At 38.0% G+C, this 144,179-nt stretch overlaps 5 protein-coding genes across 9 annotated transcripts; 3 read left to right on the top strand and 2 right to left on the bottom strand.

The window, feature by feature from the left end:
• Positions 1–36,895: 36,895 nt before the first annotated feature.
• LOC306885230 (fibronectin type III domain-containing protein 5b) lies at positions 36,896–58,358 on the top strand (the record flags this gene model as incomplete). The annotated part of the gene is made up of 6 exons (XM_079441630.1): positions 36,896–36,974; positions 47,268–47,383; positions 48,868–49,066; positions 53,370–53,459; positions 55,218–55,403; positions 56,387–58,358. The coding sequence occupies 5 exons, from the start codon at positions 36,896–36,898 to the stop codon at positions 55,355–55,357; spliced, it is 624 nt and encodes a 207-aa protein (XP_079297756.1). The 3' UTR covers positions 55,358–55,403; positions 56,387–58,358.
• Positions 58,359–66,721: 8,363 nt separating this feature from the next.
• ldlrap1a (low density lipoprotein receptor adaptor protein 1a) lies at positions 66,722–79,881 on the bottom strand. Of its 4 annotated transcripts, none has more exons than XM_079442415.1 (10): positions 79,465–79,872; positions 74,039–74,181; positions 72,584–72,696; positions 71,990–72,104; positions 70,674–70,746; positions 69,951–70,046; positions 69,745–69,845; positions 69,577–69,611; positions 68,627–68,658; positions 66,722–67,415 (listed from the first exon to the last, which is right to left on the bottom strand). In XM_079442415.1, the coding sequence occupies exons 1-10, from the start codon at positions 79,547–79,549 to the stop codon at positions 67,369–67,371; spliced, it is 840 nt and encodes a 279-aa protein (XP_079298541.1). In that variant the 5' UTR covers positions 79,550–79,872; the 3' UTR covers positions 66,722–67,368. The 4 variants fall into 4 exon arrangements, with proteins under 4 accessions (XP_079298541.1, XP_079298542.1, XP_079298539.1 ...); XM_079442416.1 differs by having other exon boundaries at positions 69,745–69,842; XM_079442413.1 differs by lacking the exon at positions 68,627–68,658 and having other exon boundaries at positions 79,465–79,881.
• An 885-nt stretch (positions 79,882–80,766) lies between these two features.
• On the bottom strand, positions 80,767–96,325 carry LOC306885288 (macoilin-1). 2 transcript variants are annotated; one of them, XM_079441714.1, is made up of 11 exons: positions 96,075–96,325; positions 94,757–94,898; positions 94,488–94,614; positions 92,922–93,045; positions 90,150–90,328; positions 88,231–88,738; positions 87,994–88,152; positions 84,575–84,757; positions 84,319–84,439; positions 82,532–82,706; positions 80,767–82,447 (listed from the first exon to the last, which is right to left on the bottom strand). In XM_079441714.1, the coding sequence occupies exons 1-11, from the start codon at positions 96,152–96,154 to the stop codon at positions 82,245–82,247; spliced, it is 2,001 nt and encodes a 666-aa protein (XP_079297840.1). In that variant the 5' UTR covers positions 96,155–96,325; the 3' UTR covers positions 80,767–82,244. The 2 variants fall into 2 exon arrangements, with proteins under 2 accessions (XP_079297840.1, XP_079297841.1); XM_079441715.1 differs by lacking the exons at positions 90,150–90,328; positions 92,922–93,045 and having other exon boundaries at positions 96,075–96,324.
• Positions 96,326–96,348: 23 nt separating this feature from the next.
• On the top strand, positions 96,349–104,023 carry LOC306885287 (uncharacterized protein). Its single transcript, XM_079441713.1, has 3 exons — positions 96,349–96,437; positions 100,166–100,836; positions 102,297–104,023. Exons 2-3 carry the CDS (start codon positions 100,186–100,188, stop codon positions 103,830–103,832), a joined length of 2,187 nt encoding a protein of 728 aa, XP_079297839.1. The 5' UTR covers positions 96,349–96,437; positions 100,166–100,185; the 3' UTR covers positions 103,833–104,023.
• Positions 104,024–105,003: 980 nt separating this feature from the next.
• Positions 105,004–114,246, top strand: LOC306885286 (transcription factor E2F3-like; the record flags this gene model as incomplete). Its single annotated transcript, XM_079441712.1, has 7 exons — positions 105,004–105,261; positions 107,266–107,368; positions 107,524–107,743; positions 107,866–108,026; positions 108,132–108,268; positions 110,979–111,117; positions 111,205–114,246. 7 exons carry the CDS (start codon positions 105,004–105,006, stop codon positions 111,489–111,491), a joined length of 1,305 nt encoding a protein of 434 aa, XP_079297838.1. The 3' UTR covers positions 111,492–114,246.
• Between the last annotated feature and the right edge of the window lie 29,933 nt (positions 114,247–144,179).

The following is a 144,179-nucleotide window of genomic DNA, read 5'->3' as shown; positions in this document are numbered from 1 at the left end:
AACCAAATCTACCAAATCTTTTTTTTTTTTTTTTACAGTAAATTTAATAATGTTTTTACAGGGACACATAGGAAAACAAGTTATTGAAGTCGCTTTGGATAAAACTACTGATGATCAAACAACGGTATAAGCTGACAAGATCTTTCTGACAACCAAATATCCACAATTCACATGAGAATGATCATATACGAGCTGAATGACACCAGAAACTAAGAGGGAAAATAAATAGTTTGCTCAATTTGTTGAGCCCTGCATTTATTAAAGGTTCATGGTGAAAGCAAATTTGTATTGGTTATAAATTACGAATGCTGAATGTACAATTTAGTTTGAACTGTTGATGAAAAATAGCCTGTCAAAAAAATTATTACGAAGCGACAAAACTACATGTTCCATCATTTTTTTCAGTGGCAGCACAAAAATGATAAAATTACATAAAACATCAATTACACACCTAATCGCTCTTCCTTTTGTTATACTAGCTGTCAAAATGCATGCTGCCTTTGTCAGGAACTTAAAGAGAGGAAAGAATATGAAATTGCCCAAGACATTCATTTTGTACAATTCCCTAAAAAAAAAAAAAAAACTCACAAATCTAGAATCCAAATTAAGACACCAGTAATTAATCACAAATTTAATTAAGACAAATTACACTGTCTATATTAACTTCAATTTATTTCAATGTAAACCACTGTTAAAAAAATTGGGATTTGTAAAAAAATTTATGTTTTTTAAATGAAGCCTTATGCTCACCAAGGCTGTGTTTATTTGATAAAAAATATAATTAAACGGTAAAAACGGTAATTATAAAAATTATAAAAAATATAAAAAACTGTTTTCTTGGTGAATATATTTTAAATTGTAATTTATTTTGGTGATGCAAAGCTGAATTTTCAGCATCATTACTCTAGTCCTCGGTGTCACAAGGTCCTTGAGAAATCAAAATAAACAAATAAACACATTTTGTCAAGTTAAGTGAACTTGTACAGGTATCTTTCCCCTGAATGTGTTGGGTCACTGTATATGGACCAAATATGTGAATGAGAAAATAGCTATAGTAATGGCTAAACTCGAGCAGGAGTATTTATGCAGTGCTCACATCAGTGTGTTGTGGTGCTGCAATCCTTCCCTTGCTAGCTTTTACTTATTTGAACAATGACTGAGACTTGGTGTTACGAGCACTTCCTCTGTCTGATTGCCTCTTCAAGATGAATCGCTTCTTGTATTCCCCAATTGTAAGTCGCTTTGGATAAAAGCGTCTGCCAAATGACTAAATGTAAATGCAAGGTCACTGACAAACAATGTCATCAGTCTCTCACTGCAGAGGAGTTTATAACTTACTGCCCTGAATAAGCGTGACGAGTTGGCTGAGCTTTAGGAAGCAAGCGTACACTCCTGTAAGAGGTTTCTGTGCCCCTGGGAGAATGTGTGGAAAATGTGGAAAAGAATAGGTGCACAAATGAGCATTTGTAGATGTGACACCCTAAAGTATGTGCACATTTTGGGTATCGTGATTTTGGAAGAAAAGGTTTATTTTCCATATACTGTGTTCTATCTTGCATATATTTTATGTTAAATGTATTGAGAAGCTGAAAAATGTCAAGTGAAAATCATTATCTATTGTTGATTGAGATCGGGACTCTTATTTTGAAAATTAGTTGAGTACTCGTACAGGGCAGTAGTGTTGTGCTTGCGCCGGCGCTCTCTCAATTGCTGGAGATGATGTGCAAAACGGACGCTTGCTTCTGTCTCCTCAATTTTTCCTGTTTCTACAGGTATGACTTTCCCAGAAACTAAACAATATGCACGAGTCATATCATTCTTATGTGTATGTTCACATTGTAGACACGTAGTGTATAAATGTTTCGGTTTGTACAGATATTGAAAATGCGTGGATCGTCCGCCATTTTGTGAACGCTGTGAAATGGACGAATATGTTCGTGAAATGCATTTAGTTTGATTCAAACAGGCTCCAGTTACCAAGTTATGATGTTCATATTTTTGATTATGCATATTATATTTGTGTTTGTTTAATTCTAGTTCCTATGTGAAAAAATTGAATGCACTTCTCCACATAAATGTTTCAAACAGACATTCCAGTACAAACGAATGTAAAAACAATTCTATTTTCTGCAAATGCAGGAGGAAAAATTAAGTTAAGGTAACAATGTCAGTCCTGATTAGAAAATCAGTAACTAGAATGTTAAGTGTATGGTTTACATATATTTCTCTGGTTCTATGCCTTAAATGTTCAGTCAGGTGTGATATATGCATAAAATATATTTTGGGCTTGTCTGAGTAGATTCAAAGAGTTATGGGAAGAGTACAAATGTATAAGTCTCTGTGGGATAAAAAAAATGTAAAAGAGAAATGTACATTATTTTGACAATAGAGAGAAAAGAATGACATTTGTGCAGTACTAAGGAAAAAAAGAAATACTTGATTGATAAAGCTTTATTTGATTACAATGTGAAAAATAAGACATTGAATAAACAATTGCTGGAGATGATGTGCAAAACGGACGCTTGCTTCTGTCTCCTCAATTTTTCCTGTTTCTACAGGACTTTCTGATCTGTCAACACGGCCTTCTGTGTGGGGTGTGTAACAGATTTGTGGGGGCTCGTCCGGGATTGACTCCAGATGTCCATGGAAGTCGATCCATAAAACCTGATCCTGAGGACCAACAGAGTGTGGACGCTGATGCAGTGATCCAGTAGACGAGGACGTCAGTGTGAAGAGGGGTTCAGAGAGCTGGTGACTGTGCGAGTGGCTCGAGGGGCAGTGGGAAAGAGGCTATCATGGCTGATCGAGTACGCAAGGGCCTGGTGTGGGACATTAGGAAGAGGCTACTCAACTTGTCCGCTGTTGAACTGTTCCAAGTCGCCAAAAGCATCGGTCCAATACCAGAAAGGGACTTCTCCGAACTTGACGCTGAAGATCAAGAGGGCTGTCTTGAATACATCAATGCCTTTATGTACAGCACTCACCTGTTAGAATCAGAGGACAGAGGTATGACTGAACTTTTGGTTTTACAAGGGACTGTGGAGGCTGTTGTACAAGAGCTTGGTGCTGAAGCACCGTGTCATCACCATGGTGAGATTGAGAGTAATGTTGATGCTGATGTACACCCTGCACCTACTTCATATACACACACCTCTACAGGTCACATCATCACTACAGACACTGTGCAGGTAGAATCGCCAAAAACTGCATCGTACCTAGGGGAAGTTAGAGGGTTAGATACAAATCCCAGCACCAATCCTACTGTCAGACATTCAGATTTCGAAGAGCTGAGCAGGAAACTCCTACAGTATCTTACACCACATACACAACACCACACTCCTACCCCACCTGTGATGCACAGCAGTGACACACCTGTGAATAGTACTAATGTTGAACGTACTTCACAGGGAATCACTGAAAAATTAGTCTCGTTGCGAGACATCTCCTGCCTTCAACGTCGTGAGTTTAAGATACAAGGGGGGCAAATTGGTGACTATGCATCTGACATCACATACGCCAGTGTGTGTAGACAGATTGATGATGGAGCCAAAGAGAATTTCAGTGAAGCCGAACTAGTCAGAGGAATATTACGCGCAATCAAACCAGGTAACTTCAAAGAAATGATTATGAATAAGGAAGATATGACAGTGGAAGAGCTTAAGAGATTCCTTCAGTCACACCTAGGGGACAAAAGTAGCACAGAGTTATTTCAAGAACTAATGTGTGCAAAACAGACGGAGACCGAAACCCCCCAACAGTTCCTGTATAGAGTGATAGGCCTTAAGCAGAAAATACTCTTTGCGATCAAACAGTCTAACACAGATGTGAGGTACAGCCCAGCCACGATCCAAGATGTGTTCCTTCATACTGTATATCAGGGCCTGGGGCACCGGTACAAAGATGTCCGGAGTGAGCTCAAACCTCTGCTGGCTGACCACAGTATCACAGATGAGGCAATAGTGAGAAATGTGATGAAGATCACTAATGATGAAAACGAGCGAGCACGAAGGTTGGGTCCGATGAATCGTCCCAAGCAAAACTCCGCAAGTTGTGCCCAACTCGAAAGTGAACCTAACAGAGGGGTAAAAGAGGTATCTGTTCAGAAAAGTAAAAATGATCCAATAATGCAACTTACTGCTCGCATTGACGCACTTACCAGTCTTGTAGACTCCATGCGACAGTCCACACTGAAGCCACCACCTGAGCACCCCTGTCAATGTTTTGGAAGAGGTCACCCCCCACAGCAAGGAGCAAAACTCCGGGGTTGCCCCAGGTGTGTCGAAGCCGGACAACAGAGCTGCACTCATTGTTTCCTCTGTGGCGAAGAGGGGCACCGGGCTCGAGGATGTCTCCGGAGGCAAAGACTGCAGGGAAACGAGAGACGGCCACTGCCAAGGGACGACCAGTGACCGAGTCTTCTATGTCCCAAAGTCCTGAGGACCGAATTTCAGGGATCAAACCTGACTCTGAAAAATGTAAACTCACAAGAGCATCTCTCTGCTGTAAAAACCAGACCCTCCATAACAAAGGAATTTATCAGGGTGTTGGCAGTCCACCGCCGGCAGGAACTAAGAAAGAAACTATTGTTAAACTGATAGGGAAGAAAGCGCTGGCTCAGTGCAATCTCAATGGCCTTGCTGTGACCGCTCTGCTTGATACTGGAGCTCAAGTAAGCATGATTGACCGAACCTGGAAAGACAAATACTTGCCCGCTGTAGAAGTAAGGCCTCTTACGGAGCTCATGGGAATGTCAGAGAAGTTGGAAGTGTATGCAGTCAATGGAGATCTAATACCTTTTGATGGGTGGTCTGTCATTACTGTCAACTTACAAGGAAATGACAACCCTGATCTCTCAATTAATGTTCCTTTCCTGGTTAGCCACATCCCGATTGAGAGGCCATTGCTCGGCTTTAACGTTGTGGAAGAGCTAATTCAGGGCCAACCAGAGCGTTTAGTTCCTACTTTGGTTTCATTGCTCTCCAGTGCAATAGCAGTATCAAGTGAGCAAGCCCAGACCCTGGTTAGTTTTGTACAGACTACCGAGCACAGTGAACAGTGGGGGCGGTTGAGAATAAGCCGAGACAGTGTTTTGATACCAGCAGGCCAGGTAGCATGGGTAAAGTGCAAAGTACCATCCAAGATGGACCAGTCTGGCACAGTAGCCCTGTTTGAGCCAGATGAGAACAATGTGCAGCTGGAGCAGCTGGATATGGGCGAAGGACTGTTGGAAGTCCAGAGCTCAGGAAACCCATACGTTGCAGTCCCGATCGGCAACCACTCGACATGCGACATTACCCTGTCTCGCAACACGATATTAGGGTATGTCCATCCCGTTGAAACTGTTTTGGAAGCGGATAGGCACAGGGAAACAAAGAACATTGGGAAGGTTCACGGTGCATCTGTGGTTGTGGGGGATGAAAACTCAACATTGTGGCACCCACCTGTTGATCTCAGCCATCTAAGTGAGGATCAACAAGTAGTGGTTAAGCAAATGCTGCATGAGGAGTCTGCCTCTTTTGCCTGGGATGGGAATGATGTTGGCTGCATCCCGAGTCTTCAAATGTCCATCAACCTCAAAGATGACATACCAGTACAATGTTCCTATTCCTCAATACCCAAGCCGTTGTTCAAAGAAGTCAAGGACTATATCCAAGACCTTCTAGCTAAAGGGTGGATTGTAAAATCTAAGTCTCCTTACTCTGCCCCAGTAGTCTGTGTTCGAAAAAAGGATGGCTCACTGCGCTTATGTGTTGATTATCGCCTCCTCAATAGGAAGACCGTACCAGACAGGCACCCGTTGCCTAGGATTCAGGACCTGATTGATACCCTGGGAGGGTATGCTTGGTTTAGCATCCTTGACCAGGGAAAAGCTTACCACCAGGGCTTCATAGCAGAGGGCTCGAGACACATGACGGCCTTCATCACTCCGTGGGGGCTCTATGAGTGGGTAAGGATCCCATTTGGCCTGTCTAACGCACCGGCGGCATTCCAGCGCAGCATGGAGGAGATGCTGAATGATCTCAGGGATGAGTGCTGTGCCCCATACCTTGATGATGTGCTGTGTTATGCCCGGTCGTTTGAGGAACATGTAGGAGTAATCCGAAAAGTTCTTCAGACCCTTAGAAACTATGGGGTAAAACTTAGGCCTGAGAAGTGCGAGCTCTTCCGTCAGGAAGTCCGGTACGTGGGTCGCCTGGTGTCAGCCAATGGAGTGAGAATAGACCCTCGTGATCTTGAAGCAGTGATAGCACTCAAGATTAACAGACCCCAGACAGTGGGAGAGGTGCGGAGACTCCTTGGGTTCCTCGGATATTATCGCCCATTTATACAAGATTTTTCACGTGTGGCCAAACCAATCTACGAACTACTCCAAACTCAGCCAGGGGCAACAATGCATCAGTACGGTCAAAGGAAGAGAAAGGGTCCCCAGATGCCTTCTCGAACACCTGTGGAATGGACCAGTGAACACCAGGAAACACTCGACCGGCTAATTGACCTGCTGGTAAGTCCCCCGGTCTTGGCCTACCCAGACTTCGATCTCCCATTCGTGCTACACACTGATGCATCAGAAAGGGGTCTTGGGGCTATCCTTTATCAGCACCAGGACGGAGGATTGCGGGTCATCGCATATGGATCCAGGACCCTTTCTCCAGCTGAAAAAAACTACAGACTGCATAGTGGGAAGTTGGAGTTTCTCGCATTAAAATGGGCGGTATGCGAGAAGTTCAGGGACTATTTGTTTTACGCCCCTCAATTTACCATTTACACTGACAACAATCCTTTAACCTACGTTATGAGCACGGCAAAGCTGAATGCAGTAGGCCATCGTTGGGTAGGAGAACTGTCAGATTTTCGCTTTGACATTAAACATCGACCGGGCAAAGCGAATATTGATGCTGACACGTTATCTCGGCTTCCTCTTGATATGGAGAAATATACCACCGAATGTACCGAAGACCTGTCGCAAGAGGTGGTACGAGCGGTCTGGGAGGGGACTCATGCCTCCAGGAAGAAGGATGTGGCTTGGATTGCGGCACTCAATATAGCTCACGGAGATATGGACCTATCATCCCCTGCCCCCTTGTTGCCACTTATAAGCAAGGTCGAACTCGCCAAAGCTCAAAGAGATGATCCAGTTATCTCTAGCATTATGGAGATAAAAGAAACAGGTGAGGTACCGGATGAAAGCAGGAGGAGGAAGATGATCGGGCCAGCCAGGAAACTCTTACGGGAGTGGAGCAAGCTGTATTTGGAAGAGGGATGTCTGTATAGGCAAGTGGCTGGACGGAAGCAGCTTGTCCTGCCAACCAAGTATAGAAAACTGGCCTTGGAACACCTGCATGATAGGATGGGACATGTAGGCCAAGAAAGAGTAATCCACTTAATGCGGGAGAGGTTCTACTGGCCCCATATGAAGAGAGAAGTAGAGGAGTACGTTACCAAAAGGTGTCCATGCATCAAAGCAAAAAAACCAGTCACTCATGTCCGAGCACCCATGGGAAGTATAACTTCCAGCTCACCAATGGAACTTGTCTGCATTGACTATCTTCACCTGGAGCAAAGTCAGGGAGGATATGAGTATATACTAGTGGTCATAGATCACTTCACACGATTCGCTCAAGCTTTCCCTACAAGAAACAAGTCCGGACGGACAGCGGCTGAGCGGTTGTTTAATGACTACATTCCTCGCTTTGGCTACCCAGGGAAGCTACATCACGATCAGGGCAGAGAGTTCGAAAATGAGCTCTTTCAGAATCTTCGACAGTTGGCCGGGATGCGTCATTCAAGAACATCCCCATATCACCCTCAGGGGAATCCAGCTGAGAGATTTAACCGAACTCTCCTGCAAATGCTCCGAACAATGGCAGAGAAGGAGAAAGCAAGGTGGAAAGATCATCTGCCTCAGATTATACATGCCTACAATTGCACTCGCCATGAGTCAACTGGGTATTCCCCATTCTACCTGTTGTATGGACGGCATCCCCGCCTTCCTATTGACTTGATATTTGGGCTGGTTGAAGAAGAAGAGGGGCAAACACCCAGAGGATTTGCCGAACAGTGGGCTAGAAGAATGGCTGAGGCATACCAAGTAGCAAGTGAAAACAGCAAGCAGGCGAGTGCACGAGGGAAAGCCCAGTACGACCTTAAAGTTAAAGGTGTAGTGCTGAGACCTGGAGACAGAGTATTAGTCAGAAATCTCAATGAGCGTGGAGGTCCAGGAAAACTCAGACCATACTGGGAGAGAACCATTTATGTGGTCCAAGAACAAGTGGCTGACAACCCGGTGTATAAGGTGTGCCCTGAAAATGGAGGTAAGAAGGGAACACGCACTTTACACCGAAACCTGCTCTTGCTAGTAAATGACTTACCTGTTGAAACGCCGTCAGATCCTGGGAAATCTGCAAAACAGAAGCAAAACAGACAAAAGAACACAGAAACACAGAGCAAGGAGCCTGTATACCATGGAGAAAGAGAGACAGATTCGGATTCAGATGACTCTGCAGAATATTGGCTGATGATGCCTTCAAATTGGGCAGAATCTGAAAGAAGGAATACTTACCTGCCAAGGCCAGAACCAAGTCAGGAGAGTCCTCTGATGGGAGTGGTGCCACCAGCTTCTGCAAGAGGAGAGCAAGAGCAAATACAAGTATCACAGGAGAGAGATACCCAAAGTGGTAGTCAGCCAATGGATGAACCTGTTCACTGCGCTATATCCTCATCAAGGAGTGACGAAGACGGTGAAATCGAGAGTCTTTGGATGAATGATGCAAGGGACTATCTAGAGGAAGAAGATCCGGTTACAACAAGACGATCCGCACGAGAGCGTAAACCAAAGCGCATGTTCACATATGAGACACTGGGTCAACCTTCAATACAACCCCAGACTACACTCAACAGTGTAGTAGCTTATACACTGCCATACTTACCAGTGTGGGCGACACCTTATCCTGTGCCACATTCCTTTCAGATTACACCTTACACTGACATAAACACATTTATACCTTTCACATCTACGGTGCCAGTATATTGAGCAAAAGACATGATGTTTTGAAAAAAAGAAGGGAGTATTGACTTGTGTGAGTTTTTGTAACTGGAGCCTATTTCATTTTGTCGGGGAGGATGTGACACCCTAAAGTATGTGCACATTTTGGGTATCGTGATTTTGGAAGAAAAGGTTTATTTTCCATATACTGTGTTCTATCTTGCATATATTTTATGTTAAATGTATTGAGAAGCTGAAAAATGTCAAGTGAAAATCATTATCTATTGTTGATTGAGATCGGGACTCTTATTTTGAAAATTAGTTGAGTACTCGTACAGGGCAGTAGTGTTGTGCTTGCGCCGGCGCTCTCTCAATTGCTGGAGATGATGTGCAAAACGGACGCTTGCTTCTGTCTCCTCAATTTTTCCTGTTTCTACAGGTATGACTTTCCCAGAAACTAAACAATATGCACGAGTCATATCATTCTTATGTGTATGTTCACATTGTAGACACGTAGTGTATAAATGTTTCGGTTTGTACAGATATTGAAAATGCGTGGATCGTCCGCCATTTTGTGAACGCTGTGAAATGGACGAATATGTTCGTGAAATGCATTTAGTTTGATTCAAACAGGCTCCAGTTACCAAGTTATGATGTTCATATTTTTGATTATGCATATTATATTTGTGTTTGTTTAATTCTAGTTCCTATGTGAAAAAATTGAATGCACTTCTCCACATAAATGTTTCAAACAGACATTCCAGTACAAACGAATGTAAAAACAATTCTATTTTCTGCAAATGCAGGAGGAAAAATTAAGTTAAGGTAACAATGTCAGTCCTGATTAGAAAATCAGTAACTAGAATGTTAAGTGTATGGTTTACATATATTTCTCTGGTTCTATGCCTTAAATGTTCAGTCAGGTGTGATATATGCATAAAATATATTTTGGGCTTGTCTGAGTAGATTCAAAGAGTTATGGGAAGAGTACAAATGTATAAGTCTCTGTGGGATAAAAAAAATGTAAAAGAGAAATGTACATTATTTTGACAATAGAGAGAAAAGAATGACATTTGTGCAGTACTAAGGAAAAAAAGAAATACTTGATTGATAAAGCTTTATTTGATTACAATGTGAAAAATAAGACATTGAATAAACAATTGCTGGAGATGATGTGCAAAACGGACGCTTGCTTCTGTCTCCTCAATTTTTCCTGTTTCTACAGGACTTTCTGATCTGTCAACACGGCCTTCTGTGTGGGGTGTGTAACATAGACATGTTCAAAAGGCCATAAGGTGAACTCTCCCCTGAGTTTTACAAGAAACTGGAAAGAACATCTAACAAATATAACGAATAATTCTCCTTACTACATAAGTAATAGTTCAAATTAAATGCTGCGTATGAAGCCACTGCAAAATGCAAAGAAACTCATGCATTTTGTCAGTAAAACCTAGTCACACAAATAACGATAGCTATAAAAATAAGTATAATAATAACTATATTAGCATCCACACCAATTCACAATAACATTCTGTTTATTATAAGTGCACACTGCAGATTTGTCGTCTGTTCATGTGCTTTAATGTGGATTCTCTTTTTTATTTATCAGCTGGAAAATAAAAAACATTCTGAAAGTGATCCCAATGATATCAAATGCAGGTGGAGCTGGGGAAGGTAGAGGGTTTCAGAGGAACTCTGCGAACTGCTCTAGTAAATGCTAAACAGGCATTTAAATGTAACATAGCAAGCTCTTTGGCTGCGTATGCAACATAAACCAATCAGCTTGTGCCAAGTAGTTTAACACTGTGAATATCATCAATTTGAGTTAAGGATCAGCCTGTGCTATCTAGATTTTCGTGACAGAACTTGGCATTTATTGGGAGCAAAAAGATATATATGATTTTAGTTTCTGTTTTCAGTTGTTTTGTTTTTTTTAGCATTTTAATTTAGATTCAAGATCAATTTTAATACATTTCTAATAATTTAGGTATGTTTAAGTCATCTTTTGGCTTAAAGGGGTGGTTGACTTTTTTTCTAGGCTTGAATGGGTTTATGGGGTGCAGTCTAACATGTGTTGATGCTTCATTAAAAAAAAAAAAAACATTATTTACCTTTATTCTACACCGCTCTATCCCTTCTTCTATAAACGAGCTGATGATTTCCTGCTTTTATGAAGCCCCTCCCTCAGAAATACGCAATGGGCTCAGATGGGTTAGCCGGCCCAGTGTGTTGTTATTGGCTAAACCGCCAGTGCGCATCCAAACGTGCTTCAGTTGTATTGTAAACAATGGCACCATCAATATTGCTTATCAATTTGAGCCGATTGAGACCCAGAGAATATTAGTGAAGAGGATCGCCCAGAACCTGTGCAAACACGGCTCTTACAGGACATTTCAGAATGGTATGTTTCTTTGTTTGTTGTTGTCTCAGACTTTTAGATACACTGTTATTTGTAAATGCTACTGCTTATGTTAACTTTTAATATATGGTTTTATCCTGATGAAAGCTTTACAACACGGCAACTGTATGCACATCCATGTTTAACTCTTCTCATAGCTATGTGAAATATATTGTCTGTCTATACACATAAAGTGTATAATTGGAACAGTTCATTGTTGGAGCTGAGCTGATGATCTGAATGAGAGAGAGAGAGAGAGAGAGAGAGAGAGAGAGATGCAGAGCAGAGTGTGTGCAGAGCAGGGAGAAACAGGATTAAGAACAATAGAACATTGATTTTGAAACTTATGAATCCATTAGAATCGTTAGAAGACAGAATCGCGATTCATATATGAATAGATATTTTCATGCACCCCTAGTTTTGACGGCATGGCAGCAACTCTTCCTCTTCTTTAAAGCAGTGCAACTTGGCCTCACCCTCTTTGTTGCATGTTCCTGGGGCGGGATTTATCAGGGTTTGTGACGTCACAAGCCCGGGAAGTAACTCATTGTAGATCCTACGAGCTGTTTTTGTAGGCATTAAGCTGCCATAATTGCATTGAACTTTCAGCGTCGCAACTTAGCAGATATTGTTTATGCTCAAACAGCAACATTACATACTAACGTTACAAAAAGTGGAAGTGAAAACCTGTGTGTTTGTAATAAGCAAATCTATCATTAGGACATTTTTAACTTCAAAACACTGCTTCTATCTTTGAACCTTTTCAATTCACTAGATGTTAATTGATGAAGTGGTGTCATGTGAATTACTTGTGGTTCCCCTTCAGGAAAATGCTAGGGGAACGCCTCCAGCGTGACCGCTCTCTGAATCACATGTGTAATCTGTCCAATGGAAGGGCGAGATGTCACGGGCGGGTGACGTAACCGACAAGGAAGCACAAAAGCATGTGTGGCGGAGCCGGAATCAGCTTTTTGTCATTCAGCAACCGGTACTCTGTGTGTGTGTCTGTTGATCTGTGTTGTGAGTCTTATTTAGTGTTGTTTGTCCCTAAGCACAATCACTTGAAATAAGCTCACAATGTGTGCAAGCACTTGGGCGAGAGCAGATCGCATTACAGGCTGTATGTTCCTCCCTGCAAACGTTATATCACTGCTGGGGATACACACAGTCCGTGTGTGGTCTGCTTGAGAGCAGAGCATGCATAGTCAGCTCTCGAGGGAGCTGCCCGCTTTGTGAACGTTTGTCACTGCATCTGCTTGCTCTCGGAAGGCTCTCTTTGAGGAGTGAGCCATCACTAATGTTCCTCGTGGTGCCGGTCCCACTTTTGCTGAAGAACAAGAAAAAAAGGCAGAGCGGCGGCTGCGCTCATGGGAATCGCACATGGATCAGGTGGAGGGAATGAAGACGGGCGAGCCCCTATCTTCTTCCTTTCCCATCAGATCCAGCGCCTACTCTCTGTGTTCGGAAGCCCGCCCCGTGGTTTCTTCCCCCTAGAGTTTCCTTCCTCCGAGGAGGTGGACATGAAGGATGTCGATGAGCTTTGTAAAGCTGCAGTGTTTGCACAAGCATATTATGAATGACGACATCATTATATTCACGCTGTCAGCTCTAAAGATAAAGGGCTGATTGTGCTTCTCCCCGTCGTAAGATCTCACGGTTCCAGTCTGCCACTGCTGAGGCATGGCGGCGAGTGAGATCGCGGGGAACGCAACATGGATCTGGCGGACGGGTTGGAGACGGGTTCGCCCTATTTCCACCTGCATTCTCCAGATCTAGCACTCTAGCAGCTCTAAGCACACCAGGGGCCAGTCTCGAGAGACTGGTTCCCTTAGTAGGCACCTGGCGGTGAGGGAGCCCCTGCTAAGCGTGTCTCATTGGGTCCTGCCTGAGCAAGCTCTGGTTCTATCAGTCTAGTCTTCCTATAAATGATGCGGGTCTGAGGACCGTCGTCTCAATAGGAGACTTCAGCTGAGGCAGTCCTGATGCTATGGTCCAGGACTCATGAGGGCAGGCCCCTCTGGGGAAGATCGGCTTTCACCACGGTACACGGTGCCCGTCTCTCCTCAGTGCCCTCAGGAGATCGGTCTGCCAACCCTGCCACGTACGGTGTTCCAGGGCACATCGATCTCCAGCGAGCACACATCTCAGTTTCTTCCGACCAGAAACGTAGCGGAGCTGAGATGCTCGCCACCCCTTCGGGGGTCTCTAGAGCAGCTAGTTCGGCCGTCTCCTGCCGGGGTGCTGTTCCAAGACACTGAGCTAGCCACTCTGGGTACACCAGAGGCCAGTCTCGAGAGACTGGTTCCCTTAGTAGACTATTTGGCTGCGTGGAAACTACTGCCAAATGTGTCTCCATGGGTCCTGCATACTGTAGAGAGAGGCTACAGAATCCAGTTTGGTTCTCCTCCGCCTCAATTCAACGGGGTGAATCCCACTCTGGTGGGCCCTGAGCAGGCTCTGGTAATGGAACGAGAAGTAGAGTACTGTCTTGAGGAAGGAGGCCATCGAGGTGGTCCCTCCTCACGAAAGAGGGTCTGGGTTCTACAGCCGGTGCCTCATAGTTCCCAAGAAGGATGGAGGATTGCGTCCCATTTTAGATCTGCGTCAGTTGAACCGCTCAGTCAGCAGACTGAAGTTCAAGATGCTCAAAATTCAAACAGGTAAGTATCTCAGATCAAGTCCGGGGACTGGTTTGTCACGTTAGATCTAAAAGACCCATACTTCCACGTCTCCATCATTCCCACTCACAGGAAGTCCCTGAGGTTTGCTTTTGGGGGCAAAGCTTACCAATATCGGGTTCTTCCCGTTGACCTTGCACTCTCACCCCGCACTTTTACATCAACGATTGGTTGATTCTAGCTCAATCGGAGCAGCTGGCGATTCGACATCGAGGTGTCGTTCTCGCGCACTTGAAGAGCGGGGGTTGAGACTGAACGCCAAGAAAAGTGTGCTTTCTCCAGTACAGACAACCATGCCTTATCTATGCGTGGTGTGGGATCCGACCACGATGCAGGCATGCATGTCCCCTGCTCGGATCGAGTCAATCCTCACGTCAGTCAAGGGATTGAAAGAAGGCCAGTCACTCACTGTCAAGCAGTTTCAGAGGCTGCTGGGTCTGAGGGCAGCTGCGTCCAATGGTGATACCTTTTGGCCTGCTGTACATGAGACCCCTACAGTGGTGGCTCAAGACCAAGGGGTTCCCCCCGAGGGGAAAACCACTCCGCACTTTCAAGGTCACAAGACGATGCATACGTGCCTTAGGCATGTGGAGGAAACCTTGGTTCTTGTCCCAGGGCCCGGTGTTGGGAGCTCCTTGTAGTAACATTAGCGACGGACGCTTCCTCACCGATTGTAGAGCGGTCATGAGTGGCCACCCTGCCTGCGGTCTGTGGAGTGGCCGCCATCTGACATGACATATCAATTGGCTGGAGATGCTGGCCGTGTACTCAAGCACTCAAACACTTCCTCCCAGACCTAAGAGACCACCACGTGTTGGTGCGCACCAACAGCCCGTCGGTGGTCTCATACATAAACCACCACGGAGGTCCGCGGTCACGGCCCTTGTACAAGCTGGCGCACCAGATCCTTGTGTGGTCCCAGGGCAAACTCCTCTCATTAAGAGCAGTGCACATTCCTGGGCATCTCAATGTAGGAGCAGACGTTCTGTCGAGACAGGGGCCGAGGCCCGGGGAATGGATGCTTCACCCCGAGGTGGTGAAGCAGATATGGAGAGTGCTTGGCCAGGCACAGGTGGACCTGTTTGCGACTATATAGTCAGCTCAATGTCCCCTCTGATTCTCTCTGATTCAAGACTCACTTCTTAGAAGTTGGCCTTTGGGACGCAGGCCCCGCCGACTTTAGCCATTCGTGGCCCTTTTTCTCCCGCCCTCGTTATTCTCCCGAGGGATATACACAGGGCAGGGACTTAGAAGTCTGGCGGCATGGGCATCTCGTTCCCCTAGCGTTTTCGATGCAGCTCGAGTTCCTGAAGGGGAACGTTTCAGGTTACGTATGTAACCATGGTTCCCCGAAAGGAACGAGATGCTGTGTCTCGAAGTTCACACTTCCGACATCCCTTCCAGTGCTTGCTTCATTCCTAGAAGCTGATGCCGGCTCCGCCGCATGTGCTTTTATGCTTCCTGGTTGATTACGTCACCCGCCCGTGACGTCTCGCCCTTCCATTGGACAGATTACACATGTGATTCAGAGCGCGGTCACGCTAGAGGAATTCCCCTAGCGTTTTCGACGCAGCGTCTCGTTCCCTTCGGTGAACCATGGTTACATACGTAACCTGAGACGATTATTATTATTATTATTCTGATGATTCACTGCAGAGTATCCACTGGTGAGCAAGTGATGTACTGCTAAATTTCTCCAAATCTGTTCTGATGAAGAAACAAACTCATCTACATCTTGGATGGCCTGAAGGTGAGTACATTTTCAGCAAATTTTCATTATTAGGTCAACTATTCCTTGAATTATTTGAATATACATTGATTAATGTTCCCACTAATGAACTAAGAATAGCTAGTCATACATTACATAAAGTAATGGCTATTATAAAGCATTACCATACATGTTATGTAATGCTAGTCTTTCCATTTACTGGATAAATTTCATTTTTAAATGCAAGAATCTCCTTCACCTTATACAGTACGTCACATCTATATGCATCATCATGCGAATTCATCGCTTTGTGTGTGGGATGAAGGAGGAAAGAGATTCTTGGTGATGGAAATTAGAAAATTAAGAGAGAAAGAGCATGGTGCAAGGGAAAATGAAACCATTTGCTGATAATAGCGAATGAAAAACCGCAGGAGAAGAGGTCTGCTCCTTCATCGAGCCGAGATAGCAAACGTGCCCCCATTTCCTTTTAATGAGGACAGGGTGGCTGCAGAGCACTCAGCGAGGAGACAAAGAGAAAGAGGATTTCTCTGATCCGCCTTCCCCTGAGTCCACGCAGGGCCAGAATGATTCAGTGAACATGAAGGAGAAATGGGGATGTGCGGGCCTGCGGTGACTGTTAAACGATTGGAGCTTGTGAATCTGCTGCTGGTAAACTGTTGTGGAGGACAGGAAGACTTGAGCCCTGTGGACCACAAAAAACACAACTTTCATTCTTCTATATCTACATCTTCCTCAACCTTGCTTTCGTTCTTTCTATCTGCCTTTCTGTAACCTGTATGTACAGTGAGATCCAAATAGTGTGTGGATTGATCAGATGCAGGTGGCTGTTGATCTGAGCAGTGAAATGAACTCTGGAAACTGAGAGGAAAATGTCAATAAATAATCACACCATTGTTCATTTGCAAGCTAAACACTCCATGCATTTCTGGCTGACTGACAGATGCAAAGCAGAACAAAAGAGTGTGTTTGTCTAGATTACAGTAGAATGTCCACTCAGTTGCTGCCTTACAAATAACAAGGTATTGAAGACAACACACAAAATCAAGGTATTTTCCTGCCATCGAAGCAATTCAAGCTAGCAAATCAATATGATTACACTTACATCCTCTATTAATTAACATCAAATTATTCCTGACAAGTCAGTCTGGTCTTATTGTTTATAAGCAGCAATTAGTATGTAACATTGAAAACAGACCAAAATTTTGACTTCCGAACATTGGCATAATGTGGCATAATGAAACATATTGAAAGCATTTAAAATGTAAACATTATTATGCATTTACAGCTAATATGTAAATGGGTAATATATAAAATATATAAAATATATTTGTATAGTTACATTTTTATAGTTTTATAGACCGTATAAAAATACATAAAACACAATTTATTTACAATATGTAAATAAATACATATTTTTTTGAGCTACTAATTCCACTACCACATCTAACCATTTCTTAAAAATATCACTGACATAACTCTTTTGTCATAACGCTGCTTGGGTCATGTATTAATTACATTTAGGATAATTTTATGTTGTGTTTTTGAATATTTTATGGTAATTTTTTTTAGTCACAGCATGAGAAAGCTCTTTTTTCGTCCCATGGCAAACAAAATAAATATTAATACTTAACAGATTACAGAAACGCTATTCATTTTAAGATTTTAAACTGTAGTCTTCTTAACATTATGCAATCCTTTGAAATAAAATGGCTCCAGAAGTCACAAAAAATTTCATTAAATGTAATACATTCATGTAAATTAATGAATTGCGTTAACAATTGGGATTGAACACTCTCATTAGCCATAAATACAACAGAATCAACCAATTAATTCCATGAATATTTATAAATAAGGATTTATAAACATTTGTATATAAAGTTGACCATAGTTAAATTATTTACATTTCAGATGATGTCAATACATCTATACATTTACATCTATACATTTATACATATACACTTTTCCTATGAGTTGTTGAATGAGTAGTTAGTCTTTTTCCATGCATACAGTATATAAAGAACATGTCATAGATAGACCTCTCAAGTCTATGTCAGACTTCATTTACTATGTCAATGATATTAAAAAAAAAAAAAAAAGTTTTCCATATCCATATCCTTTTTTCCATTTCCATTTCCATATCTACTTTTTTGTAAATCGATTTAGCCGTCACAGTAATGTAATGTCTATATTTTTTTGTTGGCTTTCTCTCAATTACAACTATGTGATTCATTTGATTAATTAATGGCCATTTCATGTCATTAATTCAATTAAAATTGGATTGACTTTGTAATTGATTGGCAGCCCTAATAAACACACTCCAGTGCAGGCCTTTGAATGATAACAGCGACTACAGCTATTCGTCTCAGCATTAGAAGCAGCAAGCGTGACGCGCGCACACACACACACACACACACACGCATCAATAGGAGTGCAAACAAAGCTCTGATATCTGCTGTCTGTAGCAGTACCGCAGTTATTCATCAAGCCCCTTCGTTGCCTCCATTTCTCTCTCCTTTAGTTGCAACTTGCTGAATCTATAATAAACCAACAGTACAAAAGCTCTCAAATAATCTGAACCTACAGGAGTGTAATCCCCAGAGATTACACAGGTGTTAGGAGAGTTCAAAATACACTGCACAAAGATTAAATACTGTAGATGTAATGCAGTAAAGCAAGCAGAAATCATCCAGGGAAGCTTTACAGGTCAGATGTGTTAAAATACTCCTAGAAGGAAATAAAAGGTTCTCAGCCATGAAAGGTTGAGAATAATAGTAGCAATTTCAAAACTGACCTAGTCAAATTTACAATGAAAAAAATTAAAATAAATAAAAATAGGTGCAAAGACAATTTTCACTTGCTGGAATTGCTACTACACATTTCAAATTGCTAGTAAATTTCACAAACAATTATAGTAGAAAAACAAAGTATTTTTCTTGTAAAACATACTCAACTTTGGAAAAAAATTAACAGTGTAGTAAGAAGATATTATTGAATATTAAACTGTCTGTTGTATCCTGAAATAAGCACACAATTTTCAAATGTAACTTATAATCATGTGGTTTATCAACATACAAAAAACAAACACACACACAGTCACACACACACAACTGAACAAAACCTGTTATGCACAATCAAATAAATAAATAAATAAAAATAGCATATGAAAATCCATTGCATTTACTCAAGTTTTATGTTCATATAATTTTTTAGAGAAGGAGTTTGATGCATATTTTCCAGCTAGAATTTTGTTTAGTTCTAAGCAAACATCATGATATATAATGTTAATTGAGCAGAATAAGCAGTAAAAGAATATTAAACTACTAAAAAATGTCAAGTTTACATAAAATGATTGGAACAATTTGGTGGGGAAAAAAATAAAGAAATAAATAAACAAAATTAAATAAAGGAATGTTCCAGGAGGAACAACAATAGGCTGTTTTCTAATGTGCATTAGAATGAGAAAGAATTGTGGGTAAAAGGCCAGTGTCTACGGAGATCTCATTCACACATCCACACAGACCGGCTCATGGGCCACATAAAAATATGCATCAAGAGTCCACACATCAGCGCTCCTGTTCTCAACAAGGTCCTGCACTGACAAGCATTCACCCTGACTCTCTCCTCCGCTCGCTATCTCCCTCACTCCAGCTCGCTCTTCCCACCCAAACAAGTGCAAACGCTCTCATTCCCCTCAGGAAGCAAATTTAAATGTTTGTGTAGTGTGTGTAATAGAGAATGAGTGATGCTGTGTGTGTGGTACAGGTTATTAAACCGTGGCTAGTGTGGACTGGTGTGGGCAGGAGTACAGAGCGGGACTTAATGTGGTGTGAGAGTGTCATTACCTTCATAGTAATGAGTCTGATGAAGCTGAAGCCAAACTGCACACATGCAAACTAAAAACAGCAACAATTCGATGTACCATTTTCAGAACAATTCTGGTTAGGCCCTCAAATTTATGCAAAAAACACTCACTATTTATGTCAGAGGGCTTCAAATGTTTAATGTACTCACATTTTTTATGTTATTTCTTCAGGAACGAGTGTGTCTTATTTTATCTCTTCAGTCTTTAGTAAAATTTACCAGATTTACTGGGTTTATCTTGCCCCATTAAAGTTTTTCAGTTAGTTTGTCCAGTTACTCCTGTAGATTACATCATTATGCTAGATGTCAACAAGTGAGTGAATTATTCAGTGACTCAATTGTAAATACACAGGTTCAGCCAAAGACTCTGATTCATTCAAGCACCAAACAAGTGACTGTCTTTAAGAGTGAGTCATGAATCATTTACACAATGATTCATTCAAAGACTCTGCCTGCGCCCAATGTGCATGCTATCCAACCTATCTGCCCTAAATAGCATTGAAAATTACTACTATCACATAAAATTTAGGATGGATAGTATGCACATTGGGACACAGGCTCTGATTCATTCAAGCACAAAGCGAATGACTGCCCTTATGAGTGAGTCATGAATCATTTACTCAAACATTCATTCAAAGATTCATTAAAAAAGGGGCTATAACTGCATCCAAAATAACGCACTATACACTATACATGTACTTATGCACTATGTTCTCAACCATGTAGCGTATGAATTATATATAAGGTTATTCTGTAATAATCTGAGTCTGATAGCCCCTCCCCCTTCGCAACATAATTAAAGCTGTGACAGTTGAGTGCATGAAGTGTTCAACATTCCACACTTTGTTTTTTCGGTTATTTAAGTGCATCATCCGGGTATTTAAAGTGCACTTTTTCTTTTTGGCATTTTCAGTGTGGACACACTACTCACATTTTTTATACTACAAAACGTCATAGAATAGTGCATAAGTACGTGATTTGGTACGCACCTTATGTTCATGAATGATTCATAAATCATCTGTTTAACCAATTGCCTCCAACACACTGACTCATTCAGAGACAAGTGACTGTCTTTATGAGTGAGTCAAGAATCATTCATTCAACTGATTAACTGATTTAAACAAAGATTCTTTTGACTGTCTTTATGAGTGAGCAATGAATCATTCATTCAACCAAATCATTCAAGGACACTGATTCATTCAGGAACAAAACAAGTGGCTGCATACTTCTCTGCTATATAGTTGGTGGAACAGTATCTCCAAATCCGTAGGCAAAAAGTACCCGGATGACCTACTACTTCCACTGAGATTCTGAAGTATGCCTCCAATGGACACTTTACTATCCCATAAGGGCACAGGAGAAATTGTAATTCACAATGCAGGTAGGTCACATGACAATGACAACACAACGAATGCCCTACATCCGGCTTACATTAAAAGGTTACAGGACTCCCCATCTGAGGGCTGTTCCCCCTAAAAATATCATTACAAACCACTTTGTGTATTGTAAATAATATAATTGACATATACTTAAAATAATTGTTTAAGTAGTAAAACAATATAAATGCAAAAAAGCATTTTAAGTTTAGAAATGTTTTGAGTCCCCCTCCTTTGCCTCACAGTGGTTTGGTCCACTGCCTGCTTTCCCCCTTTACTTCTCCGATACACACACAAGTCCGGTGGGAAAGAGCAAAATTCTTCAGTAGTTATGTGTAACTAGGCTGTCAATGCTATTTTATTCACTTTAAACATCGGCTGAAGTTATTCTTTCTCTTTAATACTGGATCGTTGATAATATGATACTGGATCATTCATAAATTAGTCATGACAAAAAAATGATGATATTCAATGTATTTTTCTATGAGCGATTATAAGGTTGCCTAGCTTAGCGTGTTTAATACCATAGTTGGTTGGATAGTAAGTAACCCCTTAACGTTACAACTACCATGGCGATAAGCCTGTGTGTGAGCTGGTATTAGGCTAATATTGTTGGCCTACCCATTGTGTTGGGTTTTGCTTGATATGATGTTAAGTGGTAGATCAGTGGGCTTGCTGCAGTTTAATATCTAAATAGGAGACGCAGTCCCAGTCAAAACCTAAAATACTATGTGGAGGACGCAGAATAATTTAATAATTATAATATGAACAGCTGGTGAACCTATGAACCAAACTCATATTTAAATACGGTCTCCGTGCTATGTATGTACACATGCTGTGTATACACATATCTATCCTTACAAGTACAATTTTGGCTGTATTATTTGTGTCCCCTTCAAAAATTGCTCTTGAGAAATTATGTTTACTGACCTACTGTTAGAAGAAATGTATGCCCTTGGCTATGAGAATGCTTTTTATGACTTTATTCAACTATATCTTCTCTTCTGGGTCATTCACTGCATACATATAGGGTTAGGCTATTGCTTAAATGAAAAAACTAAACAAAAAATATAGCTGCAAGCAGCAATTACGTGGTCAAGCACTACAAAAGCAAGCATGAGACCAACTTCAGCAATGAGTAATTGAAGGCATTTTAAGATGATTGTAGTCCAAATGGCTGAAAAGTCATTTAAAACTACTAGTAATATGATTGAATGACTTTTCACTTTTGACCAACAGGTGGCACCGTTATCAAATCGATGTGGTGTGTCCTGTGTGAAGTGACAATGGTACACACAAAGTTTGATGTCAATATGCTAAAGCATTGCAGAGATACAGCCTTAAGTGTAATTTTGACATCATGCCTCAAATTCATCATTGTGGTATGTGAAAACTGTTTTGTCTATCAACACAAAAAGCAACTTTTTGTCAGCATGGTCTGAAGATGATATGATTCGATTTTGGTGAAAATCGGACCAACAGTCTAGGAGGAGTTCGAAAAAGTAGTTAAAAAAAAAAAAAAAAAGAATTGGCGGACAGGATGTTTGGCTGATTATGGCAACATTGGTATCACTGTTACCCAAGGAATCTATTAATACCAGTCTCATTACAATAGGCAGTTTTCACAGAAAGCTATTAGCATTTATTTAAAATTTCATTATAACTTTTGCCCACAAGGGGCAACTGTCTTAAATTTTTGGAGTACATGGTCTCGATGGTACATACAAAGTTCCGTAGTGGTACACCAATGCATTCGTAAAATATAGCATTTTATATCATAATACTCTATTGTAGTCAATGGCAATTTCATGTTTAGTTCAATTATAGAGCCAACAAGAGGCACAATCCCACCAAATGTTTTATGTGTCCTTAGAGTATGCCCATACATATGTGTGTCAAATTTGGTGAAAATATCTCATTTTGTTTTGGAGTTATAGACATATTTGTATGTGAGTAGATGAAAAATGACTGACTGCTGACTTTGTTTGCATTTTTGTGCCACTTACTATCAAAAGTTTGGCAATTGGGCATTAGTGTTTTGCTGGGACGCTATGTTTTCGAATTTCCTATGGTGGTTTCTTGTCGATCGGAGTAACGCTTTCTAAGATATTGGCATATGTTTTTTAAGCGCTAAAATGCAACGGGGGACAAACCATAAGGCAAAATCTGGCAAGTTTGGAATCACTGGACTCAGCAAGGATTCAGGAGTCCCGTGAAAATAAGTCAATCCCACCCAAGTTATAAGCATGTGAATATTTGATTTTACCGCTAGGTGGCGCTGCCTCGAAACTTCTCAGGCTCCTTCAAGGCATCGTGCTGGTGACCCATACTGAGTTTCGTAACGATACATCAATGCGTTTGTAAAATATTGCATTTTACTACAAAATTCAACATGGTCGATGCCCAAAATGGCTAACATAGGGAAATTGGATATGGTTCGACTCGGCATGATGCACCAAATCCAAAGAGACCAAAGAATTTTGTGATTTTTGGCCAAACCATTGAGAAGTTATAAGCAAAAATATGCATTTTTCATATCTCCTGACCACTAGGTAGCACAGCGCCGAAACACTGCAGGTAGCCTCAGGTCATGCTTGTTATAATACACACCAAGTTTGGTCTCAATATACCAAACCCTTGCGGAGATATAGCCTCAGATCCATTTTTGTGTCCTTTTCGGCAAATTCGTTAGTGTGGTATTCGAGAAAGCTTGGACGAATCAACTTGAATTCCATAACTTTTTGTCAGCATGGTCTGTAAATGATCTGAGCCAATTTTGGTGAGAATCGGACGAACCGTCTAGGATGAGTTAGAAAAAGTAGGTTTTACGAACAATTAAAAATAGCAAAAAAAACTAAACCTTACAATTTCTGACTTCATTCAACTCGGCTTGAGCCAAGGATTCAGAAGAATTTTCATTTTGTGGCTTACGGTTCACCAAAAGTTATTAAGATAAACATGAGTGAAACTTTGGACAAGTGGTGGCGCTAGAGAGTTTGAGTTAGAGACTCCAAATTTGCTGTGGTTACTATTGACACTATCCTCTATCAGTGTGCCAAATTTCACAACTTTCCCGCAAGCGGTTTTATGGGCTGCCATAGACTCAAGAGCGGAAGAAGAAAAAGAACGCCAACGGATACAATAGGTGCCTACGCACCTTTGGTGCTTGGCCCCTAATTACTATGTTTATTAAAACATTTTCTAATCATAATTTCATCTGTATTTGTACTCTTTTTACGTGTCATCCAGCGTCGCTACAGAAGTCACCATATTTTGTTACTTTGGACACGAAAGCAAACCTACATTGACTTTTCAATAAACAGTAGCATATGAATCACTCCAAGTGTGTTCACACAATATAAGACTTAAGAAAAAAGTTCTTAACAGACTCAGCAGAAGAAAACACTAAGGGAATAATTTAGCCAATCCAACCACTATCATAACAGTCTGGCACCTTAAAAAATAAGTTTAATTTCCCTCACAACACACAAAGACAAAAAGCATGCTGGGGAGTATGACTTTTTTCCCCTCCCAAATACCCATGAATACAAATGAGACCCGACATGGGAAAATGCTGGCAGCGTAAGAATGTAATTTACTAATCCCAGGAAGTCTTCACTGCATCCTCAGGGCCTACAAGCTAATTAAACCCCATCCACATCCAGCGAAGCAACCAGCGCAACTTCATGCTGCTGGAGTGGGACTTTCATATATCTTCTTTAATACCAACACAGCCAGACATGCAATACAGTGGACCAAAATGAGGTTCAGAGTTGAGGCTGTGTACTGTGAAAAAGCCTCTTAGAGTCTGAGCGCAGACATTCTCCTATAGCAAATTAAAGGCTGCAACAGTATAAGGGATAAATTCTCATTTCTATTTATATTCTGAGCCGTAAAAGCCATGTGAATAATTCCTCTGGAGCTGCAAGAAAATGACACCAACTGATGGCAACACAAAAACACACACAAAGTGCACAATCCCAAACGTCTGTGATGCCAAAGGCAACAGAAAAATATGCCTCTTTATGCTTTTCAAGAGAGCCTCCAAAATAAAAATGTGCACTGCTAGTATCTGTCTTTACAGTACTGCAAAAAATAATGGGCTCATACCAACCTGCCACCCCTTGACCATTTGACTGAACCACAATGAACTTACATTTATTTATTTGTTTTGTTTGTTTGTTTTTTGAAAATGAGAAAATCCCAGATGCCAACTGTTCCTAAGACTGGTCAGCGACGTCTTTGAGGCTGAGATTAGGATCTATTCATATTGCCAAGAAAACATTGTGGCTGTCCAAATACCCACCATTGTGGTCTTGGCCACTGGCATGTGCATGCGACAGGAAGTAAGTCCACAAGACTGTCCCAAGTAGGAAAAATGCCAAAGCTCAGTGCTCTTAACACACACTTAATCTAATACTACTTCAGAGCAGTACTTGAGGCTAAGAGTGTCCAATCATTCATCATGTTAAGGAAATCACATGCCTGAAACTGCAAAATATTTTAACGTTTGTCAAATGAAACTAAAAATCTTGTGAAGTGACTCTCAGAGCAGCTCTGGAGATGAATTTCATATCCTCATAGTGAGACGACAGACACTGAAAACAGTGAGCGTCACACATGCTTGAATTTGTGTAGTATGAAACAGACTTTTGTTCTTGATTTTTTCCATCACACTTTATAAACTTCAGGGACTGTTGTGTACTCTAAGGAGATCGGCAGTTGAACTGCCATCCGCACTAACAATCATTCCATCTTCTGGTGTTTGGTTTGAACAATAATTGGACCTCTTGTCTATGCTGCCATGCTTTGATATATTGAGCTGCTGCCCCCGATTGGCAGATACAATATTTAATTTTTTCATATATAAATGTCAGAGTGTGTTTCATATGAGTCTAGGGGAAAATCAGGTTTACAGTGAAGCATAGACGCAAGTGGAGAGTCAATTCTATAAATCTCTCAACAGGGATGCTGGGCTGTGTACACAAGCCCATGCACACATACACACACGTGCACCCAGGTGGCCGAGCTCAGCACACACTGTCCAGTGAGCGAGACCGACTATCCTCTGCATGCTGTAGCACCCACTCACAGGCTGGGTAAATATTTACAGATCAAACGCAGATCTGGCTCCATCTGTGCAGAAACCCTGTCTGCCCGCCTTTTTCGACTAACCTGCCAGCTTTACTGGGCAAACACGGATTAAGCTTTTGGTATGTATATGACATGTGCGTTTATGTACAGTACAAGGAACAAAGGTTAAACACGTCATTTAGTGGTCGACCGATATATCGGCCGATATTTGACATTTTTCAAAAATAAGTTTTTCTGTTTGGCCGATGTGTTCGAGCCGGGACTTTGATTTTGATGGCACTGAAAACAGCAGCACCTGTGCTCACATTCTCCCTCTTGTTTGTATGTTTATTTTACACATTTATTTTTAAATCCATTTTCAAATTATTTCAAATTTCTTAAATATTAATTAGAAATAAAATTATATCACTTTATATCGGCCATAAGCCACTCTGCTTTCCAAGATGTCGGCATCGGCTGTCAAAAAAACAATATCGTTCGAAGTGTCGTTATGCACATAATTTATGTTAAAACAACACGCCATGGGAGGTCATGAACTACCCTCCCTTTCTGAGCACAAATATGAACTTTGATGTTTTTTTTTACTTAATTCTGTCCTCTAAAAACTGCCATATTTTATAACAAGGTGCCCTTCAGTGTTATCAAGCCAAAATGTGCCGGGTGGTGAGCAGTGTACAAATAAAACACACTATCAACTGTATTCGCTGTAGAATCCTATTGTATCAGATGCATTTGGGATGATTAAAAATGACTAAGAGTAAACTGATTAATGAGTATGTTAATGAGTTACAGTTAATTGTTCAATGTTTAAGCAATTTACAACTGTTGGTAAACATTTTGGATACTCCTATTCCTTATGTGAACTCTTAAATTGGTAAGTGATTTACTTATGAACTGTGGGCTGTTTAACAGGATTAAAATGAAGAGCTCAAAATAATATTTCTGGTAATTATTAGTTGGTTAGGCTGCTTTAAACCAATAAAAAAGATGAGTATTTCAACTGTACCTCACAAAATTTGAACAAAAGTAGGCTATGAAAATAACTGTGAAAAATATGAAATATTTCTGGTTATTATTCGATAGACAAAATAAATATCGCATGAAAAAAATATATATATTTTTTTTTTACTAGCTACTTTGTATGTTGTAAAAGGCAAAACGTTTCTATCTGCTAATTAGCTAACATATCTTGCTATAATATAACACAACTTCCTATGTTTTAAGTTCTAGTGCACTGAGTTCTTACCGGTTCGTTGTTTTTCGGTTTCATGGTGTAATAGAGACTCTCAAAGTCCTTGCCATCCATCAAAAGTTTTGTTCATAACAGGTTCACCACACCGAGGCCATTATTTACACTGTCAGAAACCGTTTGAGACCCAGGGTAGCGCTAAACTAATGATGAGTTCGCAAGACCACGGAGTAACACAATGGACATAAAAGTGGCACTAGATAGTAGGCCTACTAGATAGCCTGCAACAACTTCTTTTATTAATGTCAGCAAATTTTTGGAAAATATATTTTGTAAATGACATCTTATTGTAAACGATCTATATTATGTCTGAATGCTCTATTCTGATTTGCTGGATGGTGTGCCATTAACCGTCTAAAGCACAGGTAATTCCAAATCCAAGTCAGTAAAATAAAGTGAACGATAAGTAAAAAAAAAAAAAACATATATATATATATATATATATATATATATATATATATATATATATATATATATATATATATATATATATATATATATGTTTGCATAGCTGTGACAGGAAACACTGGCATCTAACAACGCTTTGGGAAAAAACAGTTAATCTTAAAAAATAAAGCATATATAAACCTAAGTAGGGAATAAAATAGTTATCAAATAAGCATGTGTCCTGTTCTGTGTCCTAAACTCCTGAAACTTTGGTGTCTCGTATTTTAGAGCAGTCAAATCAATTTTGGAAAGAAATCAATCAAATCTCTCTCTCTCTCTCTCTCTCTGTGTCTGTGTATGTGTGTGCTTGTTTATGCTAGGGGACCAAATGTCCCCACAAGGATAGTAAAACCTGACATTTTTTGACATTGTGGAGACCCCACAAGGGGGAAAAAATATTAAATGGTGTTTATCTGAAAGTGTAACAATTCAAACAGGTTTTCTGTAAGGGGTAAGTTTAGGGTTGGGTTAGGGGATAGAATATTGTTTGGTCAGTATAAAAGTAATAGAAGTCTATGGAAAGTCCCCACAATTCACAGAAACAAACGTGTGTGTGTGTGTGTGTGTGCGTGCGTGTGTGTGTGAAAATATTCAGATGTAACCCACACCTTACACATTTATTCTCAGTAACTGTACCTGATTACAATTACATTTATTTTGTAATTGAACTACTTAATTCTGTTACATGTCATTTAAAACTGTTATACTTATACTGTTATACTGTCTTTTTTCTGATTTTATTTTTCTCTTCAAATCAAAATTGATGGTTCAAATCACCTGATGATAGACTTCTAACTTTGGGACTTGCTTGAAAACTCTATCTGTGTCTTGATAAATGTTAATTTTACGTAAATGAAATGAGCCTGAACCTTGAAGATAAACCTTTAGCAACCATTTACAGAGACAGGTGTGTAAAATGTAAATGATGTATGTAAATTATCCTTTAAAAGGAATATCCCACCGTTGTGTGTGTTTGCTTGTGCATGTGTTATCATGAGGGCTTATTGATGAGTGCTGTCCTTCACCGTCAACTGTGTATGTGTGCCTGTGCATATTTGAGATTAAAATCAGGGAGGTTAATTAGAAGATCTTGTGTGGTTAAGATGCAGTGATGATGGAGCAGGGCCAAGGATGCTCTCATTGACATCTAATCATGCCGATTGTGCCCTCCCCTCGACACTGCTTTCTTATGCAAGCCCTTTCTGAGGGCTGGAGGAAAGTGCTGACGTAAATTGGAGGATCATTTACAAACTTCTTCCAGCTATTTGCTTCAGTCTCCTTATCAGGAGGACAGCTTCTCCTTCTGCTTCATGCTAACTCTGCATTCCAACATCACTTAAGTAAATTTGCTCTACACAACCAATCACCCAGTGGAACAGCTCTCTGCCAGAAATGCCTAGAAGCGGAGAGGCAAGGAGGATTCTGGGAAGAAAAAGAGGTCCAGAGAGAGTGAAAAACAGACAACAACCCACTTTAGAGGATGTAGAGGGTTTGAACGTGATGCTAAACGTGTGCTTGTCCTTTTTATTTGTTTTTAGACATTTACACCTGGTGGTAACATCTGTTTGAGGTGATCTGACAATAGACAGCACAAAATCTGTCACTAAAATCACATTCTGAGGCAGATGTAGCTGTAGTATAATGCTTATCCATTGCAATGCAAGCAAGTTGCCTACTAGCCTGTCAATCAACCACTGCACTAAAATAAGGTTTTTATACTTTGCTGGTTATAACCAGCTATTTATTTTGACTTTTTGTGCTTTATTAACATGTATAAACAATAGCATTGTAAGTTATGTAATGATTAATGTGAGGACCTCCTCTTGATATCCAATCACACATACAGTATTCACAAGAGGTTGATTAGAGACACATTATCACCAGGTGAAAGCAGCATTGTGCACTAGCTGACCACTTATCACCTGATACAGATGTTAACAGCAGGAGCAAACAGGGCCTTAGATGCTGTCGGTGACTTTGCAGAAGTGTTGAACTTCAACTTGACTGTAGGGATGCAGCCACTCTCTCTCTCTCTCCCTCTGTTTCTCGGTTTCTGAATGTCAGATCTCTTATATCTCTGCTGAAAAAATCTGCTGAAGCTGGTTGCCTTAAAATTTTAAGTTGGCTCAACTTTTTCTTTTTACAGTGTACATTTAAAATATAACTTTAAATGTAATGTAATTGCACACTACAGTTAAAATTATAATCAAGTGCTTTGCATGTGCTGTTAGAACAAATTAACTTCTTTAAAACACAACAGATTATTAAAACATAATGATTAAAAAAGTACTTTAAAACTTAATTTGACATTAATACAAAGTGCACTTTTTAAAAGTAACTTAAGAAACAAGATACGGTCATACTCTCTTAAGGACAATTAGATGGCCTTTTATTTAATTAATTTCATATTATCTGCAAGTACAATTACATAAAAAATATACTTTCAATATCTGAAATACACTACAGGTGCACAATCAATTAAGGGATTTAATTAGTAACATTTCATCAATACATTATTCAAAGTGCAGAGGGAAAAACATTCCACCAAAGTAGAATCCAACGATCCATGGCATTGGAAATATTGGATGATTATGAACTTTCTGACATCGAGCTTAATTATGAAATATAGCGACCACCAGACCACCATTCAATATTTATGATGCTCTTTGGAGCAGTCAATTAAATCCTCTAAAACGTGTGAGTTTCTCTAAAGTGCATGAATCATCTGAAGCACCTCCAGAAGGAACGAAAGAAAGATATATGAGGCCAGAGGAAAAAAATGGAGGAGAAAATTATTCATTTGCATGCAGGGAAAAGCGTCACCCCCACCTATCAATCATTGCTCACGCTCAGAGATTCTCATCCTGTCAACAGAACCACTGCGGTTCATCGGTGAGTCAGCAGGACCGTCTGCAAAATAAAGCAAATGGCATCTTGAAAACCTGTTCAGTGATTTGCTCTCTAAGATAGTGCCCACTGAGACCAGTGTGTGAGGTCTAGGAGTCCAGATGCTAAAAACAAATGCTTCATTTTAGTTGTTGTCACCTACTTTAGCTTTATTGTAGGAGTAGAAACAATAAACTGAAACACACCGACATGGTCACAGCTTCACAGCCAGACTTTTGAAAGGCCTAGTACTCACTGAAGCTTGTTCTGTCCAAGAACCGCCCACTGACATGTAAAGTGACCAATCAATGCTCATTTTGTATGTGTTGTTAATGTGTCTAGATTATAACCAGACTGTAAGGCTGAGATGACAGTCATGCATGCTCAAACACATAAAACATAAATGCTCACGTACTTTGGCAATAATATCTCCATAAGCCTCAGCCCTGCAGGAATGACTGCTTTACTGGGAGAACGTGAGATGGATCAGGAAGTATAGACAATGGCCATACGCTTGGAGGAACACAAGATGTGGGGTTATTCCTCAGGATCAACCCCAGTAACGCGAGACACAGATTCACCTTCACGCCAATTTATAGACTCTCTACATCTGCTGCCCTGAACTACACTGTGTGCAGAACCACTGTGCCCTCATTTCTATTTCTATCTGTTAAAAAATAGGAAGGGAGTGATATAAAAACCTACATCCAGAGATAAATGAATACTACAGGATGAGAACCTGGGAGAGGATGGAACTGAAAGTCAGAGATGAAATAATTAGTTCAGCAAAAATTAATTCTGACATCATTTAGTAATGGCATATGACAAAAGGAGAAATTTTGAAGATTGTGCAGGGTGCTCTTTTTAATGCAATTACACTCTCAGGAAAAACAGAATACAAACCCTATAAGGTAAAAAAGCTAAAAGCTACATCTTTGTTCCTCATTTACCCCTAAATAAGTAAATATTACTTGAGAGCATACATTGAATGGGAACCAGTGTTTTCAGAACTATTAATATGCTATCACAGTTTTTATAAGTATTTTAAATTAGCTTTTGTTGTTATATTTTCAGTATTTATTTATTTGTAGTAAATTTGTTAAGTGCTTTTACCATATTTATGTGTGTGTGTACACACACTACGTTTTTTTTTTATTTATCATTATTACATTTTGTTTTAGTTCAGTTTCACTTTTTATTTATTTCCAGTTAGTAATTTAATACTTCATCTTAAACTTTTTTCAGTTAGTTGCCAAGGCAGCATTTTATTTTATTTTTTTCATATTTATATTTTGTTATATTGTAGCTTTATTTCAATTAACACCTAACAAGTTTAAATTAACAATAGCAACATTAATGTAAACTGTATTTTTGTAGTTCTGAAGTGGTTAATAGTCATTATTTACTGAAAACTTTAACATCTGTCATTCTCTTTGGCTCATTCATGGGAGTTCATAAGAGAATCAACAATGTCATATTTTATTTTTTTAATAAAATGTCTTCAATTAATCAGTTGATCCAGATCTTAAAACTGGTTTGATTTTTTTTATTCCTCATGCAAAACTATTGTGCAACTTCAGAAATCTTGAAATGTACAGTAGCTCACAAGTCATGTGGATCATTTTGATCATATTTTAATTGTGCTTTTGTGTCCTTGTTGAAGTTCAAAAGTCTTAGTTCTCATGAATGATGCTTTTGAATTGCATAGCAAGGAACAACCAGCATAATTCTCCTTTTGTATTTCACAAAAGAAGAAAACACAATTGAAACACCATGAAAGCGAATAAATAATAACAGAATTTAAATTTTAGGTGAACTATCTCTTTAAGAAAGAGAAACAGAGTATCCGACTGAGCATTCAAGTGTAACAGCAGCCATATGGCCATTACATAAATGTGGCGGTCTCACTTCAACTTCCTCGAAGGCTACTTTCAGCATACATTCTCTGTATGTTCTGGAAGAGACAGCGCTGAAAACAGCCAACATCTCCTGTGGAGCTCCTTACTTCTATAGAGTTCCCGTGAAAAGAACCTGTAGCCTGAGGCAACACTCTATTACTAAAAAGCATGTTTCTCTTACAGACAACTCAGCAAGTCTTGCACCCTCCCTCAAGTGTTATCGAGTTTCCTACTTTATTCATTTTTAATAAAACATTGTAAAAAGAGATTTTAACAACTGTTTGATCAAAATGCTGATTATGTATTGATCTTTGTTCTCATTTAAGAGCTATTTACCTCTTGATCTAGTAATCAATATTCATCACACAGCAGCCGTAAGCAGAAGAAACACTGTAGAGTGTTACTGCTTAAAAAAAAATGCATGTACACCTCCAACTATATTGAATTTCACTGGGGTCCACAGTGACCCAAACAACTAGTGGAGTCTGAATAATGAAACCTGATTTGGCTCACACTGGTGCGACACAACACAGCGATAAGTGATAAACGCTATCCATGTAAATATGAGTTTTTGTCCAAAGCAGCCACAGCACAATCTCATTAGATCAAAATCCCACTCCGATTAAAATTCTGCCAACATAGGCGCTAATTCATGCATGCAAACACAAGCACATAAACATATTCGAACAGTGAAAGAGAGAGAGAGAGAGACAAAGGATAATGCTAAACATCAGATTTTCATTCTGTACACTAAAAAAAGAAACAACTCAGCATCTGCCAAAAATATGGAAGAATGTCCCACATATTGTACCCGAGTTACCAGTCTCAAGGACAGATATAACAGAAAGATGGACAAAAAGTTCCCGCACAAATGGCAACATTTGAAACTGTGTGGAAAAATGCTGTCTCTAAATGTCTTGCTCTCTTAATTCAGTCATTAAGATCAGAATGTGTTGTACTTGTTCCTTAGAGGAAGGTCAGATAGTTGCAAAGTAAGACATCTTTATCGTGCTGAGGGCTGAGCCGTTGATAGTAAATGTATTTACCAGTATAATTTAGTGATAAATGTATATAATTGTTACATGTTGGGTTTTCTGTGACTGTTCCATGTCGGGTTTTCTGTTTTTCCCTGTGTCCTAGTTCAGTTTAATTAGTCATTGTGTACACCTGTCCTTCCCAATTACCTGCCCCTTTATAAGTTCCTGTGTTTGTCAGTCTCACTGTCGGTTATTGTTGCTATTATTGATGTGTGTGCACTCCCCTGTTTGTATCTGCTCCTGGAATCCTGATTAAAAGAAGGACTATTGTCTATGCTCGTCGTGCGCTCTTTGTTCCGCACAGCATCCGAAACGATAATATAGTATTTATTAGTATTTTTAATTAGTTTTAGTTTATATATATATATATATATATATATATATATAGCTTCATTTCAATAACTGATTGCTTTAAGTTTTTCGAGTACAATAACTTTTTAAATAAATGTTTTTAATAGATTTAGTTTTAGGCAACAATAACAACATTGGTATTTCATGCTTTTTGACTGATTGTATTGCTATCTAGTCGAGAAAAGATCAAAGCTGCATCTGAAATCACATAGTGTCTGGTAGGATTGAAACTTACTTTTCAACCATAAAGCCCCCTTCAAATGGCCAATCACCCATGGAAAAACACAAGATATTCTCCATTAACCAATCAAAAAAAAAAAAAAAAAAGGATTGAGATACAGGAACCTCTGAAGAGGTCTTACATCAGATCCCTGTGGTGTGCCTTTTTAGGAGTGACTAGTTTATGAGGTTTTGTTCATTCCATTCCCAAAATCAGCCAGAAATCTTGAAAAATGCAAGCGTTAAATCAGACCTGTCATTTATTTCATACTTCTGTGACTGTATGTTTTAACATTATATAAAAAGACATTATGGACTCTGATGGGATAGTAAAGTATCCATTGAATGCACACTTCAGAATTTCACCAGAAGCAATAGGTTTTTTTGATTGTTTTTTGAATACTGTGAAAAAGCTCTTTTCACATTTTCACCTACCATATGGTATGGAATTAGTCATAATTCAGACGCAGCACAAGATTAAATGCCCTTCAAGATGCATTTGAGACAGATTCGAAGGTGGTTTGGGATGCATGTAAGTGATATATGTAAGTAATATTACACATAATTTTTCTCACCCCAAATGGAACTACATCAGTACATGAAAGTCAAGAAGTGACTATTTTTAATAGGCCTATGCAGTGTCACACTTGATCAAATCTGCACTGCAACTGTAAATGTCAGCATATTCTAAATGTAGATGTTGTATTTGTACTTGGCATTCTGACAACATTAGGCCAACTGTAGGTGCATTAGAATAATGAAAATGTGTCAGACGGTGTGAATGGAAAGTGCATTGTGTGAATTTAAAGTGGTGTCATCCTGAGGCAATTCCTTTCGGTACACAGAGGGTATTTTCTCAGCACTTGGCACAAGAGTGAAAGGAGAGAACTGGAAAGACCCCCACAAATTTACGAAGAGTGTTTTCCCTCAGTAAGCATTCTGGCAGGAACAGGCGAGAGGGAGCGATGAAGACGCTTCCAACACTTTTACTCTGAATTTCATTCAGAGACTGAATGGGCTGCAGCAGATGACTATAGAGCAGCAGTCACTGAACCGTCCGTTTAGCTTTAGTCATTGCATTTTGAGCTGCTTTGTAGTTGTGTACCCCATGTTGTACACTGAAAGCCGTCGATGCGTGCTAAAGCTGAGGCTGTCATGCAGAGCTCATTGCCCTGTCCCAGGTAGTGGCTACACCATAGAAATGTAATACACGGGTAGAATGGCAATTACCATGACAAACGGAGTCCTAGGTGGAGCTTAACAACCCAGACATTGTCTCTCTGTCTACAGGTCAGTGTGCAACTTATGGCTGAAGAGGTTTAAACTTCTATGGAAAATCGTCTTGCAATCGGCTATGGTCTGTCTTGTCGTAACCCAGAGATTTAGCAGCACACAATGTAAAAAGTGGTGTTTCTGATCTATTTCTGTTGATTTAAGCCATAAAATGTTGTATTGTTGGTATAAATGAATGCCCAGCAGGCACACAACATCATAAGACGTTGATATTTGGTTAAATTTCAGTTGTCAATTCAACATCTAATGTCAATGTTAATTTGATGTCAAATACCAACGTCAGCTGATGTTGATATTTGTTGTTTTTAGGTTGTATATCCAAAATCGAACATTAAGTCAATGTCAAATTGGCATCAAATAAGTGACGTCAGCTCGATTTTCATTCTCAACCAAAATACAACCTGTTGTTATATTGATGTCCTGTGTCTGCTGGGTGTATTTGGGTAGATTCATTGTGAACATTTACGGTTACCATTTTTTTCAGTGTAGTACAGATGATCATAAATACTTCTTGAACAGAAAACTAGTATTTCTGGCTATTACAAAATGTGTGTTTTGTCAGTCAATGATCCTAACAGAAAGCACACAAGCAGTGTATTTTACGCAACTTTATCTAAGTGTTTATTTTGTGCTAGGTGAACTTTTGTGGTTGTGAGATATTATTTAAATTGGCCCTTGTATCAAAAGTGTTTAGTAGGCCTTTATGTAGCCTGTTATTAAAGTCTCCCTCAACCTTTGTTTTTTTGGGTCAAGCCTCAGTTTGAGAGTTATTATTTAGACCCCCTAACGGTCTAAGTACTCTTCTCTAATTCTTCAATTCCAGTTATTTTTCTATTTTGAAGATCCTCAGTGTCTTTACTCGGGTGTGAATTATCGTCCAGACCGCTGCTGGAACTTGGACAGCGTTGTCACGTGGTGCATGTTACTTTTCTCAGCGCTGGTTGGGCGGACTAATCACAGCCGGTTTTGATGACAGAATACAGTCTTTTATTTAGCCTTTATACAGCGGTTGCTGTAACTCACTTATCGTTTATACGCCAGACACGAAGGGTTATAATAATAGATTTAATCCATCATGCTTTTTGGCTTAGAAATGCTCTTGAAAGCCAATTTAAATTCGAACGAGCCACCGAGCGCCCCCTGGAGTAAGTACCCATTATGTCCCATTGATAATAGTGACAAATGCCGTCCAATGGGCTCACGCAGTCTTCTCATGTCGACTTTCTGCGGCAAGTACGGAGTTTAGATCCAGTGCTTGTTCTGGACTGATGCAGGAATAAAGACGGCAACCAGTCGTGAATGTTAAACACATAGACGCCGGTTTATAAGTTTAAAAATCTTGCGAGTAAATGGGATTCAACGTCTTCCGAACAGAATGTAAAGAATTCCTTGAAGGATGTGGGGAATTAAAGGCTCGTGCGCTGCGCTGTTATTGTTGTTTTTGGCTTATATCTCCATGTCCTCGGTTAATGCCGGTAAGTTTGCGGGATAGTAGGCTACTCATTTAGTAAGGAATGTCATTGTTATATATGGTCATGTATGGGCTTTTTGCGCACGATATAGAAACAGACACAAACCCCTATTCCACTATTTTTGCATGCATGAATAGAATTGCAACGGTTTTATCTTTTAGCTACAAACAATATTCATAGAGCAATGCATTCTGATATGTTCACATTGGCAGAGAACAGACAGGTTGCGGGTATGAGATGAATAAATGATGCGCTACTACCTGTTCAGCCCTCCCTGGGAAGCACAGACGCTCGTGGGTTTCCACTGTTCATTCAGACTGCATGTAAATGCTGTGAACAATTCATGTGAGCCTAATTGATTCTGTGCTCAGAGACAGCAGAAACCTGGTCGCCAGACAGAAATGACAGTTTGAATGCACAATAGATCACATTTTAGTGCACTGGGATTTAGGGAATGTGTCTGGACGCAGACGCATTAATAGTAGGCTATACTGAATTCATTTGTTAAATGGGAAACGATCTGATAACTAGAACAGCTAAATACAGCAGAATAATGTTTACTTTAATTGTCAATGTCACAAATCCATTCAATCGTATTTGCGTTGGTCTTTCTCCAGTAATTGCACCTTTCAAAGCAATATATCATTTAATATCGATGTTAGTATGCTTTTTCTCAGGCCTGGATATCTCTCGAGAATCATGGCTTTTTATTCATTTGCAAACCTAAAAATATTAGCTTGTTTCAAAGATGTATATGCAGATAACTATATCAGATTGTTGGCAATATAATTTTTTGGATTGTTCAGCCTTTTCTGTTATCTTATTTTAAAATACCGATAAGTAATTACACAGCTTGGAAAGAAATTACAATAAAAATGTACTTTTGTAAAGTGCTTTAAAACTTAATTTCTCAGTATAAAAAGCGTAGATATGGAAAATTTGCATGACAAATGTAAACTAATGACTATCACAATTAATGTACATTCACCCCCCCCCCCCCCCCCCCCCATTAAAACCAGTGCCAGTTTTAACACTGAAACAAAAGCATTACAAAACGGATGCAATGGCAAATGTAAATATTCATAACAATAACTGGTCCTAATAAGCAAGTTTCCAGGTATTTGTTATTATTGTTTTAATTTGCATGAAAATGAGTGTATTATGTAATGATTTAGAAAAAAGTGAAATATATCGGCAGTAATTTGAAATTACTTTGAATTTGCTAATATCATGCTGCTTGAAATGATAACCTGCAATTGTTACTTTAAGAGCTATTTCTACATGATTTAACCTATATAAGGTAGCTTTGCTGTTTAACCGTTTAATTGAAATATTATGATTTTTAGGATACCTTTTTTTCAACGTGTATGTGAATCTGTAACACCAAACATGCACCATTGTTACTGTGATTATTGTACATTGTAGACAGATTTTGTGATGATATAATGGATGAGAGCACTGTATGTTGTTATGTTGCTTGCATTCTGTATATAACTTTATTTAAAAAAATATAATAAAAAAAATAGACATTTTATACACTGAGCAAGCAAATGCTTTTCCCGCCCCCCTTTGATTGACAAGACATAATCGGATTTTGAAGTTCAACAGAAAATTACATTAATCGCATAATAAATCAGTGCCTCAAGAAACCTGCAGGACTTAAATGTTTGGCTTTCTAGGGGAAGTCAACTGCAATTTCATTCTATTACAGTTGTTTGGTGAAGGAGGGTAGTCTGCTAAAACAGTCTACTATTTCACTTCAGCGGCACCTGTTTGGCAATCTGAAAATGATATACTGCTATAATAGTGTAGAAATAGAAGTGTATCATAAAAGTTGCTGTGAAATTATGTGGCCGTGCCATATATCTGTCAAGACGTAAATTTGGGCTGTGGAAACCTCTGTTTGTGGAAATAAGAGCAGAGCGTGTGCTATGTGATTACGGTGTAGTGGCTGTTAGTGTGTAACATTATGTACAGATTAACTGTAATAGACATCCACAGAAACAAAGCACACCCAACCGTTTTCACTCTGCTTTTCTCTTTTATGTGGTCTAGAGCGGTAACAAAGCCTCTGTCCGTACGTCTTTATACCGAGGCTCTGGCAGTGATGCAGGACGGAGGAATATTAATGAAGAGAGCAAGTGACATTTTCTCACCATTATGAAAAGAACACAGAAGCAACAGAGGAAGCAGGTGAAACAAACATGTCAGAGAATAACTGATCAACTTTACAGGGTTTGGTCTTATTGCAGGCCTGGTGTGTTTTGTTATGACGCCTGTGATGAAAGGCAGAGGTGCCCCTGCAATGTGCAACGCGGAGTTCCTCGCTCCGAGCTCTCACATGTTTGTTTCATCTGACAGTGTCAGGCATCTCATCAAAGCTACGGGAGGACACTGTGAATATTTTATGAGTCTGATGTTGTTTAGTGGGGCCAGTGCATTGCATATTAGAGCAAATATATCAGTTTATCAGACTGATGTTTTGTTTTGACGCATTAGGGATGTCAGTCAGTAAAATGTTAATTGCACAAAACTGTTGAGTTAATCACATTTAATCACATAAATTAATATTTAACTGATAAAAGCTCCCCAATTAAGGCTGGCAATACTTGAACAGACAAAGAAAAAGACATGTCGATATATTGTTTGTCCTGTGTGTATAATGCGGCACATGAAGCCTGAATTGCTCAGATGTTTGGAACTGTGGTGCAGTAGTTAATGCATTTTACAGTTTTACCATCTGCTATATTAGCTGAAGAAAAAAAAAAATAAAACTAACAAAAGGCCAATATATATTGATCTTATTAATGTCTTTTAAAGAAATCTCTTATGCTTGCTAAGGCTGCATTCATCAAACATACAGTAAAAACAGTAATATTGTGATCATTTAAATATCTGTTTTACATTTTAATGTATTTTAAAATGTAATTTATTCCTGTGATGGTAAAACTGAATTTTCTGCATAATTACTCTAGCCTTTAGGGTCACATGAGCCTTCAGAAATCCTTTTAATATGCTGATTGGTGCTCAGTTGTTAATAATGGGTCTAATTATTATCAATGTTTAAGAGTTTAAAAAAAATGTCAGGATGATAAATATAAAGTTCAAATGAACAGCATTTATTTGAAATAGAAATCTTTGGTAACATTATAAACCTCTTTACTATCACTTTTGACTAAAGCATTCTTGTTGAATTTAAGTATTAATTTCTTCCTTTTTTTAAATCGTATTTACCCCTAAACTCCTGAACGGTAGTGTATTACAGTTTCCACAAAAATATTAAGCAGCACAACTGTTTTCAACATTTATAATAATATGTCCATGTTTCTTGAGCAGCAAATCAGCATATTAGAATGATTTCTGAAGGATCATGTGACACTGAGCACTGGAGTAATGATGGTGAAAATTCAGCTTTGCATCACAGGAATAAATTACTCTTTAAAACATATTAAAATTGTAAATGTTTATTAAATTTTTTTAAAAATATTACTGTATCACTTTTACTGTACATAAATAAATACAGACTTGATGACCATAACAGACTTCTAAATATTTATTCTAAACATTTAGTGTACACCGATATAGTGCCATTTTCCCCCTTCCTGTTTTTTAAATTTTTTGCATATTTGTCACACTTAAAAGATTCAGATCATCAAACAAATTAATATACACTGAACAAAATTATAGACGCAACACTTTTGTTTTTGCCCCCATTTTTCATGAACTGAACTCAAAGATCTAAGACTTTTTCTATGTACACAAAAGGCCTATTTCTCTCGAATATTGTTCACAAATCTGTCTAAATCGGTGTTAGTGAGCACTTCTCCTTTGCCGAGATAATCCATCCACCTCACAGGTGTGGCATATCAAGATGCTGATTAGACAGCATGATTATTGCACAGGTGTGCCTTAGGCTGGCCACAATAAAAGACCACTCTAAAATGTGCAGTTTTACTGTATTGGGGAGGTCTGAAAACCAGTCAGTATCTGGTGTGACCACCAATTGCCTCACGCAGTGCAACACATCTTCTTCACATAGAGTTGATCAGGTTGTCCACTCCTCTTCAATGGCTGTGCAAAGTTGCTGGATATTGGCAGGAACTGGAACACGCTGTTGTATACGCCGGTCCTGAGCATCCCAAACATGCTCAATGGGTGACATGTCCGGTGAATATGCTGGCCATGCAAGAACTTGGATGTTTTCAGCTTCCAGGAATTGTGTACAGATCCTTGCAACATGGGACCGTGCATTATCATGCTGCAACATGAGGTGATGGTTGTGGATGAATGGCACAACAAAGGGCCTCAGGATCTCGTCACGGTATCTCTGTGCATTCAAAATGCCATCAATAAAATGCACCTGTGTCCGTTGTCCATAACATACGCCTGCCCATACCATAACCTCACCACCACCATGGGCCACTCGATCCACAACGTTGACATCAGCAAACCGCTCACCCACTCGATGCCATACACGATGTCTGCCATCTGATTATCTCTGCAAAGAAGAAGTGCTCACTAACACAGATTTAGACAGATTTGTGAACAATATTTGAGAAATAGGCCTTTGGTGTACATAGAAAAAGTCTTAGATCTTTGAATTCAGCTCATGAAAAATGGGGGCAAAAACAAGTGTTGCGTTTATAATTTTGTTCAGTGTATACATATATACATACTGTATACTGCATATATTCTCAAAAGAGCAATGCAATACTGTAAAATCTTCCATTTGCAAATTGCATGAATTATTCATACAAAAAGGACATGCCTTCTCTCCTTCTCTATTAAGGATTTTTTTGGGGGGTCGTAGGGTTTGATTAAATGTGTTAATTTTTAGTCTCTGCAATTTTGTTTTTATAATAAATCACACAGAATTAGCGAGTTGAATTGAAAGCCCTAATTATAACACAAACTTTATGATGGTGGATACTCTCTGGCTGATATTACTCTCACACAAAATATTGTCAAAAGTATCTGAAAATAAAAGGCGGTCAGGTGGGGCACACACTCCAAGCTAAGATGTTATTAGATGCTGGAGGGAAGCTGTTTGCATCACTTCCTCTGAGTTGAAGCAGGCCACGGGTCTCTGGATCAGAGATTGGGATTTGAATCTCAAGGGTGTAATATTCTCAGTCTAGAGGTCAGCTTGAGCTGTGAAACTACTTACAGACTTCAGGCCAAACTACATCCTGTCATCTCTGACATCACTGAATTGCTAATCAGAGGCTCAGGTTTTCCTCCCCATAAGGGAGCTTTGCTAAATTACTTTACAGTGAGAAATAATCTCGCAGATCAAGGAAATAATGACACTATGGTCTAAGCTGCTAGTTTTCCTCAATTTTTCACTTTTCTCCTGTCATGGTGAGGATTTTCTTTGACTTCTATTATTTTTATGCTGAACTAATGATATTTTCTGTTCCCTAACTCTCACAGAAACCTTTCTGTGATTTTCGATTTCCATTAACATGAGATTTAGTGTTTATTAGGTTTTTGTTTTTCTTTGATGGTACCATTGGCTATTCTCTACAATTTAAATCACTCAAGTTTTTACCATCCATTTGGTCCCCACCAAAACCTGACTAACACAAACATTTCCTTCACTAAATGAGGACATGCAATAGATTTCTAATGTTTTTATATAAAGCTAATTATAATACAGCAGACAAACTCTGTAACAGATAAACCTTAAAAAAGAAAAGAAAATTATTTTATTGATTAAAGATTTTCCAATTAAAATGTCCTCAAATTAAGCTTTTGTCAGATATACACTATAAAAAAAATTCTGTAGTTTTTACAAAATAATTTTGGCAGCAGTGGTTGTCAGAATAATTTTGTAAAAAATACAGAAAAACTGTAAACACATTTACAGAGCAAAACACACACTGCAATTGAAATCTGTTTAACATACTGACAACCACCATAATAATACAGGTGGTAAAGGAGAAAGCCACATGAAGAATCAAAGCTCATCACAGGTAGCTTCACCACAAGCAGAAGTATATACTAATATATAGAAGGTGCACAGAGTCACTCATACAAACACAAAACACCATCGTGGTAACACACATGATACTTAAATAAAGCAATACACTTTCATTAAACAACAGAAGATGTAACATAAAGCCCAAATGTACATAACTGATAACAAAAGCTATTAAAAAACATGATTATTTAAACAAAATACTTTCAAATGTGGAGTATCACGCAAGGAATTCTGGGAATATCAGTTTACAGTTTTTGACTGTAAATTATACATTGATTTAAATTATACATTGATTTGTTATTTTTAATTAACAGCATTTTACTGTAAAATTACATGAAATGTCTGGTTAGATCTTTTACAGTTTTTCCCTGTATATAGTACAGGAACATACTATGTTAACCTATTAGCAGTTGGTTTCCTTAGTGTTTTTACAAAATTTTACAGTTAAAATTATACTTTTTTTTTTTTTTACAGTGTAGCTCACTTTTGGAAATTTTGTTCCCAAACTATTGTCACATCTGAATGCACAACATCAGCTGAATTTTGGAAGATTTTTTGGAAATGTTGTTTGCTTGTTTGTTAGGAATTAATATCTGAAAAAGAAAAATTAAAACATGTTGAGCAAGGATGCATTAAATTAATCAAAAGTCAAAGTGAATATTTTTACATTGTTTTTCCAAAAGATTTTAAATAAATGTCGTACTTTTGAACTTTTATTTATTTATATATTAGTTTCCACAAAACTATTAAGAAGCACAACCATTTTCAACATTTCTAATAATAAAATATTTTGTGAAAAGTTACATATTTTACCTCTAATGATGGGACATGTTGAATAATTTACCTCTTTTTGGTATATGTCTTCTGTAAGTCTTCTTAAAGATACGTTGAAGACTTGAACACTCATCATAGGAGCAATGGAAAATTGTAAAAGCGGTCATGTACAATTTTCTCATGCTGCACCATAATACTTTTTTGATCAAATGCAGACTTGTGATCTGATTTTGAAAAGCTGCAGCACCTGACGGCCTCATACAAACACAAAAAAAATTTCTCTACTCAAAAAATATTGCATTTACTCTGAAACAAGATAGCACAACCTCTCTCCATCAAATGAGCTTCAGGTTACTCTTTACCTGACCAACATTTACAGCAATAAATATCCCTCCAAGGCTTCCTGTGGGACGGCAGCACTAAGCTACATATTTACGAGGGCTGCCATGTCCACGGACCGTGGATGCAGTCAAGCCAAGCCAGGAGATTCACCTCACAGCCAGGGCTCCCTAAATCATGGCTGCAGGTCTAGGTAACGAGTATCACCGCTTCTGCCCACCTGACTGCACACCCCTTAGACACATAGGAACCAGAACGCTCATGCTTCCTTTAAGGGCGACTAGCAAATATGATTGTGAGTTCAGTTTGACAGTTTGAAAAATGAATCGCATGAACTTTTCCAGGAGACGGTATTCCTAAGCAGTGCTCATTGCGAGATTGAATACCCTGAGAGTCCATACATTCAAATCATGTTTGTCTCTGCAGACAGGCTAATACACTTTAGGTTTGGTGTCTGGCTGCAAGCCAAGGACCTATAGAACATGAGTCTTATGAGAGAAGCCATTACCAACCGATGGGATCCAGAAAGACTGAATGAGCGTCTTCAGCCTGAGGTTCTTGAGGTTACATTAATGTACTATATGTGTTAAAATGATGTCTGAAACCTCAACTCTTCAGTGGTGGTAACAAATGTGTTTGAGGCAGCTTGACCTTATTTGTTTTTAAAAGGGTAATTTAAGTTGAAAGGCTTCGCCAGTGAGTATAGGTGAAGCCCCAGTGTTGAAGATTTTTGGCAAATTATAAAACGCATCATTAAAGGTGAAATGTGTACAAATGGCTTGATTATAGTAGCTTTAAACTAGAATAAGAACAATTCAAAGTAATTATTTCTTATTTAAAGGAGTTGTTCAGCCAAAAAATGAAAATCTGATCCTAATGTCATCCCAAATCCTCTTGATTTTCTAGTAGTTTAGCAGAATGTTCATGCAGCTCTTTTCCATACAGTGAAAGCACATAGTAACCAGAAGCTGAATGTAAGACCCTATTAAAGTACATGCAATTAAAAATATGACTTGTGCAGTATATTAAGAGTCTTCTGAAGTCATACAATAGTTTCATGTGAGGAAGAGACCAAAGTTGTTATTCACTGAAAATTGTATTTTCCACCATAGCTCTCAAATCTCATTTTCACTTCAGCATATTCATTGCCGTGTTGTATTCGGTCATTGTAACTGATTTAAATTTAGGTCTGTTCCTTACACAAAGCTATTGTCTGACTTCAAAAAACAGTATTGATTAAAATTATGAATGAGCTTTTAATTTTTTTTTTTCTTTTTCATTTTGTTTACTTTTTAGTAATTATGTTTGCTTTTTAGTAATTTTGCTGTGCTTTTGACATTTTGTTTTTTAGTATTTATATTTAGCTTGTTTTAGTTAGTAATTTTAGTACTTTCCTCATTTAGTTATCAATACATCATGTACATTTTTTAAAAGTTTTTCATCAAATATTTATATTTTATTTCAGTTTATTTAAATTACCCAAAACATTTTTTTATAGTTTTAGTGAATATAACACATAGGCCATTAAATTGCTTTTAATTTTCATTGTATGGAAGAGAACACTTTCTTTTTCTTTTTGTGTTCTGTGGGGAAGTGGTTCAACATGAAGGTGTGTAAATGATGAGAGAATTGAAATTTTGAGGCAAACTAACCTTCTGCACAGATTTCATGAACCATTAATTTTGGGATGCGAATGCGCTCCTCATAGGCATCAATAAACTACTGAGGCATGTTTCTGAATGCATGTTACATTACTCCCCTATTTAAAGTGTAATGTATGACTGTTCCAAACACATCCTGCCCAGTGGGAGACATATTGTGTCCTCAGGGATGACTGGCTTTCTCTCTCTGTCATCCCCTTTAAATACATTATTTCCCATCTGCAGGGTGTGAATTTGTTACATTGTGATGGATGACGTTAAGCAGACAACCATTTCACTCTGTAGTCAACAAACATTACTGATGATTAGATCTTCATGCACCGATTTATGTAGCGGCATATTATCATTCTGACAAGTGATGACACACAACTTCTGATGTCTTAGCTGCAAAGCATTTCCATTTAATTCGTGAAAAAAATGCCCAATGGCCAAACGGCGGCTGGCTTTGTGTCCTCTAGGCTGTGCCAGGCCATTTTCTTTGTTTGATGACCATCAAAGACAAAGAGGCTGGTTCAGATAACAATCTAAGATCTTCCACACAGTAAATAAAAGTAAAGAGCAGTGGAAATATTGATCTAGAGCAAACATAGAGCTAAGCATCGGGGCATTTCCATCAACCAAACCGCACTGTTCATTTCGACATTAGAAAAAGAGTTAGAGAACGACATAACAGAGAAGACAGAATGAAATATTTGGGGTGAAAATAACTTTGTAGTACCATCATAATTCACAACTGAACACATAATGGCTTTGTAGTTGTGCTTGGGTGTTCTGGCTCTTATGAATTCAAGTGACCATATAGAAACACCCTAGCAACATATGAACTATGATTTATGATTTGTTTTACTTTATACAGGCAAATAACTTGTGTATGGCAGGCTATTGTGTTTCTTTTCTGTTTTAATCAGGACAACTCTCAGAATTTTAGTATGTGATGGCTATGGCAATGTTTATGTATTTGTTCTTGGTAGACAATATCTACTATGCACACTGCCGCAGCAGAGAAAGTTGGGCTTGATATTACCAATAGACTTGCTTCAGTGAGCATTTAATATATGCTGCTGCATAAATATCTAGACAGGTGGTGCTGGGGGAGGTGGAGGGTATCAGATTAACTTTTTATATTTTAAAAAATCCTGTTTATCACCTGGAGGGTGATTTTACTCACTGTTATAAATGACACAAATGACTGTCCATTCTGCTTCTGGTAAAGCTAAAAGTAACAGATAAAATGTGATATCTTTCTGAGTGCTTTTATATGTTGCTTCAGCAGTACACTAGGAAAACAAAGTCATTATTGTTATCATACACAGTGAAGAGTTAAAATAGAAAAATGATTATCTTTTCAAAAATCAAAATTGATCATACATTAACTTTGAAGTTCGTATGTAGAGAGTGCATGCAATGCAGAGTCGAGCACATTTTCTGCAGTTTTAATGTTTTTTATCATTAATACGGGACTGTAAGCGCAAGAAGTCTTGCAGTATGTCACATCAGCACCTTTTATCCCTTCATGTCTTTTATTTTTGTCATCCTCAGACAGTTTATCTGCTCCACTCAATGTGACCATCAAAGCACTGGAGGGGAACTCGGCAATAGTGACATGGGACATTCTGGAGGGAGACCCAGTCATTGGGTTCGCCATTACCCAGCAGGTATTGAACCAGAATATGGTCCATTTCAAGTCCTTACATGTGCAAAACATGGCAAAATTACCTCATAGCTCAAGTTTAATGAGGCAATATCATGGAGGAATGCTTGTGTAAGCATGTTGATTATGTGTCGATGTAGACTGGGCTGCTTTCTCTTCGAGGGCACATGCTGTTGATATTTTATGTGGCCATGAGCTTTCTGTAAATGTTTTATGCATGCATGCATTAGTTTGTGTGTGTGTGTGTAAGCAGATTTGAGGAAAGCAGTCACTGTGGAGACCTCCGTAATGAGGACTGCAGTGACCATCTGCTGGAGTACAAAGCCATTACAGCTTGTCACCAAACTGAGCGAGACAGAGTTTCTGCAGTGTGCATGAATATGTGTGTGTGTGTGTGTGTTAACTGTTTATCTCCTCATGAATTTCTTATCACAACCACTTATCACAAGTATGGTGGGAATTCACTAAGAATGAATTGGGCCAATAGCACTGTTTATTAGTGCACACTGTACATGTTATCTGACAGACATTATTACAGTCAACATGTGAAACTTATTTTACTTTTAGAACTAGATGCATTTGAGTGAAACATGTAGGATTGGTGGATCTTGTACTAATACTTTCGATACTGATGTTGTTTATTAGTGTGTTGGTTTTTTTGTAGTTTTTATTATTTTTATTTCAGTTTTAGTTTTAATTATTTTAGTACATCAGGTTAAACTGAACTGGGAATTTTTTATGGTTGCAGTTGAGGCTATTATAACCCTGCTTTGAAGTGGGGGAAAAAATATTATCAAATTAAACTGGATATGAACTATTTCTCCTTTCTCTCTGTATTTTTTTTTTTTTTTTTTTGGTGCATGCACAAACGTGCACAAACAGAGTTGAGAGAAAAATGAAAGAGAAATAATATCTAAATATATTGGGCATCCAAAGATATATGGGATATTTGTTATAGTTGGGTTTCATGGTGTCATTTGCTATTTATTTATTTGAAGTTATTAAAAGCATAGAACATAAAAGTGATTATGTTCTGAAATTGGTTTTAATAATAAATGAGAAATTTAAATAAGCAAAATATATTAAAATAAAAATACCAGTAGCTAATGTGCTAATTTGCAGTATTGGCCAAATTAAATATTAAATATTAAACAAAATATTAATGGCTATAATTACCCTCTTTATCTTTCCAAAAATCTAAAAATAAATAAATAAATGGATAAAAATGCATCATTGGATATGAAAAGGGAGAGAAAAGGAAGAGGAAAAAGAAGAGTGACATCAACCAAAGAGGAAAGTTGTTGCATATTACATACTGATTATTACAAATATAACATGCACTGATGAATTGTTTACAATTAGAACAGGAAGATGTATTAAGAAATTAAATAGGATGGATTTTTATTTCATGTTGTGGCATCAACCACATTTCTTCTTATATTATTAGCGCTCTCAATCTCAGATTTCTATTTATTTTAATGTTCATAGAAAAAGGACGTTCGTATGCTGCGATTCATCCAGGAAGTGAACACCACCACTCGTTCATGTGCATTATGGGACTTGGAGGAAGACACAGAGTACATTGTCCATGTGCAGTCCATTAGCATGAGCGGCACAAGCCCCCTGAGTGAACCTGTTTTGTTCCGCACTCCCAAAGAATCAGAGAAACTGGCTTCCAAAAGTCCAGGTAAGCCAGCACTAACAAACAACTACCACTTCAGAGTACCATTTCGGAAATGGAAACAATCCATATCCTGCAGTTGCAACTTTATTTAGCATATACAATGTAATTTATTGCAATTTCAACATTATATTTTGCAGCTGTGACAAGAGCGGCTAGCAGGACCATAATAAAATATACAATTTTAAATCATAGTTCACCCATTTACTAATTGTTATGTCAGTTCAAACCTGTATGACTGTCTTTCCTGTTAATGGAAAACAAAGGAATATGCTGGTGATTCTTTTCAATATAACGACAGTGAATGAGGACTGGGGCTGTCAAGCTGCAAAAAAGCAAAAAGCTCTATAGCAGTGTCATAAAATTAGTATATATGCCTTCTGCACTATATCCCAAGTCTTCTGAAGCCACATGATAGCTTTGTATTATGAACAGATTGAAGCTTACATTTAGCACTTCTCATATAGCAGATGCTTTTATGAAAGTGACTTACAAATAGAGTATGAAACAAAGCGAGTCACGTTAAGGAGGGATAATATGAGAAGTGATGGAATAAGCAATACAGGCACTGAGTATACTAAGATGAAATTTACTGCATTATTGACTGAAATATTTGACTTCAGCAGTAGTTCTGTTTGAGATGTTGCTATGTCTGACTCACGAACAGATTCTTCTTTGAAGTGAGATCTTTCAGTGAATAGATGGAATAGAAGTTCACAAACCAGGTCTGAATGATTCATAGTTTACGAATGTATGGACCCCATTTCTGGTGCTTTTTGAAGCTTGAAATCCCAAGATCTATTTAATGCAAATGCATGGAACTAATAGGCCTATTTTATATATTAAAAAAACAAAAAAAAACATCCCTTTATGTTACAAGTCATACAATTTTAGAATGACATGAATTATTAAAAAAATTAGATTTTAGGATAAATCAGATATATTAGATTCAGATTCTGCAGAGATACAATGCTGATAAAACACATTCATGGTGCAAGATTTGTACAGTTAAAAAAAATAGGTTCATTTGAAAGATGACTAACAGTCAAATCACTTCTGTAGAGGGAAAAAAACACACAGCGGGGAGGTGGTTATACAACCGCTCTAAAAATGGTGTTGTATCATAATTCAGGGCATAAAGTGTTCACTTTTGTGCGTTTTCCCATTAATTTTTATGTTACTAGGAGCTTGTCTTATCTAGAGCAACGCACAATACAGTCAATTTTTCTGTTGTATAATCCATTTCGATGACCTACTTACTTGGACAAACATCTGTTGGGGAGGTTTATGTTCCAGAAACGCTTGCCATTTTGTGGGTGAGCGTCAGTCTTTGGCACTGGACCGTGCTGATGACATTTGGTGTCAAAGTCTCAGCCGTGCAGGTTAGAGTCGGGCAGGATCCACACGGGAGTTTTCACGGAGGTATAACCTCAGACATCAGTGAAATGTCAAATGATGATACCTCTTCATCCCTCACATGCTTTTGAAGAACAGTGAACCATGATTTAATTTCAGGGAATTTTACTTACAAAAAATGTGAAAAATAAGTAATCAATTTAGTGCACATCTCATTTGATGTAATTAAATTATGTACACTACTATTCAAAAGTTTAGGGTAAAAAAAAATACAATATTATTAGTGTCAATAGTGTTAAACATTATAATATACAGTGGGGCCAAAAAAACTGAATCAATGAAAGGGCAATGAAATTGCTCTGTGGGCTGTGGAGTCAAGACATTTGCAAATATGATTAAAAGATGAATATGAGACAAAACTACAGAATGTTACATTTTATTATTAGCCGTTTCAACACGTTTTACCAAATAAAAAGAACAGCACTTTTAGAGTTCATCCCACTCATTGATGTGAGCATAAGTATTGGGACAGTTGAACATAAGGCAGATATAAAAGATTAAAAGCTAATATTTAGTTACAGATCCCTTGAACACAATCACAGCAGTGAGTCTGTGACACATAGACATCACCAGACTCTTGGTCTCATCCTTTGAAATACTTTTGCCAGCCTTTAATGCAGCCAATTCCAATTGTTGTTTGTTTTGGGGAGTTTCTGCCTTTACTCTCCTCTCCAGCTGGTGAAATTCATGTTCAATCAGATTTAAATCTGGAGATTGACTCGGGCAATCTAAGACTTTCCATTTCTTTGCCCTTATAAATTCCTTGACTGAACTGGCAGGGTGTTTTGGGTCATTGTCCTGATGCAATATGAAGCACTTCCCAATGAATCTGGTGGCATTTTCTTGAATATTGGTAGGCAAGATGGTTTTGTACCCTTCCAAATTCATTCTGCTACTGTCATCATACATTAAGTCATCAGTAAGGTTGAGACGGCCTGTTCCAGAGACAGCCATGCATGCCCATGCCATGACACCACCTCCACCATGCTTTACAGATGAGGCTGTATGCTTGGGATCATTTGCAGTTCCATTTTTTGCTCCACATTTTTTCTTTCCCATCACTTAGATAAAGGTTCATCTTTGTCTCATCTGTCCATAAACACAGTTCCAGAACTCTTCTGGCTCACCTTTGTGCTTTTTTGCAAACTCTAATCTTGCCTTTCTATTTTTGGTGCTGGTCAGAGGTTTGCATCTTGCTGTGTAGCATCTGTAATTCTGTGTCAAAGTCTCCTGAGGACAGTAGCTTGTCAGAGCATCACCACAGCTTTCTGGAAGTTGTTGGTGATTTTACAGACACGTCTTTTGGGGTTCATTTTCAGAGCTTTTATGATTTGTCTGTCATCAACTACTGTTGTTTTCTCAGCCGATCAGGTCATTGTTGGTTGCTGGTGGTTTCCAACCTCTTGATTTCTCCATGCCCTTTATTTTTGCTATAGCTCTAGTTGACTTCCTCTTTTCTTTTAGCATCCAAATTGCTTGCTTCCCTCGTCAGCAACCTCATCTTCATCCTGGTTTGTGTGTCATCATCGAATGCAATATCCAGAATGCAGAAGTAATTAATATAACTGATACGACACATTCCCTGCTTTTAATATCTGAAGAATTAATGCAACAGGACACAGCTGATCACTTAGAAAGACCTGTGAGGCAACTGTAATACTTATGCTCACATCAGATAGAGGGATGAAACTCTAAAAGTGCTGAACTTCTTAGCTGGTAAAACATCTGTTGAATCACCCAATAATAAAATATGACATTCTATAGTTTTGTCTCATATTCATCTTTTAATCATATTTGTAAATATCTTGACTCCACATGCAACAAAGCAATTTTGTTTTTACTGTTCTTCATTAAGGTATAAAGCTCTCTTTTTCAGGATCTATCTAAAATCTGTTAGCTCTGCACTAATGTCATTTGTGATGGATCGAGGTAGAAATGTGCTTGAGTGCAGCAGAGAGTGGTTTACGGATGGTTAACTCTTAGCTGATGCGTGTGTCAGTTAGATAGCAGTAGCTTTAACAAAAAAAACAGTTTAATCATCAGGCATTAGTGCTCACGTTACACTCTTAATTAATCAAGCGAGCACCATTACACTTCACTAAATAGCAGAGCGGCTAATAAACACAGACAGTTAATCTTTCTCTTCGTGGGCCTCCCCTCTCCGTCGCTTCAGGGTGGCTTCATGTTGTTTTTCTTACTGGACTCATGACATGTATTGATGTCGATGGTGAGCTGAAAAATGCCCCAACTTTTCCCCTGCACTCAAACGCCTGAGACATCCAATAACATTTCAGTTTCACCTGAAGTGTATTGACGTTTTCTTCAGAGAAAGAAGAGGCACACAAAGAGACGAGTTTAACTTCTCCCTGTCATTACGAAACGTGTATTTCTGCTCCTTCAGATAAGCAGGGCACCGAAGAACTTCGCTTTTCCCTCTGCGGTTAATCAGTGAACACAGACCAGAGCGCTGCGTAGTTTCTTTTAACTAACAAGGCCTTAATTACTAGATACTTTCAATCTCCAGACAAGAAAGTGACCCCTGAGGTCTCGTCCCAGCGAGAGGAGAGCGTAACCCTCAAGTGATCCTCTAGCATGGCTTCTGATGAGCTTCCGATGAGCTTCCACTTTGGTTTGGCTGGAAGCAGCCAGTTTGATGAAAATGATGACCGTTTGGTCATATCTGAGCCAGAGAAGAATGTTTGCTTTAGGCTTTATATCCTCTTTAGGCTAATTAGATAATTAATTAGATGTTCGAAGATGGTCTTAATTCTTTGAATAACTCTTCTGTGGTTTGCATGTTGTTACGATGCCTGAGCTTTGATAACTGCAGAGCTGTGCATGTTTTTGGCTTTGAAAGCATGCGAATTAACTGTGGTTGTTTGAATTCACTCAGATGAAGTGACCATGGAGGAGGTTGGCCAGGCCGCCCAGCTCAGGGCTGGAGAGATCATTATCATCGTGGTGGTTCTCGTCATGTGGGCAGGTAAGAACGTGAGCAGTTTGTTGGTGAGAATCATCTTACTGTTGCAACTATATTCACACAAATGTATTTCAACATTTCAAAGTCACCTAGATTAAATTTGAAAATGTCAGATTGAGTGAGATTTCTTCTGTTCACACTTGGATCAAAAGATGTGTGTCACATGAAGAAAAAGAATATGAAGGACATAGAATGTAGACTATACATTTCTAAATCACAAAAAGTTTATAGCGTTTAAAAAAAATTATAATGAAGTTCATTTTTAAAGTTTCATTAATTTATACATTAAAGTTTCATAAATATATAAATTAATATATTTAAATATATATATATATATATATATATATATATATATATATTATACACTCCCCAAAAAAGCTTTGCGAATTTGTGAATTTAGTATTTTTTCATATCATTGCATTGTTTAGAGCAAGACAAAAATGGAAAAATAACATTTTTGAAAAATTATATTTTACTCATATGTTATTCTATGTCCTCTGTAGAGGACACTAGGACTAAGTTTTTCTAAAAATAAAATGACATGAATAGACATCACAAAGGCAAAAACAATGGGATTTGTTTTTTTTAAATCACCAGTCAATGTTTAGGTTTCAGGATTTTTTTATACTAAACTTTGTTTAAGGATGATTCTCAACTATGTTATAAAATATATAACAAAATTTTGTTTTATGCAATATGTGTGTAAAAAATTCTGGTTTTCCCATTAAACACAGTGCAATATTTGCATATTAATGTTTTGCTGTTGGGACAGCATGTTGAAAAAAGAATTGTCATAATGGGAATAATAATTGGCCAGATTTTCATAATAATATCTAATATTTCATAAGAAAATTTATATATAATTAATTTTCCTATACAATTGCTATGTCTCCCAAAATGCATAATAAGCATGCTTTTAGTCCCGGTGTCCTCTACAGTGGACATGTATGAAATGATGTCGTATTTCATAACAGGAAGTCAAATTTGAATTTGAAAACACATAACATTTTCCTGAGATGTTGCTTTATGACAAACGATTTGAAAATTATTCAGATTTAAATGACAAATTAAAACTTTTGCAACTTCTTTACAATTTTAGAATAAAGTTGAATAATTTTTGAATATATTTGATATACTGTACAAAAGGATTTTTGTTTTTTAGGAGAAAATATTTAGTTTTTCAGTACTTCACTGTTACTTGCCAATTCTTTGCAAATGTAGCAGTGTCTTTGTGAAATTTACTAGCAATTTTCTAAATGAAAAATACATTTCAAATCTAATTTCAAGTTTTCTGACATTTCTAACTCTTTGTATGTACAAATGCAAATGATGGTACACAGGGATTTGATAAAAATGTTTTATGTAAAAGTTTGATTATTTAGTTTTCAAGCTCTGTAGTCTGTGGTCATAAACCCTTCCTTTCTTGTAAAGCAGAGAAAAGACAAGAGAGTTTCTAAGGTTATAACTGGGTCTTAGAGGGCTTCCTTATATTTTATAATCCACATCAAGCCTTTGAGAAGTCTAGAGAATAAATCAAACAGGACAGTAGTACAACATAAACTCAGGGCCGCAGCACAGCTCATCATCCTGTGCTAGTCCGGCTATAATTGGTATGTTATTATTTGAGGAAGAATCATGGTGCAATCCATCAATACATTTTTTTCGACAACATCCCATCCATCACTACCACTCTGCCATCCTGTCTTCAACTCTCTGAATCATCTCGCTCTCTCTCACTTCCTCATGCTTGTTTGTGCACAGGTGTGATAGCTCTGTTCTGCCGCCAGTATGACATCATCAAAGACAACGAGCCCAACAATAACAAGGACAAAGCCAAGAACTCGTCAGAGTGCAGTACCCCAGAGCACCCTACGGGGGGACTACTACGCAGCAAGGTCTAATTACGCCTTCCCCTGTAGGCAATAATAGGCTTTAGCCTCAGGACAGGTATGTTCACTTGTTTGTGTGCTTGCTTGACAGAATTGAAAATACAAAAATATCAAATAAAATCATAAAAATATAAAAGTTTAATCTTTTGTCGCTTGGTAGTTTTTAAGAAATGTTTTATTGTTTGCTTTTCTTATACAACCCATTTTACTCACCACTGATAGGATGATATGGTTACAAAATTGGGAAATGTTCATTAAATTAATTAGAGTACTTGTAAGGCAGCTCTTTCATTAAATATATTATAAATTGTAATATTTCTGAATATTACTGTATTTACTGTTAATCGTTTTAAAGTACTTGATCAAATAAATACAGTCTCAGTCTTTTGTAATAAATAAATCAATAAAATCCTACTCACCCCAAACTTTTGAATGGTATAGTTCATGTATACATGTTATATAAATTCATCATAAATTTATATTTTACATAGTTTTTCATATGATATTGTATTAGAAATTGTCATATTTTATCATTATTTTAAAAATAAGTTTTGGATTAAAGTTTGAAAAATGAACAATGAATTGTGATTTTTAGATGGGTTCAATACTCTAATAAGCATAAATGAGCATATCACAAAAAATGATTGATTAAATAGTTCATATTTAACCATTTTAAACAATTTGTAGCTATGCTTTTCAGTATTAAATGAATGTTTAAAATTTCTCTCACTTTGTCCACCATTTTGGATTTATTGTACTGCTCATCGCAATGCATTCTTGTCCACTAAGGATTCATGCGATGCTAATATAATTACGCCACCTACCTTTTGGAACAGGCTTTGTGTCAATGGCAGACCCATGATGCCTTAAATTGCTGCCTAGGCAGTTCACTAGGTTTTGGAACATAGTGTGCCTATTGATTCCTCTGTGCCTAAACTCACCTAAAATTTGAACACTGTTCTTTTACTGCCTTGCAAGCAATAGTTATATCTCCTTGAGGAAATGGTGTCTAACTCTCATTTTGTTTCGTCTTCCCCAAAGTGCTCTGAGACAAAACAAGTAAGCCATCAGATCACAAAGTTGTGAAGCCCACCTCTCATCCTCAATCAAACGACCTTTTAGTATTCCCATCGACCAACATGAACTCTTTGGTGCTTGTCTGTTTGGCACACTGACACAAACTTGAGGACGAAATGGACAAGATGGTTCCAGAACTGGAAGCTTGAGCTGTTTGAAGCGAGTTGTTGCGTTTCGATCCACGGCTGCCTCAGCTGAACGACTCAAATGCTGTTGCTGTGAGCTGGAAAACCAGAGACACCGCGCCACTAGGAGTGTCTTCGGCTCCTGTGTAGACTCACAGAGATAAGGAGAAACCTGCCACCCCGCATAAACCCCAAATAAACCAGGAAGGTTTGTTGTGAAAAAGAAGCAAGAGCATTTTTCCAAGCTCACCGTCATTATCAGCTCCGAACCAGGATCAGGTCTCTGACAGGGATGACATTACGATACTTCACTATCTCTCCATACTCGTCGCTATCTTGTGTATTCGGTTCCTTCTTTCTCATTTGTAGTTTCGATTTCTTTACTCCATTATCCTCCCTCCAGCAGCCAATCATGGACAGTCTGGCTAAATTGATGTGGTTTAATTGGTGCGGTGGGATCTTTCTTCTCAGCACTCTCGCTCTCAGGGCATTCAGGAAAACATCCACAGGACAAACGATGGACCACATCGGCCGCGTCACATTCACCCACCTGCGGCCCAATCACAGCGAACTGCACATCAGCCATTGACGATGAAGAGCTCCATATTATAATAGTGATAGAAAACGTATTTAACCGCTTGTGTGTCTCGAGTAAATCAACAGCTTGCTGTCTCTAATGAGCACATTACTGTACAGTGATGGTTATTTTGGTCCTCATATTACATTCATTAGCATATTGGTCACGAGTATGGCTATTTACCGCTTTTATGTGCCACTATGATATAGAGTTGGGTGCCGTTTTTCTACAGGCATTTGTTTTAGATTTCTTTCCCTTTAAACAATTCAGTCTTAAAGTCGACATGAAATCAAAGCGGACACTATTTACTTTCCTACTACACCTTCCAAGTCTTATTGGGAGTGATTCGTCCGATGCTTCTTCCAGACTTAAAAATAAGCTTCTTTGCAATCCATTCAATTCTTGATTGATAATCCCATCCTTTTTTATCTTACTGGTTCAATATCATTTTTAAAAGTAGGGTAGGTGATTTCAGAGAGGATAGCAATAGCAAGCTAGCTTTGAAAGCATAAGAGCCCACCCTCCCTGTAAATCACTCTCCAAAGCCACACCCCCTCCAAAATACATGAACACAGACCAGAGGCTAACCAGCGACACGATGAGGGATGAATGCAATGCGGTCAGATCAGCTAATGTCTCATTCAACGCTGAGAAAACATTACAGCACAAAGCGCATAATATTACTATAACGCCTTCCATTCTCGCTCGCTCTGCAGTAACGTAATGGACTACACTGATGACAAATCATATATGTGCGAACAGGGTGTGCAAATACATACGTTGACAGGCAGGTAAGACAGTCTATCACGGCCCTTGGACTGAGGGATATGATTGGATGAACATTTTATGGTCCTACACCTTCCACAGACGATATACACGCATATAAATACATTTAGATCACTTAACTTAATGATTGCATGTGAAGAGACTTTCAACCAGCATAACAAAAATGGTTTTGAATGAAATCATCTACCCTGCCTTTAACATCTAAATATGTCACATTTTATATATATATATAGACAGACAGACAGATTTTTAGATGAGAATTTGTTTCCACATTTAATTAAATCATGGTCTCATTTTGCCTAAATTAAAACAAGTGCACAAATGAGTAAAACGAGGCCATAAAATAAGTTGTGGGAAATAATTCTTAATTATTGACCATGATATGATTGGCCAGTTTTTATATAAAATCACTTCTAATTTCTGTTGACAATTTCCAGTAATTTTTAGTAAAAAAAAAAAAAACCATTCAATTATCATCATGATGCACATTTTTCATCTTTTTCTTTTCACTATTGTAGAGAAAATTGTAAAAAAGCTTTTTGTTAAACATTTTGTCAGTAATTTGGTTAACAAGATCACATTACAAAAGTAAAAAGGCTTGTGAGCACATTTCATGTCGACTTTAAATTCCCTCTCATTAGGAAGTATAACTTATAAGAAGTGTTCTTTTTGACAATTCAAGCAAAATGTACAACCAGGCGAGCAGTTTGGCTACAAAATGCATGACTACAAAAATAGTCTTAACCGTTAGTGTACTGTCTGACAGGATAATGCCCCTATCAGCTAAACCGAATAAGTCCTCACATGTCAGGAATGAAGAATTGTGAGAATGCAGGTCAGAGGTCTAGAAAACATCGATTCCCTCAGCCGCTGGTCATTCGGGACTCCACACAATCTGAGTTCAGTTTGACATTGCAGCAGTGCGACTTTAATAAGGTTACAGACCATATGCATTTCCCAAGGACGTGTGTTAGACTGTTAGTGTCTGATCTAAAGAACAAAACCTTCCATTCATCTCCAAAACAGTGTACACAATGAGCAGTGGAATTGAAATAGAGCAATCTCATTTTTCAAACGCATAGAAGAGTGTAAAAGTTAATACTTCTATATACTTTGAGTATAGAGTACTTCAGGTTGGGTGGCCATTCATATTCAAAAGCCCTCATTGTGAGGATGGATTGCACCATTAATCAAGCGTGTTGAAAGGCACCTGAAGGAATCTCAGAACAATTAAACATCCCCACATTGGTGACCATTACCTCCCAGTCTCTATCACCATGGTGACAGGCTGTCCTCTCACTCCGCTGCCATCTACGAGTCATCCGCACCTTCGTTTTTCATTCCCACCAGAGGAGGAAAGCATATATTTCTTCTTTAATGACTGCTAATTAACCTTGGCCATGGGGAAGAGAGCTCAGGCAGACTGCTGGGTGAAAAATGGCTCATATCAATATTCTGTCTGAGCGGCTTACGCAGAAGAACAGAAGGCTGGGTGTGAGGACTGGCTTAAACCAGAGAGGACCGGCCACGTGTTTTCTCTTCAGAGATGCGTTGAGGTTTTGGGTCTTGTATTAACCTGCAGCACTTTCATTCAGATTATTGATTATTGGCATAATGAACAGATATGGGCTTTGCTCAGCATGGAATACTAGTGTGCTGCTTACTGCTTGCTTTCCAATTTATGGAAGAATGTGTGTTTCAAATAGTGAAGAACGAGATGTTAAAAATCACAGCTGGTTAATTCATCACACTGGGAATGGAAGATTGAATTTGTATTTTTTTCTGTTTGCCATATTACATATTTTGGCAAATCTTATGAAACCTTTTCAAGAACATGTCTGGGTCATATTTGAACACAAACTCTTAAAAAATATATATATTTATAATAATAATATCATGCTAAATATTATTATACAGAGCATTTAGGTTAATATTATTATTTTTAAAAATATTACATAATTTTAAAATGTTTAAAAGATTTGCATAGTACCGCTCAACAGTTTGGGGTCCATTTTTTTTTTTTCTTTCTTTTAAATAAAAGAATGCTTATATTCAGCAAGGATGCAGTAAATTGATCAAAAGTGACAAGTTTTTTGTAATGTTGCAAAATATTTCTATTTCAAATAAACACTGTTCTTTTGAACTTTCTACTCTTCATAGAAGCTTAAAAAAAATCACGGTATGCACAAAAATATTAAGCAGCACAATACTGATAATAATAATAATAAGGATCAGCATATCAGAATGATTTCTGGAGGATCATGTGACACTGAAGACTGAAGTAATGATGCTGAAAATTCAGCTTTGACATTCGACAGGGATAAATTGATATAATAAAAACAGGTATTTTAAATTGTAAAAATATTGTAAAATTTTACTGTTTTTACTGTATTTTTAATCAAATGAATGCAGCCTTGGTGAATACAAAAGACTTCTTTTCAAAAACATTTTCAAATTCTTGAATGATAGGGTGCATAATGGTAGTATTTTTATACTGCCTATAAAAAAAAAAAGTTTCAGGAAGTTATAATACATCAGGATGCATTTTAATTCAGACTTTTGAGAGGGAAAAAAATCTTAATTTTGATGAAAAATATATCACTGGTCCTAAAATAGACTTTGCATTATGAAAAAGATAATGTAAAAGATAATTTTTTGGTTGAATTATGACCTGGACATCTTCGAGTCGATGCACCCAGTAGATTTCTCATGCAAACTGAATATTAATATAGTATTATGCCATTCCGAACACAGCCATAATCATCCAAATCAGCTTACATTGTTCCCATGCATATGAAAACCAGCAGTCAACACAGAGTGTCATGCGATCAGGATTCACATGAGCAGTTTGAAATGATTTCAGAATGAGCAATGTATTCCCCTCCTGCAATCCAAGCTTATCCCATTCTTTACTTCCAAAGTCCTTTCAAAGAGAAATCTCCAAAGAACGAGCTCAAACGTCTGGATTTAAGAGAGGCAGCTCATTTGCTACTTATTGAACAGAATAATTCTCCTGTTAGTGACACTTGAGAGAGCTTTCGCAGGCTGCATAGTTGGAGAGATTTAGGAAATGTAATCACATTTTGTGCTCCCGTGCTTGTGTCATCAGTTAGAAAAGCTGGACGGGCTTCTGGTGCTTGTCTCATGACGTCGAAAACACTCAAACACACGGAAACAAATAGCTCAACTAATTTGAGAAGCTTAAAAGGGATAGTTCAGATGTCTTTTACTCACCCTCATGTCGATCCAAACCCATCTGAACATATTCGTTCAACATGAAGAAATTTAGCAGAATGTCCAAGCCATGTTTCCATATTAAGTGGATGGGGACCAAAGACTGTGGAAATGAGCAGCTTGAACATTCTGCTAAATTTCTCCATTTGTGTTCTACGCAAGAAAGTCACACTTATAGGGTTAAAACAGCATGAGAGAGTAAATAACAACAGGATTTCATTTTTGGGTGAACTATCCCTTTAAAAAACAAATGTGTTTAACAACCACATGGTCTAAATTGAGCTTAATGTGTTTCAGATTATCATCATAACTGTCAGTATATTTTTGAAGTTTAGAAAATTGATTTTCATTAGATTTGCAAACTCGGAAAATACTGGGAGCAAAAGTTGTAGGAATGTCAAAGTCAAAGGGATTGGTTTACCCCCAAAAATGAAACTTGTGTTATAATTTCCTCAAAGATCCAAACTCCAATGGGTCCAGAATGTTAATTTGACGACTTTCATAGCATGTAAAAAACTGTAAAAATAAAAATGGTCAAACTTAAACGTTTAAGGCAACCCGCTTCAGCAGATTTTTTTTAGTTCTCTCAACTTCTTGTTTTAAGTTTATACAACAAAAATTGAGAAATTTCCTAACAAATAAGTTGAGAAAACTCAAAAATCTGCTGAGGCTGGTTGCCTCGGATCACATGAAATCTATTGAAATGTCAGTCAAATCTTATCTCAAAATCTAAAAGAAATAATAAATTATATTTAGCTTATTAAAAGCTTTTTGCTTAAATTTAAGCTGCATTTTCTTTACTGTAAGGTGATTTTTTTAAATTACAATTGTATAATAAATAACGGTAGTATTTATACTGCCTTTAAATACAAATATTTAAATTACTATAAAACAATTTGGATGCATTAAATTGATCAAAAGTGACAAAAGATTTCCATTTCAAATAAAAGTTGTTCTTTTGAACTTTAAATTCATCAAAAAATCCTGAAAATAATAAATAAATGGTTTCCACAAATATATTGCGCAGCACAGCTGTTTTCAATGATAATAAGAAATAATTATTTCACTGTATGGTCAAAAACAGTTCAGTGTTTTGCATAAGAACGAAAGCCATAATTGTAATCTTTAGGTGAACAATCTCCAAGTTATATTTGAAGCATCACAAGCATCTTTGAAGATTGAGAAAAAATGGTTCATCATAAAAAGTTCAGTCCCTGTTTAAAATCAGAAACGAAAATAGGCCCACGTTGCTATTTCTATCAGCCTGTCATGATGAGGAACAACAGCCTTGAGTACAGTGATAGAGTATGTGTATGCTTATGTTAAGCTTCTGTGAATCAATGCATTGGCCTGCGTATGGACATGTGTATTGACAGTCTGTGTGAAATCATCCTTTCTCCCAGTCCACAGCATACAGTTACACACCATAACTTAAAATAAGGTGTCAGGTTAAGATTATGCTACATTAAGAGTGTTTCAAATTAGCATTTCTTGTACATAGTTCTGTGTCGTGGCAACTTAGCATTTCCGGTAAAGCATCCTGAAGGTCTACTGAAGGCAAAGCAGAGAGATCATGCCTTAAAGAACCCAAATGAGCAAGATGAACGCAGTAGACGTGACGGCTGGAGTCAGAGCGGTGCATAACTAACGTGACGATAACATTCGTTCCACTTATTTACTATAACGCATGGATTTCAAAACAGAAGGAATGTTTTATGTAATCCATCGAGTCTATGTTAACTGTTGTTCTTGAACAATGCTTCATGAGGGCTAGCATGTTTCTGCTATTATACAATTTATATGGGCATAAAATAGATAAATGTCTAATTATGTACAACCACAAAAAATAAAGGACCATGTATTTTCAAGCTAGTGTCTACTTCTTTTTTTCCTCTAGAAGCCCATTACTGTATTTTGTAGAAACTAATCTCCCTCCACTTTATAGAATGTATTATTTGTCATATGTTTAGTAAAAAGGTGGTTACTTGTTGGCTACAAAGCAAGCAATTTATTTATTTATTTAATTCTTATCTAGAATTAATGTATATTTTTTGATTAAAATATTTTTCTGTACATTTTTCTCTTCACAAAAGTTTCATTTTTCCTTAAAAAAACATTTCCAATTGATTTTACAGAGTTACATTTTCATTTTTAGCAAAGCATTTTTATATGTTCTTGAAACAGGTATATTTATATTTGCTATACATTTTTATATTTTTAATTACTTATGTTTTCTATACATTTTTTTTTCCTTCAGAAAATGTCAATTTTTCCTTAAAAGAAGAAAAAAATAATCAAATTAAATTTTCAGAGTATATATATATATATATATATATATATATATATATATATATATATAAAATTTAGCAAAGCGATTTTATATTTTCTTGAAACGGGTATATGGAAATTTTGTGAAGCAAAAAATGGACAAAAACATAATTAGTTATGTTTTTGTAATTTATTTCCTTCACAAAATTTCCATCTTTCCTTACAAAAAGTTCCAATTGAATTTTATATATTTTTATTTTTCGCAAAGCAGGTCTTTTTTTTTTTTTTTTACATTTATCATTTAATACCATTTTAATTTCTTCCCATTTCCCCCCACAGAGAAAAATACAACTTTATTGTAACATTTTAAGTTCTTAAATGTCTTTAAAAAAATATTACATAATTATTAAAAAAAAAATTAAGAAATGAAAAATTATATTTTGAGACAAAAATAACAATTAAATAACATTAAGAAAAACTGTCTCTATTTTTTTAGAGAGAGAACGTTTGTAACAAGCTGCAAAGTAATTATACAGCTATAATCAACATCCATCAATTTATAAACACGATTTGCTATGCCATATGAGGCAAAGCATTATTGGTTTGAGGTTTCCAGCACATTCAGCAAGCAAGTCTTCATCAGCTGGCCTTAAACCAGCACTTACACGGCCACTTCATCAGAAATGGACTATAAGTGAACATACTCTTCCAGAACAATGGACTGTAATTACTATAATGCACGGATATCTCTGTATTAGATGACACAATCACTTTATCATTTTCACAACTAATTTTAATCAACTGGTCTGTATAACTGGGTCATTTTTAGCAAGTGTATGAATAGTGTTTGATATTTTGTATCTAATGCAGTGACATTCATAAATTAAGCATCCGAATACTTTTTGGAACCACATTGTGCCTTTTGTTTGTGGTTACAGTAAAACACTGTCTGTCTCATCAAATCACGATGGTTTAATTATAGATTTCCTCCAAACTGTTTCTTCAGTAAAAAAGTAGTTGACAGGCTGTATTTAAGCCATCACTGATTAATAAAGAAATAACACTTCACTGACTGTTTAAAAACATTTTATGGTAATTTAAACAAATCGGCTATGCACTCCATATAATACAGCACGACTCAACACCAGCTGAACGGTAAGAAATATCATACATTCGGCATAAAATGAAAGACCTTAAGCAGGAACTTTTCAGATCGGAGCTATTCATCTGGGTCAAACGTACACAAAGGATGGCTGTAATATCAAAATTACTCAGCGGCTGAGCAGTGAATTATAGAAGATGGCTTCTAAGGTAAAAAATAAAGTAAAAAGTAATGGGCCGCAGATTCTCGACCGACTCTGTGATCAAACCCATCCATCTTGTTCAACCTTGGTGTGTTTAAAGTGTAAGCAAAATCCCATCAGCCATTCACAGACAGCGGCCCTGTGAATACAGATGCCTGTGCTCTCTGGACTTTCTGCCCTTTAGGTTTAATCTATTTTTACTGGCTGTAAAGCGTAAGCTTCATCCGTTCTGAACTAGAGACCTTGGCGAAATCGATGGCATTTCACCCACAATTAATCTATATACAGACGAGAGACAGAAAAGGAAATATAACGAACATTTCACACAATTTGGAGGAGTACGTTACAGAACGAATGCAAATTAAGTTTGAGGGAAAGTCCTCAGGCGAGAGGATACGGATTGCGTGAGGGGAGAACAACAAGAGGAGAGCCGCGTTTCTGAAGCTCTGAGCCTCCCACACGTTTTTAGACACGTTTTTGTTTGAGTGTGTGTGCGTCAAGGATTCTCTTGAGCACTTTGCATCACACGCTTCAACCCACATGCACACCTGACTCCACACATGTACACACACAACCACACGCAAGTCAACCGCTTGGGTTCCATTCTATAAGCAGAGGCAAAAGGTACAGGAAAAACTTGTCCATTGTTATATGAACACAAAGGTCAAGTTAGTCCATGTTGACAAACACAATCACATGTACTTAAAGGGATAGTTCACCCAAAAATGAAAATTCTGTTATGAATTATTCACCCTCATGTCATTCCAAACCTGTAAGACCTTCGTTCATCTTCAGAACACAAATTAAGTTATTTGTCATGAAATCCGAGAGCTTTCTGACCCTGCATACACAGCAACACAACTGACACATTCAAGGCCCAGAAAGGTAGTTAGGACATCATTAAAATAGTCCACAAATGTGTGTCGAAGACTGACACGGAAGAGAATAAATTGTTGAATAAAGTCATTATTTTTTTCTTTGCACACAAAAAGTATTCTCATAGCTTCATACATTACGTCCTTACTCCATTTCTGGGCTTTGAACATGTCAGTTGTGTTGCTGTCTTTGAAGGGTCAGAAATCTGTCGGATTTCATCCAAAATATCCTAATTTGTGTTCAGAAGATGAACAAAGGTCTTACAGGTTTGGAAAGACATGAGGGTGAATAATTAATGACAGAACTTTCATTTTTGGGTGAACTATCCCTTTAAGGAAAGCCGTCTTTGGGTTACAGGAAAACACTATTATATAGAATCTGTATTGCATTGATATCCAGTGAGCTCTCAATAAGTACTGCTTGGTATTTGATTTAGAAGTCTGAGGTTTTCAGGCAAAGTATAGGGTCCTCTTGCCAATATATCACCATCCATGGCCACAATAACTGTCATACGTGAGGAGTACTGGGATTTCTTATGCTGAATGTGTGCTTCAACAATCTCTCCTGAGGTATTTCAAATAGACTCTGCTGCAGCGGCTCTGCATGTGCAAAGTGCATTTTGTGCCATCTGGGACGAATATAGAAAAAGTGAAAGAAATCCACCTCATGCACAAAAACACTTTCACACAAAAAACTAAAATGGAGATGAAGAGCCAGAGAAATTTAGAAGGCAATGCTGCCCTCTCCTGGTGACTAAAACGTTTAAAAAATAATCATCAAAACAATTTGTCCCGTTATAGAACAAAGAATATAGTTATAGGATATACACAAATTTTATCATTAACATAACATTAAAATTTAAAAATATTTAATATTACATATTTTTAGCAGCTTTTTGATTGAATTAAATGGATGGTGTAGCAATGTGAGAATTTTGAAAAGGACAAATATGCATGAAGTTATTAAATTGAGTTATTGAGTTAAGTTATTATCTGCCAGAGTTATACTCTCTATTCTCTATTTTAAAATAAAATAACAGATAATGAAATAAAGGAATAATAATACGATCATGGAATACTGTATAATGAAATGCCCATAAGACACATAAAAGATAATAATAATAATGGGATAAATTCTTAGATATCAACACTTTTATTAGATTTTTTAGAGAAATATTAAATGGCCCATTTGGGTGTTATAACAATTATACAGTGTGGATTAAATAAAAAAAAATAACACGTGTAAATACCGAAATATGATTCACAAGCCTCATAAGACGCTAAAGATAAGCTGTACAATTTAATGCTGGTTTCCATGTTATTGTTAATGGAGAGCATTGTGGTGATAAATGAATCTCAAAGCAGCAAACTACAGGGTTAGACCTTAAAGTAACTCTACAGTGCTCCTGAATATACACAATGTTACATTTCATGATAAACATACATGAAACAATACTGACTCTGGCATCTACATACATTATTCTGTATACAATTTGATTGATAAAAATAAGCATGTAAACTCAGGTATAGTATAGTTTTTTGTTGTTGTTGCAAAAATAGACTCATCTGCTGTTGCTTTGGTGTAATAGACCAGATGACTGGGACGAGAAGAACCAGTGCGCCGGCCTCTCAACTGACAGTAGACTCCTGCATGAGGTTCCCGGATCTACTTCCTCCGACAAACCTATCTGTGCTCAGAGACTGAAGAGGTCATCGGCGTTTGGTGCGTTTCCATTGGTCTTGTCCCAATCGCTCTCAGAGTTCCAGTCCTGAGGCATCACCCCAATGTCCAGGACCTGGGGGTTAGTACGAGACTCAGCGAGTCTACGGGGAAAGAGACAGAAGAATGTCAAATGAAAAAGCTGAAACTCTTCAGTGATGCAGATGTACAGGTGTGATTAACATATGGGTAATTCCAATTAAAATGTTAACCGAACCACGGACAAGTATAAATGAAGTATAAATCCTCTGTTTTATACACATTTGTAAAGCTGGAATTGCCCATATGGGTCTAAAGGTTTCATTAAAGGAATATTTCACCCCAAAAATTTAAATTTTCAGAAAATTTACTCCCCTTCAGGCTTTCTAAGATGAGTTTCTCTCTTCATCAGAACAGATTTGGAGAAATGTAGCATTACATCACTTGCTCACCAATGGATCCTCTGAAGTGAATGGGTGCCGTCAGAATGAGAGTCCAATCAACTGATAAAAACATCAGTTATCCACAAGTATATGTTTTCAATTATGGACAGAGCAATATTATGGATAGAGAACTCGTTTAAAGTTACAAACATCTTGATGGATTTCAAACACACAGCTGATCACTTAAGACGTTAATAGTTGGACTGGATTATTATGTGTGATTTATTATTTAGCTGTTTGGACTCTGACGGCACCCATTCACTGCAGAGGATCCATTGATAAGCAAGTGATGTAATGCTACATTTCTACAGATCTGTTTTGATGAAGAAACAAACTCCACTACATCTTGGATGGCCTGAGGGAGAGTACATTTTCAACAAATTTTCATTTTTTGGGTGAACTACAGTATTCCTTGAAAGGCCACATTTGGTTGGTTATTTACTATGCTAACAACTGGTATGGTTTTATTTGTAAGGTTAGAAGACATGCAGTACATCAATGTAATTGTATTACACTTTTAACTAAGTGTTATGTTCAGGGATAAAAAAAACAAAAAAAAAAACAGGATGAATACACACAAATAACATACAAACTGGCTAGACTGAGAATGATGGGATACTGTAAACAAACCACATTGTATTTAAATATGGATCATTGCAGAACCCTGCCATCAAATTCACAATTAGATCTGTGTGTTGAATCAGTACCAGCCCAGGATGCTAATTTGGTTGGGTTGATCAGTGAAAGTTGGCAGGGTTCTGGTAGACAACAGGGGAGGGGAATGAGGTTACAGATTGACAGACAGTATATAAACAGAACACAGATTTGGGTATGGAGCGGGTGGAAGTTGAGCTCAGGTTGGATTGGTACAGGACTGAACCTGTACTTGTTACCTGAAGAGTACTCATAGCTATCCAAACTGCAGCTAGGAACAAAAAGAGAGCACAACAATCAAGGGCCGCAGGATGCTTCTCTGTACCCCTTTCAGAAACAGTTCTATTTTAAAACAGGTGATAATGCATGAAACAGCCAGTTTTTGATCATCTTCCAGTAGGCATGAAAGGTTAAATGCGGTTTTAGCTGCTTCAGTCCAGATGAAGATGTTGCTGCTCAATAAGGCTGCACCCATCTTCAATTAATCTGATAAATATCCTTCAGTCAACACATGGTTCCTCTGATGCAAGACTTATATAAAGATATATTAAGTAATAAACGACCAAATAAGCAACAAACTGCAAAAGTTTAGATTTCTTAGGCCCAGTTTTAATTTATATATATATATATATATATATATATATATATATATATATATATATATATATATATATATATATATATATATATATAAAAAGAGAGAGAGAGAGAGAGAGAGAGAGAGAGAGAGAGAGAGAGAGAGAGAGAGAGAGAGAGAGAGAGAGAGAGAGAAAGAAAGAGAAAGAGAAAGAGAAAGAGAAAGAGAAAGAGAGAGAGAGAGATAAGTAAAGCTCTAGATTAGTTCTGTGGAGAATAAACAATAAGATCTGAAAAACTGTCTCATGAGACCTTGGTATGGGAAAAGTGCTTTTGCTCAATTGCTCCGGATGATTAATCTAAGGCCAAGAAGTATGCGGAACAAAGTAAAATAAATATTTCAAACGGTTCCAACAATCTTTGAGAACAAACAGAGAAAGATTGTAGTATGTGATCGTCTTGATGTGCGTGAGGTTCTCAGCATGTTTTTTACATGCAGCTTACTTCTCAAGGATTTGCCCTTCCTGCCCCTCATTGAAGAGAGATAGAAAAGAGATTTAGACAAGACAGAAGCTTGTGAGATGAGATAAGAACAGCTTTGGGTGCCTCATACCTTGAAAAAGCCTCTTCCAGACCATCATCCATCTCCTGAAAAGAGGAGCAAAACGGTAGTTGAATTGTAACAAGACGAGCAAAGTTAATGGTCAGCAGTCACTCATGCAGAATCCTCCCTGAGAGTCTCATTTAAGAGAAAAGCCGGTGTACAAGGACAAGATCTTACCCATAGGGTGGTGCTGTTGTTGTTGGGTTCGGTAGGATTGTCTACATTTTCCACAGCAGATGAGTGATCATCAATGTCCAACAGGTTATCTGTAGCTACTGCTAGAATAGATACACAGCCCATTAATATCAAAGTTCTAAAGGGATAGAACACACACACACACACACACTCAAATAAAAGGCACAGCGAGTTTAAGGAGTTTTTACCTCCTACTTTAAGGCTGTTAAGGCTGACCAATCTCTCCGACTGTGAACTGTTAGATGTCTCTCCAGCTGAATCCCATTTCACACGATTCTCTCTCCCTGAAAGTAGAACACCACATGAATTAAATTCATGCTGTACCATAAAATAAAACAGAAATATATACTTATTTATGTACTGAACACTAAACAAAAAGTTAATTCCAAAGTGAAAACATCAATTGCTCCGAATGAGTGTTCAAAAAGCTGATAAAAACATCACGATAATCTAAAAGTAATCCACACTACTCCAGTCAATCAATAAAGTTAAGAACAATGCAATAATCTATTTATTTCTTACTAACACATACAGATGTCAACTGATGGACTGGATTGGCGCAGGTTACTTGTGGATTACTGTTATGTTTTTATCAGATGTTTGGACTCTCATTCTGATGGCACCCATTCACTTGGTGATTGAATTTTAATTTGGGAATTTTTGTGTTATGCATTAACTGGCTTCTGTTCACCAAATCTAAAAATAAAATCATTTTGTGTCCATCTTTTCTATAACATGAAAAGGCAACAGAGCAATGGCCCGACTGCCATGATCATTGCCCTCGAAGACCCTATCAGGCAAGCATATTCTTCAAAACAAAGTGACAAATTATCTTCCACTTGTGGAGTATGATCCTCTGCAGTTATATACAACCTCCAAATTGTTCTGTGGAGAGATATGACACTCTATACCTTCTTTGGCAACCTCCCAGAACTCGAAGGCCACCCTGAAGGCCTGAGCCACCGTGAGTGTGACTGCCTGGGCCTGAGAGAACATAACAGGACAAGAGCGAGTCAGTCAGACAGGAAGGAGGAGGATTGTAGTGTCTGTACATGATACACTCAAGAACAACATACAAACACAACATATACGCATCTTTTTAAGGCGTTTCAACACCATTCATGTGTGGGTTGCAAACTTTTTAGACCACCATAGCTAAACAAATCAAACCAAAAGGCACAGTAGTAGTCAATTTCACACAACGCTATAATAAACTATAGATAATAAAAAATAAAGGCCTATATTTGATTATTGCAAAGTATTTGACACTTCCAGTTGCGCAGTACCACATGGGAATGTTCTGTGTGCTATGGACAGCACATATGCCACAATTTTAGCATCTCTGGTATAAATAACAACATAAAAGACTTCATGGTAACTATTGTAGACAGACAGACAGAGGCAGACAGACATAAATAAATGGTTGATAAGAGATTTTATTTATTATATTATAAATTAGACTGAAAATATGAAATAGTATTGTTATATATTGCAATTTATTATGAATTATATTGAATATATCATCTATAAAACAAAAGCTCTGTTCTGAAACCTAGTGAGCATAAAACACATTATTGTAACTATTGGAGCCAAGTAAGCATGTAAATTAAAAAAGGTAATATATTTTATATTTATTACATTATAATTATGTGAAACTTAGAGAGTTGCCTTATATCTATAAAAATCACATCTGAAATAACTGCAAAAGCAAACATCCTCACAATTGATTTGAACAGTTTTACGTTAGCATGTTGCTAAGCTAGCAACACAGTATTTCAAAAAGCAAAAATACATTGCATACACAAATACTTTGTAAACTTTTACATTTAAAAACAGTCAATAATCACACTGACCTGCTTTTGTACCAAAACTTTCCAGCTTTGAACAAAACAGATTTATAATTGTCAATTTTCTCAAATTGTTTACAGTCACAGACTTGCTTCACCAAGCTTGTCACAGCGCATTATAGATAACATCTTACACTTGGTCAAAAATGTATCCCTGAATTCATTCAGTTTTCTGATCAGCCTTTGTTTCAGTAGTGCACATATGGTGCCTTCAAATGATGCCTAGGTAAGCAGCTCACTAGGAAAGCTTTTGTATCTAACCCTCAGCATCTAGCCATAAACAGGCATGTTTTTGGATGGTGAAGTGAATGCTTTGAAGAACAGCCTGTCGTTTGTGGTGACTGAAGATTCACAGCTTTCATAAGGAAAGCATCACTCACCACTTTCCGCTTGGCACAGAGGAATGCATGGCATTCCAGCGTCTCATTCTGCTGGTTCTGGGCAATGAAAGCAAACACTTTGTCATGCATCTTGTCAGCTGTGCAGTATGATATCCTGGGGGAGAGGGTCACAAAACAGAACAGAGTTAAGGACTTGCAGTCAGTTTTGAGTAAATACAAATTATGTTTTGCAGAGATATGGATATGAAGCAGACACAGCTGTCTGTGCTGGATCTTCAAGGACTGTTTTTACACATTGAAGAACTGACGGCTGCTGTTTTTCTTTAAACAAATATAGGAAGTGAGTGTGTGTGTGTGGATAGTAGGCTCAGCTGAAGCACATCCAACTGTGAAGATGAGATTTATGGGAACTACTGCTGGTCTCCTGCAGCATGCTGTATTTCACATGTCCCGAGTGAGAAACTGTGTGGTAAAACACTGGATGGAAGAATAAATCATCTCCTCTGTAAGTCAGACACACTCACTTCTCAGAAGAGGAAGCCTACAGAGACCATTACTTTCATAGTCTAATGTGTTTGAGTGGCACAGCGAGTGAATGTGAGAGAAGTCGTGCCGGAAGTGTGTGGAGTTCACCTGTATATGGAAATGTTCTCGATCAGCTGGTTGGACACACGGTCACACAGGACGATTCCCTGAGGAGACACTTTCAGGGTCACTTTAGGCAGTTTCTTCCCACTGGCTTTGGCCTAAATAATGAACAAAAAGAACAAAAACAAATGAATGAAAGATTTGAATATTGTTGCTATTGTTGTATCGTTGTCTAATAGATTTTCCATGCAGAAAATGCAGAACTTAGTTCTTGATTCTAGGATATTGTGTTTACTTTAAGGGTTATGGGTTTTCTAAGGTGTTCTGTGTGATTTATTGCATTGCTATGTTAATAATAGGGTGGTTTTAGGGGTCTCACTAATATAATCTTTGTATATTCTTATATCTGAGGTAGGGCTGGGCAATCCGGCCCAAAAAAATTACCACTGTAAATTCCCGATAAATTTCACAAGTTTTATTTCTTTCAAGATTAAATCAAAGTTGTAGAAAACAGACCGTTAATTGTGGTTTAAACTACTCTTTATGGTCAGAACATGACAAACACTTCACATATTTGAATTCTTTAGACTTTTCCAGTAATTTTCCTTAAATATCTTGATATAAATATCTTAAGATATTAAGATGATGAGGGATATGGTTTCAAATCATGAAACAGGTTTGCATAAATTTAATCAATATAAAAAACAAACAAACCGTAAAATCCGTTTTTATATTGTGAAATTTCCTTATTCTGTTTGAGTTTTATAAAAATTGACCATTGGGTCTTCCATAGTGGCATACATTTAGATCATGATAACCACACTTAACACAAACATATCACCTCAATATCATGGTAAAAAAAATTAAATGCATGGTTTCTATGTATTTGCATGAAAAACAGTAGTGTAAATGCATTAAATAAAAATGCAAAAAATACTAAATATATTCCATTACTCCTTTAATATTTTGATAATACAATAAAATTCAATATGAATATCCCAATTTTCTGATAAAATACCATGGTGCAGTTAGTTTTACTACAGTAAATCCATGGTAAATGGTTGCGATTTGTAGATTGAAAAGCTTTCTGACAGTATCTTGTGCAGTGTTTCTTCTGTTTGTCAGCGCTGTCGTAAAACTAGTGTAAATTATTCATTAAATCAATCATTTATGTTCGTCGCTGAATTCATGCGCTTCACATTGGATCTCAGTGCCGTTTAGTGCTTGCGTGTCCGAGATTTATCAGGGAATAAACGCATCTGCTCTAGTGAGCTCATGCTACGCTGCTGTTTGAATTTTGAGCTGAGCGGATAAACGGTCTGTGTGGCGCGGTTCAAACGAGTCATGCTGTTTCGTTCCACTTTTGGTACATAAACTTTATATTGAACATTTATCAAACTCATGTTATCATTTCATCAAGGAAAATTACACTGCGATAATTATTGTTATCGTTTTATCGCCCAGCCCTAATCCAAGCTACATGTCAAAGACAGAACTCACCGTGGCAACAATCCTCTTGACAGCAGCGGCTGAGAGCTCCTCGCCTTTGGGTTGGTCCACCAGAGTCATGCCCAGATGCCGAAGGTTAAAGGTCATTCCCTCCAGAAGAGTCTCTCTCGTGTCAGTCCAGTTCTCAGGGAGCTCTGGAGCAAGGGGAGAAAAGACGAACAGAGTGAAGAGTTTGAGGCAACACTAAACAGCTACAAAAACATTCACACATGTGGGGTAAACCAAGTCAGCACAGACAAACAGCTTCAAAGTGCACACCAACAACTTGTGCTGTAGAGTTCATGAACAGTTATGAAATATTGAAGGACAAACTGCATGAGCAAATATTTGTTGGAATCAACCATTGCTCTAGAGACTCAAATATTCCAGGCCAAAAACATTTTGGATGCCTCTGTGCATCCTTAATTCCAAGGCTGACTCAAAATAGGACTGGATCAGCTCTAAGAGAGAAAAAGTTCAATGAAATTAAATGTCTTTCTTGAACCAGTGTTTCTGGTACCATTTTTTTTCTTCTCAATTGCTATCCTGAAGTGTGCTTTCTCAGCTCATCTTCACTAAAAATGTGAAAATATGAAAGTCTTGCTTAAATCCCTACTGCACATCTTTGGGAAGAATAATTTGGTTAGGTTGACTATTAACACATATGTATTGTATTATCATGCGTTTTGAATATTCAGTTAACAGTTCTGAGAATTTTTTTCTTGGTTAATGCCTCCAACACTTCTGCATAATTTCCCAATCTGATTACAACACATTAAGCTATCCATTAACTAAGATGCACACAAATCAACGCTCTCGTTATTTCTGTTGAGACTCATATGTTTGGCTGCAGTCACCTGACTGCTTTGGCAGTGAAGCTATAACATTTAAAATTCAGAAAATCCCCGCAGACAAATTCTGGGAATTACAACACAAAGGAACCAATCCAAAACAGACAAGACATTTTTCCATTTAGTCAGATGTTTTTGTGTTAAAATTTTCTATATGATCTCAATGGTTTGCTAAACACAGTCAAGTCAAAGTACATCCTTATCGTGTTCATTTTTCTATATGATCCTAATTAATGATAATGACCCAGATATGCCATTAAAGTACACATTCCACCTAAATGTATTTATAAAATAAATAACAAATAAAAAACAAATACAACAAATTGGGGGGAAAAATGCTTTCTTGTTATTTTCTTGCTATTCAACAATGTTATAAGTTATCATGGAGCAATATGATGTAAACTGCACTATTTTTAAGTCAAATTCACAAGGAAAAGGCAACACTTGTATCTCATTTACTTTAGTCCGAACAGGGCGATCTGCTAGAATCCCAGAAACCTATCAAATGCTCAACCCTTAAAGCTACTGTACCACTTGTTCAATGAATCATACATATTTACAGGAATCATAATCACAGGAAAGAGTGAATCATTGAAAGATTTTCGTGCACAGCCGACAGAAACATGTCACAACAAGAACAAAATTCACAACTCTATTGTGGCATAAACAAAACCAGTCATTCCAAAGATGATCAAATCATTACAAAGAAACTGAAATGCTGATGAGTGACTTCTAGAGTCCTTAAATCACTTTAGGAAGCTGCAGGATATCATTACTTTTCCCACAGCTCCTGAAATAACATATAATGCTGAAATTATTGATGATGCTGTACAACCCCAGCATAAAACCAGGGTAATTCACAGACACGCAGAGATGGAAAAGGGCATAATAATACAGCCCTACTGACATACTGATTAGTGACACACCCAAGGGCCCTTAATCACAGGGGGGGGAAAGCACTACTTTGTCTTAACCATGTCCTTGAAGAACCATCCAAGGGTGGAGTCACCCAAACCACCGCCTGCCTTCAAGCTCCAAAATCAGAAACTCAACTGGCTGTTGGACCAGATGTTATTATAGTGCAAAATGGTGTTTTTATTTTTCTGAGGTCATGGTAAGGTTGGGAGATATTTAAATCTTGGCCAGATAGAGGGGGGGGGGGGGGGGGGGGGTAATTTTGTTTACTTTTCAAAATGGAAAAATAAACAGCACTCTCAGAAAGAGGAAGTCATTCTTGCTTTGAGAAAAATGTAGATAAAAGTAAATGACGCAAGTGATGGCGAGATGCTAATGAGAGCCTTGATATGAGAGAGATTTGAGAATTACAAACAACTACTAAATTTACAATTTCTTTGGGGGAAACTAGAGCTTTGTGAACAAATCTTCATTAAAAAAAAAGTTAATTTAAAAAAAAATCCAGGTCCCCCTAGTAAGTCTTAACTCCTGCTTCTACTTCCACACAACTCCTCATGAAACATGAGAGGTGAATATCGAATGCTTTTATCAAATGGACTGGCTGGAAAAGGCTCAACAGCTGCTGCTGGACGTCTCCCTGGCTCTCTGCGTCAGACTGCTGTACTCTTTAGTATGTGCAGGGCATCGACACACCAAAGATCCAGAGGCACAGGCGATAAATCTCACCACTATAAAACACCATAAAAACTCTCTCTTCATTACAATGTAGTCATGTTTGCTGCAAGCTATGTACTTTCTCTGTTCAGGCACACGACTTTGGAGCAGCAAGAAGGACATTTCTGATCACTCTGACGAGAAGTGATCATAGGAGATATCTGAATGAGATACTTCCAAGAGGAATGAAAGTAATTATGCGCTATAACAAGGTGAATCGTTATCAATCCTCCTGTTTAAAAGTTGATAAGCCTATTCATTTTGCTATCCGTGCACAATGTAGTCACTTGTGTTCACTTTTGAATATCTGCATTTATTTTTGGCTCAATAACAAGACGCTAATTTTTATTTTCTTATGTCTTTTTTTCATTTAAATGAATTGAAAATACATTAAGATGCAATTCACATTTGCATCAGTTAAGAAATTGTAAGCATATTAATATCTGAAAAACTTTCAACCAAATCAAAAACATGGTACATGTGATTTAAACTAAATTGCTTGTTTTATTTAGCATGGACACTTGTTGTCACTGAGCCTGTTTTTTCCCTGCTCAACCGTGACCCTGTCAGTACAAACTTTTTGGGTCGTGACCCACCAGTTTAAAGCCACTGGTTTAAAGAGGGAACATGCACAATCCAGCTGGCAAAATGAACAACTGCAACCCAGTCAAATAAAAAAGATCTTTGTCTGGATTCCTCAGTCAAATGAGCTGAAGTCTGTATTGTAGCTAAAAGTAGATCAACAAAAGAATGTTAAACACACACATGTGTCTTATTCTTCATCACTCACCCGTTGCGAGAACAACCTATAAACACTGGTATCTTGCTGATGTTGGAAACTTTTAACATTTTGGCAAAGCCTGAGCCTTCACTGTGACTGAATTATGACCGAACACAATCGTAACAGTGTACTTGCAGACTTCTTGTATTCCAGGTCATGCAGATAAGCAGCTCTCAGCCAACAAACAGAGCCGCTTTTGTGGAATCAAGACAGAATTAAAGGGGAAATGAAAATGCACAGCAAACTTTCTGATCCCACTAAATGAAAAAACGTTGCCCTTGTAAAGACCAAGCCAGCCCACTTCACCTGCTTTCAAAGCTCTGCTCTGAGCTTGTCCATTGCAGCTTTGAAGAAGTCTTTGTTGAAACAAATGTGCCTTAGAATGGCTTGGAAACTGCCAGCAAACAAGTACCTACTTGTAGACTAATCCAGTGTGAATGCCAAAGAGAAGGAAACAGATTTCAGATGTCGACAAAATCACACTGCTGGCTTTGCATCATGTTTATTTCACAAAACCGTTATAGGCAACTTCTCATCCCTCTCATAAGGTCTCTCTTCAATTAACCCTCGAATACCCACTGTAGCAAAACTGCAACAATTGTTTAAAGCAATTAAACTACAAACTACAGTTTTAAAACGTATGACTTATAAAACACTAAACATGTGGGCATTTAAGGGGAAAATATAATAATATACTTATTCCTTAATTGCCCAAATGCTTAGTATTTTATAAGTGATTTATAAGTAACGTTTTAAAAATATCAATCTACATACATTATATTTGAAAGATTTAGGGTCATTAATACTTTCATTCCACATGGTCACATTAAATTGATCAAAGGTGACAGTAAAGACATTTATAATATTACAGAAGACTAAAATATTAAAATAAATGCGGTTCTTTTGAAATGTCTATTTTCCTGAAAAAAAAATGCATTGTGGTTCACACAAAAATATTAAACAGCACAACTGTTTTCAACATTAATGTCTCTTGAAATCAGCACATTAGAATGACTTCTGAAGGGTCAGTTCATTTCATTTAAATTGTTCATTCAAGAGTTCATTTTTTATTTATTTTTGCAATATTACTGACTTACTGTCTCAAATAAAATGTCTTTAAATTTTTTTAAATTCCGACACCAAACTAAATCAGTAGTGTATATATTTTTTTATTATTATAATAGGATAGCGTAGAGCAGACAGGAAGCAAAGTGGGAGAAAGAGGGGACTGGATCGGGAAAGGTCCGAGCCAGGATTTGAACTTGGTATACATTTTGGCACACTTGCCCACAAGGCTAGTGGTGCCAATGCAGTAGTGTAAATCTAAGACAAAGTTACATTTTAAAAGCAATAGTGGGCCTTGTTGGGCAAAATTGTATTTTCACACTATACAGCTAAATATTCCTAAATATTTTGGATGCATCCAACTAAAACTTTTAAGAGAGTCAGAGAAGCCTTCAGAAATACAGAACATATTGAAATTTCAGATATCTCGCTGGAAGATTTACAAAGGTCAAAGCCACTGCACTGTGGGCCTCTGCATGTGCTTTTCCAGAATATATCACAGGAGGTCAGTGAGGTGTAGAAATATCTCAGGATCTTCACAGAGTCAGAGATGAACATGTCCACATTCCAGCCTCCTGGACCAAGAAAGTATGTACTTGCATAGTGATTTATTACAGTGGTGAAATTGTGCAACCGTGGAAACATTTTATAACTTTTTTTCTCTCCCAAAAAGTGGTTAGCTAAAATGAAATGTCTGGGTTTTTGAGTGCTAATAAAAAAAGCATGCTGGCGTTGGTGACATGCTCCAGCAAAGCCATTTCTCAAAACCTAAGCCTAGACGTCTTTAAGCATTACTGCTGTCTAGATAGGTAGCTCAACAGGTTTCGAGACCCAGTCATCCACTAATAAACACTAAAACATGTAGTTTCGTATAAAGGTTGCGAATCTCGTCGATAGATGTAACTTAAATACTTATCTATGCCTTTCATTAAACAACTTTTCAGCGAATATTTATAAATTGTAATAAATAGCCATTTAAAAACACATTTTACCCACAAACTAAGCTTCAGAACTATTAGGAAAACTTATTTTGTATATTACCAAACATGATTAACACTCTTCGACAGCACGCAATATGAGACAAGAGTCTCGCTGTTGACACAAATACTCACTTCGGTGTTTGCCTGAGCTCCAGGACTGTTTGGTCAGGCTGGGGCTGCGAATAAAAGCCCTTCTGGCTGATTTGAGCACATCCATGGCGAGGTTTCTAAGCGGAGAAGCGTCTTCAGGTGCTACTGTTGGCCATGAACTACGTCTCCTCTCTCAACTTTGTTGTCGCCGTGTCGACGCAGACATCTGTGGGAATACTTGAGTCTGGGCGGTGTTTCATCCGTCAATCAACATGACGCTCGAGTTACGCGACGCAAGGATTAGATGAGCGCCGTAATGCGTTCATTCCTCCCTAATATAATGCCTGACGAGCCAACATTCATAAGGTTTAGAACACAGTCCGTGATTCCCAGAATAGAAAGACACGAAAAACAAGTGACAGCATCGTAGAATCTACTGATCTCATCTGTGTCGCCCTCGTGTGGCTATAAAAATGGTCCTCTATCGAAACAAAGGCCTGTTTTGATGAAATTATGAAATCAAATCAAGTTAACTATATTTCACTATGGCTATAATAACACAACATAATTTGAAGCCCCCTAAATATAAGTTATTTCAGAAATAAGATATTTGAAGGCTCCTCAATATCAAAGCTTAACAGAATATGACAGGACAGAAATAATAGTTGAGGAACACAAATAAGAAATATGATTCCTTCATTTCATGCACTTTTTAGCATTTCAATATATTTTTTTAATAATAATAATAATCGTATGAATAATGTTAAAAACATGCTAAATGTTGCCTATGGCAGAACAGTGTTATAATATTTCTAATTACATTTTTTTAATATATATTTTATGCTTTTTAAATTTTAGTTATTTTTATTAATTTTGTTGTGCTTGTCTGTATAGTTTATTATAACATTTTAGTTTTAGTTATTTTAGTCCTTCAACTTAAACTGCAAGTAATGAAATATATATATATATATATATTTTATTTTATTGTTTTAGTTTGTGATAATAGCCCTGCAGTCTTTTCACAAGTACGAATGACCAGATTTGTACCCAATTAAATCTCACATTAAAATTGAATTCTTTGACTGCTGGAAACATTCATAACATTGGCAAAAGTGCAACAAGGATACAAATAAGTAAAGATATAAGTTATGACCTATAATGTATTTGGAAGGCAAATGTATGCATTATGTATTTTCTCCCCTTGTAAATGTAAAGTATTCAGTTTCAATCGCATTTGAATGAAGTGCAAATTTCCCTAACGAGTACAGTAATGTGTGCACGTGCGCGCACACACACACACACACACACACACACACACACACAAAAACAAATCAAACAAACAATGAGAAACAAAGGCGTCTTCTTTACTCTCCACAAAGTTTACCATAAAAACACCAAATGCAACCCACAGTAATACTTTCCCAAGGTAGACAAATAAAAAAGAAAGTCCTGTTGTAAAACAAGGACTAAACCAAACAAGCATATTCTGCCTGCATCATGACACAAACCTTAAACCACTGAAGAAGAAATGTGAAGGAGAACTCTGTCACGAAGCATTAATGGATTGATTTTCAGGTGTTATCCCAGTCTCTGAATGATGTCTCTATGAAATGACGCATGGTTTGCATTGTCCTCAATGACATTAAATGGTGGAAGGAAGGAAAAGTTGGCATATTTTACCAAAATAAAACCATTCAGCAAGTATTATAAAATGCAATGAGTATGTTAATGTAAATTAGAGACATGACAGAAACAGCAAACCATTGGTAACTAGTGAATTAGAGTGGGCTTGCTGTTATTGTATTTTCCCTGAAAAAACACATGGTAACAAGAGGGCAGATGATTTTAAATAAAAAAAAAAAAACGGGTCATGTGGTGTGCTGACCAATCAGATGAATTCTAGGGGTGGATGAATACGACGTATAATATTAAACAAGATATTTCAAGGCACTGTGTAACATAACAACTGGCAAACAAGACATCATATATTCAGCTTTTCAACTGGTTTCAACTAAATTCTATTTCAATTTCGTCCGGTAACAAAGAGGACTTGAATTGACCGCAAAATACGACAACATTCCCAAATATTTATGCAGCATTTTTGTCAACAAATACAATGTGAAGATCAGTCCCTTTTTAAATACATGGGTTTTTTCATGTCTTCGACCTTTTAGAAAACAGCAACGGGAGGAACAGAAACCAAAATTATTTCCAACTCAAATCCAACATCTGTAATGAAATGCTTTTCACCTCCCTCGAAAAGAAGAAAGACTTGTACAATACAACGGTCATACTTAAACTGAAATGCATTCTTAATCACTCACAACAATGTTTTTCCATCACAAATACTTGTCTCATTTCAATACGTTTTCCCTTTTCTTTTTACATTCCATAAACTTAAAAGATGGTACGTTTACACCAGGGAAGTAAAAGAAGTCACTGGCACATAAAACCGTTCAGATTCAACACAAAGATGAGGAGGCGCTAATAAAATCACGAAAGATCTTCATAAAGAGCTTACAAAACAGATGGAAGACGACAAAAGAAAGAACAGGCTGAAGTGCCGTTACCAAGAAAAGGTTTTAGGTGTAAGAGCTTCAAAAATAACCTTAAACACAAGGAGGGCAGTCCTGGTCAATGTGACATCCCTTTTTCTAATTTTCTCCTCTCTATTCCTCCACTTATTTTATTATCAACAACAAAGAAGAGCCATACTAACAGAGGAGGGGTAAATCAAACAAAAATACTACCCCACCCCATTGGTTTGCATACTGCACTTCTTAGATTAATCAAAGAGCAAAGTGGACAATGTGATTGGACATTCACTTTTTGAGCGGCTGGTAGACGGAAGCATTGGGGTCCAAGCTGGAAGGACTGGCGTCCATGAACTTGTAGGAGTAATGTGGAGTCACAGGGGTCATGCTGTTGGTCTCTGCCGAGTAGGTGATGCTGGGCATGACCGCCATGACCTCTGCAATCTTCTGCTTCAACTCTTTTATCTCATGCTCCTTCTGCAAAATCTGACCTGTGTGCGGGACAGAGAGAGAATAGGTTAGTGAGCAGAAGCAGACAAGCCTAAGAGACACATTAAGACAGGAAGGGGGCAGACCTTGAGCAATCTCTAGCTGTCTCTTGGCATCTCCGAGTGCTGAGAAGAGATCCAGTTTGATTCTGGTCTCAGCACTCAGACTGTTCTCAAGGTGCTGGGTCTTGTCCTGCATGGCCGACAGCGCTGACATCAGAACCTCTGTGTCCTTTTCGTTCTCCTTATATTTGCGCAATTCCTGCACGTAAAGAAACAAAGAGTTAAGTATTTGAAGGTACGTTTTTAGTAAATATGAAACATGATTCCACTTATTTTGCATCCATAATCTGCTATATTTTTCTGAGTGAAACAGAATGTTTTGAGAAAAATAAATAATGGGGTAAATGAATCTTAAGGTTAGATTTTATCCATCTGAACGGTATGAGGCTGCTTCCAGACTTGAATGAGAATCTGACACTTTGACCCAGGAATCAGGCCAAATTAGACTAAATATCACTCAAAAAAACAACAACAAAAAAAGTTTCAAATGTGTATATTTAATTTTATTATTGATTCGCTATTCATATAAAACACGCACGCATGCACGCACGCACGCACACACACACCTCAGAGTACTTCAGGAAATCATTGCTCATTTGCATTACTATACTAAGTTTGGGGTCAGTAAAGTTTATTTATTCTATATATAAATTTTATTTTAGCCAATTTATTCAGCAAGGATGCATTAAAATACTCATAAGCACTCGGCAGTCGTTTATAATGATACAAAAGATTTCTATTTTAAAAAAAGCTGTTCTTTTGAACTTTCTATTAATCATGAAATCCTGAAAAAATTATCAGTTATCACGGTTTCCACAAAACAATAAGAAATGTTTCCAAAGCAGCTAATCAGCATATTGGAATGATTTCTGAAGGATCATGTGACACTGAAGACTGTAGAAATGATGCTGAAAATTCAGCTTTGCATCACAGAAATAAAATACATGTTAAAATCTATCAGCATTTTTAAAATGTAATATTATTTCACAATATTACTGTTATGACTGTATTTTTGAGCAAATTAATGCAGCCTTGATGAGTTTAAGGGACTTATTTTGACTCATCTAATCATAAAAAACAACCAAACTTGAACTTACTCAACCCAAACTTTTGAATGGTGGTATATTTTCACAAATTAACTCTCAATAGTTTTTTGTAAATGCTGATTGGTACTCTTTTTTTTAATCTACATTTCTTAAATTATATATTGATAAAGATGTACTATAGAATTATTTTACTGTGATAAAATGTATTTTCTTCAATCATGTAATGATTGTATTTTGTATGAGATTTAAGTATGATAATCATGAATATTTATGTTTTTTGGCTTTGAATTTACTATGGGTACAGTTAGAATATATATGTATTTTTGGATCCATATGGTGTTCCATAATCAATGTCTGGTATAAAGTAATGATTACAGTAAATGGGCCTGTTAAATGGGCGCAGATGTAAGCTTGAAAACATGGCACTGATGAAGGGTTGGACCCAAAAACGTTCGGCAGACTTTGCACTTTATTTGTGGCCTCTGGATAATAAATTCATATGAGCTTTTTGGCATATTTCTTGTTTGCGGATCTTATTTGTTTTTTGATCTTGGTGTAGTTTCATGACAATATTTTTGCATCACTAAATCAGTTAAATAGTTATTTGGTTATTGAGTTAACATTAACCAGAAGCCCTCATGGCCTAGACAACAGCTGAAAAAGAAAGTTGCTTCACAAAGGTCATTCCTCCCTGAATGCTTTATTCTAAATATTGCTCTTTGGAAAGCATATTAAAGCAGCATGTCAGCAGGGGTTCTGGCTTACTTGCGCTTTGAGCTCAAGCTCTCTGATTTGTTCTTCCTTCAGCTTCATGTCATGCATGAGCTTCTTGCACTCTGACTCCAGCTCACGTATGCGACTCCTCAGTGAGTCTGTGCACTCTCCTCTGTGAAGGAAAGCGAGAGTCAGGCCCACTAGCACACATACATAAAAACAAGATGCATAAACACACAGCACCATATTACCTTTTAAAGACTATTTCACAGCAATATTGAAGCAATATTTTTGGCTGAAGTCTCACCTGGAGGCAGCTGCCAGAGAGACAGCACGTGCGGCGGTGGCCTCTTCCATCTTCTTTCTTTTCTTCTCTTCTGCAAGCTGCTTTTCCACCGCAGCTCGCGCTTCCTGTTCTGCCTTGAGCCGCTTTTCCAGTTGCACAATCATTTGCTTGTCCTTCTGCTTGGCCTGCACAGCATTATGAAGCCTAATACAGAGACACACATAATCAACACTGGCATAAACAACTGCAGGTAGAGAGAAGGAAATGAGCATCTGATGATACAAAGGCAGGTGTTTCCACAGAAAAATAATAAGCTAGTAGTGTACTAATAATTAACAATTGTAGAGATTAGCATAAAACTGGGGCCTTGGAAACAGATTATTATAATTTTTTTAAAGTATGCTTTTCTTAAGTGTTTGAGCTTTTTCATTTCACTTTGAGATTTTAATGTATGAAAGGTGACATACTAATAAAATATATTATTAAAATTTGGTACTTATGAGATTTACTGGTTAAAAACAAACAAACAAACAAACAAACCTCTAACTGGTCTGTTGTATGGGTCTAAATCAGTGTCATCGTAATATTATTTATATGCTGTTATAGTATTTCTTAATATTATGTATTACCTTTTTTTCTGTATTTTTAGTTTATTGGATGTTTTTTTAAGTCAAACTTTAAGTAATTTTGTAAAGTGCCTTTGCCATTTTTTCAGTGGTATTGTTTTATTAATTTTTTTATGATGGCCTACACACACACACACAGAGTAAATACAAAATGCAGTTTTTAAATTATGATTTCATTTATTAAGGGAAAAAAGCCGTCCAAGCCTACCTGGCCCTGCGTGAAAAGTTAATTGCCCCCTCCTGTTAGATCATGAAAGAACTGTGATTCACCACATTATTTTAGAAAGCCGAGTTAAATTGCACTAGCCAAACGCAGGCCTGATTACTGCCAGACCTGTTGAATCATGAAATCACTTAAATAGAACCTGTCTGACAAAGTGAAGCATGCTTAAAGAGCAACACATGCCGCGATCTAAAGAAATTCAAGACCAGGGGCTGGATTCACGAAAATCTTCATAAGAAATTTCTTAAGATAAAGATAAGAATGTTCTTAATTGCAATTCTTGAAAAATTCTTAATAAGTTCTCAAATATATTCTTAAGAACATCTTAATTTTTTTCTTAAGAAGAAAATGACAGTCTTTATGTGAGTGAAGACAAGACACACTGATAAACTCACACTTTGTCTTTTTGCGCTTCCTGCAGATTACCCTAATAATCATAGTAAGCACACACACTCTTTTTGTCATGACTTTGACTGGCGCTCAGCTTCACGTATTTAATGCGGTGTGTTTTCTACAGCAAACGCATCATGTGTATCGGCACATTCATATGCGCTGCATACTGCCAAAGATTATGTCGTATTTCTAAGTTAAAATAAAAGCGTCCAAATTAAAGCTCCCTATCTGACTTGTTTTTGTAGAGTTGCTACTGAGTTTTGAAGTCAGTAAAAAGTAGCGTCACACATAGGCTAATCATGACCGATCATTGTTTATATTATCAGTCATCGCTGTCACTTCAGAAAACTCGCACATCCCTATTAATAGTCATACTATGTATTAGGCTATATGTAGCTAATGTTGTTGTAATGCTTAAATATAACAATTAATTTGAAATAACCCAATAAATTCATTAAATAATTCTTTCTGTTTTGAAACCACGGTCAGAGCCATTACCCACAAATGGAGAAAACTTGGAACGGTGGTGAACCTTCCCAGGAGTGGCTGGCCTACCAAAACTACGCCAAAAGTACAATGACGACTCGTCCAGGAGGTCATTAAAGAACCCAGAGCAACATCTAAAAGAACTGCAGGCCTCACTTGCCTCAATTAAGGTCAGTGTTCTTGATTCAACAATAAAAAAAAGAGACTGGGCATCCATGGGAGAGTTCCAAGGCAAACGCCACTGCTGACCAAAAAGAACACAAAGGCTCGTCTCAGATTTGCCAAAAAAATATCTTGATTATCCCCAAGACTTTTGGACAAATATTCTGTGGACTGATGAGGCAAAAGTTGAACTTTTTGGAAGGTGTGTGGCCCGTTACATCTGGCATAAAACCAACACAGGATTTCATAAAAAGAACATCATACCAAACATGGTGGTAATGTGATGGTCTGGGGCTGCTTTGCAGCTTCAGGACCTGGACCACTTGCTATAATTGACAGAACCATGAATTCTTCACTCTATCAGAAAATCCTGAAGGAGAATGTCCGGCCATCAGTTTGTGACCTCAACCTCAAGCGCACTTGTGTTATGCAGCAGGACAATGATCCCAAACATACCAGCAAGTCCACCTCTGAATGGCTCAAGAAAAACAAAATTAAGGTTAAATCTTAAATCTGATTGAGATGCTGTGGCATGACCTTAAACAGTCCATTCATGCTCGAAAACCCTCCAATGTGGCTGAATTAAAACAATTATGCAAAGAGTGAGCCACAATTCCTCCACAGCGATTGTTGCTGTAAAGGGTGGCACAACCAGTTATTAGATTTGGGGGGCAATTACTTTCTCATGTAGAGACAGGCAGGTTTGGACAGCTCTTTTCCCTTAATAAATGAAATCATTATTTCAAAACTGCATTTTGTGTTTACTCAGGTTATCTTTGTGAAATATTAAAATTTGTTTGATGATCTGAATCTTTTAAGTGTGACAAATATGCAAAAAATTAATAAAACAGGAAGGGGCAAAAACCTTTTCACGACACTGTATATGTACACACACACATACACACAGACCACGCCATATAAATAAAAAAATAGCACAAATTTATATTTATTTTTTTATAAAATTTACTAAATTATAGAAAAATAATTTGAAAATGAATATATATGTTTTAATTATCTTGATAATACATAAATCTGTGAAATATAATGTTTTTTGATTTTGTAAACACACATACATTTTATATATATATTATTTTCCACAAATATTTTTTTTTTTTGCCAAGGCAACATTGATTTTATTAACAAATTTATATCTAATATTTACATTTTATTTAAGCTTTATTAAAATTAACCAAAAAATAATTTTATTAGTTTTAGTTAACAATAACAACAATGGTCTAAATAACCATTTTAATTTTTCACAGTGGATTTTTAGTTGAATGGCCTTTATGCAGGTGTAAATTATTGTCCCTAACTGTATACCAGTACCTTTCTCAGCACTGGTTAGGACCAGCCAATCACAATCATTTATCATATCAATGATGAATTTTCAGTCTGACATATTCAAATAACTGATACTAGTATTCACCCTCAATGAAAAACACCACCTGCCAAGTGTTCCCCAATTAATCAGAGTCAGAGCCCCATGTAAAATGTGTTTTGGCATATACTGGTAATCATCTTGAATGGGTTTTAAGCAGCTGATTTCTCACTTGTTCTGCAGCAGCTCGTTTTCCTGGCGGAGTTGGCCGAGCTCAGAGCGCATGGTCCTCTCGGCACTGCTCAGAGAGCTGATCTGACTGCGCAGGTCTTGCTCCACCTGTCTGCTCGCCTGCAGGTCAGCCTTCAGCTTCTTTATGTCCTGCTCAAGCCTGCCAGACAGAGAAAAAGAGAATGAACAGGACGAACGCACTCCAACTGCTGAATCAGAGCATAGTTAGGACTCTTACCGCACTAATGCATCTGGCTTACTGAGCTGGTTGTTAGGTATACAGTTCTCCATCAGATCTCTGTGAGGTGCAAGGTTCTTCCCTGCACACTTCTGTTTCTTTTCACTCCTACTGGATGAGGAGGATGGTACGCTGCCATTAGTGGAGTTGTGGCTATGGGGGGAGGAGTTTTTGTAATGTTTGGAGGTGGCAGCGCTTCCTCCTCCACTGCCCACCTCCTCTTTCAGGAACAGGTTCTCGGCGCTGCCACCGAGCTCGTTGTTGAGTCTCTTAGTGTTTAGGTGGTTCTCCATATACTCAATGTCCTGTAACTTAGCATCCACAGTCTGTAGGATGTTGTTGTTTATTCCTATGCTGTGCTGCTGCTGCTGTTTTTTGTCTTTCCCCCCGTCTTTGCCCTTCTCCTTGTACTCCAGTTCAGGCAGAGAGATGGGCAGCTTCTTGGTAATAGCAGTGCCGTTCTGAGCCACTAACACAGAATCTGCATCAGACATGCCTTTTGAGGTGGCTGCCAAATGAATGAAAGAGATTGTAAGTTTACATGGCAAAGCTGTCTGACTGGTAAGACTACAAATGCAACAAGACAGAAAGCATCATGCAAATGAAAAGGCTGTTTAGTACTACCATGTGACTGATATTATTTTTGCAGTATGTTTAATGTGCGCAGTATGAAAATGTTCTGTATGCATGGAATACCTAGATACCATCAGGCAAAATGTGTGGTATACATCCAAAACGCACAGCACTGAGTACTGTTTCCTACAATGCACTAAAGTTGACCCTTTCGTTCCCAGCGTGATGAATGAACCAGGACTTCATCTCTTTGATTGGGTTGCCAAAAATTACTAAACTTTTTTTAATAAAAGTGTGAAATAACCATGTTTTTCACAGAAAGTCTCTTATGCTACATTTATTTGATCAAAAATACAGTAAAAACAGTAACATTGTAAAATACTACAATAAAAAAAAAAAAACACCTTTTCCGTTTTAATATATAATATCTTCCTATGACAAAACTGAATTTTCAGCATCATTACTCCAGTCTTCAATGCCACATGATCTGTCAGAAATGATTCTAACATTTGCTGCTCAAGAAAAATGTATTATGTTGTAATATCTTGAAAACGGTTGTTCTGCGCATCAAAATCATCTTTGCAATGCCTTCCCTCTGATCCCAATGCTAGGAAACAGTGGATGAACTTTATTTTTAATGAAGATCCAGATTGAATCAGTAAGAACTTAATTTTACCGAGGATTCGTTTACAAACAAGGTACAATTCGATGCGAGATTTTGAAAAAGATTGAAACTAAAAGATGATGATGTGCCAACTTCAACATGAGTAACTGTATTCATTACATGATCACTATTGCTTTGTCTCTTCTTACAAATCACTTGACATGTATAGATTTATTTATGCTTTATGGCCTAAAAATCTGCAGCGTCTATCTATGAGGAATGTACACTGTCAAACATACACAACGATTAGCCAATCATAGCAGAGGGCGTTTACTTCCTAGTCTACAATCCGCCACGCCTATTCAAACAGTGTTCTGATGAGGGGGGTCAAAGCAGGACAGAAAATATCCTATTACTTCTAAATTATGATGTTTTTGATGTAAAAATCTTGATAACATTATAAGTGGACCTCAGAGAACAGCACAAAAACAACAAAACAAAAGCAGTTCATGACCCCTGTACAAGAACAGCATTTATATTTACATAATTATAATTTATTTAACATTATAAATGTCATTACTGTCACGTTTCATTAATTTAATGCATTTAATTTCAAAATTAATATCTTTTTAATGGAAATTTGTGTGTCTTTGTATGTTTTGTCTTTGTTTTGCATGGCTTCCCCTTTAACAAATTAAGACGACGTGATCATATAATAAAACTGGTCAAATGGTGATCTTACCCTCCTCTGTCTCTCGTTCCTGTCTCTGAAGCATCTGTTGTTCTGGAGGCAGGGCCTGCTGTAGGAGCTGCATGTAGAACTCATTTTCCTTCTGCACCTCCTTTTGTTTGCGCAGACGCATCTTATAGCTCACGTAACTCTTGAATCCGAAGCCCAGCGTCACCACGGGATAGCCAATGCTGCAATGAAATGGTTAGAGCAGCATGTTACAGGAAAAACATGATTGGTACAACTAGTGATGACTCAACATCAAACAACTTCAGATAATGGCAACACTCCCATTTGCTGCTATGGAGATGCCACCAGTGTGTTTACAAATAGCTAAAAAAAAAAGCTGTCTTCTGCACTACAAGTAGTACAGTTACATCAGCTATGTTTAATACTCAAAAATTGGTTAAGCATAATGTGGTGTGACTTTAAGCTTGAAGAGATAATTCACCCAAAATTACAAGACCTTCTTTTTTACATGGAACTCAAAAGGATGCATTGTGAGGGAAGCTAGTGCAGGGCTCGCAAAATCGCTAGCCCGACATCCCGGGGCTATTGTGTTTTCCAGTTGGGCTACCAAAATGTATCACTGCCCTGCCCGACGGGCCACCTTGAATACAGGGCTCCCACGCAGTGTTCCCTCTAAGCTGAGCGCGCGCGCGCGCGCGACCGCGCTCTTCTTCCACCGCGGCCGCGCAGAAGAAATAATGTGCCTCGCGCACACAAAAATGAGTTGGGAAGCCATTTGATTGAATGCCGCAGTAAAAGGGAAAGAATAGCAATGCTCGGGCAAACCGCTATAGAGCTGATGTCACGACAGAGTTAGAACCGGTTTCATAGAAAGAGAACGATATGCACCAAATGAGTCGCTGTAGAAACTGAATACTTCAATGGTTGCGGTTCGCTCAACACGAGAGACAACACAAACGCAATGACGTGAAATAAAACGTCCTCGTGTATTAAAGAAGTGTGGCTTGATTAAGAGCTGGAAATAGCGGAGGATGGGTAAAGAACGGTAACAAAACTGAAACATGTTCAGTCACACACAAGAGTATTGTACAAACTGTACTTCATAACGATGTTTAGACCTCTATAGAAGAATTCATATGTTCACGTTTTTTTTATATATTTAACTTACAGATCTACAGTTTGTATTCTATTCTATTCTATCAGTTTAAATAGTTTGTTTTCATAATATATTATGTTAGGGCTATATTATAAACTTGATAAATAATTGACCTTGTTTTTGAGTCTTTGAATTTGAGTCTCTTGCTCATCAAGGCTGTATTCATTTAAAAAATACAGCAAAAACTGTGATATAGTGAAATATTATTGCAATTTCTAATATTGGTTTCCTATTTTAATACCTATACTATAAAATAGCATTTATTCCTGTGATCAAAGCTTTATTTTCAGCATCATTACTCCAGTCTTCAGTGTCCCATGATCCTTCAGGAATCATTCTAATATGCTGATTTGTTATCAGTGTTGAAACTGTTCTGCTGCTTAATATTTTTTTGGAACCTGTGTTACTTTTTTCTTTGATTAATAAAAAGTTTAAAAGAACAGCATTTATTCAAAATAGAAATATGGAAGTCTTTACTATCAATTTCATCCATTTAACACATCCTTTCTGAATAAAGTTGAACTTTCTTTAAACTTTTTAAAAGTATCTTTAAAAAAGAAAGAAAAACATTTCTGACCCCAAACTTTTGAATAGTTTATATTGTAACACAAAATCTCCATTTTGACTAAACGCTGTTCTTTTTAACTTTTTATTTTTTTTTAAATATCACAGGTCCCAAAAAATACAGTATAAAAAATAAAATAAAAAAGCAGTACAACTGTTTCCAACATCGATTAAAAATCAGCGTATTAGAATGACTTCTAAATGATCAGGTGACTCTGAAAATACTGCTTTGCTTCACAGGAATTAATTACATTTTAAAGTATATTAAAATAGAAAACATTTATTTTAAATTGCAATAATATTTCACAATATTATTTTGTGAAATAATATTCAGTATTTTCTATCAAATAGATATGGCCTTGATGAGCATAAAAAAACTTCTTTAAAAAAATGTATTGATCCAAATTTTTGAACTGCAGTGTATTGTACAGTAAAAATGTTTTCTCAGGTAACCTAAAATGTACATTTAGTTACATCAAGGGTCAAATCAAATATAAATAGCACATTAAAGTTAAAAGTTACACACTTTTTTGTGTGCATGCTGTACAGGTCTGGTATAAAGAATGCTTTTACTCAGGTGACCGAAATGTCCACCCAATAGAGAAAAGTTTTGCTCAGCAAGAAAAAAATTAGAGGGAACATTGCTCCCACGGGTCCTTAAATTTGATACAACTAAATTGAGTTTTTAAGGCCTTATACCATTTAATGTATTTAAAACTGTCTATGAAATAATTTTTCAAATTGCCTTAAATAGATTTTTAAGAATTCTGCAGATACCTTGTAAATAGTAAAAAAAAAAACTCTTTCCTTGATATTCGTTGATATGTGTATTGAAAATGTTTTTGATTGACAGTTATGGTCTTTATTTTATTTGGGCTAGTTAAATTAATTTTCGGGCTACCAAAATCTGAAGAGTACCTGCCCGAAGGGCTACCAAGGATTTAGAAATTTTGCGAGCCCTGTAGTGAGTTTATTGTTTGGAAAAGAGCAGCATGAACATACTTCAGAATTTCTCCTCTTTTGTTGCACAACAGAAATGAGATCATACGGGTTTGAAATGACATGGGGGCAAGTAAAATGCAAGAAAAGCTTACCAGTGAGCTGCGAATGGACGGCAAAGGTCTACATGAAAATGTTTCAAATCCTTGAATCGGATGGTTGCTTCGATGTAGACGAAGAGAATCCAGAGAGAAACAGTCGGCAAACACACACCTCGCTCTGAAAATACAACAAGAGCGAGGGAAAACTATGTATAATGTTCTCTAGCCTTCTGTTAATAGTTATGACATTCTTACGGCATATCTAGGAAAAGTATAATTCTTCAAACTATAATGACTTCTAGCCCATTAGTGACCTAGACATCTAAGAGGTAGCATAAAAGGCCACTGGCTGTTTGGGAGATCAATAACGTCACAGGTTTCACAAACCAAGCTCTAGGCTGCAAACAAAACCCTAGTTTGCTGAAAGCACCCTCTCTAGTTGAGACGCACAGCCAGTTGTGTGTCAGAAGGAGCAATCACAGTCACAGCTCAAGGCGTATTGAAGCAGTTTTCAAGGAACAATCACTCAGTGTCAGCAATGCTTTTCCTCCTCTATCCTGAGGTATCACTGAATCGACCCAAGAAAAGGACATATAATGACAGAAGCACTTGAAAATCCATCAAAGATCTCTGCTGTTCACTCAGAGTTCAAATACAAGAGCAGAGTAAATGTCCACATGGAAGCACATACAGTATATTCTGCAAGTATGCATTAAATTGCTCAAAAGTGATAGTGATAATGTAAAGATTTCTACTTCAAATGCTGTTTTCTATTTTCTATTCAAAGAATGTCTAAAAAAAGAATTGATGATAATCAGAAATGTTTCTTGAGCAGCAAATCGATCTATTAGAATGATTTCTGAAGGATCATGTGACACTGAAGACTGAAGTAATGATGCTAAAAATTCAGCTTTGATATCACAGGAATAAACTACATTTTAATATATATTCAAAAAGAAAACAGTTATTTCCCTGTCTTACTGTATGTTTGATCAAGTTGAGACTTCTCAAAAACAAAACAACAACAGTTTTGAATAAACTATGAATACTGTATGTCAATCACCAACAAGTGGGGAATTAAAAATATAAAAAAAATCCCACTTGCTCATATTTTTCTTATGCAATCATAAAACACACTGATGATAAAGGAATATCCAGAGAGATCTAAATGGTATTGTTTGCATAAGAAAAGCCCTTTCAACATCACCCTCTCTAGTAACTGCTATAAAAGTGAACAGTTGCGTAATATTTAGCAGAATGCTCCTGAATTATGCCACTGAATAATAATAATAGGCTTTAGGCGCTTACACGCTAGCAAAACGTCTGACAGAGCATTTCATGGACAGAAATGTGGAACCAACCGGGACAGTTTGAAATCAAACAAGAACAGTCAATTGGGTTTCTGGAAGCACAAGTAGATTCACATGACTGAAGTTTTCATTGGTCATTGGAAGCCGGAAGTCAGATTGTGCAATTTTCGGTTACATGATAAAGCATTGCTTTCACAAAATAATTTCTCCTATGTGTTCTCTAAAACTCAACTCTATAGTGTGTAAGCGGCCTTAATCCTAAAATGATACTCCTGGAAAGTCAGATGAGGCTTGGGTGATGTCGACCTACCTGTATGCCACACGTACTGTACCCAGACATACGTGCTGGCGGCGAAGAACAGCCATTGCTTGGGGATGAACAGGAGGCAGATGATGTCTGATGTGAATGCGACACACACAAAGAACACAGAGAACGCCTGTGGAATCAGATGAGAAGTGTGGAGATGATCGATTTAGCCTGTCACTCAGAGACCTTTATAAAGCTGATTGATAAAGAATCAAGCAGAGAGTGAGCCATTAGTTGCTCAATTACACATCAATGAGAGGTCAAATACTCACCAGTCCCTGATACCTAAAGGAATCGTAAACGCTCCTGATGAAAAGCCAGAAAGGCCACAGGTACTCGAACCTGAACTCCAGCACAAAATCAGCCAGCAGAACCAGCGCCCAAACGACCAGGAACTTCAGGTACAGGAAGGTACTGCCAGAGCAAGAGAAATCAGACGAATCACAAAAATGAATTCATGAAATCTTATGTAAGCACTTTTTAAATAATTTCTAGGGAGGATTTCTATTAATATATCAGGTATGAATTTCATTTAAATACAATAAACAAAATAATACATTTTTATTATAAATTATTTAATTTTCATTATGTTACACATATGTGTGCGCAAACGTCTCCAAAAAGACAACATTTTATAAAGTAGTCTGCTTCCGTGTGCAGCCATAACCACAGACATTTGCATTCACTATAAGCATTTCAATGACTTTCAACATTTCCCATTTCCATGGCTCCTCCAGGTTTTTTTTTTTTTTCCCCTGACATTTTTTAACTGCGGGAACCCCATATGTGACCCTGGACCACAAAACCAGTTGTAAGTAGCATTGGTATATTTGTAGCAACAGCCAAAAATATACACTGTATGGGTCAAAATTATCGATTTTTCTTTTATGCCAAAAATCATGCTTGGTAAAATCAGATCTTGGTAGTGTTCACGCACACTAATTTCATCAGATGGGACCACAGATATAAAGCCATGTGTGACGGTCATGTAGAATTAACCAAAACTAGAAGGATTACGTTGCAAAGAGTTTAATCTAAATATTTATTGAACAAGAACGGTCAAAAATCAACCAGTTTGTATAGGATTACCTTCATTACAATAACCCAACACATGTGGAAAACAGTGTAGATGGAAGAAACGTTACAATAATGTAACATTAACATAAAGACATCTCAATGCCCTACTGAAAGATCCAGCTGAAGCTTTGTAGTTATTTTCTTGGTCGCCCAGCTACCAGTTGGTCTGATTTTGTATTGTAGCTGATTGATTCAGCTACCATGATCCAAAACACAGTTGCCCAAGCTGGACCTTGTGATGATGGCTATAAAAGACAACTGCATAAGAACATTCATGACATGGCCCGTACTAACTGTTATATGTAATACTTATTATTTCATATTCTGCACTATTGAAGCCTATGGATGATACACAAAAGCCAGCATCCTCGCATATGCTACACACTCAGGCCGGAGTGAATGGTCACACTGAACTGTCATCTGTATCTGAGTGTGACAGCTCTTAAACGGCCGAGCTCAGTTCAGAGACGCCATTACGGTGCGGTCGGTGCTCGGGAGCTTCTCCGTCCGTACCTGCTGTGAATACCCTCGGTGATTCGGTTCCGTTTCAACGGGCGACGGAGTTTGCTGCAGTCCGCATTGCGCCGCTTCATTCTCCACCCTTTAGATTCCTGTAACTTTGAACACTCGAGGGGAAACTACGTGACCGTCCTAATACTGATGCGCATCGCTACGCGAATGCGGGACTGTCAGTGTTTTTCTTCCACTAGACACAAAGAAATAAATAAAAACAGTCTGCGCGAGGCCCTCCCATTTTTATTCTGGACGCCTCGTGACGTAACGACGCCGTACGCTCTGCGTTACGTTCCCATGGCAAGATGGCGGCGTCCTGAGCAGAGAACACTTCTGTCCGATTTTCATGTTTATTTTGTGTGGGTAAGTGTTAACATTGACATAACTTGTGGATGTGATGGTTTGTATAATAATGCTGAAGTAAAGCTGGTGGCATATTGTGCAAACGAGGTGTTTTTGAATAGAACACTTCGGATCGCTCCAACACATGCCTTCAGCCATGCTTGAGCTGGACGGGAAGAAACAAATAAGTTACTTGTCGCGAGAATTAATTATTATTTTAATAAAACTTTTTGAAGTATGAGGTGTGGGGAGGTTTAACACAAAATTTTTGCTTGTGTTACTTTGTAAGTCACTCACAGATTAGTGTTGATTTCACGGATCTGATGTCAACATATTTGCGATGCATAATGTTTCAGACAGTACTCAGTTTTAGTGAAACATTTCGTACACAAACTTTTTATTTGCACTTGTGATTGCATTGTTGTGATTTTAAATCATTTGTGTGATCATTTTGCGTTTATGTAAATGCTTGTTCAACATTAGTTTTTTTCACTTGTCTTTAAATGTACATTGTGTTTTGAACTCTTAAAGAAATATTTTTGTCAAAATGTTTAAGATTATGTACACAAACATCACATTATGGTGCAATATGACCACTGTGCAGTACATATTTATTTGATATTTATTAAATTTCTTACATAGTCACAATTTGCACATACTTAATGTATACAATATCTATAAATATATTATATTTCCATGTCCACGTTCTCACAACAAATGTCGCCAACACTCAGAAAGTAAAAAAATTTAATTGTACAACTGAAAACAGATTTTTACTTAAAATAATAATAATTTTATAATAATAATAATAATAAAATTATATTTGAAACCTGGGATTTGATGCAGAAAACAAGATTTGAAATGTAACGAAAGAAAGAAAGAAAGAAAAATAACACTTTCAGTGACATTTCTTTTGTTTACTTTTTTCTAGTTAAGATTCTAGTCATTCAAAAACTTGGGGTCAGTAAAAAAAAAAAAAGAAACAGTGTAAATTTGCTGGCCACAAAAGTGAGTACACCCCTAAGTGAAAATGTCCACATTCGGACCAATTAGCCATTTTCTCTCCCTGGTGACTCGTTAGTGTTACAAGGTCTCAGGTGTGAAATTTGGTGTTATTGCTCTCGTTCTCTCATACTGGTCACTGGAAGTTCAACATGGCACCTCATGGCAAAGAACTCTCTGAGGATCTGAAAAAAAGAATTGTTGCTCTACATAAAGATGGCGTAGGCAATAAGAAGATTGCCAAGACCCTTAAACTGAGCTGCAGCACGGTGGCCAAGACCATACAGCGGTTTAACAGGACAGGTTCCACTCAAAACAGGCCTCGCCATAGTCGACCAATTGCTAAAGAAGCTGAGGGTAAAGGTGATGGACTGGCCAAGCATGTCTCCAGACGTACCCTATTGAGTATCTGTGGGGCATCATCAAATGGAAGGTGGAGGAGCGCAAGGTCTCTAACATCCACCAGCTCCATGATGTTGTCCAGTGGCAACCTGTGAAGCTCTGGTGAACTCCATGCACAAGAGGCTTAAGGCAGTGCTGGAAAATAATGATAGCCACACAAAATATTGACCCTTTGGGCCCAATTTGGATATTTTCACTTAGGGGTGTACTCTCTTTTGTGGCCAGCAGTGTAGACATTAATGGTTGTGTGTCGAGTTATTTTGATGGGACAGCAAATTTACACTGTTAGGCCTATACAAGCTGTACACTCACTACTTTACATTGTTACACTGTACATTGGAGGGATTTTGTCACTCACTCACTCCAAATCATTAAGGTTTCAAGGCTGACATTTGGCAACTCGAACCCTCAGCTCCCTCCACAGATTTTCTGTGGGATTAAGGCCTGGAGACTGGCTAGGCCACTCCAGGACCTTAATGTGCTTCTTCTTGAGCCACTCCTTTGTTGCCTTGGCCGTGTGTTTTGGGTCATTGTCATGCTGGAATACCCATCCATGAGCCATTTTCAATGCCCTGGTTGGCTTCAATGCCCTGGCCCTGACTGTACATGGCCCCGTCCATCGTCCCTTTGATGCAGTGCAGTTGTCCTGTCCCCTTAGCAGAAAAACACCCCCAAAGCATAATGTTTCCACCTCCATGTTTGACAGTGGGGATGGTGTTCTTGGGGTCGTAGGCAGCATTCCTCCTCCTCCAAACACAGCGAGTTGAGTTGATGCCAAAGAGCTTGATTTTGGTCTCACCTGACTACAACACTTTCACTCAGTTCTCCTCTGAATCATTCAGTTGTTCATTGGCAAACTTCAGATGGGCCTGTACATGTGCTTTCTTGAGTATAGGGACCTTGAGGGCGCTGCAGGATTTCAGTCCTTCACGGTGTTGTGTGATACTTATTGTTTTCTTGGTGGCTATTGTCCCAGCTGCCTTGAGATCATTGACAAGATCCTCCTGTGTAGTTCTGGGCTGATTCCTCACCGTTCTCACGATCACTGAAACTCCACGAGGTGAGATCTTGCATGGAGCCCCAGATCGAGGGAGATTCACAGTTATTTTGAGTTTCTTCCATTTGCGACTAATCACACCAACTGTTGTCACCTTCTCACCAAGCTGCTTGGCGATAGTCTTGTAGCCCATTCCAGCCTTGAGTAGGTCTACAATCTTGTCCCTGACATCCTTGGACAGCTCTTTGGTCTTGGCCATGGTGGAGAGTTTGGAATCTGATTGATAGATTGCTTCTGTGGGCACGTTGTAGCTGAGAGTAGGAGCACTCCCTTTAAGAGAGTGCTCCTAATCTCAGCTTCTTTCCTGTAAATTGCTGATTGATAGGGGATAAAATACCTGGTAACACTTTATTTTGATAGTCCACTTTAGACATTCTACTAACAGTAAGTATCTTTGCAACTACATGTCATTAGAGTATTAGTAAACTGTCTGCTTAATATCTGCTAACATTTTATTTTGATGGGTCCACAACATACTGAGTTTGAGAAACTTTGCGAGTATATGTCAACTTATTCTACTAACCCTAAACCTACCCTACTGAGAGTTAGTAGACGTAGTTGCAAATGAATGAGAATTAGTTGACATGTAGTTGACATGTAGTTACCAAAGTTACTTATAGTTAGTAGAATCTCTAAAGTGGACTATCGAAATAAAGTGTAACCAAATACTTATTTCACTCATTAAAATGCAAATCAATTTATAACTTTTTTGAAATGCGTTTTTCTGGATTTTTTGTTGTTATTCTGTCTCTCACTGTTCATGATTAGACTGATCATTTCTTTGCCAGTGGGCAAACGTGCAAAATCAGCAGGGGATCAAATAATTTTTCCCCTCACTATGTGTTTGTGTGTATATATATATATATCTCTAAAATAGAAAATGGTCAAAATTGAATACAAAAATTTCATGATTTTTTTATTTTATTCAGCAAAGATACATTCAATTGATCAAAAGTGACAGTATCTTTATATGAGTATTAAGTGACATGTATCATTTATAATGTTGCAAAATATTTTTAATCCAGATAAATGGTTATCTAAAATGGAAAATGGTGAAAATTTGATTATAATTTAATGTTAAAATGTTTTTATATATTTATAGTTGTAGTATTTCTGTGACAAATTCCTTGTGTTTCTGAGCAAGTAACAGCCCAGTGCTAAAATTTCAAAATGTTAAGAAGCATGGTTTAATGAGGATGATGTTAAAACATATGTAAAACATAAAACAAATAAAATAAATCACCTTCCACTAGCGCGCTTACACTACTTGTTGCTTTTCTCATTTCAGTTTTTAGAAAGAACATAAAGATGCCTGCAGTACTGATCCTCAGCAATGAGGTGGTCAAGATGAGGGCAGAGGTTAAAAGGGTGAAGGTGCTTCTCATCCGGAAACTCATCCGTCAGATCTCAGTTCTGGAGAAGAAGAAAGGAAGTGAGGCAGACTTGGAGAAGTTCCGCAGGCGAGTGGCCAGACTTAGGGAGGAGATCCATGAGCTGAAGACTATCACGCCTGACAGCGTCACCAAGGCCGCCCTACAGAAGGACATCAGCTTTGAGAAAGTGTGCCGGAATAAAGAGGCCAGCCTATCCGAACGAGCCATCGCCCGCATCGCCACACACCCACAGTTCAGCAAGAAAATCCTGAGCATAAAGGCAGCCATCAAAGCCTTCAAAGAAGAGAGAACAAATGCGTTAAAAGCAAAACAAGCAAAAAACAATGAAGAAAATGTCACATCGCTAGATCAGTCACAAGCAGACAGCGATGATGATGATTTGGGTTCAGAGAAGTCAAGCGATGAAGATGATGAGAAACTAAAAGAGGATGAGGGTGATAAAAAGACACATGAAGACAGGAAAGAGGAGATTGATGGTTCCACACAGAAGAGTCAGAAGACGAGTGTAGAGACGATAAATGAACAGACCAATCAGTGCCAGAAGGAAGAATCGCCAACAGTTGAGGTAAGTGTATTTGAGGTGGTGAAATTATTAGTCAAAACTATAATTCCATATTACTTCCCTAATAAAACACACTGTATCCAATTATACAGTAAAACAATGTTAAATAAATGTTTTACCCCAAAATTAATAAGCCTCATATTGTTCCAAACCCGTATGTTGTTATTTTGTCAGTGCAACACAAATTAAACATTTTTGAAGAATCTTTACGCAATCTTTTCTCGTCTCTTGAAGTCATATGATAGATTTGTGTGGAGAAGAGGCTGATAGTCAATACTCACTCGGCACGCTTTCAAATCAAATATTCCTCCATTACACGTTGTGTCAGGTTAGATGTGTATCTCAGAACCAAACGTCATTGGTGAAAACCATGCCAATAACGTTACTATAATACGGCACTACTATTATATATGTTGATAGATGAGTGCCGTTATCAAACTAATTAATTTTTAGTTGCCATGGCCAATTTCCATATCCACATTCCCTCAACAAAATGAGGCCAAAGTAAAAAATAAAATAAATAACCAGAAAGTGAGAAATTGTTAACCTGAAAATCAGTTTTTGCTTATATTTGAAACCTGAGATTTGCTGAAAACAAGATAAAATAAGAATAAAATTGTTCATGTTCACCTTTTTCTAGTTAAGAATAGTTTGTTCCAGATCAGTAAGATTTGTATTATTAGTAGTAGTACTTTTATTCATGAATATTTATTTTATTAATTAAATAGAAATCTATTTCTTATAGATGCTGTTTTTAAACCTTATAGTCATCAAAGAATGCTGAAAAAAATATCATGGTTTACCCCAAAATACCTAGCAGCACAACCATTCAACATTGATAATAATAAGAAATATTTATTGAGCAACAAATCGGTATATTACCATGATTTTTTAAGGATCATGTGACACTGAAGACTGGAGTAATGATGCTGAAAATTCAGCTTTACCATCACCGGAAAAAATTACATTTTAAAATGCATTCATATAGAAAACTGTTTTCATTAAATAAATGCAGCCTTGGTGAACAAAGGGACAAACTGAATGGTAATGTATGTGATCATTCTCATTCATAGGATACACCGGATTTAAGTATCTTTTCAACATGCTTAAGCCGCTACAATGTCAGAGCCTTAGATTAAGGTTAAACAATTATTATGATGCAGATAAAATTATATGCACCGTGCAGATGAGAACCTTCACAAAAAAAATGTTGCAGCTGCTGTCTATAAAATAAATAATTGCTGGACAGATTCTCTCTGCTGTACTGAAATCATACAGATCCGTGACCCCAAAACTGAGGTACATACTTCAGAAATTCAATTTTGTGTTCATATGGAATACAACAGAATACAGGTTTGGAATGAAGATGATTAAATCATGAAAGAATGTTTATTTATAGATGAATTATTCCATTGAAACTACTCTTTGCATGAAGGTTATTCTGAAATAAATGCCTCTTACAGGAATCATCTGAAACAGTGGGCATCCCAGAGGAGGTGATCAGGATGAGGAAGGAAGTGAAGAGGACGAGGGTGCTGATCATCAGTAAAATGGCAGAGCAAGTGGCTTCTCTGAAGAAGAAGAAAGGTCAGGAATCAGAGGTGAAGGAAAGCCAAGAGAAAGCAGCAGAAATCATAAATGAAATCAAGGCTTTAAGGAGCCTTAAACTGGATCAGGTGACCGTGACTGCACTTCAGGAGAATGTTGACCTTGAGAAGGATTTGCAGGACCCTCAGGCAAGCCCAGTGGACCGAGCCATTGCACATATCGCCACACATTCCCGCTTCATCAACAAGCTCCAGAAGGTCAAAGAAGCCATCAAAGAAGAAAGAGGTAAGGCTGCTGAAGCTGAGCAGAAGAAGACTGACAAACTGGATACGGTGCAGTCCAAGAATGAAGATGAGGAACCGGAGGAGGAAGATGAGGAATCGGAAGAGGAACCGAAGGAGGAAGACGAGGAACCAGAGGATGACCATAACAGTGTTCACGGTGAAAACGATGGCGATGTGATAGAGGAAAAATTGAACCGTCCTACCACTCAGATCCATAAGGCTAGTATTGCAGAGCCAACAGAAAGTACAGACTCTGATCTTGTAAAGGTGCCACCTTCCGAGATCATCACAACATCTCCAGAAAAATCCAAAAGGGTTGAAGTTAAATTACAGAAAGCAGAGGCCATGGCTCCTAATGTCAAAAGTTATCCTGAAAAGTCTTCAACTGTAAGTAAGAAGAACATTGGTAAAGCAAGCAAAGAAATGGAGACCACCTTAAAGCCACACAAGAAAAAAGACCTACCTAAGACCAAGAGGGATGAGGCAGAAAAAGACGAAGAAGAGAGTGATTTATCAGATGAGGAGGAAGAGAAGGAATATTTCGACGACAGCACAGAGGAACGTTTCCATAAGCAGTCGTCTCAGTCTGAAGAGAGTGATGATGATGAGTTCTTTTTGGGCAAAGTTAGCAAATTCAAGAAGCGGAAAAGTAACCAAAATAAAGTCGAGGAGAAAAAGAGTGATCTTCAAAAAACTGACAAGGAGGCCATCAGCAAACCCCATGAGACGAACCGTGGTAAATTACAGTCTGTGTTTTGCTCGGCGTTGTCCAAATCTAGCGTGTCCTCTCAGAAAGCAAAGTTTGGCTCTCACAGTGACGGCCTAAGACCTTCTCGATTCCAGAACCAGAGGAAAGGTCCTGAGGGTAGGATGAAAGCATCTCAATATAAAGGCCACGACCTTGGCTCTGACAGGAGGATGGGTCCATTCAAACCCAACAGACAGGCTTTTAAAGTTGCTGAACAAAAGCAAGCGGGACCTTCAGGGGCAGGGAGGGGAAGGCCACAGTTTGAGCAGAAGCGGAATCCCAGAGGTCCACCTGGCAGGATGTCAGACCCACCCCAGCAGTCCCTTCATCCCTCATGGGAGGCCAGCAGGAAGAGAAAGGAACAGCAGGCACAAATCACAGTGTTCCAAGGGAAAAAGATCAGATTTGATGATGATTAAGAAAAGACTGCTCAAATTCATTTGATGCATTTATATTTTAAAACATAAAAAAAAAATCTTCCCGTTAAACTATTTACTGTGAATTTGTATTAAAACACAGATGTAAAACAGTTGTTCTTTGTTTCCTGTTCAAAGCCATTGTGAATTTCCCATTATGTGTAATGCATATCTCAGATAAAACTGTGTATAAGTTTTTCATTGCTTTTTAATTATTTGTTTTTCACCACACAGTTGCAGTTTTTCAGTTGCACAATTAAAGACTTCCAAGGTCTCATAAGCATTGTTCATATTAACCTTATAGCAATGCCAATTGGATTACAATACCCCCCCCCCCCCCCCCCCCCCCCAAACAACCCCCATATTTTGATTTTAAAGTTTAATTAATAGTAATTTTGGAGTGTTTTTGTCAATATATCTGTTTAATTATTACGCTTATCTCAATTGTCAGTAATTGTATTACAACAAATGCTGCCTTGCCAAGTAACTGAATTAAAATGACGTTTTTTCATTTAATCTTTATTTAAATTAACAAATAGTTTCTAATTTTGTTATTTCATTTGGTTGTGGGTAACAAATACTCTCAAATCCTTTTTTTAAACACATTTTATGAGCTTCTTTGGATTTATGTACGTTTTGTTTCATGTTTACGTTTACGCGTCTGTTAAATTCATTTTTCAGTTTATAAAGATAGCCTATGTAGTGCACTAAGAATGTGTCGGATATCTAACGCCCCCTAGAGGACAAACCGGTGTATTAAAAAAATCCGCCATCGTGGGTTTTCATTGGCTCCACTATACCTACACGTCAGCACTTGAGGGCGGAAAACAGAACGGTGCTGGCGAATGATTTCGCATATGCAAATCCGTTTCAAATATTTCCCGGGAAATCTGAGTTTCGCGGGAGGACCTTTCGCGCGTAAACCTCATCCCCTACTTCATTGTCCGCTTCCTGGAGCCATTTTTCGCTCCGACGAGAGGGAGTTTGCATCGCATTTTAATCGCTTACATCGGGTGTTTTAGACTTTAGCGATTTCACTCATATTACAGCAATGCATTCCTAACACTGTGCGCTTTCATCATTTATGATTATTTTATATCCACTCGCTCGGATTTGAGAGAAAACGAGCCTCAAAGCACAAGTGGGACAAAGGGAACCTGCGCCTCTTAGGATCATGAGAAAGGGGGGTTCCTCGGTCCCAGGACAAATAATGTTAACGGGGGTTGTTAGAGGTGAACAACACGGTGTTTTTAGTGCGGTTTCCGATCGACGGTGTGCAGCTTATTCCAGTGCAGCCCGAATACAAATAAACACACCGCCGTCCACTAATAATGTCTGTGTGCCCGAGGCTTCTGCTGACAGTTTGTACACAACTCCTCTACAAGGAGCGACACATGGGACAGGACTGCGACCCACACTAGGACGACCACCGGTAAGTGCCTGCTGTAATTCTGTGTCTAAGTGTTGCACATTCAATCCTGTAAATGTTAAGTCGTTAGGCTAAGTCCACTTAGCCTACTTCTGCTGTCATCATGGCTACTGCTAGAGCTGCTTTATGTGCATTCAGTGTCTGGAGTAGGCAGGTTTAATGTGCAAACGAATCGGAACGTTTTAGATACTTAACTAATTAAGACCTTTATTGAATGTCCACCAAAAATGCGTAATGACGCATAATGACTGTTTACCACAAACAGACAGTGCATATTTCCGCAATGTAGTCCCTGCTGTTTCTATGATTTAACTTTAACTGTTTGGACAATAAGACTGTAACCGTATGAGACCAGATGCTTTAATGCATGGTCGATTTTAAACTAAAAATAACAATGGTGTAGTATTTGTAACTCGGTTGGTTGTCCAGTTGCACGCCTTTTAAAGTTTTCTTCGAAAGCTTGAGGGTTGCTGCTGTAAATCGCATTATATAGATGGGTCTGAGATGATGTGACGTGTAATATCGATTAGATATGGTCTAATATAAGTCTAAGTGTCTACTTAACTCGCAAAAGCTTGAATTAGTGGAGTCTAGGCCCTGGTTTGTGTTCTTATGATGGGGGATGGAGTCATTTCTGAGCTCGCGGACTCTGTGCTAAGCCAAATGCTTTGCTAACTGTTGTTTTTATCGTTATTTACTGCAAAAACTCCTGACTGGCATCTGTTTAGGAAGTCATTTGGTGTACTTGAGGTCGATGGTTTTCATATTACCCAAACTTAAACGGCTTATCAAGAGATCAAACTTTTGTTTTGTAGTGTTCAGGACATGAAACAATACAGCGATTATAACCACTTCAGACTTAACAAGATTTAGATGGTTTCATTTTAAAAATGACAAATGTAAAACCCAAGTGAATTGCAAGTGAAAAAAAGGTAGGAATAGCAGGTGGTGATGAATGAAGGAACTAAGAATTGTCATACAAGATTAATTCAGGTTATATTGTGAATATTAAGCATAAACCATAAAATTGTGAGGCTAAATATACAACTACGAGCATTCTAATGTTAATGTAATGTTGATATTAAAAAAGTTGCCCATTTTGAGACTTTAGAGGAGGTGTTTATAAAAATATATGAAATTTAGGCTTACTATTTTTCTTTGTGAGTGTTAATCTTTCCCTGCAAAATGTAAAGGTTTACAGTAATCTATTGTCTCATTTGTATAGAGATGTACCAAGTTATAATTTAACATGTAGGACCTTAAATCCGATTTTAAGATCAAAATGTTTTTTTTTTTTTTTTTTTTTTTTTTTTTTACCCCAAATACAAAAACATGCATTTTATGTATACAGTTACACAAGCTGCAATGCATGTATGCATTTGTGCAGCACTTTAAAAGTGCACTTCCTATGACATCAAAGTGTATTTCCTATTTAACATGTTATGATGACAGCAGGGTTTTTGCAAGATGCAAAATGCAAAAAATAGATCTCGACAGCATCTATAATTATCTCGGGGTCAGTGATACTTTAAGTTTCTCAGTGGTCACTGAGTTTAAGGCTTTGGTAATGGAGGATAGCCATTTTGCTTCCCCCTGCTCCAAGTGTGTTGACTTTGTCTTTTATTATTAGGTAAAACGTATATCTGCTGTGAGATGAGTCCAGAATGGTTTGCAAAAAAATGCACATTTAGGCAATTACAAGGTGTTACTCTTGATAAATGTACTTTTTAATTGCCGCAGACAATATATTGGCAGATTTTGTGATTTATTACCCAATAACTTTGCCAACTTTTCCAAATAACGTAAGTGTTGGGTTCAATCCACGTGGATATTTCTATGACTAATGCACACGTTCTGTTCTTAAAATTAGGACATTGACTAGTCTAAATGTTGCATAAAATGGGATTTTTAGCTTTTCTGTGCATTTCAATTGTGTAGTGCTTGTATATGTAATCCAGTAACCCTGAAAGATTGGATCACCTTTCATATTTTATTTTCTTGAAACAGGCTAAAAGGAGACTGGAGCTGGACGTCACAGACCACCAGTACAGCGAGCCAGCTAAAACCCTTCGGAGTCGCAAAGGAGCTCTTAAACTGAAGGTTCCCAAAGGTATAAAGTTAATTCTGTCATTCCACAGATTTGCTGATGTGATGAGTGTGTAGAGCCACCTAATATTAAGTTATACCATCTAATTGCATCACAAACCAGCCCTCCTTTATTCTGCTGCAGAGTTATGAATGATTAAATGACCTCTTACATTTCAGCTCCCAAAACCCCACCGGAGAAGACCCGATACGACACATCCTTGGGATTCTTGACTAAAAAGTTCTGTCAACTGCTGGCGCAGTCCTCCGATGGAGTGCTGGATCTCAATAAAGCCGCCATTGTGCTCAACGTCCAGAAAAGACGTCTGTATGACATCACCAATGTGCTGGAGGGGGTGCGCCTCATCAAGAAGAAGTCAAAGAACAACATACAATGGCTGTGAGTTACTTAAGTGTGGTTTGCGTCAAGCAACGCTGATTATTTTGGACGTTTAGTATATTTGAGCTCTGAGTTTAGATTTAAAGGGTTTTAAGAGTTGACTTGTTCTTTGCTGTTTGCAGGGGCTCCAGTTTGCCGTCAGAGGGTGGCCTTCCATGTCCAGCCGTACAGAGTCAAAGCCTGGCCAGAGAGATGCTGGCGCTCACTCAGGAGGAGAGACGCCTGGATGAGCTCATTCAGACCTGCACACGTAACGTCCAGCAGATGACTGAAGAGATACACAGTCAGAAATATCCTTTATTGGCACTCAGTTGTACTTTCTCAAGTGTGTAATGGCCACTGAAGATCAGAAAATGAGAGCACTGGCAGGAATTAAAGTAATTCCCAGTTTTGTCCTTAACCTTTCTCACATATGCCTATGTGACCTATCAGGACATCCGAAGAATAAAGAGCCTAAAAGACCAAACCGTCATAGTGGTTAAAGCTCCATCTGAAACAAAGTTGGAGGTGCCTGACCCAAAGGAGGTAAACAAATTTAAGTTTTAATTTATGCATATTAAGGCGATTCACATCAAGAATGAGAACTACGGAGGACCAACAAGTTGAGGACTATTTTCTACAATTTGAAATCTTAACTGTATTTTGCCGCGTTACATTAGACAACTACTCGAAAGCCTTGTTGGTAGCAATTTTAAATGCTGCAACAAAATGACTGTTTTTAAATGCAGAACTATAAAGGTCCTTTTACTGCTCTGATTGAAGTCACAATCTTTAAAGGGATAGTTCACCCAAAAATGAAAATTACCCTTATGATTTACTCTCCCTCAAGCCATTCTAGGTGTATATGACTTTTCAGCCGAGTACAATTGGAATTATATTAAATGTTCTGGACCGCGTTTCCCAAAAGCATCGTAAGCTTAAGTACATCAAAACAATGGAGCTACGATCAACTTAGGCTTACGATGATTTTGGGAAGGCTCCTCCAAGCTTTATAATGACAGTGAATGGCTGTTGAGGTTTTGAAGTCCAATAAAGTGCATCCATCCATCACACAAATTGCTCCACATGGCTCACTTTTGTACGCACAAACTAAGAAAAGTAAAACCAAACTTTAATGTGGCAATAATTAAGACCAAACTGAACATGGTGTGTGTTTATGGTCCATGTTGGCAATGTTGTCTCGGCAGGGGTGGGCGTGTTGGAGGTGGGGCTTGGGTAGATGATATTATCGGATATCACGATATTTAAGGAGATTTTCCTTTGCTGTAAACAAAACTTAGCTCTCAGGAGACTAGCATATTCTCCCCAGAACATATGCTACATGTATGTCCTAATCATCTGCTGGAACGCCACGTACGATAGTTAGCGGAAAGTCATATGACGCATACATCTAGGATCGCTTGAGGGTGAGTAAATCGTGGGGTAATTTAATTTTTTTTTTTGGGGTGAACTATCCCTTTAAGTACAACACCGTAAATGTCCCCAATATTCTTTCATTTACATTTATGCATTTGCATTCAAGGTACACATTTACATTTATATCGGTTCTTTCTTTACTTGAGTATCGAACCCACAACCTTTGTCTTGCTAGCACCTGTTCTACTGATTTAGTTACAAGAAAGCAAAAATAATTAGTGAAATTGTACAGTACATGAGCGTGATGTCAATTCAAACAAAATCTGGCCAAAACCAAGGTGTTTCAGTTTTGTCCTCAGCGCAAATTTTCCAGAAAGATTTACTTTGCCTGTTAAACCACTTCAAACTGTTATTGGTCCATGAATATTATGTAATAGGTGATTGTGCGTGGGGCTCTTGGATTCTTTAATGTGAAGCAGGTTTGGTTCTTCGATAATGGTCCATTGAGGTCAGACACAATAATAATAATAATAAAAAAAAAATATTCTGGGGTGATGAATAGGGATGATCATTGTTCCTGATTGGTCAAATATGCAAGTATGTCAAAATGCCCACTTTGACTTGCCAACAGCATTTACAAAAACACTCAATGTCACAGTTGGGAAAGAATTTAGATGTCAGTATATTGGATTTTTGCATTAGGTCTTAAAAGCCTGTTTTGAATGGTTGTTAATATTTTTATGTAGGGAAATAAAGCCGCGTTTTAACCAAATTTTGGACAATATTGAGTATCAATAAAATCCTAGCAGTGCATTCTCAGGCAAGAGAATATGAGGAGCCTTAACAGCTCTCTGCTGATTTTGAGTCAGACATGGCTGAAATGACTTAAGGTTGAGTGAAATGGATGTTAATTGAATAGCCACTCTAAAAAAACTGATCCACGGAGTGAGTGAACCATTTGTGGCATGAGTCAAACTCATTCAAGAGCCATTTTGACAGGTTAAAAACCCTCTTAATTTGAGTCATTCATTTACAAACTGTGGTTTAGATTTGTGTTGTCATGGTGAACCGGTAAATAACACAAAGTTGACTCATTTGACAAACGATGCTTGTTTTGATCACTTTTGATTTGTGTACGGACTTGTTCACTAAACTCAACATCCAATCAAAGTTCTCACTCTTACCGATGGCCCCGACACGGATTCAACATGCTGACATGTGGAACACATTAAAAAAAACTAGTTGAGCAAATGCTCGCCGACATCTGACTATTGGTGTGTCCCAGCCTTTACCGGATTTGCTGATGTTATTTTTTTAACTTTATTTAAACTGTGTAATTTTTATTTGACCAAGTGTATGGTGTGCCTCCAAGCTTTCTTTTGCTAATAAATCCTACGTTTCTTTATTTGGTTCCACGGTGTTTAATAATTCAGTTTTGTATACCCATTTAACCTTTTAAGTAATTGTTTTTATATTAAGCATAACCTATAGCGTGGTGTATTATTATCGCAAGTTATATCACTTATATATAGGTTAAGTGAGTTTGACCATTTGTATTTTGTTGCTTGAATTGCGTTCAAGAGGGAAACCGCAAATGAGCAAAACAAGCAATTGCTTCACAGCGAATTGCCTCTAATTTGTAAGTGAAAGTAAAATGCACTCGACCCTATCATCAAAAAAATCAAGAAGTGACAAAGTGGACAGAAGAGAATGTGTCTCACTTGTCTACTTGTGCTCAGGTTGACCAAAATGCTTCCTAATACGATTGGTGTAGACGGGGTAAAATAGTTACTTTGGATCTAGTAGAGGTAGCTCATTTAAGTGAAAGGGATTTGTATTTGTTCCATATAGTTAAAACTAATTTTTAATGTCCATTCAGAGTTTACAGGTCCACCTGAGTAGCTCCAAGGGTCCCATTGATGTTTTCCTCTGTACGGACGGTGGTGATTCCGGGAGCCTTCTGCAGAACGGCCTTGACGTGAATGGAAATCACCCTACGTTTCTCAAAGTCTCCCAAGGCAAGAGATTCTACAGCAACAATACCTTGGTCCTTCCAAAAAAGTTCTTTCAAGTATTTTTTTTTTTCCTGTTCTTTATCATTTCAGAAGCCGCTACGGATGGAATGGCTGATGGTGTGAAGATGAACGGCAGCTCTAACGGTGGCGTCAATGGTTATGGGCCCCTGACTGGAAGTGCCCCCATGTCACCCCTCAGTTCCTCCTTGTCTTCCATTCTCCAGCAGCCGGAGGAGTCCATCCCCTTCGTGCCGCTGTCTCCTGCTCTTCTCAACGATGAATACATGCTGGGTTTGGGTGATGAGCAGGGCATAAGCGATCTGTTTGACTCCTGTGACCTGGACACACTAGCACTGGATGACCTGCTCAGGATATGAGCGATCCCGGAGACCGACCAGACCCGTTTTCAAGTTAGTTGATGGGTGCTGCTTAGTTCTTGAATGAAATCTGGATTGGCGAGATTGAACTACAGACTGAATTTGATGAATTCTAAAAATTTTCCTTGTCACATTTGACATTGACAGTTTACACTTGGATCTTACTGCTACGGGATCCAAGGTGTCTGTTGTCTGATACTGTACAGATGGGTTTCTGTATCCTGATAATGTTGTTTTAAGGTTATTTTTAGTGTGGTGAATTGCATGAGCTGTGTGATTTGTCTATGAACTTTGTCATACTGGTTTTCCTGATGGCACATCTACAAATAATGCCGAAAGGTCACAATTTCTTCAAAATGGAGTATTCCTCTACTCTCAATGTGGACGTTTCTGTCCATTTGAGAATCCCTTGCTTGCTTTTTTGGGGAAAAGGAAACCTCTCCGCATCATAGGCTAGCTGAGTATCAAAGAAGATCAGAGTTGTTTGTTTATTGAATGATCCAAAGTAGGGCTGGGTATCGAGTTCGATACTTTTTAGGCACCGACCGAATTGTCTCGATACCACCGAGTATCGAAAAACGTCTTGACGTTCGGTACCAAATTTCGATACCTAAGGTGTTAATCTCATCACCGTCAGTGAGCCAATAATCCTGCAGCACTAGGTGTGTTTGACTAGAAGTGATGCGGTGCTGATTGATCAGTGTTTGACATCCGCAAGAGCGTTTCGAAAGCGCAAGGAGCAGTCTGCTCTCTATCTCGCGCGGTTTGTTTATTATACACAGACTGAAGCTCGCGTCTGCCGCCTAACTAAATGAGGACATAAACGCATGAACAACATCTCCAGAACTGCTGCAAGAGTCAATTAATGAGCATTTTACCGTTTGATTCGAGTAAAACTAACGTCATATCATATACACACAGAACTGTAAAGGTATTCCCGGAAACCCGTCAAAATAAAAGTTCGGTTTAACTCTGAAGACACTGCGGCAGAAATAAATTAATATTGTTCAGCGGACAGTACATACTGCTACTACTGGGCTACTATTAAAATTAAGACTTTATTTTTTTATTTTTTTTTAGTAATGATCACACAACAGTTATTCATTTTTTTTTATTTTAATAGTAAACCCCCTTTGTTTGCCAAAATAAATAAACTTTTTGATTTTCAATAATTTAAAAGAAAAATAAAATTAATGTTTTATGTCTTCATTTGAAAACCAGATACAGAACACAGAATTTCTGAGGAAAAATAAAACATTTCATAAGGCTATTTTAAGAATAAATTTAAATAGTTGTTTTTATGCATTCAAATAATTAGACATACTACACCAGAATTTAATAACAATAAAACATATGGTGAAACAAAATAAAACACCCACTTATGAAAGTGGATGAAGATTTTAAATTTCTTGACGTCTTTAACAACCTAGAAATGATGATGTTTTAAAATGAACACGCACTAATGTAAACGTAGCCTAACAGATGTGTAAACTGAAAACAATTTGAACCTTATTAAAATTATTTATTTATTGTGTTGGATATATTTTGTTCCTTTGTGCAGTGGCTCAGGAGATGAGGCTTTGAGTCTGTATAAATATCAACATTAAAAAAGTTTTTTGAGAATGTAATCTTATTAAAATTGATTTCATAAAACTGGTATCGAACTCAAGGTATCGATATCGAAAATTTTTGAACGATACCCAGCCCTAATCCAAAGTGCATTTGGTGCTCCTTCATTTAGTATGCTTTTTGCCAGTGTTCAGCATCTCGGGGCACAGATCAAGGAGCGAGTGCTTTGTGTGGTGATCTAGTGATCTCTGGGTAAAATCAAATCTGTTTTCCTGAGCTGCGAGTGTCTTATCCCTTTTGTTACCAAATGATTTTGTGCAAAGAAATGACAATGTTGATTCATTTCAGTGCGATTCATTGTGTAAACAATGTAATGATTCTGCGTGTTCCGGTACTACAGTTTTGGCTAATGTATTAAACTTTAGATTGGAAAGTGAACTTTGGATACGACCTTAGTCCCCCTCAATGTTGAATGTATTTCAGTATCTGGATTGCACTGAAGACTGAAGTCTTACGAGGCCATCATGGACGTCTGTGGCATAAATCACCACATGATTATGAAACATTTAGTGTCCCACGGAGAATAGCATTTTTTTTATTTTGTTTTGGTAGCTCTTAATTCCCCAGCATTATTTCTCCTCCTTTATTTTATTTAAATTTTATTCCCCCCACATCTTCTGGAAAAGCCTCATTACATGCTTAGAAACAGGCCACTGTTCGAATACCTTTTTCAATCTTTAAGCCTGCAAATTAGACTGCCGATCTGCTACTTTAGTTGTATTTTCTGTAACCTTTTTAGGAGAGTTCAATTGTTGAATACTTCAAATGTGAAGTAACTTGTTAATGCAGTTTTTGCTGTGGTGAAAGTAAATTTATGGTACATAATTTTGGATTAGTGCTAATGCTCACTAGTTCTCTTGATTCTGCATTGGAATGAGGGTGTTGGTCATGTATGCAGCCATATTGCATAGAAAATGTTATAATTAATCACCAGTATGTAGGCCTATTCTATTCTACTGTGCAGTTTGATTTACTCAAATGTAGATTTTGATTTAATTATTATTTTTTTAACAATTAAGAGGCAGTTTTGTGTGCCAATGTGTGTGAAAATGTGAAGTTTTATGTGGATTGTAAACTGCGCATCACTTGTTTGCAAATTGTTTTTAATAAAGTTATGACTTTCTGCATATTCCGCCCTGCTGATTTTGTGTATCGCTGTATTGTATCACTTAAGCAATGATTTCAGTTTATATAACCAGTTCTATGTAAATTCTGTTGGTGCTAAACATCAATCATTCAGAATTTGTTCGTTCTGAGGAGATGGATATATATATATATATATTCATCTATTGGTTCTTGTGAGAAATACTCAAATCCTCAATGTTACCAAAAGATAAAAATGAAAGCAACAAGATGTTGCCTATAGTTTGACCAGTTTTGCATGTAGGATATACTGTGCTGCTTTAAGTTTTATGATATTAATAAGATATTAGACATGTGAATCAAATTACAAATGATATTGTCAGGATGTTTGGTATTAACCGAGAAGAAAATGTCTGTCATGAGGGTGAAAAAAAGAAAGTCTAGTGAACCATACGAGTAAGCAGACTCACTGGGAACTTTAAATCATTTTCATGTCAAATAAAATATTAGAATAAATATTGAATGGCCTGGGCTGTTGGATGAATTTTTTTTTTTTTTATAAATGATCCTCCAGTGTGCTGTCAATTTGTATTTACATTTTTCTTTTTTAATTTCCTAGTGAATGTATTCTAAATTAGTAAATATGTTTTTCTATTTCTGTATTAATGTGATGCCTCCTGTTATGCCTGTCTTCCCCTCACTTGCCATTAGATGGCATGTTCTTCATTTGAAAGAGAAACCTCTCTCAACCATAATCTTAATGTTCCACTCAAAATCAATGCAGTGCCATTTAATGTAGATCTTACACTGCTTCTTTCAAAACCCTATGAGCACATATACATTATTTTTTTTGGCTTGCGCATTTACTTTACATTGCTTCATTTAATGCTTTGTTTATTGATCATTTCGAAAGCTTTTAAAGACATTTCACATCAATTCAGCCTTGGTGACTAAATGTTTAATTTCATATTTTTGTGCGTCCCATAGCCATCAGCACAGCCAGCATCATCAGAACGGACAGACAAACTTGTTCATCTACAGACGTTCCTTACCTCTCCACGTTTAGACTGTGTCTCAGTCAGCTTCGAGTCTGTCTGCTCTTTGTCTGCAAGAAGCAGCAGTGAATGGGGCAGGCAATCTATGATGTAATTTGTTTTGAGTGGCGCCCCTCTCATCCGCCTGTAGGGGGCACTGTTGAGACACCAAAGAGGGCCCAGACACACTTAACCTAATTCCCCAGTTTAGCTTGCCAGACACTAGGTTCATGGAAAGTCACAGATTTTTATCAGTTATTCAAATTATAGCATCCATCCAGCAGTTAAAACAAATGGCTGCAGCTGTTCTCATTGGTTATGTGAAAACTGATATTTGTGTGCCCTTGATTAATGCTACATTCAGCTACTGCTGTTGTCCGCACAGGCTCCGGTGGGAAATATCAAGCCAGACAGTTGCAAAGCACCCTTTATTTTAGCCCAAGTGCTTGTACAGCCACAACACCGTGTTGAAATGCCACAAACGATTGTTTAATGTTCTGGAGCATGTCATTCATTCCTCTAAACGTGTATAAGTGCTTCAGTAAAGCTGGAACGTATACGCAACGTACACGTGTGCACATGCACAGCATACGCTGCTCCTCATTCATAAAAGCACACGGCGTGTTTTGATGGATACTGATTGGATGAGGGCTACGCTACGCTGCCATTCGCCGCATCCTATGTGGCCAATCAGAAGCAGGCTGCTCTTCATTCCCTTTGCTCTCTGTTTCAGAGTTTCAGTAGTGAGTCTGACTGCTCAACTGGATCCTTTTTTTTTTGCCACACTGTGTTTGCAACAGTGGTCAGAGGCCTGTGGACACTATAAACAAGGATAACGTAATGCTGTAAATCATAAAACACCATATGCATCTGTTTTGAAATCCATCTGCGTATGTGATCTTATCCAGATTGATCTGTATTCATATTCCTAGTTCAGCACACCATGAAAAGCAGTCATGAGGTTTGTATGTGCTAAGTGTAGTAATGGATACCAAGGCAACTGAATGACAGGATGCAAGTGAAACTAACTGCTATTGATATACTGTGCTATTTTTTTCTTCTTAATCCTTGTTTGCAAGTTTGATTGAAATTAAAATGTATATCACATTAGAATCATGTTTTTCAGCATTAGCTGAGTGTACAGTTGTTATGACAGGACACTAGTGAAACTAACTGCTGTTGATATATTGGGCTATTTTTTTATTCTTACATCTTGTTTGCAAGTTTCATTGAAATTATCATTTATATCACGCTTTTTTAGCATCCGGCTGTGTCTCTTAGGAAAATTATAATGTTTACGCAGCTGGAAATGTGTCTTTTTCTTTTGCTTCATTCACAGATGTTTGAGATTTAAATACAGATGCCTCATTTGTGGACTACATTAGTAGCTGGACAGCTGCTTCTTCAGACTACTGACTGAATGGCCACCCAAAATATTACCCCACATGTTTAGCATTAAAATAGATGGCATGCCTGAGATTTGTTTTATTTTTTGGAAATAGTTGTCTGCAGTTATTTGCATAGACATACACAGGCCTTATGTCGGATATACAAAAAAAAAAAATATTTTATCATTTTAGTTTATATTTGTATGAAATTCATGTAGCTGAACATCATATTCTTTTTTGTTTTTTGGACCCACTTAAGTAAGACATAAGCACAATTGTATTGTTTTGCAAATGTTTAATGTACTGCTAATATTTTGTCTTGTTTCCATTGTCTGGTGAATGTACTGATGGTAAACTAAAATGGACTTTCTATTGAAACTTGGTATCATGTATTTAAATATATTAGTAATTACACATTTGTAATGAACAAGTTGATTACAAGTTAAATGTATACTTAAGAAATATAGTCATGCAAGTGTTTACTTAAAGCGGACATAGCCTTTTATGTAATTAATATTATAGTATCTGCACGTACAGTTTAAGATCTGAAGTACACTACAAATGCTCATTCAATAGAACTAAGCGTACTTCTTTTCACAAGGGATTTTATAAGGCTGTTTGATTGACATACAGGAATTTGATTGATACGGATGTAAGGACACGTGTCTTTCCCCCAGATTGCCTCTGTTTGCCTATTGAACTTACATAAAATTGTTTAATTATTTATGTGTGTGATATGTATACAAGAGCCATACATTCACAATGCAGGCAGTTCAGTGATGGATAATTAATCAGACAGAATTGTCTGTTGTCAGGGAGAATGTGTGTGATTGATCCAGATGGTTTAGTTTCCAGATGGGAATAAAAGAAGGAATTCTCATGAGGAGTGAATGTACTGTTTGTGTAGTAGATATCACTCTTTTCGATGGCTCTACAGGATATATCATAATACATACTCATGCTACATGACAATATTCACCTGTCGTATTTGCTGCATACATTTGTGTGTGTGTGTGTGTGTGTAACTTAAAGTTGCAATGTAATGGAAACGTTGACCTTTTGTGATCTTTTTTTCTTCTTCTGTATTGTGGCATACATCCAAGTAACAGATTAGAAAGAATTAGAACAGAAAATAATAGTTATTGATCGTGTTGCTTTTTGAGGAGGGTTGTGTAATTTCTGTTTCTAAATAATCAGACTTAAGATTTTTGTCTGGTGGATGATAAATTGGGCAAAATAAACCCAGAGACAGTGAAGGAAAGACACAAGTCAGATTTAGCAACCGGATAACAACCTTAAAGGCATAATTAACTCAAAAATGAAAATTCTGACATTGTTGTCATTGGGGTTTAAACATTATTGCATCCCACTGGTTTTTATTGTATGGACACAAAAATGCAAAGATGTTTTTCAAAATATCTTCATTGCTCCTTGATGACAGAATTAACATTTTTGGGTGAACTGAAGATTAGAAAAGAATTTAAATAACATGTAAAATAAACAAGATAATGAATAGTTCACCCAAATATTAAATTTACTCACCCTCAGTCCATCCTAGATGTAGATGAGTTTGGCAGCATTTATTATGGACCTGTATTGTGTCCATAAGCAACAGTTTACAATTAAACCGCCAAAATGATGGCTTTGTTTGTTACAAACACACAGCTTTGTCACTTCACAAGATGTTAACTGATGGACTGGAGTGGTGAGGATCACTTGTAGATTATTGAGATGTTTTTATCAGCTGTTTGGACTCTCATTCTGTCGGCACCCATTCACTGCAGAGGATGAGCAAGTGATGTTAAATCTTAAATTTGTCCAAATCAGCTCTGATGAGGAAACAAACTCATTTACATCTTGAATTGAGGGGGAGTAAATTATTAGCAAATTTTCATTTTTGGGTGAACTATTCCTGTGACATATCCTGAAATAGAATCATAATTTTGTACTGGATGATTTTATCTTCTCACAAGAGAAATTATACTGCCTGATTCTGAAGAATGACTGTTGATAGCTCTTACTGGCTTGATTTATTGAGTCCATAGGAGTTTTTTTTTTTAATCAGGATTACTATTGTAATGAATTATAAGCAAACTAATGGTGAGATATGAAAACAATTATTCGCATATTCCTACACTAACATCCTTACTGCATTAACACAGGCTCAATAGAAGCATTAACTACATCTTTTAAAGCAGAACCCCTGACATTTGGCACATTGGCTTGTTTCTTTCATGCACTGACCCCAGCCGTCGGGATGAGGTAATCTGTGCCCCCTACATAAGCGGCAGCCAGTGACCGCCACTTTAAATTGGCTCGCCGCAGATATGCAGCGCTGCCCTGGTGAGCAGCCAGTTTGTAATGTTGGAACAGCACATGGCTGCTACCCGCTAGTGACAAACTCAGTCCATTTCATATGGTGTTAATGCGAAATTAATGTAACATTTGTTGAAGGTAGCACCTTCTTGTAAGAAGTGACAGACCAGCTGTTGTCTGCGTAACGCTCCAGTTGCACCAACACAGACAGAGGCACCTGAACTTCCTTGCTACCCCACCTGCAAACCGCAGATACTGCGTGAGGACGGCACAGTAGGTTCCGGAAGTGGTCCCAGGTCTGGTCATTTGCATACAATTTGCATATAGTTGCCCCCCAAAGCCGGTTGGTAATGTCAAGAGGCCAAATTAACTAGTTTTCGGTTCGCATCTCATTTGCATGGAAGCTGCTTAACCAAGGTTGCTCTGCTAGGTGACCTTAATTGCCTTCGTCCTTGTGCAGGGAGAAAGCAGCCTCTGATTGCAATTAATTTCATTAAGGAAAGTATCATTATGACCCAGAGAATACATTTGCATGCTGTCAGAATGGGGATGTGCAAGCTGTTCCCAATCAAGTCGCGTTTTGCATGTGTAGATGTTCTGTCATACTTTTCATAAGGATGAAAAATTAGGCCAGGCTATGATGAGTGTTGCTTTCATCAGCGCGATCAATCTCACTCAGAAAAGAAGCAAATGCATTCATTACATTAGCAGGGGAGGTTCATAGTTTTGCCATATTAAATGGTCTGCTTTTGCCACAGGTTAATGTGAAGGTCTAGTGTCTTCACTGTCTGAAGATACAGCACATAGGGCTGGGCGAAAAGGAAATTAACTCATTTTAAATGTTTAGCGAGAACATTTTAAGAAAGCTTTCAGATGATATAATCCTTTGTGTAAATGGTGGGATCCAAAAGTTTGATATTATTTAAACCTATAATATATATGTATATATATTGCATTGCGATTGCACCAATGTATCGGCCGCCGATATTTATCGGCCGATTTTTGATTATTTTAAAGCCATCGGAAATATCATGAAAAGCAATACCGATTGTTGATTAATGAACTGCATGGAGACATGAAGTTGCATGTCTGTTGCATAATCCAGTGTTTTTCTCTGGGCAAAATAATTAAATACTTGCCAAAATAAAATATGTACAAAATATAGTTTGTCAGATGGCATAGTACGGCCAATGCAAATGTGACGCTGACGCATCCAACGAGTGAAATGTCCATGCTCAGCTGTAAATTCATCATAGGTAAGTCGCAAAGGCAATGTCCTGGTGTTAATTTATCTGAGGATGTCACAAATCTGCAGTTGCTGCTGCAGTTTATGTACCTCCGGACGCTAATGCTAACGTGGCTATGAAAGAACTCTGTGCTGCTATTAGCAAACTACAAACCCTGCACCCGGATGGAGCCTTTATTGTTGCTGGGGACTTCAATCACTGCACTCTTAGATCTGTTCTCCCTAAATTTAATCAAAATGTCTCCTGCACTACAAGAGGACATAAAACATTGGACCACGTTTATACTAATGTGAGTGATGCCTACAAAGTCACACCCCTCCCCCACCTGTGTCAGTCTGATCACCTCTCTTTGTTCCTGCTCCCCAAGTATACCCCGGTCATCAAACGTGTGAAACCTACAACAAGGACTGTTAAAATCTGGCTGGAAGGTGCTGACTCCACTCTTCAACATCAATTCCAGCTCACAGAATGGAGTGAGTTTGCTGCCCAGGCCACCACAAACTCTCAGATTAACATTGACACTTACACCAACTCTGTCATGGAGCACATCAACAGCTGTGTGAGCAGAGTGACTACACACAAAAAAATAAAAATCTTCCCCAATCAGAAGCCCTGGATGAACAGAGAGGTTCGCCTCCTGCTCAAAGCAAGAGATGCAGCCTTCAGGTCTGGAGACCAGGAGGCTTACAGCTCAGCCAGAGCCAACCTGAGGAAGGGTATCTGCCAGGCCAAACTCACACACAAACAGAAGATTGAAGAACACTTCAATTCTTCAGACCCCCGGCGTATGTGGCAAGGCATACAATCTATCACGGATTACAAACCACCTAACTCTGTGCCCCCCTCCAGCTCTGCCTCCCTCCCAAACGAGCTCAACCACTTTTATGCTCGTTTTGATCAAAATAATAAGGAGATCTCACTCAAAGCTGAGCATCAACCCAGTGAACTGCCTCTCACTCTCTCCACATCAGACGTTTACTCCACTTTGCGTAAGGTGAATGCACGGAAGGCAGCTGGCCCTGACGGAATACCTGGTCGTGTGCTTAAAGCCTGTGCGGAGCAGCTAGCTGAGGTCTTCACGGACATTTTCAATCTGTCCCTGGCCCAAACAACTGTCCCCACTATCTTCAAAACCTCCACCATCGTACCAGTACCGAAACATTCCACTGCCTCGGTCCCTAACGACTTCCGTCCTGTTGCACTCACCCCCATCATTGCCAAGTGTTTTGAGAAACTGGTTGCATCCCACCTAAAATCCTGTCTCCCTGCTACACTGGACCCATTCCAATTTGCCTATCGCCACAATAGGTCAACAGAGGACGCCATCTCAACAGCGCTTCACTCTGCCCTCACCCACCTGGACAGTCAAAACACACATGTGAGAATGCTGTTCATGGACTTCAGTTCTGCATTTAATACAGTAATCCCCTCCAAGCTGATCTCCAAGCTCAGCCAGCTTGGAATCAGCACACCCATCTGTAATTGGATTCTAGATTTTCTGACTAACAGACCTCAGTCCGTCAAGTTAGATAACCTCTCCTCCTCCATCATCACCCTGAACACCGGCGTGCCACAGGGCTGCGTACTGAGCCCTCTCCTGTACTCCCTCTTCACCCATGACTGTGTTCCTGTTTATGGCTCCAACACCATAATCAAATTTGCAGATGACACCACGGTGGTAGGTCTGATCAAGGATGACGATGAATCAGCCTACAGGGATGAGGTGCAGCACCTGGCTGTATGGTGTGCCACCAATAATCTACAGCTAAACACCCAGAAGACAAAGGAGATCATTGTGGACTTCAGGCGGACTAGGAGTCATGCACACACACCCATCTACATCAACGGAGCTGAAGTGGAGCGTGTGTCGAGTTTCAAGTTCCTTGGCATCCACATCTCTGATGACCTCACCTGGTCCCATAACACCTCTACTCTGGTCAAAAAGGCACAGCAGCGCCTTTACTTCTTAAGGAGCCTTAAGAAAGTTCACCTGAATCCCAGGATCCTTGTGGAATTCTACCGCTGTACCATTGAGAGCATACTCACGAACTGCATCTCAGTATGGTACAGCAATTGCTCCGCATCTGACCGCAAAGCACTCCAGCGGGTGGTGAAAACTGCTCAACGGATCACCGGCACCCAGTTAACTTCCATTGAGAACATTTATTATAAGCGCTGTCTGGGCAGGGCAAGAAACATCATCAAGGATGCCTCTCACCCTAACCATGGACTTTTCACCCTCCTTCCATCCGGCAGGCGTTACAGGTGCCTACGCTCTCGCACCAGTAGGCTCAGGAAGAGCTTCTTCCCCGAGGCTGTGACACTTCTGAACGCCACACCACCAATCTAACCTGCACCTGCTTATTACTGCACTGGTCACAGTACTTTAAACACATGCATTTGCACTACTCATATTTTGCACAGACTGCACATCGTTCAAGTCATTACACTATAAACTGTTTAAAGTTGTTACTGTACAAGCACAGTAAACTATTTCTATAAAATATTGCACTACTGCTATTTTGCATAGAATACATTGTTCTATCAATACTTTGCACACTCATCCAGCTGTATTTATTTATTACCACTGTTCTCACGTTTCTGCTGTTCATAATGTGTATATATAATCTGTAATCTATATAATCTACATTGCTCTGTTCATAATGTACATACAATCCCTACATTGCATTCCTATTTTATATTCTGTATATACTCTGCTCAATACTGTATATAGCAATTCCACTGTATATTCTGTAAATCATATCTTCACTTACTCTGCACTTATATGTATATAAAACACTATATTCTTGCACTTCTGGTTAGATGCTAACTGCATTTCATTAGCTCTGTACTTGTACTCTGCATAAATGACAATAAAGTTGAATCTAATCTAATCTAATCTAATCTAAAATCGCCAAGCATTAAGCCTACATTTAAGTGAAAATGAGTTTTGCCAGCAAAAATGGCAGGATAGTGTAGACCACGGATTCACACAAGGTCACATCAGATCACGCACCTGCAGCGCATCTGTGAACGGAGAAAACAGAATAAAATGGTATAGGCTACATAAAAAGGAATATAGGCCTATACACATATGAACAGATTAACAAAACGAAATAAAAAAAATTGTGCTGTGTTTTGGATAATTGTTACAAGCCCCAAAATTCACGGAAAGGAAATCGAGAAGTTTCCTTTATTTTTCAAAAGCTTTACAGTTTTGAATGATGTTTTGCTTCTATCTATATGATATATGTGTTGGCATGACCATAAATTATGGAGTAACAGTTAGGAAAACAATGCTGTTCATTCTACACTCCATACACCATAATGGCAAAGCAAAAAACAGATTTTTAACATCTTTGCAAATTTATTAAAAATAAAAAACATAAATGATTCCATTGCATAAGTATTCAAACCCTTATCTGGGACAGTTGAAATTTAGCTCAGGAGCATTCATATGGCTTGTAGATGTTACTGCACTTCGAGGGAAGTTAACCTGTGGCAAATTCAGCTGAATGGGATTTGGAAAGGCACACGCATCTTAATAAAAGGTCTGACAGCTGAAAATGCATATCAGAGCAAAAACCAAGCCCTGAGGTCAAAATAACTGCCTGTAGAGCTCAGAAACAGGTTTGCGTCAAGCAGAACATCTGGGGAAGAGCTCAGAAAAAATTCTGCTTCATTGAAGGTTCACAGAATCATGTAGCCTTCATTATCCATAATGGAAGATGTTTGAAACAATTTGAACTCATTCTAGAGCTGGCCTTCAGGCCAAACTGAGCAACTGATGGAGAAGGGCCTTGTCTAGACTGGTGACCAAGAAGCTGATGGTCACTCTAATTGAACTTCATGATCATATATGCAGATGACAGAAACCTACAGAAGGACATACATCACTGCAACACTCCACCGTTCTGGGCTTTATGTCGGTGTGGCCAGACTCAATCTTCTCCTCTGTGAAGATACACAAAAACCCACTTGGAATTTGCAAAAAAAAAGCACCTAATGGACCCTTAGACTTTGAGAAACAAGATTCTCTGGTTTGATGAACCTCAATTCCAAACATCATGTTTGAAGGAAACCAGCTCTGCTCATCACCTGCAGAGTACCATCCAAAAATTAGCAGCTTCATGCTGTGGGGCTGTTTCTCAGCGGCAGGGATTGAGGGACTCGTCAGATTAGAAGAAAAGCTCAATGCACCAAAATATTGAGATAGCCTTAATGAAAACCTAGTCCAGAGCATTCAGAACCTCAGACTGGGCAGAAGGTTGAGCAAGAGTCACAGCAAGAGTGGCTTATAGACAACTCCGTGAATGTCCTTGTGTGGCCTAGCCACAGCCTGGGATTGAACCCAATCAAATATTTCTGGAGAAACCTGAAAATGTGCATCTGCCCCATCCAACTTGATAGAGCTTGAGAGGTGAACAGGCGAGGAGAAGAATGACAGCTACAGTAATTGCCAAATGCTGATGTGCAAAGTTTGCCGCACCATACCCAAAAATACTTGAGGATGTTAAGTAGGCTTCAGCTAAGTAATGTTTTGAAAACTTATACAATGTACTTATTTCAGTTTTTCATTTTTTTATAAATTTACAAAGTTTTTAAAGTTCTGTTTTTGCTTTGTCATTATGGTGCATGGAGTGTAGATTGATGTGGGAAAAAAGTAAATTAAAGCAGTTTAACATAAGGCTGCAACATAACAAAACGTGAAATAAATGAAGGGGTATGAATACTTTCACAAGGCACCGTAAGTTTTAATAAATTGACAAATGTATTAATGACCAGGCTGGGAGACCAGCTTAAACCAGCTAAGAGCAGCCAACCAGCTTAGGCTGGTTTTAGCTGGCAGCTGCAGAGGAACGCAGGAACAAAAACGTTCAAATACCAATTCTGCTCAGAATGAACCAATAGAATTTTTTTTTTTTTTTCATTTTTAAGCCCTGCTTTATGCAATTGACCAATATCGGTATTGGTATCGGAATCGGCCATTAGTTGTTTGTTCAAATCGGTATCGGTATCGGCCAAAAAATCCTATCCCTAATATAATTGTATTCCAAGAATAGAACCAGGACAAAATAGTTATTATTTTTAATTAATTAATACATATACTGTATATATATTCATTATATGTATTTGTTTCAGTGTATTTTTTGAAACATTTTCACTGGGATAAATTTATTAATGAATACATTTTATAACTTCACTCATATTATTATTATGCTATTATTATATAATACAATTTTTAATTAGTATAGACTTTTTCAAATGTAATATTCATGTTCATCATAAATGTATTGTATATTTATATATATTTATTATTTATTTGTTATCTTATTTTTATATATTTATTTATTCATATTTATTCAACCTTTTAGTGTTATTGCTATGCTGATAACATTCTACAATTTATAATAATGCATAATGTTCTTTAAACACTAAATGCTAATTCTGTTTTTTATTACTTCTTCATTGTATATACTTTGGTACAACATTTGTTGTTTTTAAACATGGTTTATAAATAAACAAACTTGAACACACACACACACACACACATATATATATATATATATATATATATATGCTTTTATTAATTAGAAAAAATGCTATACTTATACTACAGACATGACCTGAGTGTACATAAACACTTCTCCCTTTTTCTTTTCTGATTTCTTCAAATACCGCAAACACACGCCACAAAGTTGAATGAGCACAAGGCGGTGGGTGTGTGTATGTGAGGGCGACAGAGTATATTTTCCTTTCCTCCTCAGGGTAGATTTGTAATTAAGCTTTTGGGTTGAGGCTTTTCTGCTCGGCTGGAGCTCCAAAAGCTTTGGAGAGAGAGAGAAACAGAGAAGGAAAGAGAGGGAGAGAGGGCGAGCGAGTAGAATCATAATGACACTGCTCCTAGTGGAGTGTGAAATTCACCTCCGAATCCATATGCCAATAGCATCTCTCACCAAGGCCCCGGCGCCCACAACAGGGGCCTCCTGAGCCTTTTAACCCCAACCTCTGGAAATCAGTTATTCATTCGTTCTCTGCAATCGCAGGTCCTCTGATTGCTCTGACGCCTCTAATAAATGCTCAGATTGGCTTCTGAGCGCCGTGGTCCGGAATGAGAATCTCTTTGCGTCGTTCCACAGAGACGCTTCCTTTCCTTCAGGGTGGAAACTTGTGGAAGCGGAACGTGTCAAATCCACCAGGGGGATCTGGGATGAAGGAGATGTGCGGGTCATACCCGAGGGGCTTCTGTTGATGAGAAGTGGCGCCTCAATAACACCATTTGGAACACCACCTTTGAGAGCATCGTAACTCCGGTGCGACAGCGGTGGTGTGCGAGATTTACAGCGCCCCTTCTTTGTTGTCTTTATCTGTCTGCTCAAAATATAGATATGTTTTCCACCCCATTTGCCACGCATGTTGAGATTGCTGCCTCTGTTTTGATACAATAACTGAACCGAAGTGGCGAAATTTTCACGAGATGGAAAATCAATATCTGTCCTTAACTCACAATACATCAAACTCCCAAGTGTTTAGTATCATGAAGCAACACTCAAATGTAAACTTCCATTGCTTGAGGTCATTATGATTAGCAGTAATTGCTAAGGCAAGCATCACTGTTGTGATGACTTGAGATTAAAATGAATATGCCATATACTTAGGGTTAGAGATCTGAACAAAAAATCTAACCCTAAATATTAAAATGAATGTTTGTTTAGCACATACGTTTATCATGAACAAGATTTTGGATAGAAACAAACATGGAAACAAACATTCAGCTGAAGTTTTTTCCTCATCACTCCAGCCAGTATGATATAAGCATTAAGTCACATGCTCAGAGCTGTTCAAGATACAAAGATACAGATATTAAAGGTTTTTGTGCCACCATCCATGTGAAAAGGATGTACATTTTAAAATAGTATACATCTTTGCATACTTTTTATTTAGCACATTTTATTTCATATTTTTTTATTTCATAATTGTTTTTAGTCTTGAGTTTTTTTTTATTGTCTTGAAATATGGTAAAAGTGTACTGCTAAATGTTTTAACAAGTGAAGTGACCCATACTCAGAATTTGTGCTCTGCCTTTAAGAGCACACACACACACACACACCGTGAACACACACCCAGAGCAGTGTGCACCTCAGTCATGGTATTGAGGGTGGAGAGAGCGCTGGACATTCACTCCTCCCACCTACAATCCCCACTGGACCTGAGACTTGAACCCACGACCTTCGGGTTATAAGGCCAACTCCCTATCCATTAGGCCACGACTGCAACTAAAAACAAGCATTTATAGTAAACTAATATGTGACCCTGGACCACAAAACCAGTCATAAGTTGCACGGATATATTTGTAGCAATAGCCAACAATACACTGTATGGGTCAAAATTATCGATTTTTCTTATATGCCAAAAATCATAGGATAAGTAAAGATCATGTTCCATGAAGATATTTTGTAAATTTCCTACCATAAATATATCAAACCTTGATTTTTGATTAGTAATATGCATTGCTAAGAACTTCATTTGGACAACTTTAAAGGCGATTTTCTCAATATTTAGATTTTTTTGCACCCTCAGATTCCAGATTTTCAAATAGTTGTATCTCAGCCAAATATTGTCCTATCCTAACAAACCATACAACAATGGAAAGCTTATTTATTCTGCTTAATAAAGGCCTTCTGAAGTAAATTGATGTATTTTTGTAAGAAAAATATCTATATTTAAAACTTTATAAACCATAATCTAATCTCTAGCTTCCACTAACTGTCATACACTCATTCACGAGAGAGCTGCATTCCAGCGGATGACGTAGGATGTACTAAATTTATCTGCATGTACAGTTTTTTTTTTTTTAATATACCTTTAAGATTTGAAGTACACTACAAGTGCACATTCAATAAAATTAAGTACACTTCTTTTTACAAGGACGGACTTCCACAAAGGCCATCTTTAAGCTTCACTCAGTTTGAGCATAAGCAGGAAAATTACTTTATATAAAATGTTTGCAATTCACGAATCATTTTAACTGCAGGCAAAACCTGTGATGAGTGAGTTTTTTTTAATAAAATATTCCAAACCACTTGGAACATACTAGTGATTGCACTAAAAAATACTAAAAACTGCATAGCAATACCAATCACAACACCTTAGCACTACTTTTTCTCCAGAATCTTTAATATCTCAAATATGATCTATGATATTATGGCTTTCCCCCCCTTTAATTCTGTCAGACTAAACCCAGGAGACAACTGTCAAGTAATTAATAAGTAAACAGGAAACATATCACTGAGCAGCGCATGAATCATTGGAAGGTAAAAATGATCCGCTTCCTCCCAGTTCAAACCGACAAGAGGAACTTGGAGTCAGACTTCATGAGGAGCATCGTTCACGGATAATACACAAAGTCTCAACGGATATTCAGCTGAGGCTTTGGCAGCGTGCCAGTCTGCCAATGTTCAGTAGCCTGCAGGTTCAAGGAGTGCAGAAGCCAGGAAGTGTTGAAGGTGTGCAGTTGGTGTCGATCCCAGAATGCATATTTAGCCCTATAGGGCTCTGGTACAGTTGCCATAATGCAGCATTAGTCTTTGATCTGCACGGTGCACTGGTGAACGATCTCAGTGGGGCACATCCACTGCCTGTGAGCTATTTGCTTCCATGCAATGATGCTTTTTGTATCAACACTTCAGGCTATTATAGTGCATGTCTATATGTCTACATAGGGCAACAAGCTTCCGGCTGTGGAAGTCAGAATGCATACAGATATCTTGAGCACTCGTTGAACTTTGAAATCCTCAGGGAGGATTGTGTGTTAACTCTCTTTAACCAACAGTGTGCCTTGTCAACGCATGCATGCAGACAGCTTGCTCAAACAGACGATTTTAGATGTGGCAGCTGACCTATGCATGCATTTCCTGCTGACTCTTTTACTATATACCTTCATTTTTCTCTCTCGCCTCGCTCCAAATGTTAAATAAGTGTCTGCAGTTGGCGTAGTGTCTTATGTAAGTTTGTACAGAGGCCAGCATATTTGTTGTGAAACACGAAGGAGGCCCCTTACAGAGTGTGGCTTGTGTTCAGCCGAGCTTGAATGTCAGGACGCTTTACTGTGGTGGGTGGTGTTATGCAACTTTTTTTCTCTTAAGCATATTTTTCAGCATTAACACAGGGCAAAATGTATAGTGCTGGGCAATGATTAATAAAAGTTTTTGTATACATCATATATGTGTGTGTACTGTGTATATTTATTATGTATATATAAATACATATATGTTATATTTATGTATTTATATATAATATAAATTATATGAATCTAAGTATGTACATGTAAATACATGTATATATTGTGTGGGCCTTTTATATAAATCATAAATATACACAGCACACACACATATATCTTTATTTATTTATTTTTTTAAATTATTTTTATACTTTCAGTTTGCATTTTAATTTCAATATTTTTATATTTCTGTTTATCGTAAAGTTATTTTCATTTCATTTAGTAATATAATTCATGAATACATTTTTCAATTCAACTTTTCCCTCGTATTGTTTTGCTATTCTTATATAATATAATTTACAATGAATATATACTTTGTATTTATTTTTCAATTTCATATTCCTTTTATCATATAGTAAATATTTCTATTTAGCTTAAATTTATTTTTAATTATTTTTTAGTTTCAGTAATTTCAGCACTTCAAATTAAACTTATTTCAGTTAGTTGTAAGTCAACATTTGTTTTCTAGGTTTAAGTTTTTCAACTAATATTTATATTTTATTTCAGCTTTATTTAAATTTACAGCCTTGCTGCATCCCAATTTGCATACCATCTGTCCTAAATAATATTCAGTATTATGTTGAAATTAGTATTCCAAAGGTACTCGGATAGTTTACTACTTCTGGTAGAAATTTGAAGTGCAGATTGACTAATGCTAATGCTGTCGCTTCGGGGGGATGCAGGGAAGGAGACCATGCAGAGGCCGTTTTTTAAGATGTCAATGGAGGAGAGGCTTCACTATGCTGAATAAACAGCTTTCGTGAGAAAACAGCTTATCAGTTAATGAATCGACAGCCTATCTGCTAATCTTCAACTTGTTTGTCATTAAACAATGGTTTTGGATTGAACTGTCTTTTAGAATTTACATCAACAAAATGCCATTTTATAAGAGAAGTCACAGACTTTTGCGACATGTAGGATTTAGTTCATGGCACTTCTCATTCATAGATAAATGGTGATTGACTGTTGCAAAACCTTAATCACTTTGAAACTTAAAATTCAACTCTTGTATTTTCCCAACTCTTTTTAACCATAATCACTGTACTTTGAAATACAGTGACATCAAGGCTGTAATGTGATTGGTCATCAAGGCACTTGTGATCCAAGTTGACTGGTCTCCAAGGGTAAGTAATACCGTGGTATCTCCCCATAATAAGATAATCTCTATCCGTGTACACTGTAATGACAAATATTGCCCACACCCATATTGCCACGTCGCACCCCATTGGACGAGGATTTGATTAGAACTACAAACACTAATAAAAAGTGTTAAAAAACTACAGACGTGGCGGATTTGACCAACAGAATGTGGTTTGAGTGATAAATAATCAATATCTAACCTAATTAAAAATAATAATAATTAAATGTTATCCACATTATATTTCATCTGCAACAAAATTGTGAACTTTTATGTTTGGTCAAGTTTTAAATGCATCATTATGCAGACACATGATTTGAGTTCTTAGCATTGATAGACCCGTGACTGGCAGATCAACATGCATCTTCATTTATCTCCAATACAGTAGGAAATTTAATTGAACGATGTGGATCATGTTAACTGTGACGAGATGATTGACAGGGCAGTTTAAATGGTGACAGGATGCAGGTAACTAAGCAACAGACCGGTCCGTTAAAGACGTAATTATGACGAAATAGTATGTCCCAAAGCTTACCTATACTATTCTGCTACATACTCAAAAGTACATACTTTTTCTTTACAAAAACAATACACTTTTAGGTATAGTATAGGCAAATTGAGACGCAGCCTCATCTGGGAAAAAATATCCTGCACTACACAGATTTATAAAAAAAATTTGTCCAATCAAATGTTCTCAAGAAGGAGAACCTCATGACATCAAACCCTTAGCAAACTCTGTTCACTGAAAAATTAACATAACTTGCAAAGTTTAACATACTCAGTATGTTGTATGCTGTGGACCATCAAAATAAAGTGTTAGAAGTTATTAAACAGACAGTCTACTAATACTCTAATGACTGCTAGTTGTAGTTGCAAAGTTACTTACTGTTAGTAGAATCTCTAAAGTGGACTATCGAAATAAAGTGTTACCTATTCATCTTCTGTGAAAATGGATCAGAGGCTCTGATGACATCATCCAGCACTAGTCAGATTTCAGCCCAATCATATTCTTACTAGGTAGTTCATAGTTATAGTTTTAATTTCTGTCTTGTATTACAATACTTTTTACGTGATTTGACCATGTTGATAATTTACCATAGTTTGTTTTATGCAAAATGTGTTTTGTCAGATACTATGCTTGATACGGGATTGATTTTTCTTTTCAGGTGCACATAATGGCCGCATAGGGCCTACTGGCAAATATTTGAAAAAAATAACCTTTGATATGTCCTTCCCCAAACTTCCTGTCTCAACAGGAAATACCTTAACACAATATAGACAACTGCACTTTTAATTTAATGGGTCTTTAAGGCCCTACAATTTTTTAATTTCCTCATGCTTGGAAAACATGTGCATATAATTTTCCAACAACTGTTTCGTTCGCCTCAACTGGTGTGACCTGAGTTTGTGTTCAGCGCTGACTAATAGCGTGACCCCAATAACATGCCTGACACAGTGGCTTTTTTGGAGAGCTGCATTCATCACGCCTTCCTGAGTCACAGCAGGATAATCAACCAAAGGTCCACAAGGTTAACACTCTTTTGTTTGTGTTTTTGTGCATGTGGGTGTGTTTGCGAGAGAAAACCAAGAGGTAGATGGAAAAAAAGATCCTCCCCAAATTCCCCTGCAAGGACATCAGAAAGCTTTCAGTGAATGTGCAAGATGGAGGTTATTGGGTTTAGGCAGTTAGTGTTTTAACAGCAGCCCTGGTTTCCTCCCCTGTGGCTGCGATGAGTTCAGTGAGTTGGTATTGAGGCTGGCATGAAGGGTTTTTCCACATGGTTTCAGTATGCCAGTCCATGTGCCCTTCGGTCATTGTGGTATTTGTTTTACTAGAACACATTCATTTCCATGCCTTGCACCCTGACCGCTTTATGCTTGCCAGGTGTGCACATGCGCATGTACCAACTTGACTTGGCTATTTGCCCAATGCAGTGTCTCACATTATCTGAATGGTATGGTTGGGAAAGATTCCAAAAATAATTGATTCCTTGATTCTGAGGCATTGGGAATCATTAGGAATCGATTTTAAAGGGAAGTACCATTCAATACTGTCAGTCCTCTGTTGTATGTGTCATGTGTTTCTGCCTCATGTTTCCTTATTTGGTTTGTTTCCTGTCCTCGTCTAGTGTGATTATTAGTTCATTCTTGTCCAGTTGTGTTTGTTTTTATGGTATAGTGACAACCACAAACCGAACTGAACAATTAATTGGTAATGACATACAGTTAGGACCATATATATTTGGACACTGACACAATTTTCATATTTTCAGTTCTGTATGTCACCAGAGCAGTATTACAAATAAAGCAATTAAGGTGCAATTGAAGTGCAGACTTTAAGATTTAATTCAAGGGGTTGAACAAAAATATAGCATAAAATGCTTAGGAATTACAACCATTTTTATACACAGTCCTCACACTTTCAGGGACTCAAATGTAATTGGACAAATAAATATAATCATAAAACAATTTTTCTTTTTAATATTTTGTTGAAAATCCTTTGCAGGCAATAACTGCCTGGAACTAATGGACATCACCAGAGACTGGGTTTGCTCCTTTGCCAGCCTTTTTCTGCAGCTGACTTCAGTTGTTATTTGTTTGTGGGTCTTTCTACCTTTAGTTTTGTCTTCAGCAAGTGAAATGCATGCTCAGATGGGTTGAGATCAGGAGATTGACTTGGTCATTGCAGAATATTCATTTTTTTTTACCTTCAAAAACTCCCGGGTTGCTTTTGCTGTATGTTTTGGGCCATCGTCCATTTTGTACTATGAAGTGCCGTCCAATCAATTTTGCTGCATTTGTCTGAATCTGGGCAGAGAGTATATCCCTATACACTTCAGAATTCTTCTGGCTGCTCATCACTTAACACCAGTAACCCAGTCCCACTGGAAGCCATGCATGCTCATGCCGTCACACTGCTCCACCATGTTTTACAGATGATATTGTATGCTTTGGATCATGAGCTGTTTTCTTCCCGTCATTCTAGTACAGGTTGATCTTAATTTCAGCCGTCCAAAGATTGCTTTTCCAGAAGTGGTCTGGCTTTTTTAGATGTTTTCTTTGGCAAGGTCTAAGGTGGCCTTTTTTTGCACTTTGTGGTGAACCCTCTGTATTTGCTCTCGTGAAGTCTTCTCTTGATTGTCGACTTTGCCAGTGACACGTCTACCTCCTGGAGAGTGTTACTCACTTGGCTGGATCTTGTGAAAGGGTTTTTTTTTTTAACATGGAGAGGATTCTCCGATCATCTACCACTGTTGTCCTCCATGGACGTATAGGCCTTTTTATGTTGCTGAGCTCACTAGTGCGTTTTTTTTTTCTCAGAATGTACCAAATTGTTGATTTGGCCATTCCTAATGTTCCTGTTATCTCTCTAATGGATTTGTTTTGCTTTTGAAGCCTAACAACTGTCTGTTTCACTTGTATGGAGAGATCCTTTGACTGCATGATGTGGGTGCACAGCAACAGCTTCCAAATGCAAATGGCACACTTAGAATTAACTCCAGACCTCTTACCTGCTTAATTGATGAAGTAATAACAAAAGAATAGCTCATGCCTGTCCATGAAACAGATTTTAAGTCAATTGTCCCATTACTTACAGTCCCTTGAAAAAGGGGAAGGTACAAATTAAAGAGCGGTAATTCCTTAACCTTTCCTCCAATTTTGATTAGAATACCCTCAAATTAAAGCTCAGAGTGTGCACTTTAACCCATATTCATTATATAACCGTAACTTCAATATGTTTTGGTCAGCATCTAAAATAATAAAAATTGTGCCGGTGTCCAAATATACGGACCTAACTGTATTTAAACTTGCAAGAAATCACAGGGCATGTTTTGACTCATAAGTGTTGCCAGATCTTGCTAAAAACATGCGCATAAACTCAAATCCAAATGTTTAATACGGGAAATAAGCCACATTATTGCGACCTGCACCTGCCTACATTATGTACTCCATAAAATTGAGTGCTATGAGCTGAGCCCAAACAACAAGCCCAAAGATGCTTAATAAGCTTCGTGGACATGACAACCCTTCAAGAGTGTGCTTGGCAAAGTATCCTTCTATGTGAAAACAAAACACAATGGCTCTGTTGACGGTGGTTTAGTTTGGTTGCTGTTATTACTTTGGTTAAAAATTGCAGATACCAAACGCCGGACACCACAATGTTGCTATGGCTACCATGGTGTCAATCACCACATTGTGAGTTCTGTTCCTTACACACAAGAAAATTATAATTTAGGGGATTCATTCCCACTCCTGAATCTTTACAATGTGTACATGGCTGTCCTACAAAGTTCAGCTCCAACTTTAATCAAACACACCTGCCTTTAATTTAATCCTGAAGACCTTAATTAGTTGCTTCAGTTGGAGGACAGTCGATCGCCAGGAGCAGGATTGGGCACCCCTGCTCTATATTATCACCAAATCTTAGATTCAATCTTTTGTCAACTTGTTTTCTTTCAATTAGCAAAGGTTTTGTATTTCTTTTTGTAGCTGATTGGTTTAGGCTCCATTAAAGAAATAGTTCACCCAAAAATGAAAATTCTGTCATTAATTACTCACCCTCTTGTTGTTCCAAACCCGTAAGACCTTTGTTCACCTGCTTCATGATACTCTATCCACAATGCGGCATGCTGCTGCGGATGAGATGGGGAGGAGAATAATTGTTGAATAAAGTTGTTATTTTTATTTTCTTTGTGCACAAAAAGTATTCACGTAGTTTCGTAAAATTACGGTTGAACCCTGATGTTAAGAATTGAACCCTGAAGTAGCTTGCAACATTTCTGGGTCTGAGAACATTTCAGTTGCATTGCTTTCTATGGAGGGTCAGAGAGCTCTTTCTTTCATCAAAAACATCCTCATTTGTGTTCTGAAGATGAACAAAGATCTTACGGGTTTGGAACGACATGAGGGTGAGTAATTAATGACAGAATTTTCATTTTTGGGTGAACTATCCCTTTAATCTGTGCGTAAGCACCTCAATTTTTGAGTGAAAAATATTCACTCATAAATTGAGGCGAACAAGCTCTGATCACGAGGCCTATGGATCAGTCAGTCCCAAAAAGAAAAACAAAACCTGTGCAAACAAAGATTGAATCCATTTTTGGTAATAATATAGAAAACAATTTTATTACATTTTTTTAAAAGGCCACTCAATTTTGACTGGGAATGCCACGGTGAGAAAAAAATTATGCATTTTTTGGGGGAATTTGTTATATTCTCTGAGACAGAAGACAGTCGATTTTAGTCCAATATGATTACATTCACTAGCATTTTCAGGAAAAAGGAAATCCCTCTCCAAGTCAAAATGTCCATAACACAACATGAGGGTTAATTACATTTGTTGTCACGGTTTCATTCTGTGATCCTGCATGACAAATAGCATACGACTGACAGATATTGATTAGCCTACATCTTATCTAAGTTTCCTGCATTTGCTTTGGACTTAAAACATACAATATAGACACAGATGCACAAACGTGGAAGAATAAATTAGTTTTTTAAACTGCATTATTTAGCTTAAAAGGGGAAACAAGCAACAATGGAAGGTTTTGAGCACTAATCCATCCTACGTGAAGAGATAATATATGCTGATAACAAACAATGAATGATAAGGAAGTTTAAAAGGAAGTCATGTAGTCATAGAGAGATTAGGTAAACATGGTCCTCCAATCAATAAAAAGAATGAAAAACAACAGTGAGGAATCGATTCCAAAATTTCAGAATTGAACAGCCCTAGAGCGCTGTTTGTGCCAGTCAAAATACAGTAACGTCAACCATATGTGTGGCCTCTTTGGCAAAGGAACATGAACCCTCTGCCATCTGAACAGCACCAGGCTGCTGACTACTGCTAAAGCCCCAGTCAAATCCCAGAATGCTCTGGCCCGAAAAAGCTAACAGGAAAGAACCAATATATCAAAGAAACTGCCAGCGTAATAAGGTGTAACATCTCGGCTTCTCTCCAGCAAACAGGTGCAGGAGTTCTTGTAATCGCGCTGGCAACGACGTGCAATGTATCGACTGTAAACAGTCAGCAGTTCATAGAAACCCTTTGTAGCAAACAACGCTAGCTGGAAAATGTGGCAACTGACACCGTAGCAGAATACTTTTTTGCTCATGCACACACTTTGAAGTGACCTTTATATGCTGTGTCACACCAGCGAGGAATAACAAAAAGCAGCCTGTGAACCGATTGCTTCAGCGCTTCCCACCACTGCAGTACTGGCACCCACACCGTAACCCCGCAGCGGGCCGAGGAGGAGTGGAAAATAACTGTGAGCATGCTGAGGAACGGGAACACTGTGACTGACAAATGGGTAATTTTCTCGAAGACATCTGCGTACTGATTGGCTAATTGTCTGGGAAGTGTCCTCACATTCGAGTCACCACGCTGTGGGAAATAAGGGATATTTCTTTGTTTCTTAAAGGCAAAATGGGAGCATGAAATAAAGCCTTGCTAAAGTAGAGATGGAGTCAAGGAAATCTAATTAGGATCATTTAATTAAATTAGCTCTCTTTCCAATAATGTGACTCAAGGGAGTGCTGTAGTGTCTCAGAATCACATGGTAATTGTCTCAATTTTATTCCCATCTCTTTGTGTTTCTTGATATATTTTCACTTCATCTAGGAATGGCTTAATGCCTGATTTCAAAAACGCATCCACTTCGGCAAGTCTTTCAGTTTTGCATGTGGCCAACAAAATTGCACATTCTATGTTGCTCATCTTCTGTGTTTTAGCATTAAACCCTGTCCTAATCAGGAGCGACGCGACAAACTGATGAGCAATAAAAACTTCCACGTTAAGCCAGTTCACACTGCCAACAATAAAATGAGTGTGTTCAGCAACTCAATAAAGTTTATGCAAATTCAATGACAACATATTTAATGGTGGACCATTCTTAAAATATGGCCTGTCCCTCAACGTCTGGACCTGAAAAAGGGTTCAAATATGAAACTCTATTTAAAATTTATTTCCCTCAGCATTTAAACAGGCTCGTATAACTCCACTTCTTAAAAAACCCACTCTTAACCCAACTCTTTTTGGGAACTATAGACCGGTTTCCCTTCTTCCTTTCATTGCAAAAACACTTGAACGAGTTGTGTTCAACCAAGTCTCTGTCTTTCTCACACAGAACAACCTCCTCGACAGTAACCAATCTGGCTTCAGAAGTGGACATTCGACCGCAACTGCCTTGCTTTCTGTTGTTGAAGCCCTAAGACTTGCAAGAGCGGCTGACAAATCTTCATTACTCATCTTGCTAGATTTGTCTGCTGCTTTTGATGCAGTCAACCATCAGATCCTCTTGTCAACCCTATTGAGAAAGGGCTTCTCAGGAACCGCACTCCAGTGGTTTGAGTCTTATCTCTCTGATAGGTCCTTCAAGGTATCTTGGAGAGGTGAGGTATCCAAGTCGCAACATTTAGCTACTGGGGTGCCTCAGGGCTCAGTTCTTGGACCACTTCTCTTTTCTGTCTACATGGCATCACTAGGTTCTGTCATTCAGAAACATGGCTTTTCATATCACTGCTATGCTGATGACACTCAACTCTACCTCTCATTCCATCCTGATGATCCGACGATAGCTACTCGCATCTCTGCGTGTCTAACAGACATTTCTTGCTGGATGATGGACCATCACCTTCAACTTAACCTAGCTAAGACAGAACTGCTTGTAATTTCAGCTAACCCATCGCTTCATCACAATCTCAGCTTCCAGTTAGGCTCATCTACCATAACTCCTTCAAAAACAGCCAGAAACCTTGGAGTTGTGATTGATGATAAGCTGAATTTCTCAGACCACATTGTTAAAACTGCCCGGTCCTGCAGATTTGCATTATATAATATTAAGAAGATCAGGCCCTTTCTCTCGGAACATGCAACACAACTCCTTGTTCAGGCTCTTGTTCTGTCCAGACTTGACTATTGCAATGCTCTCTTGGCAGGTCTTCCAGTCAATTCTATTAAACCTCTACAATTAATCCAAAATGCCGCTGCAAGATTAATCTTTAATGAGCCGAAAAGAACGCACGTCACGCCTCTGTTCATCAATTTGCACTGGCTACCAATAGCTGCTCGCATTAAATTCAAGGCATTAATTTTTGCCTACAGAACCACCACTGGCTCTGCACCCCTTTACTTAAATTCATTACTTCAGATTTATGTGCCCTCTAGAAGCTTGCGTTCTTCAAGTGAACAACGAATTATTGTACCATCCCAAAGACACAGAAAAACACTTTCAAGGACTTTTTCATTAACTGTTCCCATCTGGTGGAATGACCTGCCCAACTCGATCAGAGCAGCCGAATCCTTACCCATCTTCAAGAAACGGCTAAAAACTAATCTGTTCCATCTTTACTTGACGCACTATCTATTCTAATTGTATTTTATCTATGTCTTTTTATTAAAAAATAACAATAATAATAATAATTATCTGTACTGCGTTAGGCTAACCAAGACTTGTAATAGCACTTGCACGTTGTTGCTCTTTTGTTGGTTTTGATTGCTTCTTATGTCCTCATTTGTAAGTCGCTTTGGAAAAGAGCGTCTGCTAAATGACTAAATAAATAAATAAAAGGACACGTTATAAAAATAACATTTTGTTCAATAATATATAAAAGTTTAACTCTATATTGTGTTGTACATTTTAAAAAATCTATTTGAATGTCAAACGTGCATTTCCTTCATTTCGTAAAACCTTCACATTTGTTAAAAAATATTCACAGTTATTTAATGTTTTTATTTTTATTTATTTACTTATTTTACAGACTTTTTGTCTTAGACATTATTACACATTTTATTTATTTATTTTCAGAGGTGTTATCAACATTAAAAAAATTTATAGAAAAGTCATAGAAAAGTAATTTCATTGTCAAAGTTCAGAGTGAGAAGAGACTGTTCATGTAACGAAGCCAACGAGACGCGGATCCATGTGCAAGCTTTTATTAAACAGAGACTGAACAAAACACAGGCAGGGTTAAACATCAGTTAACAGATATGTTGAGGACAAGACACAAGAGTATTCTGAGGGCATGCGTGGGATGTTAATAGGCGAACAATATCCAAAGGGTTTAGACAAGAGGGGTAATCCGAGAACACGAGCAATAGTCCAAGCAGGGGCAAACAGAGTCCAAACGGAAAGACGAAGGGTAAATCCAGGAAACACGGGCAAGAATCAAGACACGGGAAAACAGACAAGGCAAGACAAAGACAACTAAGTGGGTTCCGTATCACAGCTAATACTAGGAGAGTAATAAACGCAGAACAATACTGGACCTAAACAGAAACACAGAATGGCTCGGTAAGGCAGCTAACACTAGGGGAGTGCTATACGCAGAACAATACTCGACAACTAGATCAGGAACGGAATGTGTTTTATATGGTGTGTGTAATAGTTCTCAGGTGAGTGTGTGATTAGTGCAATCAGCTGTGTGTGTGTCGTCAGTGCAATAGATGATGGGAATTGTAGTCCGTGAGTGACGTTCAACAATAGTGTAGTGCAAGAGTCAATTTGATGGAAGAGTAACCTCTGGTGGCTATCGGACGGAAGGCCACAGACCGGATTCGTGACAGAACCCCCCCCAATTTACTGATTTTACAAAACAGTAAAATCCAGGTGGGTGGTGGAGCGGAGGCGGAACAGGGGGAGGGATGGAGGGCCAGGTCCATGTGGAAGTGGGAAGACCGGGGACTGAGGCAGAGCAGGCAGATCAGGAAGCCAGGGCGGAGCAGAGAACCAAGGCGGAGCAGGGAACCAGAGCGGAGCCGATGGAGCAGGAAACCAGACAGAACCGGAGACCAGGACGGAACAGGAGCCCACAGGGCGGAGCAGACGGGGCAGGAGCCCACCAGGGCAGAGCGGACGGAGCAGGAGCCCACCAGGACGGAATAGACGGAGCAGGAGCCCACCAGGGCGGAGCAGACGGAACCGGAGCCCACCAGAGCGGAGCAGATGGAACCAGAGCCCAACCAGAGTCTCTTCACGTCTCCGCTGACCTTCCAGAGTCTCTGGAAGGTCAGCGGAGACGTGACTTGCCTCGTGACGATCAGTTGAGACATGACTTGACTCGTGAAGATTAACTGTGACTGGACTTGACTCGTGAAGATTAACTGTGACTGGACTTGACTCGTGACGATCAACTGTGACTTGGTTGGACTCACGAAGATCAACTGAGACTTGACTGAACTCTGGCAGATCAGACGATACATAGCGAGGTTCTGGCAGATCATACGAAACATACACAGGCTTTGATGCAGCAGCCGCGATGTTAATGGGTTCTGAGGCGGCAGCCGCGGGATGAATGGAGTCCGAAATAACAACTGTGACATGTTTAGGATCAGGAATGATGGTAGTGTCAACACAGTACTTGGTTGTCGCCGCCATTTTGTGAGTTCGCTCCTTGGCTGCCATTACACGAGCGGACACGGAGTCGCGTTCCTCATCAACACCCACAGTGAAAGCCGAACCAACAGTCAACAAAGCATAGTCCATAAACTGAGCGAGCGATAAGCGCGGACCCGAAGGGGTTGATTTATGCCATCACAGAAAATCTCTATCAAAATAATGTCTGGTAAATCTGAATAGTGAGCAATGGCTAAAAATTCTCGAATATGGCTTTCCAACGATTGTGTACCTTGCTTAATAACGAATAATATACGCGTTGTGTCCATATCTGGCCAATGTTCCTCTGAACAGCTGCTGGATCCTTGTGTGGCCGAGTATTCTGTAACGGAGGCAACGAGACGTGAGGCATACGGATCCATGTGCAAGCTTTTATTAAACAGAGACGTGGTCAAAACACAGGCAGGGTTAAACATCAGTTAACAGATATGTTGAGGACAAGACACGAGTATTTTTATTTTCTTTGCGTACAAAAGTATTCTCGCTGCATCATAAAATTCAAATTGAACCACTGATGGCAGATGGACTATCCTGATGATGTTTTTCATACTTTTCTGTGCCTTGACAGTGAGAATTACTTGGCAGTCAATGGGACAGTCACAAGCCTCCCAGTTTTCATCCAAAATACCTTAAATTGTGTTCCGAAGATGAACGAAGCTTTTACGGGTTTGGAACGAAATGAGGGTAAGTGATTAATGACAAAATTTTCATTTTGCGGTGGAGTAACCCTTTAAGAGATCCTGCAATTTGTCAAACACTTGGTTTCTGTGACCCGCCTACATCGAAACCTTATTGGATCATAATCCTGCTCCTCATGAATAATAAACATCTTATTCAGATCCTATATCCAGGAAGTCGTGGCCTAATGGTTAGAGAGTCAGACTCGTAATCCAAAGGTTGCGGGTTCGAGTCTCGGGCCGGCAGGGATTGTAGGTGGGGGGAGTGAATGTCCAGCACTCTCTCCACCCTCAATACCACGACTGAGGTGCCCTTGAGCAAGGCACCGAACCCCCAACTGCTCCCTGTAATGGCTGCCCACTGCTCCGGGTGTGTGTTCACTGCTGTGTGTGTGCACGTTGGATGGGTTAAATGCAGAGCACGAATTCCGAGTATGGGTCACCATACTTGGCAGTATGTCACTTCACTATATAGAGTAGATTGACAGAACAGTTTGTATAAGACAAATCTTTCAAGTTCCACAAAGAAAACCATAAAAAATATGTTGTTTGAAAAAGCATCTTCACAATATAGTTTAGTTCTATACCGTCTACTTATGCAGGTTACAGGTGATAATAAACAAGCAAACAGAGAGAAATCTTCACTTCTCATCTTCACTGCTCTGACTGGCTGTGATTGTGTTGTGATGCAATATTTTCACTGTCATTGTGGAAAAAAACAAGTTCCCGTAATCTCGCCGTGTTAGCGTTTCAGCGCTTTCAGCGCTTTCAGCTATAGGCTAACTTCGCAACATAAAGAATGTCTTGATAATAACACAAGAAGGCCTGTGTTGGTCTTGTTCCCAGTTGAGTATATTGCTCTGCTCTCACAGTGACCTCTCACAATTGCTTTTTGCTGCTGGAGAACACACAAATTAGGCTTGGCCCTTTCCAGCAAACCCAGGGTGGAGGCAACAAGATGAGAGAAAGGGCAAAGAGGGAGGCGACGTGTGAAGATGACGGATGGAGAGATATTAAAGAAGAAGCGCTCCTAATTTCATGTCATGTGAGGACAGCTCTCTTACCACAGAAAACCACAGAATTTGCAGGGATTTGTAGGAAAGTGTCACATTCTTCAAGCACATGACTCAATTTCTTCTCCTTGATCCATTGTCAGGCCCAGCTAATGTGAGTTAGGCAAAATTAATTCTGCTGTGGTGTTTTACAGGCTTCAGTATCTCTCTTTCTCATTCCCTCCACAAGCTTTTCCTCTGGAAATTTCCATTCTGCATTTTTTTTTCTTTCTGTGGCTTATGGCTAGAAATTGTTCTGTGACTGGCACATTGGACAATTGCTGAATCCAACACATGCCTTAATGCGCCTGCACTGGGATACAGCAGAATTAAGCTAGTGGCCCACTAAATTATTTTCCACCGATTTGCAGATGTTAACCGTCTTTACACAAGCGTTCAGAAAACGAAGGGTGTCTGCATCCCCACCAACTCCTCGCTGAGTTAACATCCTGCCAACTCTCTCTATGGCCTCTGGAAACAACAAATAGCCTGGAATTTCTCTGTGGTTTTTGGTTTCAGGTGTAAATGCAAAATAAAGGTTGTGATTATGTCTTTTTTCAGATTTTTTTTTTCATAATTAGTGTAACAGATGTTTTTTTTGTAATTCAATAAATATGCAACATTTTATTTTTATTATTGCCTGTTGTCTTGACTTTGGGAATGTATATTTGTTTGTCCAAACAATGGAAGATAGGGTGTTGAAAACATTAATTTCTTCAAATATTGCACACTGCACTTACATTTTTTCTTCTCTTGTAGACAAGTCAAAATACTATAAATGTTGTAATGTAATTTTGGTATTTTTACAGTTTTTAAGACACCTCATTTTAAGGTACAAACCAAAAGGAAACTGACACTACAATTTCATCTCATTTGGTTTCAATATAAAATTATGGTGGATGAGAGAACTCAACATGATGCAAAAAAAAAAAAAAAAAACATCTGCAAATTAAGAAAACAACTTCATCAATTTGACAACACGTGCTGCAAATGCTCACAACACAACCGAATAAAGAAACGCACTGCAAATAGAAAAAAAACACCTGCAAATTAAGAAAACAACTTCATCAATTTGACAACATACAAATATTCACAATACAACTAAATAACGTTGTGAGCATTTGCAGCACCTGCTGTCAAACTGATGAAGATGTTTTCTTAATTTGCTGGTGCTTTGTCTATTTGCATGTGTTTTCTGAAGTTGCAGTGCGTTGAGCTCTCTCGGCCACCATATATGTCAGGCTACTTAAAGAAAACGTAATCAGGTAAGGAAAAAAAGAGGCAACCATTTTTTTTACCCAATTCAAATGACTATTAATAATAATAATAAATAATAATTATTATTATTATTATTAACATTATATATATATATATATACATACAGCAAAATATTGCCATTATACTATAGCACATTAAAAAAAGGATCTAAGGAAGTTATCAATTAATA

The sequence above is a fragment of the Barbus barbus genome (genome assembly GCF_936440315.1).
Source record: "Barbus barbus genome assembly, chromosome: 19".
Taxonomy (NCBI): Eukaryota; Metazoa; Chordata; class Actinopteri; order Cypriniformes; family Cyprinidae; genus Barbus; species Barbus barbus.
Note: the sequence above shows the minus strand (reverse complement) of the source record. Positions and strands in the feature narration are given on the sequence as shown.

Excerpts from the sequence above, each read along its gene's own strand:
- LOC306885288 (XM_079441714.1), bottom strand. The coding sequence starts at position 96,154 with ATGAAGCGGCGCAATGCGGACTGCAGCAAACTCCGTCGCCCGTTGAAA. Across the intron at positions 88,153-88,230 it reads AAGCCAGATGCATTAGTGCG|GCTTGAGCAGGACATAAAGA; the intron begins GTAAGAGTCCTA and ends TCTGTCTGGCAG. Across the intron at positions 84,758-87,993 it reads AACGAGCTGCTGCAGAACAA|GCTTCATAATGCTGTGCAGG; the intron begins GTGAGAAATCAG and ends TCTCTGTATTAG.
- LOC306885287 (XM_079441713.1), top strand. The coding sequence starts at position 100,186 with ATGCCTGCAGTACTGATCCTCAGCAATGAGGTGGTCAAGATGAGGGCA. Across the intron at positions 100,837-102,296 it reads AAGAATCGCCAACAGTTGAG|GAATCATCTGAAACAGTGGG; the intron begins GTAAGTGTATTT and ends TGCCTCTTACAG.
- ldlrap1a (XM_079442413.1), bottom strand. The coding sequence starts at position 79,549 with ATGGATGTGCTCAAATCAGCCAGAAGGGCTTTTATTCGCAGCCCCAGC. Across the intron at positions 74,182-79,464 it reads GAGCTCAGGCAAACACCGAA|AGCTCCCTGAGAACTGGACT; the intron begins GTGAGTATTTGT and ends CCCTTGCTCCAG. Across the intron at positions 70,747-71,989 it reads TCTGTGCCAAGCGGAAAGTG|GCCCAGGCAGTCACACTCAC; the intron begins GTGAGTGATGCT and ends ATGTTCTCTCAG.